The sequence below is a fragment of the Mustela lutreola genome, chromosome 9, assembly GCF_030435805.1.
Source record: "Mustela lutreola isolate mMusLut2 chromosome 9, mMusLut2.pri, whole genome shotgun sequence".
Lineage (NCBI taxonomy): Eukaryota > Metazoa > Chordata > Mammalia > Carnivora > Mustelidae > Mustela > Mustela lutreola.
The window spans coordinates 91,234,907-91,379,085 of NC_081298.1; the positions used below are offsets into that span (position 1 = coordinate 91,234,907).

The window sequence follows — 144,179 nt, forward strand, 5'->3', positions numbered from 1 at the left end:
CCTCTCACATTCCTCCTATCAGAGAGACCATAGAATTCATCTATTCTTATCTGGATAAAATGACAAGGTGGGAAAACTTACCTCAAAAAAAAAAAAAAACAAAAAAACAAAACCAAGAGGCAGTACCGATGGCTAGGGACCTAATCAAAACGGACATTAGTAAGATGTCAGAACTAGAGTTCAGAATGACTATTATCAAGGTGCTAGCTGGGCTCGAAAAATGCATAGAAGACACTAGAGAATCCCTTTTTGGAGAAATAAAAGAACTAAAATCTAAACAAGTTGAACTAAAAAAAAAAAAAACCAATGAGGTGCAATAAAAAATTGAGGCTCTTATTGCTAGGAAGAATGAGGCAGGAGAGAGAATTAGTGATATAGAACACCAAATGATGGAGAATAAAGAAGCTGAGAAAAAGAGATAAACAACCACTGGACTATGAGGGAAGAATTCGAGAGGTAAGTGATTCTAGATGACAAAGCAATACTAGAATAACTGGGATCCCAGAAAAAGAAGAAAGATATAGAGGGGCAGAAGGTATATTGCAGCAAGTTATAGCAGAGAGTTTCCTAATTTGGCAAAGGGAACAAGCATCAGAATCCAGGAGGTACAGAGACTCCCCCTCAAAATCAATACAAATAGGTCAACACCCCATCATTTAACAGTAAAACTTACAAGTCTCAGTGACAAAGAGAAAATCCTGAAAGTAGCTCAGGACAAGAGGTCTGTAACATAAAATGGTAGAAATATTAGACTGGCAGCAGACTTAGCCACAGAGACCTGGCAGGCCAGCAAGGACTGGCATGATACATTTAGAGCACTAAACTAGAAAAATATGCAGCCAAGAATACTATATCCAGGTAAGCTGTCATTGAAAATAGGAGATAAAAAACTTCCAGGACGGGGCGCCTGGGTGGCTCAGTGGGTTAAAGCCGCTGCCTTCAGCTCGGGTCGTGATCCCAGGGTTCTGGGATCGAGCCCCGCATCGGGCTCTCTGCTCAGTGGGGAGCCTGCTTCCTCCTCTCTCTCTCTGCCTGCCTCTCTGCCTACTTGTGATCTCTGTCTGTCAAATAAATAAATAAAAAATCTAAAAAAAAAAAAAAAAAAAAAAAAAAAAAAAAAAAAAAAACTTCCAGGACAAACAAAATGAAAAGAATTTGCAAACACCAAACCAGACCTATAGGAAATATTGAAAGGGGTCCTCTAAGCAAAGAGAGAGCCTACAAGTAACAGACCAAAAAGGAACAGAGATAATATACAGTAACAGTCACATTACAGGCAATACAATGGCACTCAATTTGTATCTTTTAGTAGTTACCCTGAATGTAAATGGGCTAAATGCCCCAATCAAAAGACAAAGGGTATCAAAATGGATAAAAAACCAAGATCCATCAATATGCTGTCTTCAAGAAACTCATTTTAGACCCAAAGAACCTCCAGATTTAAAGTGAGGGGGTGGAAAACAATTTACCATGCTAATGGACATCTTAAGAAAGCCAGGGTGGCAATCCTTATATCAGACAAATTAGATTTTAAACCAAAGACTATAATAAAAGATGAGGAAGGACACTATATCATACATAAAGGGTCTTTCCAAGAAGAAGATCTAAAATTTTAAATATCTATGCCCCTAACATGGGAGCAGCTAATTGTATAAACCAATTAATAACTAAATTAAAGAAACACATAGACAATAATACAATACTAGTAGGGGACTTTAACACCCCCTTACTGAAATGGACAGATCATCTAAGCAAAAGATCAAAAAGGAAATAAAGGCATGAATAACACACTGGACCAGATGGATGTCACAGATATATTCAGAACATTCCATCCCAAAGCAACAGGAACACATTCTTCTCTAGTGCACATGGAACATTCTCTAGAATAGATCACATCCTGGGTCACAAATCAGGTCTCAACAGTACCAAAAGATTGGCATCATTCTCTGCATATTTTCAGACCACAGTGCTTTGAAACTAGAACTCAACCACAAGAGGAAAGTTAGAAAGAACTCAAATACATGGAAGCTAAAGAATGAATGGGTCAACTAGGAAATTAAAGAAGAATGAAAAAAATTTATGGAAACAAATTAAAATGAAAACACAACTGTTCAAAATCTTTAGGACACAGCAAAGGTGGCCCTAAGAGAAAAGTACATAGCAATACAAGCCTTTCTCAAGAAACAAGAAAGGTCTCAAGTACACAACCTAACCATACATCTAAAGGAGCTGGAGAAAGAACAGCAAAGAAAGCCTAAACCCAGCAGGAGAAGGGAAATCATAAAGATCAGAGCAGAAATCAATGAAATAGAAACCAAAAGAGCAGTAGAACAAATCAACAAAAATAGGAGCTGGTTCTTTGAAAGAATTAATAAGATTGATAAACCCCTGGCCAGACTTATCAAAAGGAAAAGAGAAATGACCCCAATTAACAAAATCATGAATGAAAGAGGAGAGATACAACCAACACCAAAGAAATACAAACAATTATAAGAACTTATTATGAGCAAGTATACGCCAGCAAATTTGACATTCTGGAAGAAGTGGATGCATTCCTAGAGATGTATAAACTACCGAAACTGAACCAGGAAGAAATAGAAAACCTGAACAGACCCATCACCAGGAAGGAGATTGAAACAGTCATCAGTTTGGGGCCAGATGGCTTCCCAGGGGAATTCTACCAAACATTTAAAGAAGAATTAATACCTATTCTCCTGAAACTTTTCCAAAAAATAGAAATAGAAGGAAAACTTCCAAACTCATTTTATGAGGCGAGCATTACCTTGATCCCCAAACCAAAGACCCCATCAAAAAAGAGAATTGCAGACCAATGTCCTTGATGAATATGGATGCAAAAATTCTCACCAAAATATTAGCCAATAGAATTCAACAGTACATTAAAAGGATTATTCACCATGACCAAGTGGGATTTATTCCTGGGCAACAAGTTTGGTTCAAAATCCGCAAATCAATCAATGTGATACAGTACATTAATAAAAGAACAAGAACCTATGATACTCTCAATAGATGCTGAAAAAGCATTTGACAAAGTACAGCATCCTTTCTTGATCAAAATTCTTCAAGTGTAGTGATAGAGGGTACATACCTCAATATCATCAAAGCCATCTGTGAAAAACCCACAGCGAATATCATTCTCAATGGGGAAAAACTGAGAGCTTTTCTGCTAAGGTCAGGAACATGGCAGGGCTGTCTACTAACACCACAGCTATTCAACGTAGTGCTCAAAGTCCTAGCCTCAGCAGTCAGACAACAAAAAGAAATAAAAGGCATCTGAATAGGGAAAAAAGAAGTCAAACTCTCACTCTTGGCAGATGATATGGTACTTTATGTGGAAAACTCAAAAGACTCCACTCCATAATTGCTAGAACTCATATAGGAATTCAGTAAAGTGTTAGGATGTAAAATCAATGCACAGAAATCAGTTTCATTTCTATATAACAACAGCAAAACAGAAGACAGAGAAATTAAGGAGTTGATCCCATTTACAATTGCACCCAGAACCATAAGATACCAAGTAATAAACCTAACCAAAGAGGCAAAGAATCTGTACTCAATAAACTATAAAATACTCATGAAAGAAATTGAGGAAGACAAAAAGAAATGGAAAAACATTCCATGCTTATGGATTGGAAGAACAAATATGGTGAAAATGTATATGCTACCTAGACTGATCTACACATTTAATGCAATCCCTGTCAAAATACCATCAATTTTTTCCAAGGAAATAGAACAAATAATCCTAAAATTTATATGGAGCTAGAAAAGATCCTGAGGGGCGCCTGGGTGGCACAGTGGGTTAAGCCTCTGCCTTTGGCTCAGGTCATGATCTGAGGGTCCTGGGATCGAGTCCCACATTGGGCTCTCTGTTCAGCAGGGAGCCTGCTTCCCCCTCTCTCTCTGCCTGCTGCTCCGCCTACTTGTGATTTCTCTGTCAAATAAATAAGTAAAATCTAAAAAAAAAAAAAAAAAAATAGAAAGAAAGAAAAGACCCTGAATAGCCAGAGGAATGTTGACAAAGAAAACCAAAGTTGGCAGCATCACAATTCCAGACTTCAAGTTCTATTACAAAGCTGTCATCATCAAGACAGTATTGTACTGACACAAAAAAAAACCCAGACATATAGATCAATGGAACAGAATAGAGAGCTGAGAAATGGACCCTCAACTTTATGGTTAACTAATCTTCGACAAAGCAGGAAAGAAAGTCCAATGGAAAAAAGACAGTCTCTTCAATAAATGGTGTTGGGAAAATTGGAGAGCCACATGAAGAAGAATGAAATTGGACCATTTCCTTATACCACACAGAAAAATAGACATAAAATGGATGAAAGACCGTAATGTAAGACAGGAATCCATAAAAATCCTTGAGGAGAACATAGGCAGCAACATCTTTGACCTCAGCCACAGCAACTTCTTCCTAGATACATCACCAAAGGCAAGGGAAGCAAGGGCAAAAATGAACTACTGGGACTTCATCAAGATCAAAAGCTTTTGCATAGCAAAGGAAACAGTCAACAAAACCAAAAGACAACCAACAGAATGGGAGAAGGTATTTGCCAATGTCTTAATCAGATAAAGGGCTAGTATCCAAAATCTATAAAGAACTATAAAGATCTATAAAGAACAAACTCAACATCCAAAGACAAATAATCCAATCAAGAAATGAGCAGAAGACATGAACAGACATTTCTGCAAAGAAGACATCGAAATGGCCAACAGACACATGAAAAAGTGCTCCACATTACTCAGCTTCAGGGAAATACAAATCAAAACCACAGTGAGATACCACCTCACACCAGTCAGAATGGCTAAAATTAACAAGTCAGGAAACAATAGCTGTTGGCAAGGATGCAGAGAAAGGGGAATCCTCCTACACTGTTGGTGGGAATGCAAGTTGGCGCAGTTACTCTGGAAAACAGTATGAAGGTTCTTCAAAAAGCTGAAAACAGATCTACACTATGACCCAGCAATCGCACTACTGGGTATTTACTCTAAAGATACAAATGTAGTGATCTGAAGAGGCAACTGCACCCCAATGTTTATAGCAGTAACGTCCACAATAGCCAAACTATGGAAAGAACCCAGATGTCCATCAGCAGACGAATGGATAAAGAAGTTGTGACATACACACACACACACACAATGGAATACTACGCAGCCATCAACCCCCCCAAATCTTCCAAATTGCAGTGATGTGGATGGAACTAGAGGGTATTGTGCTAAGTGAAATTAGTTAATCAGAGAAAGACAACTATTATATGACCTCTATGATATAAGGAGTTTGAGAGGCAGAGTGGGGGCCATGGAGGGTAGGGAGAGAAAAAAGAAAGAAGATGGGACTGGGGAGGGAGACAAACTATGAGACTCTTTATCTCAGGAAAGAAGTTGAGGTTTGCTGGTGGGTGCGGGGGTAGGGATAGAGTGGCTAGGTTATGGACCTTGGGGAGGGTATGCACTATGATGAGTGGTGTGAATTGTTAAGACTGATGATTCACAGACCTGAAGCAAATATTATATGTTAATTTAAAAAAATTAAAAATTTAAAAAATTTAAAAATTTAAAAAAAAAACATGAAAAAACACCAAAACTCATTAGGATGATCCAATAATTAAAAATAATTGATATTGGGGCACCTGGGTGGCTCAGTTGGTTAAGCAACTGCCTTTGTCTCAGGTCATGATCCTGGAGTCATGTGATCAAATCCCACATCAGGTTCCCTGCTCAGTGGGGAGTCTGCTTCTCCCTCTGCCCCTGTACCCTCTCATGCTCTCTCTCTTTCATTTTCTTTCTTTCAAATAAATAAAATCTTTTTAAAAAATAAGTGATAATTTTGGGTTAAGTTTATTTTCAAATGTTTATTCCAGAACATAAAACAAAACATTTCTATTTCCCTGTTTCTCTCTTACAGCTTTTGAGAAGACTAAAACAATTATTCATGTATTTGCATTAATAGTAAGCAATCCATCTATCTTATGGGTTGTACATTGCATTTCAGTACAGTGTTGTCTGCTAATAATATAGCAAATTATTTTTATTATACTGTCTGGGAAGGATTAAAATAAATAATATAGAAATAATTTAACAAATCTTTGTGGAATACCTATTATATTCCAGGTTTGGGGAACATAAAAATAAATAAATGGTCCCTGCCTTCAAGAAGCTCACAGTCTAACGGGGGAGACAAACAAAACAGACAATTTAATGTGGTAGACAGCTTTAAGAGTGGTATGTACACAGAACTACGGGAACTCTATTGAAGGTCACTTAATCCAGAATGGTACAATATAGGGATGATTTCCAGGTAAAGAAGGTAAGTTTTACAAGAAAATTTGCCAAGAAGAGAGTTGGGTGGGTGGGAGGTGAGAGGAATTTCTCTAGAAGGGATTGTTAATTATTCTTAAAGATGGCACTTCAAGGCCCCTTCTAGTTGATCCTCACCTGCTTGATCCAACAAGGGGCATTTGTATAGAGTGAGGCATCTTTCTGATACTGTGTGTCTTTTTAAAATACAGCTTCCATGGATTATTCTTTTTTGTGCTATGGAGCACAATTAAAAAGAAAATGCTATACTAACTAGTTTTGTAGATACTTTTTTTTTTTTTTTTTTAAACCATGGTGCTAACCACAGATTCAGAATGAACAATCTGGTAGAGTAAGTACCATACAATCTACTTTTAAGAAAAAGAGAACAAAAGTTAAACTGAAGGTTCCTGGAGAACCTATAAACTCCAACAAGTCAGGTATATGGGGTTCTCTAAAATAATATATATATATTTTTCTTTGAAATGTGAGGAAAACAAAAAGGACCTCAAGTCCTTTGTCTTGGTTATCTACCAGTAGTACACTAGATGGTGCTAAAAGGTTGTTAGAAAGAAAGCTTTTGCCAAGAAAAACTGGCAGTTCAAGTGTTCTGGAAACTTTCCATATGTCCCTGAGAGCAGTTCTAGGTCAGTAGGCAAGTGATGGGAATCTTACTCTCACAAGTTTTAGCCTTCTGGTCAGATTAATTTTAAACTAAACCTCAAGTTTAGTACATTTTAAGATGGGCTCAGTGTTTGACAATTCAATCTGATTGCACTGAAATGGACATTTTAAAGTTATCCAAATATAAATTATACTCTACATTTAAACATGTTGTGATTAATTTCATTTAGATAGTCTTCCTAGTGGTCTACTTCCTGTTATGAGCCTAATTAGGTCTACTACTGAATGAATCTCTAATCAGTTTCTTGAAATGGTTTCCTGAATTTTTGAATTACTACTCAGTAGAAAATACGAATCAATTCTCGTCATTAAAGTAGTGCAATATGCTATTATAAATACATGAAGCAACACATTTTGAAATCACTCCATCAGTATAGTATTTCCTACACAGACATTTCATGATTTTTTTAATCTTACAATAAAACCAGAAAAATTTTTTATGAAAGTGCAGAATAAAAACAAAGTTTGACTTTCATTATTTTCTACTTAGTTTTCTTCTAAATGTTAAACATTAAAATGGTAAACAACAACAAAAAAATGAACCTAAGAGTCATTTTAGTTTCAAAGTCTCAAAGTTATAAGATCTTGGTAATTTTTCAGCTTTTCTTTCCAGTTCCGCTTCTAGAATTTCCCCCCATGTATCTACATCCATTGGGTACATGATTTTTTCTGGTAGGCTCAGAGGAGAACATATGTTGCTGTATCTGCCACTTAGCCATTCGTGTTTCACTTTACTCTTCTGGTAATTCCTCAGTAGTATTACCTGAAAGAGGTAAATCATCATTGTTAAAGAATGTAGTAGGTAGTGAGTTTGTTTAAAACCAGAGGAGTTGATTGACAGGGCTGAAAAGAATATTAAGTATTTACACTGATAAACACATATACTAATAAATGTGTTGTGTGTGTATGCTTACATGTGGGCATACGCATACAGGTACACATGCAAGGAGAGCCACAGAGTTTGCTGTGAGTTTTGGATAAAGTAGAAGGAAGTAGCTAACAGAGGAATATGCCCAAATTTAGGATTTAAAAAAAAAAATGTAAAAGAATGGACGGGATGGTTTGTAAGAGAAGAGTAACTTCAAAAGCCAACACACTCTGTATGCCACTCTGTCTAGTAAATCCTACCTCCTCATGCAGAAGGTGGAGTTGGCCTACCACCACATTGTCAAAAACACTATAGACTACAAAGACTAAACTTATTCTCCAGGAGTATCCACTTTCTAGATCATCGTCTATTTCTCTTTGGCATACAGTTCCTAGAGTCAAGCAATGAGGTTTCCGCAAGGAGTCACTGTTTCTTACTATGTTATTCCAGCTCTTGCAGGTTAGTGAAGCCCTGCACAGACTCCCAATGTCTAGCTGACTGAAAATTTTAAAAGTAACTTCTGGAGGTAGCAGTTCAACAAAGTTATTTTGACTCTTTTTTTTTTCCTTCTCAGCATCCACAGAATTCAATTCTATGCCAGAAATTCTTGAATTATGGTTCCTCTCGGAGTTTTTCTGCATAGCTTGATGTCTTAGCAAATTATCCTCATGTGTAACCTAAAAGGCAAAGTTTAAACATGCTCAGTTTCTTCAGATCAAACTACAGAACCTACTCTGAGCCAGATACGTTCTGGGTATGATTTAAAGAATCGTAACTTTCTTTAATTTTTCAATCTGTAAAATGGGGCCAATGATGCATCTCTCCTGTGTGTTCTTACAAGGATTAACAGAGGATTAACAAGGATTATGTGTAAAGCACCTAGCTTCACATCTGAATTGCATATGGGAGGAACTCAACACGTTACTTCCCTTCTTCTTTTTAAATGTTTTTGGTAAATGGGTTTGTTTCTAAACATTTGTTTTTCTCCTCCCAAAGAACATTAGCTAATAAAGAGAAGTGATTCTTTACAGACTATAATTTGAATTTAGTAGTAGAAATGACTGTTGTAGGAGCATATTTGATTCTAAGCATTTGCCCAAAATATTTCTGAAAATGCGTATGATTCAATTCTCTTAAACTTCTGAATAGTTGTCTGTGGGAACTGATGCCTTGTCATTACGTTCTTTATCTACAATTTGTGACTTAATCATAAATCTGATGTACTTTTGTGGCATATATAATGATTTATCTACTAGTAGGTAGGTGCTCACAGTCAACATAAATAATACCTGAAATAGACAAGAGGTCAAAGTCCAGGTTACAATGATAACACAAGGACTCAAGTATTCAGTTCAGATTAGTGTTTTAGAAATGGCCTCTTGAAGCTATCCTACATGCATAATTATGAACTAAGAAGTCATTGAGGCCATAAAGCAACAGTAACAACTATAAACAATGTTTATGATTCAGCTAGGTACAACATATAATTAAAGATTATATATATATATATACATATATATATATATATAAAAGGATATATATATCCAAAATCAGTTCAAAGCACGGGGCTATTTTTGCATATAAAGACAGCTCATATTACTTAAAATCAGCTTATTCCATATTGTACTTCCTTTTATAATGGGGGGGGGTGGCAATGCAGGAGGAGGGGTTTGTTAAATACTTCTTTTTAACTCAGTTAGTGATTATTCCCTTTTCTAGACCTGTTACTCACCTATGTTTCCGGACTTGCCAAGGCCACAGTTGCTCCCATTCATTTGGTTGTTTATGATCCGAATTGGCTATGGTGGTTAGAATTTTAATGTCTCTGCTCAACAGAGGACTTCCTCTCGAAGTTTTGGGGAAGTGAGGAAGCAAACTGATAGAAACAAATTCATGAGTCAAGAACAAATTTTTGCCAGGGAACTCATCACTCCCCGTCAATAGAAACCAAGCCAAACTACTATATTCTTGAAAAAAAAAATCTCATATTAAGAGAACATTACCATGCGTTTAGACATTTGTTACTTTTCCCGGAATCTCAATGGGGAATAAAATGCGTCCTCTCGTTATTGTTCTTCCTCATGAGGCAAATTAATTTTTTGAATTTAACCGTTGGGGGTGCCTTGGTGAGGTTCCTAAACTTCCACTAGGCATCTTCTTCTAAGTCCAGTTTTGATTGGATACCTGGACAACTATCCCTCTTCTGCCACTTCTTCTTCCTGAACCATACTATGCTGAATTACCTTTCTATTTGGATAAGAGCTCGCCCCTTTTCAGGTGTCACAGGGAGCAAGGGATCGGGAGGCAGCGCAGATCAACCCCACGGGTCGGAAGGAATGACCCCACATCCCACTGAGCCACCCTCCTTGAGGGTCTCGCGCAGTGTGCAGCTGCCCGAGTCCCAGGAACACCGAGCAATGACAAATAAGCGACGATAACAACCGTCAGCACCGACTGTCACCGCAGTTCCAGAGGGCTGAGCAGAGGCTGACTGAGCAGAGGCTGACTGAGCAGAGGCTGAGCTGTCCAGATGTGGGCTGGAAGGGAAGACCCTCCTACCTCCAGTGCCACCGTAGCTCCACCGGCGAATTAACTCCTTTGGAATTCGAATCCTTCGCCATAGTCCCTTCAGTCCCGCCCTCTGCTGGCCCCGCCTTGCTGACTCGGATTTCGCACAGGCGTAGAGAGAAGCGCGCGTTGCCTTTTGGGAGTGGTAGTTTTACCAGGGTGCCTCAGTTCAACAAGAGAGGAGAAGGAGACGTCAAGGACTACAAGCCCCGACATACTTCACGGCGCGGTGAGAAAGGGTGGGGGTGGTTAGCCCGGGCTTTTAAAAAATAATTTTGAGGCGGAGTGTTGGAAGAATCTCGGCCGCGCGTCACTGGACGGAGGGAGGGGGCGGGCCTCCAGACGCGGAGCTGGGGCCCCAGCTGCGCGAGACCTGGAGACGTTCGAGCGGAGCCTGTGCTCCCCCTCCCCCTGCGTTTTTCTAAGGGCCTTCCTAGGACCCGCACGTGTCCATGGAAGGCGGAAACGGCTGCGGGGACCGTCTCCTTGCGAAGGGGTGTAGGACTCGCCGCCATGTCTGGGGGCTTCGAGCTGCAGCCGCGGGACGGCGGCCCCCGGGTGGCCCTGGCGCCCGGGGAGACGGTGATCGGCCGCGGGCCGCTGCTGGGAGTAAGTGTGGCAGGGGGGCTCTGCCGGACCCGGAGAGCCGTGCTAGGTCCTCGCTGTTTCTCGAAGCCCTACTCCCCGTTTCTGGCTTCCCCGCTACTACGGCCCTGCATGTCTGGATTTTAGAAGTCTGCGAGCAGCACGTTTTCCAGTCAACTTTAACCAACTCACAAACGTTTCCTTATGTTGCCTTTAAAAAGCACTGACTTGTATTATCGTTATTACAGTCTTACGCAGAGGTCGGCAAGCTCATGTCCCTGAGTCCCAATACAGCCTGTTTTTTACCGGCCCACGTAGTAAGAACGGCTCTTAAGTTTTAAAATGTGAAATGTAAACAGACAAAAAGCTTGCTAGCCTTTCAGGGAGAATCATTGACCCAAGGGTTGAGGATATTGTCTCTTGGCCTGACAAGGTACAGTATTTATAGTAGACTCTGGTCCTTTACAGAAAAAGTTTGCCAACCTCTGATCTTAGCTTTCCTACAATAATTTCTTTTAAGCTTTTGGCCTTTTGTGGGACTGCATGAGCCTTACTTTTATTGTAATAGTCTTTTCCTATAATACCAGCAGCTAACCCTTATGTACTGTGTAATGTTCCTGGCGGTGATCTAAGGACTTAACCTATACCAACTTTATAACCCATTCAAAATCCTGTGAGTTAGTTGCTCTTACTATCTTCATTGTTCAGGTGTGAAAATGGAGCCCTAGAATGGTTATTTAAAGATTTAGGACACATAGTGCCACTGAGCTATATATATATTCTCCACCCTCCTTAGGATGTTTGAGAGTTAGAAAATTTTCCTGTTGCGTTCTGGAATCACATAGGTCTTTACATAAAACATGTATTATTGTCTTAACATTTAGCGTATCTTGTTTAGTGCCTACTTTGTATAGCACATTTGCAGGTGGTAGCACTGTGGTGGAGATGTGGGTCTCTGCCTTCAAGGAGTTTTCTCAGGCTGTGGAGACAAACCGGTGTCAGTGAACTAGTATCAGAGTAAAGAGTGTGGATTATTACCCGGGTTCACCTCCAGTGCCCAAGTGGAACCGTTAGGCCTTAGGACCCTTCTCTGAGCAGGAAAAGGAGTGGTAATTGGGGGTTCTGATGAGGTCAGTCCTAAAGCTGTGTGTGTTTATGTGTTCGTGTGCATGTGTGTACATGAAGTAAGGTATTGGGAAAGTTGAAGTTTACTTGCCGTTTATTTGTTTTATTTGTTATTAACCTATATTGTATTATTTGTTTCCAGGATACAGGTCTGCAATTCATCAGTCTTTTTTTTTTTTTAAAGATTTTTATTTATTTATTTGACAGAGAGAGATCACAAGTAGGCAGAGAAGCAGGCAGAGAGAGAGGAGGAAGCAGGCTCCCTGCTGAGCAGAGAGCCCAATGCAATGGGGGGGAGGGGAATGCAAGGCGGGGCTTGGGGCTCCATCCCAGGACACTGGGATCATGACTTGAGCTGAAGGCAGAGGCTTAACCCACTGAGCCACCCAGGCGCCCTGCAATTCATCAGTCTTACACAATACACCGCACTCCCCTCAACACATACTCTTGCCAGGGTCCACCACCTAGCCACCCCATCCTTCCCACCCCTCTCCACTCCAGCAACTCTTAGCTTGTTTCCTGAGATTAAGAGTCTTTTATGGTGCTGTTTATTTTTTTAACTGGACAAGTAATTACTTAAATGTTTCGATAACATTCTGTTACGTTTCTCCATAGTTTAATTTATACAAACATTTGAGAGAACTGCCTGAGAGGTTTGTTTTTTTTCTCCCACTCTTGTCTCTCTTTCTCTCTCTCTCTCTATATATATGAAATGTTACATCTGGTGACAGTTGAGTTTTGATTTGCTTAACAAATTGTATCACCAGTACAGAGTACTGTGGATCTGGTGAAAAGATCGATAAATTTAAGGTCTGTGTTTTATAAACGTAGCAACAGGTTACAGACCCTTTCATTGTTTGTAGCTTTATCTTTGTATTATAGGCTTGCTGAGGTGAGATGAGCATAGTTTGGTTTCTGTCTTAAAATAAGACAGTAGAGTAGAAAGAGTATTAAGAGTAGTAGAAAGGAGTAGAAAGCTAGTCTATCTGGTCAGAATTTTACTTCTCCTTTTCAAATATTCAGTGATGAGATTCTCTTGCCAAGTTTGGCAGCTGTTAGAAGTGGTTATGAACAATGTCCTAACTGTGTTGGCAGGAAAAATTTGAAGAAGAAACAAATCAGGTTGTGGTTTTAAAGATTTTGGTACTAACATGTTTCTTCCTTTGCAGTGGTTAAAACTCAACATGAGGGGGCGACAGGGTGGGTCAGTTGGTTAAGCATCTGCCTTCCATTCAGGTCTGATCTCCAGGGTGTCCTGGGATTGAGCCCTGCCAGGCTCCCTGCCCAGTGGGGAGTCTGCTTCCTCCCCTCCCTCACCTTCTGTGCCCCCCCCCCCATAAATAAAATCTTAAAAAATAAACAAACAACGATGCAACATGAAGGCACTGTTTCAAACAGCAGAAATTCCAGTGAGGCTTTTTTTGTAGTGTGAGAGAGCAAAGACTTAGTTAAAGTAGGAAAATTCAGGTAGCTCATTGCAAGTTATTCATAATGATTGATTATTAATATGTGATGATTAATCATAATGATGATTTTGGAACTCACTTAACAAATCATGTTTTTTGGAGACAAGTTTCTCAAGCCTTCATGGTCATACAAGCATAAAGGTTTATGATTCCAGTGTTTAAAATGGATTTGGTGATGAAACAATTTCATAAGAATGTCTTTACATTTTTACAGTGGCAAGAAGACAAAGATAACAGAGCACAGTGAAATTTAATTTTCTTGTGCCATTTGCTTTAGTGGGAGTCTACAGTGAACCCAGGGTCTTTGTTTACTAGGTTGTAATTCTATTTTATGATCTATACCAATTAAAGGTTTTACGGCAGAATGAATCTCCATGGAATTATCCTGGGTGAAAGCAGCCAGTCCCAAAGGTTACTTATTGTATGAGTTTATTTACATAATGCTTTTGAAATGATGAATTATAAACATGGAGAACAGATTCCTGGTTGCCGGGAATTAAAAGAAGGGGGAAAGGGAGTAGGAGGGAGTTGGTATGGCTATAACACAGCAACATGGGGGATTTTTGTGGTGATGGAAATGTTTTGTATCTTGACTGTATCAATATCAATATCTAGTTGGGATATCATATTATAGTGTTACAAGATGTTACCACTGGGGAAAATTGGGGATATGGTACAAGAGATTTTTCTGTATTGTATCTTCTAATTATATGTGAACCTACAATTATCTTAAATAAAAAATAGACTTCTAAAAAAATGTTTTACAGTACAGCATCTCAAGCAACAGAGGACCTTTAGGCCCAATTATTTGCTTTATGGTTTTTTTTTTTCTTTTCTTTCTTTTTTTTTTTTTTTAAGAAGATTTTATTTATTTGACACACAAATAGTCATAGAGGCAGGCAGAGAGAGAGGAGGAAGCAGGCTCTCCGCTGAGCAGAGAGCCTGATGCGGGGCTCGATCCCAGGACCCTGAGACCATGACCTGGGCCGAAGGCAGAGGCTTAATCCACTGAGCCTCCCAGGTGCCCCTGCTTTATGATTTTTCTTAAATAAAACTGATTAGTCTCTTTTTTAAAAGCCTTATAACTTTTTTTTTTTTTTTTTAAGATTTTATTTATTTATTTGACAGAGAGAGACCACAAGTAGGCAGAGAGGCAGGCAGAGAGAGAGAGGAGGAAGCAGGCTCCCTGCCGAGCAGAGAGCCCGATGTGGGACTCGATCCCAGGACCCTGAGATCATGACCTGAGCCGAAGGCAGCGGCGTAACCCACTGAGCCACCCAGGCGCCCCTCTTTTTTAAAAGCCTTAAAAGAAAACTACCCTTAAAAGAAAACTACTATTTCTGATTTCAAATTTTCCTTTTTTTGTTTTTATAGGGTTTATATGACACATTTCTTTCTGATCTTTTTCCTCCAAGGGAATAGGACAACATAGCTGTCTAGGTAGTCTTCCTAATGGCTGGTGTATGGAATTGACTGCTTTAACTGAAAAGAGAAAAGGCCCTCAGTTGTCGGTGGAGATAGTCAGGTGCTCTAGTATAGACTCTTTCCTGGCATCAGTTCACCACCCCAAGAATGCTCTAAGTGTCCTACAAAGTTTACACAGAGTAACCAGTAACTACTCTGGCCTGGACTCTGCATTATTTCTGCTTGTTGCAGAAGCTCACTAGCTGTTGTGGAATGCTGGTCCTACTTCCCAGGGATGTGCTAAGCACCCCTAGCTGCTGGATATTCCTCCCCTCTCCCACCACCAACTGCCTTAGTTATTGAACCCAGTACAGTGCCTGGCACATAGTAGGCCTTCTTCCATGTCTCTCTTTTTCATTCTACCAACCCTCAAGAAGAGCTTACTTGTAACTCAGGTGTGAAAAGGATACAGAATTTATATAGTAAAGAAGTGGTGCTACCAACTGCTAAAGCCTATGAAGCAATGGATTAAATGCTTTCATGATGGATTCATGATGGATTAGATGTTAGCACTTTTTCTATTTTATTGAGTAATGACTTGGTAAATTCAGAAAATAGTTGAATATATACCCCCAGAATGGAGGGATGTAAGAGAAGTTGTTACTCTCAAGACACTACAGTTTCATAGGTATGAGAGACAGAGAAACAGGTAACTAAACACTGGCTGCAAATGGGAATGGGGACCGGAGCCAGGCAGGCACCTTGAGTAAGTGAAATTGGAGGGAGGGAGAAAAACAGGGATTATGGTAACTAAAACAGTGTCATAGATGACAACTGCCTCAGTTTGGGGAAGGCCACAAGGAAAGGGATCTGTAATGTCGTCCCTGCTCTTCATCCCATGCCTAACTGGTAACAGTGTCCTATTGTTATTTTCAAGAGTAGTAAGAAATCTGGATTTCTAAGCATAACCTCTGACTTTTGAAAGGTCACATTTAATTAAAAGTTTGTTTCAGTATCATGAGCCAAACAGAAAAGAATGTTCCATGATACAAAGAGGTATAAGAAGAAACTCTCAGTTAAGATGAGGCTTCAGGGAAGGTTTCGTGAACTCAGTGACGTTGAGCTGAATTTGAAGTGTCAGAACAGTTAGAAGTTTGGTAGGTTAGAGTGGATGGTAGAGAGGGAAAGGCCCTTCAGTCTTAAGGGAATGTATGATCTATGGTTTCCCGGCTCTGTGATGGAATGTGTATGACATTGGATGACTTGATAAGTCCTGACTAGGCTTGTGGGATAATCACATTACATCACTGTTCCCCTTTAACTTTTAGGGACATTGTTGCTTAGTTTTAGGTTCATAGCAGAATTGAGTGCAGAGTACAGAGAGTTTCTGTATATACCTCTTCCCCCATAACTTCCCTATCAACATTTCATACCACAGTGGTTTATTCGAAGAACCTATATTGACTTGTCATTATCATCCAGAGTCCATAGTTTAACACTAAGGTTCACTCTTGGTACACATTCTTTGGGTTTTATCAAATGTGTAATGACTCATGTGACTATTATAGTATCACACAGAATAGTTTCACTGCTCTAAAAGTGCTCTGTGTTCTGTCCTTTCTCTCCCAACCTCTGGCAACTACTGAACTTTTTACTATCTCCATAGATTTACCTTTTCCAGAATATTATATAGTTGGAATTATACAGTATGTATATATAGACTTTTAAAGATTGGTTTCTTTCATTTTTTTAAAAAAATATTTTATTTATTTGAGAGAAAGGGACAGAGAGAGCAAGAGTGGGGGCAGGGCGGGGAGAGGTAGAGGGATAAGTAGATTCCCTGTGGAGCAGGACCCTGAGATCATGACCTGAGCCAAAGGCAGACCTTAACTGACTGAGCCACCCAGGTGCCCCTAGATTGGTTTCTTTCAAATAGTAATATGTGTATAAGGTTCTTCATGGCTCTTTAGTGATGAGTAATAGTCCATTTTATGGATGTTCTTTAGTTTATTCCTTTACCTGCTGAGGGATATCTTGGTTATTCCCAGTTCTGGCAATTATGAATGAAAGCTGTTACAGACATCCATGTGCAAGTTTTTGTGTAGACATAAGTTTTCAGTTCATTTGGGTAAAAACACCAAGGAGCTCAGATGCTGGATCATATGGTAAGTGTGTGCTTAGTTTTGTAAGAAGCTGCAACTGTCTTTGAAGGTGGCTATATACCGTTGTGCATTCCCATCATCAATGGATGATTTCCTGTTCCACAATCTCACTAGCATTTTGTGTTTTCAGTGATTTGGGTTTTGGCCATTCTGATAGGTGTATAGTGAATTACTTTTCTTGTGTGTATATATATATGTACGTAAGTACATACATATATATATACACACACATACATATATATTTATTTCTAAATCAGTCTCTCTAAACTGTCTCCTGGATATTACTCAACCTGAATATACCATCTTCTCACATGCCTCCATACCTCTGTTTGAGCTCTTTCCTCTGGTAATTTGATTCTTTTGGTAGCATTTGGGTATCTGTATTTTTAAGAACTCTGAAGATGATTTTGTTGCAAAATCAGAGTTGGAAACCTCTTGTAGACACATGAAGAATGCTTCGCACAGAGTAATTCCTTAAGAAATATCTGCCGAACTGAATTAAATAACTTTGCAGAAACTTTACCAAAGTCTCAAGAGGGAATTTAAACCCGGTTTTGTCTGAGTTTTGTTTCTGTTTTTACTCATTATGTTATTCTTGATAAGGACGATTCTTGTTAAGGACAATTCTCACATTTGTGTAGCATTCACTTTGATATTCTTGATAAGGACGATTCTCACATTTGTGTAGCATTCACTTTGCAAGTAGCATTGCAAGCCAGACAGGTTGGGTGAGTTCAGATTTCAGTGATATCGGGTCAGCACAGGTCCATCATATTGGCTGACCATTCAGCATCCTTGACTTAGGAGCTCAGAAGGTATTGGATTTTACTTTTTAAAATCGAAGTGATCCATATTTCACCAGTATTGTGGATTAAATAGATGCTTGTGAGATAGCCTGATAACTTAACTACTATTATACCATTAGTCTTGTGGGAAAGTATTTCACAAGTTTCAAAGACCCATTTCACATCCAGTTATTAATTATAACCTCTTAAAGTGAGCTTACTGGAATCTGTCTAGAAAGCCTCTGGCAAAAATCAAGTTTGTTTCCTCAAAATTGCCCTTTGTTAATATAAAAAAAAAATGACCTTTGGTACATTCGAAGTGTAATAATATTAAACACTTTGTATCAACTAACTTTTGCCCTGTTGAGGAATAAGATGGACTTATCCAATGTTATGACAGAGTCTCAGTTTGATTGAGCTCTGGAGTGTGTCCTTCATCTGATAACTTTAAAACACTCTTGATAAGAAAATTACATGGTTTGTCAGCTGGTTCACAGTAACCAGCCTCCCATCCAAGTTACTAACCAGACCCCACGCTGCTTAGCCTCTGAGATCAGATGAGACTGGGTGTGTTCAGGGTGGTATGGCTGTAGACTACAGTAACGAGTCTCCACTTAATTCAAGTCTTAATTTTAGATTTTCTTTACTTGCCACATACACAACTTTGAGGAAAATATTTTATGTAAATTATGTCTGAAATAGATGCTATACTTCTTTAGGTTTATGCATTTTCTCATAATACAGACTCAAATCCCACACCAGAGGGCTGTTTATTTTTCTCTAACAAAAGTTTGATTTTGTCACTTTTTAATTTCTCTGTTGTATTTATGTATTTATTTATTTATTTATTGTCTGTTGTTGATGGAGCAAACCAGATAATTTTGTGTGATAGCACTATAAGTTATAAAGTATTATACAAGAAAAATTTAGCCTTTGGTGTGTTATGTAATTCATACTGGAAAAAATGAATCTTCCCTCTTTTCTGTTCATTTATGTTTATAGGAGCCAGTTTACCTGGGGACATTGTATTGATGAGATATATTATACCTGTCTGTGATATTCAGAAATTTCTTTAGGGAAGCATTTTAAGAAAAATTAACTGCTGTTGGCTTTTCAGTAAATATATAGAGGCAAAAGTGAAATGAAAGGTACCATTGTATTCTGTTTCAGGCTCCAGTAGCTTTCCACTTTTACTTTATTCAGGTTTGTTTTTTATTTTTTGAATGTTGGAAATAATAAACAAATAGGTCAGAGACCTTGATTCAAAACATCCAGGCATTTCTGCTAGTAGCATAAGGATATCTTCATTTTGTTTGACTTCAGTAAATGCCAAAAATAAATATTTGGCAAACAAATCACAGTTCTTTTATGTTCATGTCTTGTATTTTAGCACAAACTTCATGTCTTAAAAGCGAGGCATGAAGACAAAGAGAAAGGACCTGTCCTTATCATAATGCATGAGACATTCTGTTTAGAACCAGAAAATCAGAGATAAGAGATCTACATTTTATTGATACAACAGTGATACAAAAATAGTCCTGTTCCCATTCAAGAAACAATATGAAGAATTCAAATAAAAAGGGTTGGTTTGTTCTGTAGTATCTGAAGAAGAATAGCTGTCATTTTATCTGTTGTTAATAAAGGCTAGGGGTGGGTGCTTGAATGGCTCAGTGGGTTAAGTGGCCGCCTTCAGCTCAGGTCATGATCCTAGGGTCCTAGGACTGAGCCCAGAGCAGGCTCCCTGCTCAGTGGGGAGCCTGCTGCTGCCTCTGCCTGCAGCTCTCACTCTCCCTGCTTATGTTCATGCTCCCTCTCTTTCTCTGTCAAATAAATAAAATATTTTAAAAAACAAAACAAAGGATGGGGTGATTTCAGCATTACCTGCTAGCCTGTGTATTCTTTAGCTCCTGCTGTATGCTATGCAATTTTTTTACTATTAAAAAAATTTGGGGGGGCTTGAATGTTCAATTTGGTTAGCTTCTCTGTTTTCTAATATTCCTTCTCTGACTAGCTGAACATAAATTTATTATTAGATGTCTAGTATCAATATAACTATTGTCAGAGTAAAGGATATTAATCATAATTGCTTTTGGCAACAAGTAACAGAAATGTGACAAACAGCAGTTTAATCAAACAGTTTTCTTTTGTCAGAGAATCTCTGGGGCAGTCAGTCCAGGACCAGTGCAGATACTCAAGGAATGGGCTCTTCTGCTTTCTTCCTTTTTCATCCTTTGCAGGTGGCTTTCATGCCTGCAGGCTGTACCTTAAAGTGTCCCATTTACACAGTAAGAAAAGGGAAAGTCAGCGGGCAAAAAACGTCCATGCCAGGTGAGCCTTTCCTTGTTATCATGAAGACTGTAATTTTTCCAGAAGCTCCACTGTTTTAAAATAACATAGATTTTGTTGTTTTGTTTAGGAACGGTGAGGCCAACAGATTAGAAGATGATTGGCATTGAAAAGATAATTTATTATTCACAGTTCCCAAGAGACAGAAAGACACACAGTGTCATGTGGGGCCACATGAGGTTGGTTGAAGGTAGAGGCAGAGCAAGGGAACTGCAGGAAAAACTTTCTTACGGTTTTCTCAGCAATGGATGGGCAGGGCAAGGCTAGAAGGTATAGGATGGTCTAGTTTGAATAGTTTTATGGGGCTCTGAGCTGTAGGGCCTGTCCCTAGTTGTCTGATGCCTAGTCCTGGGGTGATTGGGGCAGCATAAGAGCCAGGTAGAGCCATAATTGGGAGTACAGGCTTCAGATTGGTTAGTTTGCTTATGAAAGGTATCCTTGCAGGTGAGTCATTTACTGTCTTTAAGAAGCCCATAACCCTGGGAGAGATAGTCTTTCCTTAGTCCAAGATGCCAATATCAAAACATTAGATGCGGAAACTAGAAAATCTGGTTAATACACAACTCTTAACATCCTTTGTTAGAACCTGTCATTTGGCCATCCATAGCTACAGGGAATTCTGGGCATTTGGATATTTTTAAATGGGTATATTGTTATCCTAAATAAAATTGGAATAAATATTAGTACTGAAGAAGAAATGAATAGCTATTGATGAAGCAACTAGTAGCAACTGGTACACAATGTCACATGTGAAGAAAAAGGCATCTAACAGTATAGGTGTAGTTTAAATCATAAGTTGCAAATTCAAATGCCTGCAGAGGCCAGGTATACTGTAGTGAAGTGTGCTCAGGGGAAGATTGTAGGGAGTGCTGGGGACTGTGGTGAGATGGAAGGTACATATACTTTTCAAAGCAAAACTTGAAAAAAAGAAACAAAAACCTGAATGAAAAGCCTGACTACCAGTTTATGGTACCTAGTCTAAAACAAAGAGGTTTACAAAATTACAACTAAATAGGAGGCTTATTAATTTTACTGAAGTTACTGTACATAAAATTATACTTCATTTATGTTATTTAGCAATCACATACTACATTTTCTAGATTATTTATTTTTAGAGAGAGGGCACATGCTTGTGTGAACAGGGGGAGGGGCATTGGGGAAGAGAGAAAATAATCTTAAGCAGCTCCACACGCAGGGAGGAGCCACATGCTGAGCCCTATGTGGGGCTCATTTCTCACAACTGAGATCATGACCTTAGCCGAAATCAAGAGTCAGAGGACTAACTTGGCTGAGCCACCCAGGTGCCCTGAAATTGTTGACGCTGTTGTGTGGTCACTTTGGGAAGGTGGAGTCTGTCAGACTTCTTCAGTGAAGTCACAGTTCTTGTTGTAATTTCTGCAGTGACGTTTTGAGACTTCAGAATATTCTTTTTCCCATCAAGCACTCACCTGAAAGTTAACATCCATCGATCCTTTACTGAGTCAATTATTATATTTGTAGTTACAAAATAGTGATCTTCTGATTCCATCATTTCTTCTTCATCAGTTGGCATTCTTTTATGAATAAGAGCTTTTCCTCCCAGCCCTGGCCCCAGCTCCTTTTTTTCTTTTCTTTTTCTTTTTTCTTTTTTTTTTTTTTTAAAGATTTTATTTATTTATTTGACAGAGAGAGAGAGAGATTACAAGTAGGCAGAGAGGCAGGCAGAGAGAGGAGGAAGCAGGCTCCCTGCCGAGCAGAGAACCCGAGGACCCTGGGACCATGACCCGAGCCGAAGGCAGAGGCTTTAACCCATTGAGCCACCCAGGCGCCCATCCTTTCTTGAGTTCAGTATGAACTCATGGATTATTTTGTATTCAAAGTGTGTTGTATTCCATTATTATCATTATTCGTATTGGTGCCCAGATTGTTCCCAGTTTTGCTGGACCGTTAAGCTGCTGGATGTGAGATATATTTTCATTATTTCCCAATCAAGGTGTCACTATTTGGAGGAGTTATCTTATCTGTGCCCCACTACACCTAGTTTCTCACTCCCTCTCTTTTTTTCTCCCAGTTCACTTGACTTTCTGTTCCAGCATAGTAAAATTTGGTTGCATTTTGTGTTTCTTTCCCCTCTTACATGTAAAGCTTGTGGTAATCTCTGTTTCCTAGTTGCGCTTTAGATGTGAATATAGGTGACTTTATTTGTTGTATTTGTTGATCTCTGATTTTTTATGTGGTGCAATTAGTATTTAGGTGGCTACAGTTATTTGATAGGAAATTGGAATTCCTCTATTTTAACTATTTTTGTGGCTTTCTAAAATGTGAAGTGTCTCATTTTCAAGTGAAGTTTTCATTTAAACACGATAATCAACAAGTAAACTTGGTTAAATATTTAGTAACGTATGAAGTATGTAATGCCTTTTGTCCCTAGACTCATTAGCTTCTAGCCAGAGCAATCTTTTTGAGTCTTTGGGTTTCTTCGGTTTTCTATAGCTTGGTTGTTCCACTTGCAGACCAACATCAGTCATTTTTCCCCATTGTCAGCCAATGCACCATCTACTAAGCCCTATCCACTTCATTGTCTACTGGGAGTAGAGAATTAGAAATTCAGATGAGATTGGGTGCATTCAGGGTGGTATGGCCATAGACTCTTGGGAATTCCAGTAACATATCTTGTTAGACTTGGCTATGACATTAGAATAAATAGGACCAAATGAAACCTGAAGACCTTCTGGAGTTTTATTTAGGGCTTGATTTTCTCAGAATGTCTATTTGCTTAATAAATAGTCATTCTGCCTTATTTCCAGTTCTTTAGTAGTTTAGTTTACTACTACTACTGTCTAGTTTAGACAGTTAAGCTGGTGGTAAATACTCTAAAAAAATATATTTTATGTAATGAGGGAGGCAATAAAGTGTTAAAAGGAAGATTGTCTCTAGAATCAGATTCCTTCTGTTAAAGTCTGGTCATGCTTATTGGCTGTGTAACTTTGAGTAGTTGCTTAACCTCTTTGTACTTTCATTTCTCACTTATAAAATAAAGATAATAGTGTCTTTTCTGCAGGTTTTGTGGATATTAAAAAATGATACCTGATGAATGATAGGACAGCACCTTGGTCTCGATAAACAATTACTATTACAGTTAATATAGTAGTTAAGAATATATGGATATTTACTCTGCTTAAGGAGCAGTGATCTTTGCTGGGATTGAGCCCTGCATTAGGCTCTCTGCTAGGCAGGGATCCTGCCCTGCTTCCCCCTCTCCACCACACCAGCCTCTCTGCCTACTTGTGGTCTTGTCAAATAAATAAAATCTTTAAAAAAATAAATAAACCTTTAAAGAAAATGAAGCAGGTCATCAGATCTTTAGGATAATCTATTTATGACCTAGCCTTCACATACCCTCTACCTTCTACCACCCCACAACCATCCTGAAATCAACATAAGCTCTAATGATAATTCGTTAAAACTGTAAGTTTACCATAGAGGGAACATAAATTATTATTTTTTAACTTATTCATGATTTAGCCATACAGTTTAAAAGGGACTGTTATAGGTAAATGCCCAAACAATATTAACTTTAAAGACTCTTTAAAGAACATTTATTAAATGTACTATAGAAATGCACAGCTTGCCGTGAAATGACATTGTTGTGGAATGAAATGTCCACTAGAGGGCATATTATGCCTTCATATAATTTTTTCATGCCAGTGTCAGGAAAGCCTCCTTCAAAGAAAGACTGAGATAGGAAAAGTCCAGTATTGCTTCCTGCAAAAATATAGTTCGGAAGAGAAAGAAACTGAAGCTGTACTATTAAAGGAACCATCATTGCATACCATGGTTTTATATTTGACAGTCTGCTGCTCAATTGGTTAGAAAATCAATTTGTATTATTGAGTCTTACTACCCAAGTTAGAATTAGAAGCTTCTTACTCCCTGACACAGAGTAATTTTCTTTTCTTGAAACTGTTTCTAAATGATTATATGCAGGTATAGAATCATACATGACTTCTCCCCACATACTTATTTTATTAACGAGTATAGATTTGGAGTGCTTCCTGCTTGAGGAGTGGCACACACAAGTTACTTAAGTTTCAGTTCTCTAGACTTTCAATTTCCAAATTTGTAAAATGTGAATAAACCTATGGCAATATTATAGTGAATCTCAGCATTTAAGTGAATGTTCTGTGTAAATGATAGAATCTGTGCACATGGTAAAGTGGGTTATCAGGCAACTGCTGTTGTTTTTGGCTGCAAAGGCACATGATGGGGGAGAATATAGGAACCTCCAGTTTCCTTCTCTCCTTTCTGATAGAATAGATTATTAATTTATATTTACTTTTCTGAGGAGTGGTGGTGTGGCTCAGCCCATTAAGCATCTGACTCTTGATTTCAGCTTAGTCTTGATCCCAGGTTTGTAGGTTCAAACCCTGTTTTGGGCTTCGCCTTGGGTGCAGGGCCTACTTTAAAAAAAAAAAAAAAAAAGTAATATATTTACTTTTCTGAACTAGCCATTGTGGCCAACAATGTGTATATTTTAAGTGGGCTACTTTTAAGATACTTTATTTTAGAGAATGTTCTAAAAATTAACTGTAGCTATTGCAAATATACCTTTATGGAATTCATTCTACTGTGAGGTCTATTTTTATACAGTCATTGTCTTACATGCAGAACTGCTCTCTGTTTAAGAAAAATGAATGAGTACTGATTCCTGGCACTTTCACATTTTTTCAGGTTTTTGCAGAACTGATGGGTTTAATTGAATTAGGCATTGCTGTAGTCTGTTTTTACCGATAATTTTGGTCTTGAAATGGATAATATCAGAGTTGAAGTGATCAAGAGGTGGGCCAGATAATTATGACATTAAGGAAAGTTTGTGCATAAAATGTTATTATCATGTATCTGCCAGAAATAGTAAAGGAAATCTTAACTATTATGTTTATAGCCTTGCAGGGAAGGCTCAATTGGCAATTTCAGCATTTAAAGTACAAGTGATTTCTAATCTTTGGTATGCAGAAATGCTTGTGAGCATAAGTAGAACACTCTTGGTTCAAAACAGGAAGCAAATACATTCAATATATGTTATTAGATAATATTAGTATATGTGTATATATTGTATTATAAACACACACACACACACACACACACACACGGATATATAAATGATAATCTCTTCTTCACTGTAAATATTTGATTTTCATCACTTTCCCTCCCACCCTCCTGTTCTCTTAACTACTTAACTGATGGCCCTAGGGCTCTGTTGCTGGTCTGCCTGACCCTAAAAGTTGCAGTCACCCTTTTATATTTACCAGACTGCTGCTCTTTAAATCCTTTTGTCATCATAACATACTATGTATTTCTTGTATTTAAAAGGTTTTCTAATAAATACACCATATATAGATTTTTTTTTCTCATTTTATGAATTCTATTGATAAGAATCCTCACAGAATACTTATCTCGAATGGAAACTATGATAAAAGGCTTTGGAATGTGTTAGATTCCAAGTCTGAGTCTCTGTTCTGCCATTTATTCTTCTTAAGACCTTGGGCAATTCCTTTAATCCCAGAGTTGTTTCATCATCTGTTCAGTGAAGACAATCATTTTAATACACAGTTGCTAAGTGACTATTTCATATCTAACCTACTAATTTTAGAAACTTTGCTCTTGGTTTTGTTGTTGTTGTCGTTGTTACTGTTGTTTTTTATGGAGGTAGTCGTATTTGAAATGTTAATTTTTTTCCCCCATAGGTAACAGACAAGAGAGTGTCCAGAAGACATGCCATTCTTGAGGTGGTTGGTGGTCAGCTTCGAATCAAACCGGTATATATGTTATTCATGAATTGTTTTTAACTTTTTGCCTCTCACCTTTTTTCAGTTCCTGATTAAAGTGGCTTATTTCTAAGGTTATGGAAATAGGGAGTGATGTCAGAATGAATATATCCTTACTTCTAGAGGATAATTGGGAGATAAATATCTAAACTATTTATTTATTTTCCTGTAAGGCAGTGCTACATTTATCTAGTTAGAATTTCAGTGAAAGGGGCACCTGGGCGGCTCAGTGGGTTAAGCCTCTGCCTTCAGCTCAGGTCATGATCTTAGGGTCCTGGGACCGGCTCTCTGCTCAGGGAGCCTGCTTCCCCCTCCCTCTCTACCTGCCTTTCTGCCTACTTGTGATCTCTCTCTCTGTTGAATAAATAAATAAAATCGTTAAAAGAAAAAAAAGAATTTCAGTGAAAGCTAACTACCAGTTCATGTATACATTATGACTGGGTATTACAACTAAGATTCTATAAGAAAGCCTATAACTATATAATGGTTTGTTTGAAAGAGGTGAAGTAGTGACTGAAGTCACTTAAATGTTACAGGATTGTACCTTAATAGATTTCTGTACCTCTGTGTGTAGAATTGAATAATTCTAAAATTTAGACCTTATTAAATTTTAGGGTTGCATAAATAATTTTAATTTGAAAGTTCTTATTGAGGACTTACATTTTAATTGCTTGCTTTATAGTTTAAGCACTGATATATTGTAGGGATATCCGTTTCTGAGGATATACTATGTGATTATTCCTTTCCATTTGCACAGTGTGTTGTATAGGAGAATAGAATATGTGTACGAGGGTCCATCTGTTTTGGAGTAGATACTGTGGTGGTAAAATTATTATGGAATGAAATTCATTAATTTGTAATATTTTTAAACCTATTTGTATTTTCATCTTATATATGTACAGCTGCCTTTATTTATCATTAGTTCTTTCTTTTACATGTAAAAGTACTTTTATTATCCTATGTTGAGCTGTTTCCAAACATGAGAAGTATCCTTTTAATTCTGGCATTGGAAAAGTTTTGAATAAAGCTGAATTTACCCCATCTCGATTAAATAGATACTTGAAAAAAGGTTTGTATATCATTCTGCATTGTCTTATCTTGAAAAGTGCTGATAGCTACAGTCATCTCTCCTGTGGGAGCCCCTTTATTTACCATTAGCTGTTCATCTCTGAATCCTCTCCCACTATCCTCTTCTTAGATGACTTTCTAGATCATAAACTTGTTGAATATAGGAACACTGACCCATCTTTGTATCTTTAGTATCTAGCGTATGCTGAGCACATCATAGGTACTTAATTCATATTTGTGAATGCATGAAGAAATGCTGCAGTGAGAACTATATGTTGCACTTTTAAAAGTGGAGATAGCATGAATTTTTACAAAATTATGTTAGTTCTAGCACATAATTTCTAACACTATTTCCATGAACAACTATGACCTAAAATAAACAAGTTTATTTTTATTGTTATTGAAGCATATTGAGGTAGAGTATATAGGAATCTCTAAATTCCCATCCTGACTTTTCTGATAAAGCATATCATTACTTGATATTTACTTTTTTCAAAATAGTAATTACAGCAAAAATACACTTGGCTCCTCAAAGAATACCTACAACTGAATACTTACTACATTATTTAGATTTACTACTCTTTATCATTCACATTAACGAAATGGAGACCTTCTGGTGAGTATGTACTTTTTGGAAAATGTAACATCTAAATAGTCCTTGATGATTAGATTTCTAGTTATTTTTGATACCAAAGCAGGGAATATCAGCTCCTGCAAGTAGGTTTGTAGACTTTTCTAGATTTGCATTATTAGTATTCAAATCCTACTACGTATACATATATCACAGAAATTAATCAATAAGCCAAGACTATTCTTTAGTCAACTTATAAGACAGATCCTTGGTTTATACCTGTAATTCCTGATATTTTCGAAGCTTTGCTTTTGTTTCAAATAATATCTGCAAGATTTGTTGTAGCAGAAGAATTGTAGACAATGACATGATCCATTTTGAGAACTCAGCACATTTATTTGTAAGCAGATTAATCAGCTGAATTGTGAAGAATTGAATAACTATTAGATTTCTTTTTACATTTTTATTTACTCAGTGCTAAGAAGAAACCCTTCTTTTTTTTTTTTTTTTTTTAAAGATTTTTATTTATTTGACAGACAGATCACAAGTAGGCAGAGAGAGAGAGAGGAGGAGGCAGGCTCCCTGCTGAGCAGAGAGCCTGATGCGGGACTTGATCCCAGGACCCTGAGATCATGACCTGAGCCGAAGGCAGAGGCTTTAACCACTGAGCCACCCAGGCGCCCCAGAAGAAACCCTTCTTAAAACAAAAGTTACACAGCATTAAATTTTTTATGTATACAAGGTATGCCATTTGGGAAACCATCATTTTTACTAAAGTGTTAATATTGAAAAACTTACATATATTTTTTTCTCAGTGTTAATCAGGACATTTATATTAAAAACTAGAATTTTTTCCAGATTGGCTTAATAAAGATACTTAACTGGAGTTGTGTCTATACTTGGATGAAAAGTATTCAGATTTATTTTGATCTTCTATGACTATTCAAAAAAGTAGTAATAATATAAGTATACTTAAAACTTTGTTAATAGAAAATTCTTTCTTTGAGTTAAACTTTATTTTTTGTGAAATGGGTCAAATTTCTACATGAGAGTTTAACAATTTTTAATTAAAAGAAGGTATCTTTTAGAGAACACCTTTCTTCTTTATTTACTTGATCTTGAATTAGACTGTACTAATGCAAAACAACTATAGGAAGTCAACAAGTATCTTTTGAGTATCACAGGGTGGTAGATACAAAATTAGAAGGTATAGCCAAAACTCCTCATGACATTATAGATATGAAACTAAAACTTGTTATAATTATTTATTTACACCTTTGTTTATACTTTTCTTTTAAATGTTATTTAATATAACTTGTGAACTTTCTAGTAAATGTAATCTTATATACTTGGGAGAAAGATAAATATTTTTTACCCTTTTCTTGGTAGCATTATTTTTGACAGCATAGAATATTAAGGCCTTCTGAAGAATGCATAATATTATATAGTCAGCAAGTTGTCAAATGGGATTTAGAACTGAGGTTCTTTGAAATCTATCTAAGGTTTGTTTGTTGTTGTTTTTTTCCCCATTATATTTCCCAACTCCGGATTCTTTTGCCATTTGGTATTCTCTTCTATAAAAAAAAATTTCTTGAAGTTAAAAGTAACTTGATTTTTCTTCACAAGAAATTTTTTTTTAAAGAGTTTATTTATTTATTTGACAGACAGAGATCACAGATAGGCAGAGAGGCAGGCAGAGAGAGAGAGAGGGGGAAGCAGGCTCCCTGCTGAGCAGAGAGCCTGACATGGGGTTCCATCACAGGAACCTGAGATCATGACCTGAGCTGAAGGCAGAGGCTCAACCCACTGAACCACTCAGGCCCCCCCACAAGAAATTTTTGTGCCTTCAGTTGAACAGAATTTTACAACTGAAAGCAATCTTGGGTTCAGTCTTATGTATGTGGGAATTTGATTTGGCCCAGAGCTGGCATTGCTTATCATTGGACAAGATGACTTTTCATCAAGAAATGGTACTGGGAGAGTATGTTATTTGTCTGAGGGAAAAAAATTAGATCCCTACCTCAAACCATATATACAAATCAGTTTTAGGTGGTTTAAATGTGAAAATCAAAACTATAAAACTCTCGGAATATATGGGAAAAAATCTTGGTGGCCTTAAAGGAGGGAAGTGGGGGCACCTGGGCTCAGTGGGTTAAGCCTCTGTCTTTGGCTCAGGTCATGATCCTAATGTCCTGGGATTGAGCCCCGCATCGGGCTCTCTGCTCAGCAGAGAGCCTGCTTTCCCCCTCTCTCTGCCTGCCTCTCTGCCTACTTGGGATCTCTCTCTGTCACATAAATAAATAAAATATTTAAAAAAAAATAAAGGCGGGAATAGTTTTAAAAGAAAGACTGAAAAAAAAATCCAATTACAGGGGCACCTGGCTGGCTCAGTCGGTTAAGCATCTGCCTTTAGCTCAGGTTGAGATCCTGGGATCCTGGGATTGAGCCCTGCATTGGGCTCCCTGCTCAGTGGAGAGTCTGCTTCTCCTTCCTTCTGCTTTCTGCTCCCCCTGCTTGTGCGCGCTCTCTCTCTGTCAAATAAATAAATAAAATCTTTTTAAAAATCCAGTTACATTAAAATTAAGAACCTTTGCTTATCAAGGATTATAATGAAAATGATAAGTGTAACAGGAAGAAGTTATTTAAAACACATATAATTGACGAAGGAATTATATCCAAAATATATAGCAAATGCCTTCAATCAGTGAGAGAAAGATAAACAATCCCATAGAAAAATGGGCTGAAGACTCGAATGGCACATTATAGAATTGGAAATCTGACTGTAAACATGGAAAAGGTATTCCGCCCTCTTATTAAATAGAGAAATGTAACTGAAACTGCAGTGAGATACTAAAACCCAACAGATTGCAAAAATGAGAAGTCTAACAATTTGAAGTGTTAATGAGAATGTAGAAGAAGTAGAATAGTTATAAAGTTTGGGTGGGAGCTTAAATGTTGCAGCCACTTTAGAGAGTAGCTTGACTTATTTCCTAAAGATGAAGGAATGCATTCCCTACAAGTCAGACCTCACACACACATATGTACTAATAGATGTGTACAAGAACCTGAAGGGCAAAATTGCTTATATCATAGCAAAAACTAGACACAACATTAATTTCCATCGACAATGGAATTGATAAATATATTGTGATATATTCATTTAATGAAATATCCTACAACAATGAAGATAAATTATAGTGAAAACATAAATATGGATTAGAGTTGGAACATGATAATGATAAAGGCAACCTTGGAAGAATATATACAGTATAGCTTCTTTTATATAAGATTAAAAATTCTACAAAATAAAACATTACATTCTCTGTCATAAGCTTAGGTGATAAAACCATGAAGAAAATGGCCTAAGGAAGTGACAAATACAACAATTGGTATAATAATTATCTCTGAGGAACTGAGAAGAGACTGAGATATGGAAAGACTCGAAAGGGACATCAAAAGTTAATACACATTTTCTGAAACTGTGTGGTGGGTCCACACATAGTATCTAACATGTATTATGTTTTAAAAAAATTATTATGGAATTCTTATGACATGAAGAAGGTGTAGAGAATAGTATGGTGTGGTTGCAGTTCCTTCTGTAATGCCAAACTGCCAAACATTGGAAGGCATGAAAAAGTGTATTTTTTTAAAGATATGTACAATTCTAGTACTAGAATTTGATTTTGCATTTAGAACAATATTTAATTGGGTTTTGAATTTTATCCCACAAATTGTTTATACCTTACCAGTTGAAGGAAAACTGCTTCTTGGACTTGGTGATGTATGCATAGGTCCTTTGCTTTATGTAATGCTTGATTTCTTTTTCATGTTAATGTAATTTCAACAAAATGCCTCTCTCCTTGAAATTATATTTATTTATTTATTTATACTGATTTATACAGCTGCTTATTGTACCTATACCTTCAAGGTGCGATTTAGAGAAATTTAGAAAAACTCTAAACTGACCTTAATTGTGAATGGAAATGTTAAGGTCTTGAAAATAATGAGGTAGACGAGTGACTAATAATTCATTAATTTTACCTTAATGTGTGCTAAATATCATTTATTCTCTGTTCTCTAATCAGTCACAAATAAATTGGTCTTTTAAAGCAGGCTATGTATACAACTGTGATAAAATTTTGAGACAAGTTTTACTTTAAAAAGTTTTTGTAAACTTCTTTAAATGAGTTAGAGCAAATGTTTTGTTACAATCCTTTCTGTAGGTTGTGTACTCCTCCAAATTATGTTTAAGTAATTAAATATTTTTCTGCTTTCCTTCAAATTAGAATTCCAATCAAATAGAAATGTAACTTTGACAATGATTGATGAATGCGATTAGGGCATTTACTAATTTGTACTTTTAAATTGGATGAATTTGTCTTTTTTTCCTCTAACATTTCCTTTAAAAAAAGCTCTAGCTTTCAGCAGTTCTTGGAAATAGTGCATGAGGAGATAATGTTAGCTCATGAGGAGATGATGTTAGCTTTTTTGTGTGTCATTTAAATTTAATCTACTGTCTGGTATCAGCGGGAGAAAATGTATTATAAAGGCAAAGCGACTGTGCTGTCTGTAAATCACTGCATCACCAGTGGTTAGTTATGTCCTCTGGGTAAATTCATAGCTGTCAATGCTTTTATTTCATTTTAAGAAACTCTTTTTGTTTCTTGGGTGATTGAGGGAGTAGTTCTATAACTACATGTAAGTTGCAAAGGATTAGATATGTTTTTGCCACTTGGTGTTAATCTATTCAAAATATACATCTTTGGGTGACTGTGTTTTTTCTTGGCGTAGTAAAATTCCCGAGTTGTGATTGTTTTTCTTCCTCAGAAATTATGAGTATACTTGGAAAATGGCTATAAAATATTGCAATAGCTCTTCCACAGCTCATTTTGTTAAAAAGAAGAAGAAAGAAAGAAAGAAAGAAAAAATGCCTTCCAAATTAAATAAAAGAAAACATTGAAAATAAGAGGAACTTTTTGGGGTGGTGCACATCAATCATTTAATATTTATGATAATTATAAGAGAAAGCTATGGAAAATTAATTTGTATTTTAGTTCCATTTCTTTAGGGATAATGCATCCTTTGCACCACTTCTAAAATTGTAACATAATATATTTAAGTTTGCACTTATAATCCTATGGATATGTTAAAAGGCACTTCCCAAAAATATGCTTCTCATATAGGTGGATTATATCTCTTTATTCACTGTGAATTTAGGTTTGCCAGTATTTTGCCTGTCCTTATCTGCTTTTAGAATCAAAGTTAACTTAGCCATACTGAAGGAATTGGAGAGCTTTCCATCTTTTTCTGGTCTTAGGGAGACTTGAATATTCAGAAAAAATTTAAATCCATTTAGGTCTGGGTTGGGGAAAGATCAGAAAGATTTTTAATTACTGATTATATTTTTAAAAGATAGGTCTAATTCAAAAAGACACACACACTTTTTTGTTTTTAAGTAAGTTTGGTGTATATTCTTTAAGATCATTGTCAATTTTGGCCATATTTACAAATACATTGCCATGAAATATTTGTAGTATTCTGCCAAGTTTTATGTGTACTTATGTCATTGTTTTCATTCCAAAATTTGTGTGTGTGTGTGTTTATCTTTTCCCTCTTTGTTTATTAATATTGCTAAGCTTCTGTCTTCTTCATAACTTTTAGAAAACTATCTTTTATTTTGGTTTTCATGTCTGTGTGGCTTTTTAGTTAGAGAACATATAGTTGCTTTTGGTTTTGTTTCTTTATAGAGGGAGAGGGGGCAGGAAGCAGAGAAAGAGGGAGAGAGAATCTTAAGCAGGCTCTATACCCAACATGGAGCCCAGCAGGGGGCTTGATTTCATAACTCTAAGATCACAACCTGAGCCAAAATCAAGAGTCGTTATGTTTAACCAACTGAGCCACCCAGGTGCCCTGAAGCATTCGTAGTTTGACATAGATTTTAAAAACTTATTCAATGAGTAATATTTATTTAGTTTAAATTATAGGATCATAATTTTAAAAAATAATAAATTATAGGATCAAGTATTAGGTTAGTTATAGGAATGTCATTTTTGCTCTTGGTTCTGGAATCCCTTGTATGAACAATTTTTGGAAAAGAAAAAGATGATCATGGACCACATACATTGGTTCACTTTCTCTTTGGATTTGCTAAATACCAAATATTTTACTGCTTAAAATTTAAATGTTAAGTACATCCAACTAAGTAAAAAATACTGAAAATGAATGTTTCTTTGGCTTTGGGTTTGCAATGCCTTATTAAAGGAATGTAATTAGTTTCCTTTTTTAAAAAGCATTTTACTTTTCCTACCCTTAGAATATTATGCCTTTGTATTTAACATCTTGACCTTTGAAAATTTAGGACTGTTGGGGCACCTGGGTGGCTCAGTGGGTTAAGCCTCTGCCTTCGGCTCAGGTCATGATCTCAGGGTTCTGGGATCGAGCCCCGCCATCGGGCTCTCTGCTTAGCAGGGAGCCTGCTTCCTCCTCTCTCTCTGCCTGCCTGTCTGCCTACTTGTGATCTCTATCTGTCAAATAAATAAATAAAATCTTAAAAAAAAAAAAAGAAAATTTAGCACTGTTGTTAATTTAATGTTGTTTAGAGATTCATCTGAATCTTTAAAATACTTAGGAATAAGAACATGATCTTATCTTAGCCTATTAGAAGCAAGCCTCATTTGTAGAACATTCAAGGCTCAGGCAGAAGCTATGGATATTTCTGTCCCAACTCTTGTCCTTCCTGCTACTCAGCATTCCAGACCCTGATGATTGTGGTGCACTCAAGGAAGGGGAGGCTTCATTTAAAAGTCTGAGGAATAACGGAACAATTTTCAAGCCCAACAGTGTACACAGGCTTAGAATCTGGTGGTTTGTCCTGCCTCAAAAACTCTAACCATGAGCCAGAGCCACTCTGGGAGATAAATTAGGAGTGGTTGAGAGCATAATGAAAGGCTTATAAACATTGTTTAAATTATAGCTTGATTTTTAAAAATCAAACATTCACAGTTCTTTTTAGCAATATGGTGTTACATAAATATGGTGTTCCGTTGCCTGTTCATTCTTATGAAGTCTTATATGTAATTTGTAAAATAACTCTGACTGTAAAATGATTGCCTAACAAATTGGTAAAGTCTCTTTTTAAATTTCTGTTTCTGCTCTTTATCTCCAAATTTTATTTCACTCCTTTCTTTTAACAGATTTAAAGGAAATAGAACTGTTTTCAATTGCAGATACACATAGGAAAAATATATGGCCAGATCTTCATGAAATTAAATTGCCAGAACTGGATAGATTGTATTCATTATAGCTTTCAACATTGTCTTTTTTTTATTTTTAATTTGGGCATGTAGGCAACAATGCTTATTTTTTATTGGCAGCTTTTGTTTTAATGCTCTGTTTTCTTTATTAGTCTATGTCAGAAAACTCCTCAGTGAAGAGCAAAAACAATCCAAACAAGCTATGTTATTTGCTTGAGAGATTTGATCAAAGTCTCTCTTCCTATAATATCTCATTTTTTTTTACTCATAGTAAGAATTTACTGGAAGAAAATAAATATGAAAGAAATTAGTCATTTTCAAGGAATTAGTGAATTCCTTGAATTCCTTGAATTCACTAATTCCTTGAAAATGGATTTGAAAGTTGGGGGACTCAGTTTCCATACTGAGAATTATTTTTTGTGTTTCTCCTTCTAATGTCTGATGGTCCCTCTTAAAGCAGAAATATCTTCTAACGAGTTAATTGATAACTTTGCTTTTTTCTTTGATTCCTACAGAAGTGAGAGGTATGTTTTAGCTCCTTCCCATTTTGATAGAGATAATAGATAATAATTATATATAGATAATAATTATATTATTATCTAGATAATATAGATATATCTATAGATAATAATTAGATAATATAGATATTATCTATATAATCTAGATAGATAATAATTATATGTAGATAAGTATTGTGTAGATAATAATTATTGTACTTATAAGTACAAGATTTATTAGACTTTTAATCTAAATTTGCAATGAAATTGTTTTGATACCCAAGTTTTGGATCAGTTCATGTTAGTTGTATTATTCTCATAATTTAGAATTTTATCCCTATTTTTTTTGTTGTTGTTGTTAGATACACACAAATCCATGTTTTTATCAGTCTTCCGAGAAGAGCCAGCTCTTACCCTTGAAGAGAAATCTATGGCGCTGGTTGAATCCTGGAGACAGTTTTTCTTTGCTAGTTGACAAATATATTTTCTTGGTTTCCTCTACACCCTGTGAAGCAGAAATGGAATGTACTTTAAGGTAAGATTGCCTGATGAAATTAGATCAAGTAATAGTAATTGTAACCTAGGGGTGGTTCGGTTGGTTAAGTGTCTGCCTTTGTTTCAGGTCCTGGGATCGAGCCTAATATCCGACTTCTTGCTCAGTGGGGAACCTGCTTCTCCCTCTCCCTCTGCCACTCCCTCTGCTTGTGCTTTCTCTCTGTCAAATAAATCAATACAATCTTAAAATAAATTTTTCTTAAATAAAAGAATTTTTTAAAAAATGGTAATTGTAACCTAATTCCTCAGCCATCCACAAATGCTTCAGTAGAAACCATTCTAGGATTAAACTATGTTGCAGTATAGGAGTTACATGGGGTATGTATAGTATATGTGTTCGTGTGTGTTTCTCTAGCAAACATTTGACATTGGAAACCTACACCTCAATAGTGATTGCTCGCATATGTGGTGTCTTTTACCATTGTGTTCAGAACGTATTTCCCATCTAATAGTAACCAGGATAGGTAATTTGAAACCAAGTACATTTTCTTAATATTTTCTTTTAGCTTTTTAAATTTTATTAAGGTATTTAATCCCTCTGGCTTAGTATAACTCCTTGTAAAAATAACAGAAAATATAGAATTGGGAAACTGAGGAAATAAGGTATTACAATAAACATCTAATGTAAAGTTAATACACTAGTTTTGTTGAGGCAGTCATTAGCAGATTATTTGCCACTGTTTCGGCTTTTTTTTTTTTAAAGATTTCATTTATTTATTCAAGAGAGAGTATGTGTGTGTGTGAGAGAGAGAAAGAGAGAGAGAGAAGGAGCAGGGGGAGAGGTGGAGGGAGAAGCAGACTCCCGGCTGAGCAAGGAGTCTGATGCAGGGCTCGATCCCAGGACCTGGAATCATGACCTGAGCCAAAGGCAGACGCTTTAACAACTGAGCCACCCAGGTGCTGTCAGTTTTTAAATTATAGTCTACATAAACTGGACTAACAGAAGTAGATGGACAAAAGTGTACAGAATGTGTTCTGTGATTACAATAGTATTAAATTAAAAGTCAGTAACAATAGGGGTGGCTGGCTGGCTCAATTGGTAGAGCATGCAGTTCTTGATCTTGGGGTCATGAGCTCGAGCCCCATGTTGGGCATAGAGGTTACTTAAAAAAAATTAATAACTATAAAAAAGAAAATCTCCCAAAATTTGGAATTAAACACACTTCTAAATAACTGTTAGGTCAAAGAGAATCACAAGGGGAATTAGAAAATATTTTGAAAAAAATAAATCTGAAAACAAAATAAAAATTTGTGAGATGAACCTAAAGTAGTTCTTAGAGGGAAATTTGTATTAAATGCCTGTATTAGAAGAAAGCTGTAAGCCCAGTGATCTGTGTTTCTACTTTAAGAAGATAGGCAGACAGGAGCAAATTAATCCCAAAGCATAATTCCCAAAGAATAACTTAATTGCTAAAACAGTCTTTAAAAAGAAGAAGAGTTTTTTGCACTATCCGGGGGAAGAGGGTCCCTATGGCGTTCTGCATGAATGCCCTGTGGGGTACCTAGCACCCCCCCAAAGCCATCAGAACAAACTTCCTGCTGGATTGAGGGATTCCTGTTCTAACTGAAAGAGAAACTTGCACAATGTCTGGAGCCCCTGATGTCCTGCAATGAAGGAAGAGGATGTCCTCAAATTCCTTGCAGCAGGAACCCAGCTCGTTGGCACCACCCTTGACTTCCAAATGGAACAGTATATCTGAAAAAGAAAAGTGATGGCATATACATCATAAATCTGAAGAGAACCTGGGAGAAGCTTCTGCTGGCAGCTCGTGTCATTGTTACCAGTTGATGTCAGTGTCATATCATCCAGGAATACTGCCCAGTGAGCTGTGCTGAAGTTTGCTGCTGCAACTGGAGCCAATCCTGTTGCTGGCTGCATCACTCCTGAAACCTTCACTAACCAGATCCAGGCAACTTCTGGTGGTCACAGATCTAAGGACTGGTTTTAAGGCATCTCACGTTAACCTGCCAGGATTCCTACCACCGCTCTGGGTAAGGCAGACTTTCCTCTGCACTATGTGGACATTGCCATCTGTTGCAACAAGGGAGCTCAATAGCGGGTCTGATGTGGTGAATGCTGGCATGGGAAGTTCTGTGCATACCTGGTACCATTTCTTGTGAATACCCTTGGGAGGTCGTGCCTGAGCTCTGCTTCTCCAGAGATCCTCACGACACTGAAAACGAATAGCAGGCTATTGCTGGAAAGGCTATGACCAACGAGGGATTTCAGGGTAAGCAAATGCTCCAGCTTCTGAGTTCACTTCTACTCAGTGTGAAGTTGCAGACTGGTCTGGAGGTGTGCAGGTGCCCTCTGTGTCTGTTCAGCAGTTCCTGTTGAAGACTGGAGCGCTCAGCCTGCCAGTGAAGATTGTCTGCAGCTCCCACTTCTCAGGCCACTGAATAGGTAGGAACAACCACTGAGGTGCTCTTCCACAAAGGCAAACAAAATGGAAATAAGGTTGATGGAAAATAAACAGTTCCTAAAAGTTGAAAAAAAAAAAAAGAGTTGGAGGATTCACACTTCCCAATTTCAAAACCTATTACAAAGCTACAGTAATGAAGACAGTATGGTACTAGCATAAAGAAAGAAATATAGATCAGGGAAATAGAATCAAAGGTCCAGAAATAAAGACCCTACAGTATGACCAACTGATTTTTGGCAAGATTGTCAGGACAATTAAATGGGAGAAACAGTAGTCTTTTCAACAATTGGTGTTGGGATAACTGGGTATCCACTTGCAAAAGAATGCAAAAGAATGTACTTCACACCATATAAAAATGAACTTAAAATGAATCAGAGACCTAAATATTAGAGCTAAAACTGTGAAATTAGGAAAAAATACAGGTATAAATCTTTGTGACTTTGGATTAGGCAGTGGTTTCTTAGAACACCAAAAGCACAGAATGTGGTACAAATGGAATTATATGATTTGTAGCCTTCTGAGTTTGTCTTCTTTGAGATTCATCCATGTTGTTGTGTATCAGTGGATTATTCCTTTTTATTTCTGAATAGTATTTCCAACTTATCAAATGTTCAAAAAAGTACATTTTTTGGCTTGTCTTTATGTATGATTAGTAAATAATAATCCGTCAACTTTGGATGATCTTACTGCACTTTGCAGCCAAGTGGGAGGTAGCTGGTTCTGCTAGTATGTTCCATATGTGACCATGGATGTTCTTGTGTCAGAAGAGTTAGCTTCCGACTGGACTACAGGTTTGGGGAGATTTCACAAATGGCTATACTGGCCAGAACTCCAGTAGCAGCTGCATGTGCACATGACATCAGGATCTTATTTTTTTCTTCAAAAGTCATACGAGCTTATCTGTTATTCTCACAGTTTGCATTTCTCTTGGGGTGCTGGGTGGCCATCTTAACTTTTATGGGCTATCGAGACAAATAACTGAGTAAGGACAGAGCTCTTAAGCCTTAAGAGAGATGGTTACTATCCATCTTAGAAATACCTAGTGGTTTCTAGGCTGATCATTTGGAAAGATAAATGTATTTTTTGAAGAACATATAATTTTAGTCTATATATTTTATTCTGTGCTATCATCTGCTTTTTTCGTCATCTGTCTTGCTAAGGCCAAGAGAAGGAGCACAATTCATTAGTTAGATATACTTAGGAGTATTACATTTATAATGACATGGTATAATAGAAGTGTTTTAATGATTATTTTATTTTATAGAAATAGTCAAATGCTTGATGAAGATAATATACTGAATGAAACACCAAAATCTTTCTCCGTTCACTCGCCTGATGAGACAACTGGTGCCCCACAGCTGGAAAGAAGCACAGAAATAGCTAAGGCCCAAACTACTTCTGCAAATAGTAAGGTGAGAAATTTAAGATCTCATCCATTTGTAACATACTCCTTATTTCAAGGAGAGAAAAGACAACTGAAGTGAACTATATCATGACAATATTACCGGCATTGCTGCTTTTATGTTAAGCTGTACAGAATATCACAGTAGTCCACCGTGTCAACTAATAGAGATAATGAATTTCTTTCTTTGAGAAGTTTGAGCAATTCAGCCCATACTTGCAGATAGGTTTTTTTAATGGTAGTTTCCTGCAAAGTAAATAATTTTACAATTTCATTAAGGTTGCATAATTATTTTAATAATTAAGATATAGATGTCTTTTTAGTGTTTCCTAGGTGAATGTAGAGACCATAGTAAGCAACAGTCAAATCCTGAGCAGAGGAGAAGAATTCTTCCAGCATGGATGTTAACAGAAAATCTCGGTGACCAAAATCTTTCAGCAACAATCAGCAAGGGGGGTAGGTTTTGTTTTGAAAACATTAAGCAGAATTTGGAAGTTTTTCTGAACAAATGGAGATAGACTAGTGGTTTTATAAGTGTATCACTTAGCCTAACATTTCTTTAGATGTGTACATGAAGTCTAACTTAAAACATAAGCTATTGCGTTATGTCATTTATCATACACCATCCTGCTAATTACCTTTGATTTATGTGCCAGATTTATGTGCTGTTAATGTAGATTTTCAAACATACCTGTTGGTGTCATGTCAGTGATAAAAGGTCAGCACAGTTTTCAGCACAGCTTTCTAAATTAATTTAATTAAATTAAAAACTGCCAGGCACACATGATTATGTGCTGGAGGAGTGAAAGAAGAGGACCTCTGTCCCAGTATAGCTCACTGTCATGGCAGATATCATGGGGATTTATGCCAGCTGCTGGGCATTCCCATTGAAGACTATAATGTTCACTGCATTGTTGTAGTCTTTTATTTGCAACTCTGTAGCCATATTGGGTATAGTTTCTATTTACTGCTAGTTTTCTTTCTTTCTTTTTTTTTTTTTTTTAAAGATTTTACTTATTTATTTGACAGAGAGAGAGAGAGATCACAAGTAGGCAGAGCAGCAGGTGGGGGTGGGGGAGCAGTTGGAAAGCAGGCTCCCCGCTGAGCAGAGAGCCCAATGCAGGGCTCTATCCCAGGACCCTGAGGTCAAGGCAGAAGGCAGAGCTGAAGGCAGAGGCTTAGCCCACTGAAGGCAGAGGCTTAGCCCACTGAACCACCCAGGCACCCCTGTTTTCTTTTATATGGGTCACATTTTCTGTTTATTCTCAAGTTCAGTAACTTCCTATGGGATATTGGATATTATAAATGATATATTATAGAGATTTTTTATTTTATGTTCGTCTGAAGAAATATTTTTATTTTAATAGTGATTAATTTGGCCTACTAGGCAATCTTCTTCTAATAGGCACTAATTTGGACCCTGCCCGCTCTTTCCCCTGCTGCAGTCACCAGCCACAGCCTCTGCTTAGTCCTAGCAGCTTCCATCTGCTGCTTGTCCTTCCACATGTGGCTCAGCAGCCAGTGAAGGACTTGGGTCAGTTTTAAATGTAAATTTTGGTTCATGGCCCTCTGAGGCTTCCTAACTTTATAACTGCTCTACCAAGCCTCAGAGTCTGTGCTCTGGCCGGTTAAACCAATAAGGCTGTTTTCTGCCACCTGTGGATTGGGAGATGCCCTGGGTGGATGGGGAGGGGGAAGCTACAGATCCACAAACTGGCTTATACTTAATTTTTCCAGTTCTGCCTTTTCATCACTCTGCAATGCCTTCAAATAGTTGTTTTTTAATATTTTGTCCAAAATTTATACTGGTTTTATTTGGCATGAATAGTTCAGTCACACTACTCTGCCATTGTACCCTGAGCAGAACTGAATACGTGCTGGAGTTGACTGTTACTGCTCTCACTGCTTCTCATATTCAGCATCATGGTCATAGAAGCAGTTTCAAGATTTGGATCACATATGTTATATACCAAACATTCCTTATTTAATTCGAGTTTGGAATTTCGTAGGATCAGAGTGACCTCTTGGGAAAAGTAGGTTATATATTATATATTGTGAGAGATGTGATCTGGAGAATTTTCATATATAAACCCAAGATTTCCTGGTAAGAATTTTATTCCAGTATAGTGGTTTTCAAACCTCCACCACCCACCATTACATATGTAACATTTTTATCAGTAACATTTCTCATTAAGTGCAGTAATTCCTCAGTTTTCAGGAAGGAAATGGGGAGTGGTGAATGGTGGTGGAGAAGGGGTAGCTAGCACTTTCTCTCAGTAGACCAGTTTCTCAAATATAGAAAGAATAACTTCAATTGACTAAAGATTGGAACAATGTCAGCTGCCTCCCTGCAAGCAAGTCCTTTTCTTTCAGAGTTGTTCTGCGCGGTAACTGCTTCTGTGCTACCACTATTAGCTTGCTTATAATAGTCCAAAATACATTTTGCTTCAAATTAAAAATAACTATTAACTTTCACTAGCAAGAAGTACCCTAATAAAATATGAAGCACCTTTTTGAGTACTTCACCTTAAAAATGCAAAGGATAACAATTTGCCATTGATTTGGATAAGAATATTATGTAATACATGATGTACTTAAAATGCTAAAGCTTCAAAATAAGATAGAAAAATGTTTGGATTCTAGCATGTCTTCTTTCTCATAAGCAGACTTTGGGGGTACATGTAAGAGAAAACTTAGGTTACTTAATTCCTTTAGAAATAGAAAGAGTGAGAAATACACATAGGAATAGTTTAGCACTTGAATCCTGCTAATTAAAAATCAAAATAATTTGACTTTTTCTGCCCTGTACTTTATTATCATTGTTGTTGTTTTATTTGTTTGTTTAAGTAATAAATCATCCAGATCAATAGACCAATGCTAGAGATTTTAAAAAATCAATTTCTAGGACGCATTTTGGACTCATTTAGAAGTAGGTTACTTTCCTATGTCTTTTGCATTTTTTAGTACTATACTTTGTTCATTGATACCTATTTAGATTATCTGATTAACTTGATACTTTGGAACCTTTTGTGTCACTAGGTACAAAACAGATAACATGAACTGATGTTAAATGCCTTATCCAGGATCATGTAATAAAAGCCAGAGCCATAATTGAGACCTAGCTCTGTGTGACTTTAAAGCCCACATGCTGAGCTGTGTCACTATGCAGCCACCTAAATTTACCTTTTCTGTGTTGTGGTGTTTTTATGCTTTTTTGTTTTAATATGCCCTTGCATGCTCTCCTAGATCTCTTCTTAGTTTAATTCTTGATTTAATCCATAAATCTATCTGAATTTTTGCTGTGATCAGGCTGTCCTTTTTGTTTCTCAGCCACTATAGTTCGAGTTTATTTTCTGGGTTCCCAGATACTAGCCATTGGATGTTATCATGAGTTTCTCAGGCTTGGGCTAAAATTTTCCTCATGTCCCTTAGTGATTCACAAGTGAATATATTTGGGCATAGGCTTTCAGAACTTCTCTTCTCTTCTCTTGGCTTCCAGTCATTTCTGTTCCCTTAGCCTCCTAGGCTCCAGGACAAGTCATAATTTCTGGGCTATGACACTTGTGCTGGATTGCAAAAGGAGCTTTTAAATTTTTAAATCATTCTGCTCTGTAGAATACTTATTCTCCCATCTACTAACCCTCCAACATGGAGTAATGAAAAGTAGCACATGCTGAAAAAGATTAAAGTAGTCCCCAAATCATTTGGTTTGCATTTAATTTTGTACTCTGAATATTTTCCACATGACCACTCAAGGCAGATGATAAATGTTGAACTGACATTCTGTTAATTTGACTGTAACTTAAATTTTACTTGAGTGGTAGTTATTCTGTTTAATTTCCAGCAGTCCTGCTAAATTATCCAAGTAATTCTAATAGTTTTTAAGTCTCTCAGATTATCTAGCTGTACAGTCATATCTACAAAATTATGGTAGTTCTGACTTTTTTGCTCCGTTTATTGTCTTTAAAAATTTTTATTTCATGAACTAGACCCTGTAATTTTTTGTTTTAAGATTTTATTTATTTATTTGACAGAGAGAGAGACGCCATGAGAGAGGGAACACAAGCAGGGGGAGTAGGAGAAGGAGAAGCAGGCTTCCCACTGAGCCTGGAGCCCAATGCAGGACTTGATCCCAGGACCCTGGGATCATGACCTGAGCTGAAGGCAGACACTTAACAACTGAGCCACCCAGGCACCCTAGACCCTGTAATTTTAAAAATGGATAAAATTGACAGCTCCATCTTATTCCTGATTTTTATAGGGATTCTATTAGTATTTCAGCATTAAAATGGTATTCAGTTTTGATACTCTTACCATGTTTAGGATGTTTTCTTTTTTTCTTATTTTTTTCCTTCAGGAATAACTATTGAATTCTTTGATGAATTTTTTAGTATAGATATAGTCCTGCAAAGGGGTAGATAGGGATGCAGGCAGGGGAGGGCGTAGGCAAGCAGTGGGGTGGGGTGGGCCTAAAAAAGAGAAAAAGGAAAAAAAGAAATACTCCTGCATTTTCATGTGTCAGTGTAATTAGTGATGTTGGTAGATTTCCTAATGTACCATGCTTGGGGTCCTGGAGTAAGTCTGATTTGTCATGATGGTTTATTATTTTTAAGCTCTGTTAGATCAGAGTTGCTGATACTTAGTTTAGAACATTGGCGTCTGTATTCGTAAGTGTGGTTATTATTTTCCTCCATGTGTGCCATCTATGTCAGATTTTAGTCTTGAACAAAGTTAGATTTTTCCTTATACGCTCAAGGACAGTTTGAATAACAGGAATACCTGTTCCTTTAGAGGATCTTTTTATATCACAATCTGAGCCTGGTTCCTACTTTTAGTAATTGATAGTTCTAGCAGGAATAGGAATAGTTAAGTTCGACCAGTAAAAAATGAAATGAAACATCCAGAAACAGATCAAATTAACATATAGTTAATATATTAAAAATTAACAGTTCAAATTTATAGGGAGAGGGTAAATTATTATTATAAATGATGTTGGGAAAATTAACTTTCCATTTGAAAGAAAACAAAGTTAGAGCACTACCTCATACCATATTCTTAAATTTTATTGAATTAATAATCTTAATGTAGAAATTAAAACTATTAAGGCATTTGAAGAAAATATGGGAACAATATTTTTATTACTTCTGGGAGGCTTTCTTATGATGAGAGGGAACCTGGAAACATCAGGGGAAAATTAACAGGTGCATTTAGGTTAAAAGTGAAAAAACATGCTGTTTTCCCCTGGGGATAAAAATATATGTCTATAAAAAATAAAAATTTAAAAAAAAAAAGTGAAAAAACAAAAACAAGAACAAAAGCTTTGTGTGCAGAAGACACCAAAAACCAAGCCAGAGGCAAGTAGCAGACTGCCAAACCTACTGGGTGATGTTATCTGTCACACTTCTAAAACATAGAAGGTTAATAATTATTACTTAGCAACAAAAAGGAAGGTTAAACTCAGAAATTTTGGACCTCGTATATGACATACTACAGAAGAATAAATAAAAGTAGGCAATAAATATATGACTGCTTTGCCAGTCTTTCTTACATATTTAAATATACAGCACTCTTTGATCTACAGATTCTATGTATTTATCCTACAAGAATAATAGCATTTATAGTTTTGGTCCTGTGTGTGTTTACATATATATGTATATATTTGTAGGTATATTTGGTTAACCTTAGCAAGCTGGGAAGGATACACTTTGAATTGTTAATATAACTGTTGGGGGGTTCTTTCAGAGGATGAAGTTGGATGGATGTGATTGGAATGACGTGTGTGTAGTTGAGCTATCTGTCATTCAGATACTGTTAGTGTAATAGCTCATATAAGTAAATGCAACTAGTAATATTAAAAATGAAGTGATTGATTTTAGCAGATTTTCTATCCTACTGCAGCCATTTAACTGCACCTATTCCAGATTTATTTATTTATTTATTTATCAATATTTTATTTATTTATTTGACAGACAGAGATCACAAGTAGGCAGAGAGGCAGGCAGAGAGAGAGGGGGAAGCAGGCTCCCTGCTGAGCAGAGAGCCCAAAGTACCTATTCCAGATTTAGAAAAGTGTTTGGTATGCCAGATTTGAAGATTATTATGAACTAATTAAGCTCTTTATTTTATGTACTCTTTGTAAAGAGGATCTTTACAACAATACCAAAATGGCTTCTTCCTATGCAAAAAGAAATGAGCTCTGGTCCCTAGAAGGAATATTTGTAGTGGAGAACTTGGAATATTGAAGAATATTTTAAATATATATTTTTAATTTTATGATTTTTAAAAGACGATTTTATTTATTTTAGAGAGAGAACAAGAGAGCATGCTGGGGGTTGGGGAGGGGCAGAGGGAGAGAATCTCAAACTGGGGCTCAGTTTCACGACCCTGAGATCATGACCTGAGCCAAAACCAAGAGCCTAATGCTTAACCTGATTAAGCTGCTCGGGTGCCCCTTGTTTTTGATTTTATGTACATGTGTGACACTTGGAATATAGTAAACTGGTGTTTGGGCAAATGCTGTGTCTTAATTTACATTTTTAGTTCTTAGTATAGTAAGTTGATTATTTCTCTTGATTTGACTAATTCATATTTGTTGTAGCATTTGGACATTTGCTGCATGAAGCTGTATAGTCCTGACAGTTTCTAAAATGATATGAAATCTTCCTAATTTAGATTCAAAGGAAATATTTAAGTAATTTAGGCAAAGTTTAGTTATTGAATAGTTTATTCATAAATTTCTTATGTATATACATTATGTTTATATTGGTTCAATTGATCTTCTTATTAAATAATGTGGACAGTATTTCTTTCCTAACTTTAATGAAGGACTGTTATTTCGGGCCACTTGAATATCCTTTCGTACAAATTTGAGTACACTACAGCCCATGAGCCAAATCCAGCATGCTGCCTGTTTTTGTCACTAAAGTTTTCCTGGAACACAGCTGTGCTCATCCCTGCATGTATTGTCTGTGGCTGCTTTTACGGCATAGAGGCAGAGTTGGGTAGTTATGACAGACACTATATGGCCAACAAAAAGCTCTGGCTTTTTGTAGAAAAAATTGCCAAACCTTGCTTTAGAACATTAGTGACTATGGATTGCCTTACATACCTATATTCAGACTCTCCAGGGAATTTTTGGACCAATTCTGCTTATGGTCACAATTCATTTAGTCAAACATTTATTGAGTTTTATGCTAGACACATTTCTAGGTGCTGGAGACACCAGGAGAGAATGGTGAACACGACACATAAAGTTTCTGTCCTCAGGAAGTTGTCATTTGAGTGTAGGGGAGACAGATAATTAAAAGTGAAAATTGTCCTCTTAAAAACAGTAGATTTTGAGGAGGGGAGAAATAGGGTGGCTGGGTGATGGATATTGGGGAGTTTGTGTACTATGGTGAATGCTGTGAATTGTGTAAGACTGATGATTCACAGACCTGTACCCCTGAAACAAATAGTACTTTGTATGTTAATTAAAAAAAGAATAGATTTTTTTTCTGATGAGAGGAATCATAGATTTATTAAGAAAATATTATACTGGGTGCCTGGGTGGCTCAGTGGGTTAAGCCGCTGCCTTCGGCTCAGGTCATGATCTCAGGATCCTGGGATCGAGTCCCGCATCGGGATCTCTGCTCAGCAGGGATCCTGTTTCCCTCTCTCTCTCTCTGCCTGCCTCTCTGTCTACTGTGAACTCTCTCTGTCAAATAAATAAATAAAATCTTTAAAAAAAAAAAAAAAGAAAAGAAAATATTATACTGACTTGAGTTTGCCATATATATTGAACCTCAGGTAAATATTATATGGGGTACAGTGTCCATTGTTATTGAGACTTATTTTGGAAATTGGTGAGATTTGTGGTGATCATTCTTGTTTTGGGGTTATTTTGGGTTCTTTTTTTTTCCATTTTTATTTTGGGTTCTTAATCTGTTACTAAGTTGAATTCCTCACTGTGGATGTTAGGAGCTCAATAATTATATGTCAAATTCATTGGGTAGATATTAAATTTTCTGTTAGAGAAATTCAGTGCTAAAATAAAAAAATATATATTTAACACATATCAGATGCTCTGCTATAGTTTATATATTGTACCTCATTTACTCCTCGTAACTCTATGAGTTGTTATTATTATAATTCCTTTCATTGGAATGATAAAGCCCAGAGTTCAGAGAGGTAAGGTGAAGCAGTTCAAAGATGACATCTGTTCATATTAGCATATTGGTGTGGCTCTCTCCAGGGCTGGAGCTCCTGGCCAAAGTGCTGCTTAATTCTTTTATGAGATATGCAAATAAGTGTTTTCAAGTTGGCATTAATCTGAATGGAACTTTACTTTTAATTGTCCTTTAATCCTTTTTCTTCTTTCTTTTAATGGATTATTGACATTTGAAAATACAGAAGGTAATTTTTTTCTTCTTTTTCATTGTGTGTTTCAGATAATATAATCCAGGAATGTGGAAAAGAAGAAATCTGCAAAGATAAAATTCAAGTAAACATAACACAGCCAGGAAGAAAGCGATTAATTTCATCAGGAAGTTCAGACAGTACATCAGCAGAACAAGATACAGGGAAAAAATGCAGAGATGCTGATCAAGAAGAGACTATCACTTCATCCAAGGTGATTTTTTTTTTTTTAATGTATTATTTGGGGGTGCCAGGCTGGCTTAGTTGGTAGCATGTGTCTTTTGACCTGGAGGTTGTGGGTTTGAGCCCCACATTGGGTGTAGAAATTAAAAATAAAATCTTAAAAAAAATTTATTATTTGATCATTTGTTTTCTTCATCAAGTGTTCTAGATAAGAATTAATTATATGCTGTATACAGCAAGGAAAAACCAAAGATGTTCTTTATTACTGAGTTTATGAAGATAAAATCTAGCCCAAATTTTTTTGGCTTACTAAAATTAATATAGTACTTACTTTGTAGAAAACAAATCTACTTAATATAGAATTTTTCAGATTGGAAAAAAAGTGGAGACTTGACGGTTGTAATGGGTGCCTCCATTCTGAAAACCTGGGTTCTTTTATTGGTCATTCTCAGACTACATATAATCACCTTTTTCTTGATACCTATGAAGAACAACTGATAGGCTAGTTCTTAATAGCCTGTTGCAGCATTACTTCTGGGCTAATTTCAGTATTTGAAAAACTTCTCTTTCCTCTTTCAGTTTTTGCTAACTCACTAGAATAGTTTGGCTGACTTAAGCATTCTTTAACACTGGGTACTTAATGAAAATGGGGCCTATTATTGGATGCCTTTTAAAAAAAAAAAGAGGGAGTTAGAGAGAGAGATTGCACAAATGAGTGAGCAAGCCCAGGGCAGAAAGGTTAGGTATCTTTCCTCTTTAGAGAGACATGGCTTTAGGTAATAGTTTTTATGAGTGTTACAGACCTATGGCCCAGCTTCATGGGTCTCCATCTTTTTAGTGTCAGTGAACACCAAAGGAGTAGGTTGGTTTTAGAGTAGTGTACACTGGGATGATTGAAATGCTGTCTGCTCTTCCGGAGGTTTGGGTCTTTTGTAGTACTCGCTTCATTCCAGCTTCCTCTCCCATTAGGAAAGATCTAACTTCTCGCTGGATCCTTTCTTCTAGTTAGGGAAGTGGGGTCTAATCCCCATAGGGTCAACATCTTGACTTACTTATGGAGTCAGGTTTAATAAATGAAAACACAACATTTTCTGACTCACATGTATTGACCATAACAAGTTATTAAGATAAATCTTGTTTAACTTTAACTCAGGAATACCTGGGTGGCTCAGCTGGTTGGGCATCTGCCTTTGGCTTTGGTCATGATCTAGGATTCCTGGTATCAGGCCTGGCATGGGGATTCCCCCTGCTGGGGAGAGGGAAGCCTGCTTCTCCCTCTCCCTCCCCTTCTGCCTCTGCCTCTCCCCTGTTGGGCACTTTCTCTCTGTCAAATAAATAAATAAATGAAGTCTTTAAAAAAAAAAAAAAAACTTGTTTAACTTTGAGTCCTAATATGCTATATTCTCTGAACAATTTGTGTATAAAGGGATGGGAGGAATTGTTGGACATCATCTTTGATAATTATTAGCACACAAACATAGAGGAATAATTCAGTTTTCAGAATGGAAAGGAAAACAGCAGGAACTATAGATTATAAAGACCACCTGGTACAAGGGACTTGACCAAAATCTTATTGGTCTATGGTTTTCCCATCTTTGCCTCTCGAATCATCCTTCACTGCTGATGGCAGGCTTGCTTCACACGGTATAAAATGTGGGCGCTGGTAGCTCCAGGCTCATGTCATCTCGTTTTTCAACTTAAGAGGAAAAATGAGAGTTTCTCTGTGGTTGCTTCTGTGGTAAATTCTAGGGACTTGATCGTGAAATCTCTACTTAGACCATTCACAGTGCTCAGACAGATGAAGTAGTATCATTACCCCTTTGTAGTCATATATACACCCATTATCAGACAGATGGAGGAAAGGGGGTCTAGAAAGAATAAATAATAGGTATTGTAGTATTTTTGGACAGCAGAATACTATAGTTAGATCCGGATAAATTCAGAAACTGGTAGTTTTTAAGTTGGTCGACATCAACTTAACAAATGAGGTTTGGAATGGTTGGAAACACATGGGATATACCGTAAGGTGAAAGAGCTGATGTGAGGAAGAAGAGACTTGCAGAATTTCATGCACCTAGAGGGGATTCTCTTGTTTTGGCTTGGCCTCTGTTGAGTGATCAGGTGTCAGGGTGGTCAGTTTAAGACAGAGAGCCAACCTGAAAGTAACTCAAGCCTTTCTTCAGTTAGTGTGACAGTGCAAGCAAAAGGGGAAATGACTTGTCGGCTCCCCAGTGTTCCATTTTGTTCCAGGGAACAGCACTTGGCAAGAATCAGCACATAGGTGTAGAGAATTCTCTAACTTCTGAGGAGCCTTGGACCAAAGGCTTTGCTTCTTTCTAGACAAGGATGAAGGAGAAGAGGAGAGGAGGAGTGAAAAGATACTGAGTCAAAAGTACAGAAAAGTGCCTCAGTTGAAGCCCCACGTAGGGGAATCACTGAAGATCGATGGGAAGGGCCTAAGCCCACACCCCTCCCCCACACCTACCAAAGAAGCTCTGGATGGAGGCACCTGGGCTAGGAATGCACCATAAACATGGCTAGCCCACTGAGGCTTGAGTCCTCGATTGCAACTCCCTCCAGAAAACTGTAACACACTGGCTGTGCACCATGTCTGCTGTGGGGAGGGCAACTTCCCCCATGAGGCCTGCTGGCCAAAGCCTTGTGATTGTCCAAGCTTGGGCCTGAAGGATCATATATAGGATTTTGGCCTAGCGCCAGACTCCTCAGTCTGCATCTTGCCCTGCTGACTGCTGAACCACATCAGTTCCAGGCAGACCAAGTGGCCTGAGTGTCCTACAGCCCGCTTCTGTCTATTCCTTTTTTTTTTTTTTTTTTTTTAAGATTTTATTTATTTATTTGACAGAGAGAAATCACAAGTAGATGGAGAGGCAGGCAGAGAGAGAGAGAGAGGGAAGTAGGCTCCCTGCTGAGCAGAGATCCCGACGCGGGACTCGATCCCAGGACCCTGAGATCTTGACCCGAGCCGAAGGCAGCGGCTTAACCCACTGAGCCACCCAGGCGCCCCCTGTCTATTCCTTTTAATCTGAGTTAGAGTCCCCCCTACCTTGAATCTCATCTACTTTTCTTTTTTTCTTTTTTTAAACTGTATAGAATTGTATTTTGTTTTCCTTAACTTTGACAAGTTCTTTATAGATTTCGGACACTAGCCCTTTATCTGATAAAACATTTGTAAATACCTTCTCCCATTCTGTTGATTATCTTTTGGTTTTGTCGACTGTTTCCTTTGCTATGCAAAAGCTTTTTATCTTGATGAAGTCCCTATAGTTCATTTTTGCCTGTGTTTCCCTTGCCTTTGGAGACATGTCTAGCAAAAAGTTGCTGCGGCTACAGCCAGAGATGTTACTGCCTGTGTTCTCAAGGATTTTGTTGGATTTCTGTTTCAGATTGAGGCGTTTCATCAAAATTGAGTCTATTTTTGTGTATGGTGTAAGGAGATGGTCCAGTTTTATTCTTCTGCATGTGGCTGTCCCATTTTCCCAACACCATTTGTTGAAGAGACTGTCTTTTTTCCATTGGACATTCTTTCCTGCTTTGTCAAAGATTAGTTAACCATAGAGTAGAGGGACTATTTCTGGGTTCTCTGTTCTGTTTCTTTCTTTCTTTTTTTTTTTTTTTAAGATTTTATTTATTTATTTGACAGAGAGATGGAGAGCCCAAGTAGGCAGAGTGGCAGGCAGAGGGAAAGGAAGAGGGAGAAGCAGTCTCTCCACTAAGCAGGGAGCCCAATGTGGGGCTTGATCCTAGGACCTCAGGATCATGACCTGAGCTGAAGGCAGATGCTCAACCGACTGAGCCACCCAAGCACCCCTCAGTTCTGTTTCTTTTATCTGTGTGTCTGTTTTTGTGTCAGTACCATACTATTCAGGGGTCTTTTCTGGTTCCATATAAATTTTCAGATTATTTGTTCCACCTCGGTGAAAAAAGTTGATGGTGTTTTGATGGGGATTGTATTGAATGTGTAGATTGTTCTAGGTAACATAGACATTTTAATAATATTTGTCCTTCCAACCCATAAACATGGAACTAAGGTCTCCTACTCTGCTATCTTAGAAAGTTAATCTTGCCTTTCTGTTTTGATAGGCTTGACTAGACATTGTAGAAGGTGGCATAGTAAGCTAACAATTTATAATAATATAATCTTTCCTCCATTTCCACCCCCCTCATACTTGTCTGACCTATATCTAAATTTCACATTTAAGTCTTTGGGTATTTATATTAATTTGTCCTTATTTGAGCCTTGGGACTGATTGTGATAGATGATATGGCAGGTTAAATTATCTTGACCTCTAGTTCTAGCTACAGGGGTCATGAGTCGCTAAGTCACAGTGGGCCTCTTAGTTTAATTAACCATGAACAGCCCAGAAGTCCATTCAGGCAGTAAGATATTAAAGAGATAAAAAGAGGAGAAAAACACCCAATTTAGCGTGTCTTGAAGATGGAGGTTGTTCTGCCTTATCAGGGTGCTATAGTGATTTATTTGGCAAAACCAATAATTTAGCAAGTGTTTATCTCAGGAAGTATGAATCCCGAGAACTGATTGTAGAGTGTCATGTACCCCTATTGGTTGTTTGTATGTATCATTTTTTTTCTTCCAACTTAAAGACTGCAATCAGGGTTATTCAGAAAGTTGTTGTTGTGTTTTTTGTTTTTTGGTTTTTTTAAGTCGTCCAGGTGTTCAATGAAGCTTTTAAGACATTACCAAAAAGGTTGTTTATTCCTGAAAGCTGGTTGGGGGTGGGGTGGTATCTATGCTATTTTGAGAGTATCTTCATTGTCCTGAGCACCTTGGCTTGGTTGCTTATATTACATTGTTTGGTGGAAGGTGTATATTTCAGGGTGGGGGGAGGGGAGATGCTTATTTAATCTCTTTGAAGGAGATTTTTATATTAGGTGTTGAAAGGATGGTTGGTGCTAGCAAATGGGGTTAGTGAGAAGGAAAACAGTCCATGAGCAGCACAGCGTGAGCAGAGACATAGAGGCAGGAGAGTGTGTGTGGCCCATGGATGTCATCTGCGCTGGAGTGTCACGCAAGTTCTTGCATGGACGGGTGCGTGGATGTGGGTGGGCGGGGTGAGGGGAGGAAGCTTCCACAACTCAGAGGCACTTGATGCCAGACTGTACAGAAATTAGGACTGTACTTCATGGCCTCAGAGACTCTTTGAAGTGTTTTGGGAAGGAGAGTAAAGGGACAGGAAGATGGCATAACAACCATACATAAGATGGAGGCAGGAACTGCCTAAAAAGCTGCCATGGGAGGCCGAAGGGAATGAAGGCCTGAGCTAGACAGTGGCACTGGACCAAAAAGAAGTAGAGGGCCATGAGAGACATTTTGAAGGTAGAACTAACAGAGCCTGATGACTAACAGCATATTGAGGAGGAAGTATTGAAAATGTTCTTTAGGGGTATCTGGGTGGCTCAGTAGGTTAAGTGTCCGACTCTTGATTTTGGCTAAGGTCATGATCTCAGGGTCGTGGGATCAAACCCAGCATAGAGCTTTGGGCTGGGTGTGGGGCCTGCTTAGGATTTTCTCTCTCCCTTTTGCTCTTGCCATCCCTCCTTCCCAACTCCCATGCACACGTGCATACACACACTCTTTCTCTGTCAAAAAAAAAAAAAAAAAAAAAATCAGGACTAAGGAGAGAGTTCTATTATATCTGCATTATTTGGAAGCAAACTTGGACACAGTGCATTTAGAGTGTAGGTGTATATGGAGATGGAGGCTTTGGTAGCGAGAGCTATTTCCAGGGTTGCTGCCTGCCCTGTATGTATATGCCGCTGTGCTAATGCTGTGTGCTAGCTGTGAGGCATCTCATTTCTTTCCATACACATGCCGGCTGTGAAGTCCTACTCCTCTATTTCTTCATGAAAGTAGCAGGGGAGATGAAGAATGTAATTCTTACTGCACAGCCATCTCTTAGGTAAGGCTGTATTGCCCCAGTGCTCCACAGTATTGGTTTACTACATCAGAGAATCCTGTATCCTTTGCTTTTCTGATGGGCCACTTAACACCATTTACAGCATGGCTTTCCTCAGCCCCACAGAGACATCTTTTCATTCATTCATTTATTCAGCAAGCATTCATTAAGGAAGTAGTAGCGATATCATGGCATTGATAATGCTGTTAACTAAAACAAACACATAACCATTTACCTAGCTCTTATTATGGGCTAGACCCACAACTATACTTACTTCATTTCATTTTTAGAAAATCCTGGAAAGTTGATTGATAATATCCCCAGTTTACCAATTGAGAGACCTGAGACTCCAAGAGTTGGAATCAACTTGTTCAAAGTCAAAAGTTAGGAAATGGCTAAACTATTATTCATGATACGATTTTTTTTTTTTTTTTTTTTTACTTCAAAGATTATTCTAGTAATCTTTACACTAAGCTGTCTTTCTGTTATATGCAAGGCAGTGTGCTAGAATCTGGGATAAAACATGAGTAAGAGATAGCTGATTAGAAGCTCATAGTTCTGTGGGGGACATGATTCAAAATCATGAAATAATGTTGACACCACATTGATTTTTCTGGGGGCTTTGGGGCTGCCTAAGCCAACTTCCAGGGAAGGGATCCTCATTCTTTTCAGGGGCAGCAAATTACCTCGGCAAACTTATATTGGGCTGAATCTTAACAGAAGAGGTAGAAGTAGGAATCCATCCAGGTAGATGGGCAGCAGGTACAGGAGCAGAGGAAGTACTGATAGCCTGCTGGGAACTATTGTTTTTAGAATTTGTGCTGTAAAGCCAGGTGAGTATGGAGTTGGCAGTGGGGACCAGTCATAGAGGGAGGAATTTGAGAGGATTTTGGCCGCAGAGGTAATCCTGGAAGCTCTTTGGAGGAGAGACTGAAAGAGAATAAAATGAAAGGGAAATGAGAGAGGAAATGAGGACATCTCAGTCAAGAAATAAAGAGACTCTGATCCAGGTTGGTGGCATTAAGGATGGCACAGAGGCATCAGGTCAGAGAAATATTTAAGAAATAAAACTGCAGGACTTGTTGCTTGGATCTGAGCAGAGTGAGGGAAAAGAAGGACTGAAAGATACACTTGAAAGGTTCTGGCCAGAATGAATGGAGAAGCTATGTTGGCACAAACTTTGGTATAGAATACAGAGGGAGGATTTTAGTTTTCACATTTTGAGTTTGAGGTGCATAGGATATTGATGAAGAAATGTCTAGTTAGTGGTTGACAAAGTTTGAAGCTCAAGAGTGAAGGTGGGGCTGGAGGTTGGGATTTTTAATCCTTAGTATGTGGGTGCTAATGAGACTAATGCAGGACTTTGAAGGCAACTTATCAGTACAGGCATTCTTTTCAGGGGCAGCAAATTACCTCGGCGAACTTATATTGGGCAGAAGTTCTGTAGCCTGTCCCTTGTGGTACATTAAAAACTTCAGATGGTTGAAGGGCAAGGGAGGGCTTGCTGGGCAAATTAACAGACAATTTAATACTCTTAATAGTACATTCCAGCCATTGCCAAGCACCAATGTCACCTTACACCAGCTTGATCCCTGAGGCCTGTAGCATATATTTTTATAGTATAGGGAACCCCGTTTCTCTATTATGAACCTTCAGCCACCCACATTTCATTCTTCACCTTTGCGTCCAAGCAGTGTAGGTGCTTAAAAGCACCGACCTCTCTGCCTTTCTCCTGCTTCTTCTAAGTACACACCTTCCATCTTTTCTCTTCCCTCGCTTGCCAATTCAATGAGCTTTGTAATTGGCACAGGACAAATTTATGTCTCAGCAAACTTACAAATTACTGCATGTAATGGATTTTTGGGATCCTTTATAAATAATTGAAATCATGAATGTTAAATTCTTGAATGCCAAGGGCCCACTGAGTATCAATATTTCATGAAGTTCCATAAAGGACATTATGAATTCCAGCTTTTGTGCCTCCTAAAATATATTTGAGAACCCCTGATCCACAGTATTGGTATCTGTGACTTTATCATTTCTTTCTCTTTTAGAATAAATTAGTGTGTTAATTATTCTTTGTGAAGATTGAAAAAAAAAAAAAAACAGTAGAGTTGAAATAATGTTAAACATTTATCTTTTGTTTTCTTTGGCCTGTTTTCTATTTTTTAAATGGCCAAAAAATGCATGCGGTTATTCAAAAAAGAATGTTAGAACATGTGAAGTATAAAGTAAAATCTTGATTTGCCTTATCCTTCAATCCCATTGGCCTTACTACTGTTTTGGTTTGTATCCTTCTAAACATTTTTATTTGAATTTATACAAGTAAATACATAGGTGGACGGGGATTTTTTTTTTTTTAAGCTAAACAGAATTGGGTGTGTGTGTATATGTATATGTATGTATATTTGTATATATATATAAGATTCTTTAATTAAAAAATCTTATATGTAGAGAGAAATCTATTAATTTTCAACCTTTGCATAGTGTTTCATGGTAAGAATGGATTCTAATTTATTTAACTGCTTCTCTAGTTGTGTCTCTTTTTTCCCTATAATAATTGACAGGATATTGAATGGGATTTTTTTTTTTTTACCCTATCAATTCCAAACTGCTACTGAGGCCCAAAGCTGGGGACAAAAGTTCTAAGTATAAGTATCTCATGATTGAAAGGACCCCCAGCAGTAAGAGTCAAGCCTTTCCCTGTGAGGCTTATTGAAAGGAATGAGAAGGGTTCGTCATCCTACCTCTGCCCCCCACCCCCGCCAGGCTTTATACAAAGAAACCCGAGAGGCCAGAAGATTTTAAGTTTTGGGGGAGTGCTCTGTTTGTGGGGAGATGTTATGTTCTGTCTTTGAAACCAAGAGAGAAAGCACTCTAAAACAATTCACTGTGGAGTTTAGAGATGCCAACAAGAACAAGAGACTGACATTTTATTGGACATTTGCTTAGCCAAGGGATTACTAACCTGCGCTGTTTCTACATAAACAGGGAAAAAGAAAATTGGTGAGTTGACTCGGTTAGGAACTGCCAAGGAGAAGGTGGGTCAGGATTGTCCCATTCCTACCCAAGAGTTCCAGTCCCTGGCATGTGTGAGTTTGGTCCTGTATTGGCGGGAGATGAGATCAGGGTGTAACTGAGCAGTGTGGGAGAAAAGAGTAGGTGTTTTAGAGAATTGTGGCATGAATACCACCAGGTGAGGGTTAGCTCCAAGAGGTAGCCAGATTGCCTTTCTTATAGGTTGTTTATTACCATTCAAGAAATATGGTAAGAACTAGGTTCGTTTTGCAAGATCTTTAGTCAGTTTGGACTAAAACTTTTAAAAAAACTTACATACTATGTATCTTAAAAAAGCAAAGATCAGGGGCACCTGGGTGGCTCAGCTGGTTAAGTGTCTGCCTTCAGCTCAAGTCATGATCCCAGGGGCCTGGGATTGAGCCCCACTTTGCCTGCTCAGCAGGAAGTCTGCTTGTCCCTCTCCCTCTCCTGCCCACCATTCCCCTGCCCTGGCTCATGCTCACTCTCTCTCTAACTCTCAAAAAAAAAAAAAAAAAAAAAAAAAAAAAAAAAATATATATATATATATATATATATATATATATATATATATATATAGTTGAATGGCAAAATTGGTAAATGATAAATGGCAATGGTTAAATATATATATATATATGAAAAAAGAAAAGACTATCAGAACATTTAAGTAATTGGACATTTCGGTGGCTCAGTTGGTTAAACAACTGCCTTCACCTCAGGTCATGATCCTAGCATCTTAGGATGGAGTCCCACATCCGGCTCCCTCCTCGACAGGGAGTCTGCTTCTTCCTCTGACCTCTCCCCTCTCATGCTGTCTCTCTCTATCTCTCAAATAAATAAAACAAATCTTTAAAAAAATGTAATTAGTCCCAAAGAAGTCATGCTAATGAGTATCTTCTCAGGAAATGTGAGCCATTGGATATTAAGTGATATCAAAACCAGTTTTCTCCAGGTGGCAGCCAGCATACACGAATCCTTAGTTATAAATGGGTTTGAACCTTCACATATACCTGTTATGTTGTCAGCACATCCCAGTAGTGGTTACCAGGAGGACTGAAGTTTATCGGAGCTATGTTTCTACTCCACAGGAAGTTAGGTAATTAAGGAGTCATTTTTAATAGGATACGAATAGGCTTACTGTTTGTCCTGGTAGTAAGTACGGATTAAAAAGTTTCTGCAGTGCTAATGAGAATGTTTACTTGGTTCAAAACACCTTTTTGGTTAAACTGAAACTTTTATCCGACCACTTCAAAGAAATCATATTTATTTTCTGAGTTTGTTGTGACACAGCTTCATCCAAGTTTTTCTATGTGAGGGAGGAGCAATTTTACCATTCAACTGAAGGGGAAAAAGTCATGATTGTATTTAGAGGGTAGAAATAAGTATTTCAGTAACAGCAATTATAAAGACAGTACAAGTTAAGAGCATGACACATTATTGAACAGGGAGTTTAAAAGACTAGTAGTGTTCAGGGAAAAATTATATTCAAATGGAAGCAAAGTTTTATTCTCTTAATGTTTCATTTGTATTTTTCTGGTTCTTTTTCAATGAATGCTTGATGTGATTGTAAATGTTTGATACAGGTATATATTTTCTTTTCTTTTTTAAAGATTTTTTTAATATATTTTTTTAAATTCTTTTCAGCCTAACAGAATTTATTGTTTATGCACCACACCCAGTGCTCCATGTAATACGTGCCCTCCATAATACTCACCACCTGGCTCCCCCAACCTCCCACCCCCAACCCCTTCAAAACCCTCAGGTTGTTTTTCAGAGTCTATAGTCTCTCATGGTTCATCTTCCCCTTCCAGTTTCCCTTAACTCCCTTCTCTCCATCTCCCTACGTCCTCCATGTTATTTGTTATGCTCCACAAATAAGTGAAACCATATGATAATTGACTCTCTCTGCTTGACTTATTTCACTCAGCATAATCTCTTCCAGTCCCGTCCATGTTGATACAAAAGTTAGGTATTCATCCATTCTGATGGAGGCGTAATACTCCATAGTGTATATGGACCACATCTTCCTTATCCATTCGTCCGTTGAAGGGCATCTTGGTTCTTTCCACAGTTTGGCAACTGTGGCCATTGCTGCTATGAACATAGGGGTACAGATGGCCCTTCTTTTCACTACATCTGTATCTTTGGGGTAAATACCCAGTAGTGCAATTGCAGGGTCATAGGGAAGCTCTGTTTTTAATTTCTTAAGGAATCTCCACACTGTTCTACAAAGTGGCTGCACCAACTTGCATTCCCACCAACAGTGTAAGAGGGTTCCCCTTTCTCTACATCCTCTCCAACACACGTTTCCTGTCTTGCTAATTTTGGCCATTCTAACTGGTGTAAGGTGGTATCTCAATGTGGTTTTAATTTGAATCTCCCTGATGGCTAGTGATGATGAACATTTTTTCATGTGTCTGATAGCCATTTGTATGTCTTCATTGGAGAAGTGTCTGTTCATGTCTTCTGCCCATTTTTTGACGAGATTATCTGTTTTGTGTGTGTTGAGTTTGAGAAGTTCTTTATAGATCCTGGATATCAGCCTTTTGTCTTTTGAATGTTGAACCATCCTTGTAACCCAGGGATAAATCTCACCTGGTCATGGTGGATAATCTTTTTAATGTGCTATTGGATCCTGTTTACTCGGATCTTGTTGAGAATCTTAGGATCCATATTCATCAGTAATATTGGTTTGAAATTCTCCTTTTTGGTGGGGTCTTTACCTGGTTTGGGGATCAAGGTAATGCTGACTTCATAAAATGAGTCTGGAAGTTTTCTTTCTGCTTCAATTTTTTGAAACAGCTTCAGGAGAATAGGTGTTATTTCTTTGAAAGTTTGGTAGAGTTCCCCAGCGAATCTCTCAGGTCCTGGGCTCTTGTTTTTTGGGAGGTTTTTGATCACTGCTTCAATCTTGTTACTAGATATCGGTTTATTCAGGTTATCCAGTTTCTTCTTGGTTCAATTTTGGGAGTTTATAATTTTCCAGGAATGCATCCATTTCATCTAGGTTTCTTAACTTATTGGCATATAACTGTTGATAATAACTTCTGATGATTATAATCTATTTCCTTGGTGTTAGTTGTGATCTCTCCCTTTTCATTCATAATTGTATTAATTTGAGCTTTCTCTTTTTTCTTTTGGATTAGTGTGGCCAATGGTTATCGATCTTATTGATTCTTTCAAAAAACCAGCTTCTAGTTTCCTTGATACGTTCTACTGTATCTCTAGTTTCTATCTCATTGATCTCTGCTCTAATCTTGATTATTTCCCTTCTTGTGTGTGGAGTTGGCTTAACTTGTTGTTGATTCTCCAGTTCTTTAAGGTGTAGAGACAGCTGGTGTATTCTGGATTTTTCAAATTTTTTGAGGGAGGCTTGGATGGCTATGTATTTCCCCCTTAGGACTGCCTTTGCTGTATCCCATAGGTTTGGGGCCGAAGTGTCTTCATTCTCATTGGTTTCCATGAATTGTTTTAAGTTCTTCTTTGATTGTCTGGTTGATCCAAGCATTCTTCATGGTGGTCTTTAGCTTCCAGGTGTTTGAGTTCCTTCCAAACTTTTCCTTGTGATTGAGCTCCAGTTTCAAAGCATTGTGATCTGAGAATATGCAGGGAATAATCTGTGTCTTTTGGTATCGGTTGAGCCCTGATTTGTGACCCAGTATGTGGTCTATTCTGGAGAAGGTTCCATGTGTACTTGAGAAGAATGAGTATTCTGTTGTTTTAGGGTGGAATGTTCTGTATATATCTATGAAGTCCATCTGGTCCAATGTGTCATTCAATGCTCTTGTTTCTTTATTGATTTTCTGCTTGGATTTTCTTTTTTTCTTTTCTTTTTTAAAGATTTTTTTTTTTTAAAGATTCTATTTATTTACCTGACAGAGATCCCAGGCAGGCAGAGAGGCAGGCAGAGAGGAAAGGAAGCAGGCCCCCTGCTGAGCAGAGAACCCGATGTGGGGCTCAATCCCAGGACCCTGGGACCATGACCCAAGCCGAAGGCAGAGGCCCCAACCCACCGAGCCACCCAGGCGCCCCAGATTTTCTTTTTTTTTAGGGTAATTTCTACACCCAGTGTGGGGCTCGATCTCACAACCCTGAGATCAAGAGTCACATGGTCTTCTGACTGTGCCAGTCAGGTGTCCCTGTATATTCCTTTTCTAATAACTGTAAATTGGTTTAAAGTAACCAAATTACAGACATGGAAAGTGGCGTTTTTAATAACTTTAAAATATGAATCTTTTTTTTAAATTTTTATTTTTTATAAACATATAATATATTTTTATCCCCAGGGGTACAGGTCTGTGAATCGCTAGGTTTACACACTTCACAGCACTCACCATAGCACATACCCTCCCCAATGTCCATAACCCCACTCCCCTTCTCCCAACACCCCTCTCCCCAGCAACCCTTAGTTTGTTTTGTGAGATTAAGAGTCACTTATGATTTGTCTCCCTCCCAATCCCATCTTGTTTCATTGTGAATCTTAAAAGTTTAAAAGTTATACATGTTGAATGAATCTTACAGTTTCATGCCTTTTTGCTTAAGCTTACATATTTCTTTTAAAACATCTTTCATTTATTTCTAATATCTTTTTTCTGATTTGTCTTTGTAGGCAATGCCAAGGTCATGTTCTGCAATCACATTAAGTAATACAGAGGTGAATGATATGAAGGCTAGTACACAGAGAAATGAAATCCCAATAGAGGAACTTGGTAAGGTTCCTGAACATAAAAGTATTGTGAAAGAAACACAAAGTAAAGAAGGCAAGGTGATGAGCTCTTCTGAGAGTCACTTGAGTGCCCAGGACAAGTCCTACCAAGAGGAGTCTCAAGGATCTCCTTCTGAGTCCAGCTCTGAACTCTCCAATCCTGAAACTTTGCATGCAAAGGCAACTGACTCAGTTGCACAAGGTTCTGAAGAAAACAAGATCAAGAGGACATCCTGCATGTATGGGGCAAACTGCTACAGGTAAAATGAAATTACAGGTAGCCCGGAATTCCATTATTTCCATAGCAGGTGGCTATGTAGTATATGTGTATTAAAAGCCTAGTAAAACACACTGAGCTAAGGGTAAGGAGCTTTATCATGTTTCTGCTTGTTTACACTTTCTCAGGATTCAGTGCTGTAAATCTTGCTAGAAGCTTTCAAGATACAGTGGAGGAATTGTTTCATATGTAGACATGCTGATTAATGCAAGGACATGAACTAGGAAATCCAGACTTGAGAACTGAACCACCCATACCTACTTATTTAATGTCTTATTTAGATATTAGAAAGATGTCCTCATAAATAGTTGTCGTATATAATATAACTCTCAAAAGAATTGTTAAGTTGTGTTTAAGGTGTCTTACTATACTTGTGTTTTCCCTTTATATTTTTCTAATTGTGCTTTTGAATCATCATGATGCTTTTATTTTGCTACCATGAGAGTTCTGTGCCAACCAGATGTCATGAGCTTTATTTTTAACAATGTAGCACATTGGTTCAATGTCTGGAATAATTAGATATGCATTAATATCCTATTAATTATTTTTTGTAGTATATCTAGAACTCTCATGTATCCTATTAATGGTTTTTTTCTGACAGTATATTTGCTACCCTCATAGGAAGAATCCTGTTCACTTTCAACACTTCAGTCACCCTGGTGATAGTGATTATGGAGGTGTCCAAGTCATGTATCAAGATGAGGCTGATGACCGGCCTGAATGTCCCTATGGAGCATCTTGTTACAGGTATGTACACCAAAATGTTAGGTTGTGCTCCTTTTCTCCTTAGTCTCTGTGGTATATTCAGAAGAAATGGCCGGCAACTTCTCACTTCAAGCCTTTACACTTCCATAAATAGTAGGTTTTCATTTTGTTAATAGGTAGGACTATAATATTTCTTTTAGATAATTATAAATTGTTCAAGTCATTAGCCTTGTAAATGTCTGAAATTGTTCCTCATTTCTAACTTCCTAAAATGCAAATCATATCATTGAAAAACTGTCGATGTTACCCCATCATACATACACTCTATCCAGGCTCCTTAGTGTGACATAAATCAATTCAGGATGTTATCTCTGCTTTCGTCAACTTCTGCCACTCTGCCATTCTTCCCAACACATGAAATTTGATCCTAAAAGAAAAGCACCTTCTTCTCTTTCCTTTCATAGCATGTCTGTATCATGCACCGAAGAATTTATCTGAAATCATTTTCTTAGGCTTAGGAAGTTCTTTTAGTATTTCTTTAGTGAAAATCTTACGGGAAAAGGATTCTTTTAGCTTTTGTGTATCTGAATATGTCCTAATTGATCAATTGATTGATGGCTCTTTTCATCTTTTCACTGGGTGTAGAATTTTAGCTTCGCACCTTTGGTTTTTTTGTCCGTCACTTTAAAGATGTTCCATTGACTCATGCATCTGTAGTTTCTGTTAAAAGTTACTTGTTTGTCTTATTGTCTTGAAATTAACCATCTTTTCCTCTGGCCATTTTTAAGATTTTGATCATGACCTTTTTTTTTTTTTTTTTTTTAAGTAAACTCTACCCTTAATGTGGGGCTCCAAAACTCATGATCCAAGATTAAGAGTCTCATGTTTTATCAGGTGAACCAGCCAGATGCCCTTCATCGCTTTTACTTTCAACTGTTTAACCTGTGTTTAGGTATGATTTTTTTTTTTTTTAACATCTATCTTGTCTGGGGTTCACTGAGCTTTTTTGCATGTTGTTTGTCTTTGTTAGTTTGAAGACATTGCTTAGCTATTATCTCATCTCTCAGATATTGTTCTGCCTCTTTCTATGTCTTCCCTCATTCTTCTACTCCAGTTAACCATGTTAAGTCTTTTGACTGTGTCCCCTATGTCCCATATATATTGTTTCATTCTTTCCATTACTTTTCTTTTTTTTTACCTCTGTGCCTCAGATTGGATATTTGCTGTTACTTGTCTTAGAGTTTAGTAATTCTCTCTTCTCATGTGTCTAGGCTGCTGATAAACCTATTCACAGAGTTCATAATTTCTAATACTGCATTTTATGCATGCTATTTTCCATTAGTGAGCATCCCCCCCACTCTGTTTGGCAGATAGGGCTAGTCATCTCTGTCCAGTCAGAGATTTGGATTATAAGTAATACCTACGTTGTTATTTTAATAAAACTCAATATGTCTTTGGTTTGTCTGTGTTCCTTTGGCATGGCTTGTCTAGACATTTAACAGAAAAGCAGGTCTCTGTCTTCTTAGCTCTGAAACTTCCCTTCGGGCATTCTGAGTTTAGCCAATTAGGCTACCACCCATGCATCCTAAAATCTGGCACATTTCTTGAGAGGAGACTAGTTATATGTTTGTTGCAGATCCTTTCTCCCTAGTGGGGCTTCATCTCTGAAATAACAACATGAATTAGAGATTTCATTCTACCAATGTGAAGTTCCTGGCACAAACGTTAAACCTCTTATACTTCCCAGGAACTCAACAGGTATTTCTTAGGAAGAATCAGCCTCGTGTTTGGGGTTCTTTTAGTTTTCAAATTGTCCTGACAACCCCATGAGCCCATGAAAAGCTCTACAAGTTTCTCTTTCTTCAACTAGAGTTCCTCCAGGTGACTCAGATCTTCAGTCCACACCAAGAACAGGCAAAGACCTCTAGGGAAGAAAATACCAGTGATTGTCAGCTAACCTAGGAAGGGCTTTTTCTCTGTGGAATTTTAGATAACCCAAAATTCTCATTGCTTCCACAGTTCTGTCATAAAAATAATTTTGACAGTTTATCAGGGTTTTTTCCCTGGTGGTTAAGATATTAACCTGCCATGATGTCCTGTGCCCTTCCTAGCAGCAAAATCCAAATGTGCCTATTGTTGAGAGGAATGAATGTGAAATCTAAAAAGTTCCTAAGAATCATCAAATGTGAAATACTGTCAAAATAATGTCAAAAATTGCTGCCTCCATGTCATCAGTCTCTTAATGAGAGGTCAGAACTGTGAGTAGGCAAGAGAAATTACTCCAAATCCAGTGACCTACATATGCTAATAGAAACTTTCAGATCTAGATCTAAATATATGTATATATTAAATATATGTATATATACATCGAGTGTATTTTTTTTTTCCATCTCTTTAGCTGCTTGGTGTGTTGGTTCAACTTGGAGATAAAATCTGAAGGGTTTTTTCCCTTGTTAATTTTAATTACAGTTCAGAGAGACTCTTGGAGAATGATAAATATGATTGCTTACTCTGACTACTAAAGGAATAAAGGAATGGGAATAAGAAAGGTTAATGAGTTGCCAAAGACTCTAAAGCCAGTGAGATGAAAACCAAGTCTCTTCCTTGCTCCATTCCAGCATTTCTCTGTGGCAGGGCCGGACTCCACCATTGTTACTTATGACTGGCTGGCTGGTTGGCTTCCTTCCTTTCTTTATTTTTTTAACATTTTATCTGTTTGAGAGAGAGAGCACAAGCACAGAGGAGGGGCAGAGAGAGAGGGAGAATCAGACTCCCCACTGAGTAGGGAGCCCAATGGGGGGGCTTGATCCCAGGACTTGGAGATCATGACCAGAGCCAAAGGCAGATGCTTAACTTACTGAGCCACCCAGGCACCCCTGTTCATGGCTTTCTAAAGTATTAGAGTGTTTGTTTTTTATTCAGTTGGCAAAGTAATATTTTGGAGTTAAAAAAAAAAAAAGCAACTGTAGATAAGTTACTTTGAAGAAATTGTGAATTTTTCAGATCATCAAGACGGTAGAAGAAACCCTAGTTATGGAAGCATGACATACATTTATATACCCTTTCTTGACACATCATCATCATTATTATTTAGGCAAAAAACATGCTCTAGTAGATATGTCATTGATCATAATATAACATTACTTTAGTTCCAGCAATTTACTCTTTAACAATCTTGATTTGCAAGATTTTATTTTTTTTTTTTTAAGATTTTATTTATTTGAGAGAGGGGGAGAGAGCAACATGAATGTACACACTATGCAAGCAGTGGGAGGGGCAGAAGCAGACCCCTCTGAGCCGGGAGCCCACATTGGGCTCCATCCCAGGATGCAGAATAGGTTGGAAGGTGGGAAACTTTTAGAGGATAAAGAATAAAGAACAAGGAAGAGAAAAATACAAAATATCTGATTAGTTGGGGCCACAGATTCAACCTTATTAGAGGTGAGAAAAAACAAGGAAATAAGTATACAACCCAGAGTTGGTATGGCATTTGGGGATCGGCAGACTAGATATATTATGTTTTTGGTCAAAGAGAGCATTTGTAGGGACATGAAAGTTATTTAAGTGTTGGTTTGCTAACATGGCCCCAGGCAGGAGCAACTCAATCTTGGGACTTGATTTTTTATTGCTACAGTGTTTATATATTACACATATAAGCCTACTGTATCAGAATGATAAAATGTTCTAATCTGGTTTGTTTAAAAACAAGGTTTTATGTAAATGCATGGTAGATTTTTCCTATAGCCACAGAAGAAAAATACTAAAGTCTCAGAAATCATAAAATAACCCACAAAAATCAGCCAGAAATTACTATATTTACAAAAGTAAAAAATATATGTATTCTGAAAGTAGAGCTGTGATAAGCCTGTTTTCCATGATGGTTGTTAACACATTTGGAAGGAAGATGAAGTTTATTGCTGAAACATTTTTGTTTGCTTTTTATCTTTGAAAATTTGCCTTCACAAAGCAGGGTAAGTATTATTATTCTCAAGTGAAACACTGAGTTGGTTTTTTGTTTTTTGTTTTCTGGTTTTACCTTCTAATCCCTTGAATGTATGCAACTCAGTTTCTCTTTTTGAAATATATAGTGATCGCAGCTGTGTACAATACACTAAATAATCTTAGTTTTATATACTATGTCAGCTACCTACATTTTTGTGATAGTGTATTTCCAAGTATTGCTGTCTATGGTCAAAGTTTTTATCATGATAGAGCAAATATGAAAACACCAAAGTACACATATATGGATAATATTTAATTATCAGCCATTCATTCCCATGAGTAAAACAGAAAAACAGATATGAATCACATATTAAATGCATACTATAGTAAAAACAAAGATTCCTAAAGCGGAATAAGAGGTTGATGTTTTAAAAAGATGTTTAATTATTAAATTTTATTCTTTTCTAGACTACAATTATTACTAAAATTTTCTGACATTATACTTCTTTAAACCTCACAAAATTAAATCAGCCTGAAAAATGGTAATATGAAAGAACTAGTTAATGTTGTCATTTTAAGTACTTTGCCCATTAGTAAATCTGATTTATTCTTTTTGTGCTCTACTCTATAGTCTGTCAGAAGAGGTGCTCAGTTTAAAGCATTTGATGAGCTTAATACTTGTCGGAAATAGAATATTAGATACTTAATGTCTGATATAACCCAGTGATTGCTATGTTTGCCTCTGACTCATTCACTTCCTCTAGTGTGTAATAGGATTTTATGCAGTGTATTACTCCTGTTCTTGTTTGTTAAATTAGGCACTAACTTTAGAATATATATATGCTAAAATGAATGGAATCCATCTGCAACCAGGTTAGTGTAAAAATGTGAAGTCAAACTCATAACGTTGCCTCAGATTTAAACACTTAAGGCAGGTATGTATTATGCAAATGAAAATGTTGGTGCCTTGATGTTTTTTGGAAGCCAATGACCTATTTTTTATTTTTTTATAATTGTGATACCTTCTAAGAGGGATGGCGTAAGGAAGTGTATTAGTTATCAACTGTAAGTGCTCTCACTGTCAGGAATCTGCAGCGTGATCTGTATAATTGAAGGAACACAGTGTTTTGCGACAAGCATAACTTGTTTTTTAAAAAGTGTATTCGATAGTAAGAAAATTCATTTTCTTTTGTTATTTGTTGATCCAAGTTTATAGCTATGATCTAAATTTTTTTGCTATTTCCTTATTTATTTATTCGTATTTTTTATTTAGAGAGCGAGTGCACAAGCATGTGCTCATGAGCAGGGTGGAAGTAGAAGGAGAAGGAGAGAGAGAATCTCAAACAGGCTCCACATCCAGGTTGGAGCCTGACATGGGGCTCAGTCTCAGGACCGTGAGATCATAACCTGAGCCAAAACTGAGAGTCAGTTGCACAGTCGATTGAGCCATCCAGGCGCCTCTCCTCTTTTATTTTTGAAAAGTATTCCAGCGTATTGCAGTGTTATCTTAATTGATCATATGTGCAGATGTACACTTCAGACCAGAGGATACTGATTTTTGGGAGCTGCATCATAAAAATTAGGAATGTGTGTTTAACATAAATCCATATTTTATTTGAGGCAAAATAAGTAGGTTTTTTTTAAAAAAAAATTTTTATTTATTTATTTGACAGAGATCACAAGTAGGCAGAGAGGCAGGCAGAGAGGGGGCAAGCAGGCTCCCTGCTGAGCAAAGAGCCTGATGTGGGGCTTGATCCCAGGACCCTGAGATCATGACCGGAGCTGAAGGCAGCAGCTTAACCCACTGAGCCACCCAGGTGCCCCAATAAGTAGGTTTTAATAGGAAACTAGTTGCCTGGTAGTTAAGATTCCCAGAATCAATCATGTGAGGCCAACAGTCTTTTTTTTTTTTTTTTTTAATTTTATTTTATTTATTTATTTATTTATTCATTCATTCATTCATTTATTTATCAGAGAGCGAGAACAAGAGAGTGAGGGAGCAGAAGCAGGGGAAGTGGCAGGCAGAGGGTGAAGCAGGCTCCCCGCTGAGCAAGGAGCCTGATGTGGGGCTCAGTCCCAGGATGAGGGGTCATGACCAGAGCCTAAGGTAGCCGCTTAACTGACTGAGCCACCCAAGTGTCCTAGTCATTTTATTTATGGTTACAAATAATCAAAGTTGTTAGAATTTTAATCCATTTTTATAGGATCCGCATATAGAGGAAGTGACCTATCATTGCCTGCCATGCTTGCAGTTCTTTAATCACATGTAAGAATATCATCGTTGAAGAAAGTATCTTAGACTACATACAAAGACTCAGCTATGCAGTTTTACTTAAGACTTGGCTATAATTTTTTTTAAACTACATTTAGAAATAGTAGTGACAACATCAACTATGTCTATGTAGCCTTGAAAAAATGTACTGGAATGTGTTTTGTGGTTTTGTTTTTCTTATTTCTTTATTTGAATATGCATCTGTTTTCATAATGAGAAATTTTATTTTTTTGTTATGTTTAGTGTTAATTGCATGTATATAAGAATTTTCAGAGTTCTTTTGGCATGGATAGTAAATGTAATGATGTTCATTTAACAGAGTGGCTACTTTCCATTATCTTATGCTGGCTTACTCTTTTATTATCTAATTAAGACTATATTAACTCTTCTTTTTCCTCTAAATTTTGAGACTTAGATATTTGATAACATAGGATTCATGTTTTTTGCTTTAGATTTTTTTTTTTTAATTTTTTATTTTTGATAAACATATATTTTTATCCCCAGGGGTACAGGTCTGTGAATCACCAGGTTTACACATTTCACAGCACTCACCAAATCACATACCCTCCCCAATGTCCATAATCCCACCCCCTTCTCCCAAACCCCCTGCCCCCGGCAACCCTCAGTTTGTTTTGTGAGATTAAGAGTCACTTATGGTTTGTCTCCCTCCCAATCCCATCTTGTTTCATTTATTCTTCTTCTACCCACTTAAGCCTCCATGTTGTATCACCACTTCCTCATATCAGGGAGATCATATGATAGTTGTCTTTCTCTGCTTGACTTATTTCGCTAAGCATGATACACTCTAGTTCCATCCACGTTGTTGCAAATGGCAAGATTTCATTTCTTTTGATGGCTGCATAGTATTCCATTGTGTATATATACCACATCTTATTGATCCATTCATCTGTTGATGGACATCTAGGTTCTTTCCATAGTTTGGCTATTGTGGACATTGCTGCTATAAACATTCGGGTGCATGTGCCCCTTTGGATCACTACATTTGTATCTTTAGGGTAAATACCCAATAGTGCAATTGCTGGGTCATAGGGCAGTTCTATTTTCAACATTTTGAGGAACCTCCATGCTGTTTTCCAGAGTGGCTGCACCAGCTTGCATTCCCACCAACAGTGTAGGAGGGTTCCCCTTTCTCCGCATCCTCGCCAGCATCTGTCATTTCCTGACTTGTTGATTTTAGCCATTCTGACTGGTGTGAGGTGATATCTCATTGTGGTTTTGATTTGTATTTCCCTGATGCCGAGTGATATGGAGCACTTTTTCATGTGTCTGTTCGCCATCTGGATGTCTTCTTTGCAGAAATGTCTGTTCATGTCCTCTGCCCATTTCTTGATTGGATTATTTATTCTTTGGGTGTTGAGTTTGCTAAGTTCTTTATAGATTCTGGACACTAGTCCTTTATCTGATATGTCGTTTGCAAATATCTTCTCCCATTCTGTCAGTTGTCTTTTGATTTTGTTAACTGTTTCCTTTGCTGTGCAAAAGCTTTTGATCTTGATGAAATCCCAGTAGTTCATTTTTTCCCTTGCTTCCCTTGCCTTTTGCGTTGTTCCTAGGAAGATGTTGCTGCGGCAGAGGTCGAAGAGGTTGCTGCCCGTGTTCTCCTCAAGGATTTTGATGGATTCCTTTCGTACATTGAAGTCCTTCATCCATTTTGAGTCTATTTTTGTGTGTGGTGTAAGGGAATGGTCCAATTTCATTTTTCTGCATGTGGCTGTCCAATTTTCCCAGCACCATTTATTGAAAAGGCTGTCTTTTTTCCATTGGACATTCTTTCCTGCTTTGTCGAAGATTAGTTGACCATAGATTTGAGGGTCTATTTCTGGGCTCTCTATTCTGTTCCATTGATCTATGTGTCTGTTTTTGTGCCAGTACCATGCTGTCTTGATGATGACAGCTTTGTAATAGAGCCTGAAGTCCGGAATTGTGATGCCACCAACGTTGGCTTTCTTTTTCAATATCCCTTTGGCTATTCGAGGTCTTTTCTGGTTCCATATAAATTTTAGCATTATTTGTTCCATTTCTTTGAAAAAGATGGATGGTACTTTGATAGGAATTGCATTAAATGTGTAGATTGCTTTAGGTAGCATAGACATTTTCACAATATTTATTCTTCCAATCCAGGAGCATGGAACATTTTTCCATTTCTTTGTGTCTTCCTCAATTTCTTTCATGAGTACTTTATAGTTTTCTGAGTATAGATTCTGTGTCTCTTTGGTTAGGTTTATTCCTAGGTATCTTATGGTTTTGGATGCAATTGTAAATGGGATTGACTCCTTAATATCTCTTTCTTCTGTCTTGCTGTTGGTGTAGAGAAATGCAACTGATTTCTGTGCATTGATTTTATATCCTGACACTTTACTGTATTCCTGTATAAGTTCTAGCAGTTTTGGAGTGGAGTCTTTTGGGTTTTCCACATATAGTATCATATCATCTGCGAAGAGTGATAATTTGACTTCTTCTTTGCCGATTTGGATGCCTTTAATTTCCTTTTGTTGTCTGATTGCTGAGGCTAGGACCTCTAGTACGATGTTGAATAGCAGTGGTGATAATGGACATCCCTGCCGTGTTCCTGACCTTAGCGGAAAAGCTTTCAGAGATAAGTGACACCATAAGACGAAACAACATTAGAATAATTGGGATTCTAGAAGAAGAAGAAAGTGAGAGGGGAGCAGAAGGTATACTGGAGAGAATTATTGGGGAGAATTTCCCCAATATGGCAAAGGGAATGAGCATCAAAATACAGGAGGTTCAGAGAATGCCCCTCAAAATCAATAAGAATAGGCCCACACCCCGTCACCTAATAGTAAAATTTACAAGTCTCAATGACAAAGAGAAAATCCTGAAAGCAGCCCGGGAAAAGAAGTCTGTAACATACAATGGTAAAAATATTAGATTGGCAGCTGACTTATCCACAGAGACCTGGCAGGCCAGAAAGAGCTGGCATGATATTTTCAGAGCACTAAACGAGAAAAACATGCAGCCAAGAATACTATATCTAGCTAGGCTATCATTGAAAATAGAAGGAGAGATTAAAAGCTTCCAGGACAAACAACAACTGAAAGAATTTGCAAATACCAAACCAGCTCTACAGGAAATATTGAAAGGGGTCCTCTAAGCAAAGAGAGAGCCTACAAGTGGTAGATCAGAAAGGAACAGAGACCATATACAGTAACAGTCACCTTACAGGCAATACAATGGCACTAAATTCATATCTCTCAATAGTTACCCTGAATGTTAATGGGCTAAATGCCCCTGTCAAAAGACACAGGGTATCAGAATGGATAAAAAAAACAAAACCCATCTATATGTTGCCTCCAAGAAACACATTTTAAGCCCGAAGACACCTCCAGATTTAAAGTGAGGGGGTGGAAAAGAATTTACCATGCTAATGGACATCAGAAGAAAGCAGGAGTGGCAATCCTTATATCAGATCAATTAGATTTTAAGCCAAAGACTATAATAAGAGATGAGGAAGGACACTATATCATACTCAAAGGGTCTGTCCAACAAGAAGATTTAACAATTTTAAATATCTATGCCCCCAATGTGGGAGCAGCCAACTATATAAACCAATTAATAACAAAATCAAAGAAACACATCAACAATAATACAATAATAGTAGGGGACTTTAACACTCCCCTCACTGAAATGGACAGGTCATCCAAGCAAAAGATCAGCAAGGAAATAAAGGCCTTAAACAACACACTGGACCAGATGGACATCACAGATATATTCAGAATATTTCATCCCAAAGCAACAGAATACACATTCTTCTCTAGTGCACATGGAACATTCTCCAGAATAGATCACATCCTCGGTCCTAAATCAGGACTCAACCGGTATCAAAAGATTGGGATCATTCCCTGCATATTTTCAGACCACAATGCTCTAAAGCTAGAACTCAACCACAAAAGGAAGTTTGGAAAGAACCCAAATACATGGAGACTAAACAGTATCCTTCTAAAGAATGAATGGGTCAACCGGGAAATTAAAGAAGAATTGAAAAAAATCATGGAAACAAATGATAATGAAAATACAACGGTTCAAAATCTGTGGGACACAACAAAGGCAGTCCTGAGAGGAAAATATATAGCGCTACAAGCCTTTCTCAAGAAACAAGAAAGGTCTCAGGTACACAACCTAACCCTACACCTAAAGGAGCTGGAGAAAGAACAAGAAAGAAACCCTAAGCCCAGCAGGAGAAGAGAAATCATAAAGATCAGAGCAGAAATCAATGAAATAGAAACCAAAAAAACAATAGAACAAATCAACGAAAGTAGGAGCTGGTTCTTTGAAAGAATTAATAAAATTGATAAACCCCTGGCCCGACTTATCAAAAAGAAAAGAGAAAGGACCCAAATAAATAAAATCATGAATGAAAGAGGAGAGATCACAACTAACACCAAAGAAATACAAACTATTATAAGAACATACTATGAGCAACTCTACGGCAATAAATTTGACAATCTGGAAGAAATGGATGCATTCCTAGAAACATATAAACTACCACAACTGAGCCAGGAAGAAATAGAAAGCCTGAACAGACCCATAACCAGTAAGGAGATTGAAACAGTCATTAAAAATCTCCAAACAAACAAAAGCCCAGGGCCAGACGGCTTCCCGGGGGAATTCTACCAAACATTTAAAGAAGAACTAATTCCTATTCTCCTGAAACTGTTCCAAAAAATAGAAATGGAAGGAAAACTTCCAAACTCATTTTATGAGGCCAGCATCACCTTGATCCCAAAACCAGACAAGGATCCCACCAAAAAAGAGAGCTATAGACCGATATCCTTGATGAACACAGATGCGAAAATACTCAACAAAATACTAGCCAATAGGATTCAACAGTACATTAAAAGGATTATTCACCACGACCAAGTGGGATTTATTCCAGGGCTGCAAGGTTGGTTCAACATCCGCAAATCAGTCAATGTGATACAACACATCAATAAAAGAAAGAACAAGAACCATATGATACTCTCAATAGATGCTGAAAAAGCATTTGACAAAGTACAACATCCCTTCCTGATCAAAACTCTTCAAAGTGTAGGGATAGAGGGCACATACCTCAATATCATCAAAGCCATCTATGAAAAACCCACCGCAAATATCATTCTCAATGGAGAAAAACTGAAAGCTTTTGCTTTAGATTTTAAAATAGATATCGACTTTCAAAAATGCAAGATAAATTATTTTGGAATGAAAACAAAAATATAGTATGATCACTTACTGAGCAAATACTGAGCATCCAGCAAGCCAGTAGTCACTATTTATAGGAGCTGATGTAAAATAGTACTTCAGGCTCATTTAAAATTGTGGGTTTAAGTTTTGGTATTAAGTTACAAAATCTTTGGAATTAAACAAAAATAAAAAGTATGAGTTCGTTCTTGTTATCATTGCCTAGTTAATCTTAAGGTAGGGCTTTATGGTGGAGAAACAGTGTCAGTAGCCCTGGGTTCTAGATAGTTGTACCAACTCTGTAGCATGACTTTGCTTGTCATTTGATTTTCCTGGGCTTCAATTCCTCATGAAAACATGGGAAACGCAGAGGTTGGATCATTTGTGTTCCAGGGTCCTATACTCAGTAATGGCAATGCCCAGAGCAGAGAGTGATTTATTCATTTCCATAAAGCCAGACCGGTCATATTCCTGGCCAATTCTTCCTTAGCCTTCTCTCCTGCCTCCTCTTCTTTTTCCCCACCTGTAATTAGCACCAAGCCACAGGGCTCGGTTTCCTGAATGAGGTCCTTCTCTATTTGTTCTTACTCCTGAGAGCATCTGATTCAATTAAATGGCTCCAGACTCATACACTTGGTTGTAAAATAGGTAGTTCAAACTTAATACATCTGAAACAGAACTCTGGATTATTATCATGAAAACAACTCTTTCCTAAGTGCTCTCCACCTGTGTAAATGACTTCACCGTTTCCAACAGTGTTTAGGCTCCAAACCTGGAAACAGCCTTCATTTTTCTCTTTTCTTCACGTCCCTCTTTCAGTCCATCAGCAGTTCTTGCCATTTCATCCTTGAAAATATATTAGGCACTGAGCACTTCTCTCTTCCCCACCTCTTATCATGTTAGTCATGATAAGAGGTTCTTAACTGCTTCTTAACTGTTACCCTTGTTTCTCCTCTTGCCCTCCAGTGGTTCATTTTCCATAAGCACCCAGAATAATTCTCTAAAATTAAGTTGTATCATGTTTTCTTAATCAAAATCTCCCAGTATTTTCCGACAAAGCTCTTTACTGTAGCTTGCAAGTTCTTCTCTGACTCCATGTTGTACTGTTTTCTTTCTCATTCATTCTCTTTGAGCTTTACAAATCTGTGTGTTTTTCCAAATACTCTAGCTTGTTTCCTACCTCAGGGACTTAGTGAATTTACAGACATTTTCCATTTCCTTTTCCTGGAGTGTTCTTCCTTCAGATATGTATTTATTCCAATACCAATATCATTAAAATCAGAATTTTTTTTGGAAAATGTATATTTTAAAATATAACAGCTCCTGGAACCCTGGTATGGTTATGGGTGTATAGTTTTATGTTTAGAAACCAAATATTGCCATTAATAATTAAGAGTAATTAAAAAAAAACTCAGAAAGGATTTTGAGGTCTGCTAAGTTACAGAAAATGCCATTTGCAAAAATGATGGATGTAAATCTTTTGTGAATGAACTCTGAGTATTTCCATTCATTAGGAAAAAGTCCTGGATGGAATTTGGCATTATCTTTGAAAGTTATCTCAAATACTCATGTGCCCTCACAGAGCTGCACAAAACTGCCACTTAGTCTTAACCCAGAGTTATATGAAAAAGACATTCTGCCTTGTTATAAAATGACTGATTTTTGAAAATGAAATATGCACAGCTGAGTGTTAGAAAATTTTCTGTAGGGATGCCTGGGTGGCTCAGTCAATTAAGCATTTGCCATGGGCTGGGGTCATGATCCCGACATCTTGGGATCAAGGCCCACATCAGGCTCCCTGCTCAGCTGGGAGTCTGCTTCTCCCTCTGCCTGCCTCTCCCCCGGCTTGCACTTGTGCTTTCTCTTTTACATGCTCTCTCTCTCTAACAAATAGGAAAATCTTTAAAAAAAAAAAAAAAAAGAAAATATTCCATGAATATATGAAGTATGATGAGGAAAATATCCTATCATAATAATATGTATTATTAAAAACAAAATTCAGCCATTTAGTATTAATTGGCAATACTTTTTCCCCATATTTTGTTATTTAATAGACTTTTGAATTTTTTGAATTTTTTCATTCCATATGCACTTTTTAATTGGCAGTTACTTTTACTGGCACATAGAATTTTCACACATTGTTGGCTGTCTTAAAGTAAAATTAATTTCTGTTTCTATAAAAATAGCTGACACGTGGAATATACTTAATTAGCCTATAAGTGTTTATACCTATTACTTCATTTAACCCTGCGAACAACCCTATGTGAGCTAGGCAGTATTATCCCTGCTTTACAGATGAGTAAATGGTAACTTGGTTTATAGGACTTTCATGAATCACACAACCAGTAAAAGGTCTAGTTTGAATTCATAATCAGCCCTTCTGATCCTGAAACCTGAACCCCTTCCATAGCAATGCCAGTGGTCCAAAGTTCAACCAGCCAAATGAGGACAGATCCAGAACACGGTGGCCATCTATCTCTTAAGCATTTGTGAAGGACTGTGTGTTCCTGTGTTCCATGCATGATTGATTGACTAGAGCTGAGTGTCTGGTGATGCTGACCAGTCAGTATCTCAGGAACCTGATTGCAGTGGAGTCTGCTTTATATGATTGTTACATTTTCATTGTTTCCTGGGGAAGTAATATGAATTGTTAATGGCAGGAAATTCTAACATGTTTTAGTCTTAGGTTTGCATAAAAAGATTCAGTGAGTACTTGGATTATTAACTTTGTAAGTGTGAATATAAAGCAGTTTCAGCACATTGACGTTCTTTCTGACCTAATGAGAATAGGCATTCTCTGGCAAATTTCCAGTAAAAAAAAAAACCACCTTTCAAAGGATAGGGTTCTGAAAACATTAGGATTCGTGGATTAGGATTACTATAAAAATGTTAAGTGTTAACATCAACTCAAAAACACTTATTGCCAGTCTCGAAATTACTACAAACTGCTTTTTGTGCTCCAACTAGTGAAAATTTTAAACCTCAGTATGTATTGACAATATTGACAATACAATATTGATAATATTCTGTCAAGTTCCTTTCAACACTTATTTTAAGAAACAATAGTAAAGTTAGCAAAAACAAGTTTCTTATTTTCCTATTAAATAGGAAAATATAAAATATTTCACGAATTTGGAAACATGTAAAAGCTTAATTAAAAAAAATTTTACCTTAAAAAAAATCTTTATTCTTGGTAGGTAAATTTGTTAAAACTACAGATGAATACCGCTTTGTGAAAGGTACTATAAAAAATATTAAAAGGTGCAAGAAAAACTCCGTGGCTTCTAGTGGCTCATTTGATAGATGATAGAGAACACACACACACACACACACACACACACACACTTGTGTTGAAAATTTAGATGACACTGTAAGAAGTTACCTAGTGAGGGGCACCTGGGTGGCTCCTTTGTTAAGCGTCTGCCTTTGGCTCAGGTCATGATCCCAGGATCCTGGGATCGAGCCCCGCATCAGGTTCTCTGCTCAGAGGGAAGCCTGCTTCTACCTCTCCCAATACCCCTATTTCTGTTCCCTCTTTCACTGTGTCTCTCTCTGTCAAATAAATAAATTAAGATCTTTTTAAAAAAATTATGTAGTGAGCATGCAATGGTAGATATGGGCCATGTGTTCTAGAGCTGTGTCCTAGTGATTATCAGAATTCCCTTCCTAGAGGAGGTATGATTTGAACTTGGGCAGTGTATAGTAGGAAGAACGTTCTTGGCAAAAACGCTGTGAGCAAGTACCTACTGATGGCAAAGAATCAAAAATACCCTCCTGGAGTAGAAATGAAGGCTTGGAACTGCAAATAAAGGTTGGGACTGGGATTATAAGACACCTTGAAGAAGGGCATAATATAAGAATTTAACATTCAGAATACTGATTTTTTTTTTTAACATTTAAATTGCTACATGAACAAGACATGTCTAAAACTTGTTTTTATTTTGAGTATGTGCTTTGGCATGTGATATATTATCTTTTCTTTTTGGCTCATTTTCCTATTAAAGTCCATTCTGAGAGTTATACTTATATGATTAGTGGTATTAATTAATTAACAAATTAATTAATTAACAAAGAAAATATACTTGGAAATACATCCTAAAGTTCTAAAGAGAAAACTTTTGGACTTGTCACAGAAGATATTTTTTCTTCATTTTCAAGCAAAAACTGTACTGATAATAATCCTTTTGTTTTATTTCAAGCAAAAACTGTACTGATAATAATCCTTTTGTTTGAAATTGGAAGTTTGGCCTCTAAATGTGGAAAAGTATCAAATCAACTAGTTTATTCTGGTTTCCTTTATGGTCTTCCGCTTATCTTTTTTTTTAAAAAGATTTATTCATTTGACAGATAGCACAAGCAGGGGGAGCAGTAGGGAGATGGAGAAACAGACTCCTCTGCAATCAGGGAGCCTGATGTGGGGCTTGATCCCAGAACCCTGGGATCATGACCTGAGCCAAAGGCAGACACTTAACCAACTGAGGCGCCAAGGTGCCGCTATGCTTGTCTTGTAATGAAAACAGCAAGTTCTTCTAGGAAAGGATGGAAACTATTATCAGAGCCTCTAAGAAACATTCCACCCTTCTAAGGCAGATGAGAATCTGTCCATAGAGCTGAAAATCTTCCTTTTCTGGGTACAAAATTTCAAAATAGCTTTTCTGCACTTCTGTTTGGGAATATACAAATGCAAAACTTTTTTCCTCATCTTTTTTTCTGAAGTGATTTGCTTTTTCTTAGGCAGTATGTGAGATGATATTATATAGGCAGGGTTTTGCCCTTGCAAACCCCTGTGGCTGTTTCAAGATAATGGAGAAGCGGGAACTATCTTCCGCAACCGGAAGGTTGAATCAGTACCCAGGACCCCAGCCTGTTTGCCTTTAAAAACAGTAATTCTCACTTTCAGTCTCTGTGGTGGTGACAGCTGTTATCAGCAGTCTTTTAACTAGTATTTGGTGCATAAACTGTACTTGAGTCTCTCAAACTCTTTGGTTCCATTTCTGTATCTTTTTTTTTTTTTTTAAATTTGAGTGTAGTTGACATACATGTTACATGAGTTTCAGGTGTACAACACAGTGCAACAAGTTTATATATTATGCTCTGCTGACCACAGGGGTAGCTACCATCTGTCACCATACAAGTTATTACAGTATCATTGACTATATTCCTTATGTTGTGCCTTTTATTCCCCTGACTTACTCATTCCATAACTGGAAGCCTCTTTCTCTCACTCTCCTTCACCCATTTTCCCCATCCTCCTTCCTCCGCCCTTCTGGCAACCATCAGTTTGTTCTCTGCATTTATAGGTCTGATTCTGTTTTTGTTTGTTTGTTTATTCACTTGGGTTTTTTCGGATTCCACGTATGAGTGAAATCATATGGTATTTGTCTTTCTCAGTCTGACTTATTTCATTTAGCATAATATCCTCTAGGGCTATCCATGTTGTTGCAAACGGCATAATCTCATCCTTTTTTAATGGGTCTATGATATTACACACACACACACGCACGCGCACACACACCACACATCTTCCGTATCAGTTTTTCTATCGATAGACCCTTGGGTTCCTTCCATATCTTGGCAATTATAAATAATGCTACAGTAAACATTGGGGTGCATATATTCTTTCAAAATAGTGTTTCTTTCTTTGGGTAAATATCATATGGTATTTCTGTTTTTAATTTTTGAGGAACCTCCATGCTGTTTTCTGCAGTAGCTACACCAATTCACATTTCTACCAGTAGTGCACATGAGTTCCTTTTTCTTCAAATCTTCACCAACACTTGTTATTTGTTGTGTTCTTGATTTTAGCCATTCTGACAGGTGTAAGGTGACATCTCATTGTGGATTTGATTTGCAGTTCCTTGATTAGTGATGGTGAGCATCTTTTCATGTGTCTGGTGGCTATTTATAGGTCTTCTTTGGAAAAATTCTGTTCAGGTCCTCTGTACTATTTCTATACTTATTTCTAAAGACAGACATTCACTTACTTGAGACTTTCTAAAAGCACCTTTTGAAAGAGGCTGTAGTAGCAAACAGTTAAGACTATATTTAACTGTTCAATAAATTTCTTCTTAATTATTAAGAGCAAAGTGGGAAAAGTTGAGACTGCTTGGGACCTGAAAAATATATGTATTAAAATGGAAAAAAACAGTTTCAAATATCAGAAGACTATAAATAGTAATAATAATAACAATTGGACATCTATATAGAATTATTAACACTTGAAGAATCTCAACAGAGGTATACGAAATTTCAGTGTATTAATCTTGCTACTTTTCAGTAGTTTGCCTTTTTTTTTTTTTTTTTTCAAAACAAAAAGCTTCCAGTGTATTTAATTTTATCATACTCACACAAAAAGATCTTGTAAAAGGTTACCAAAAATACTCCCAAATGACCAACAATCTTGTTCCAGGTTATTGATATTTATGTCCCTCTCCCTTATGTTTCTGCTCCTCCTCCTCTGACATCCAGCATTAATTGCATTTTCATAGACTGCATTCAACAAGTCAGTGAGCTGTGCTGGTGTGTTCAGTCTTCCCACACAGATCATCCCTGCAGCTTTGTTCATGTGCAGCTCTCTTGGCCACGTTGAAGTTGTCCAGTTTCTTTCTCTCAACTTCAAAGAGTCTTTTCCATTAAAAGGTCAGATTTCGGTTAATTATCCCAAATACACAATCTTTTCTAGAATCTTTTTTCCACTTTTCAAAACTGTTGAGTTATGACCCTAATTAACTGTGTGGTTGCAATCTTGTAGTGTGTTAATGCTCACAGATGAAAAGTGATTCCAAGAAAGAAGAGATACTAGCAGTAAAAAACATCCCTGACACCTGACAGAGTCTGACATGTAATTAGTGCCCCATGACTATTTATTGAACCAATGGTGGATGTGTCAATGGCTAACATTCATTACTTACAACCTATCATGCCCTTAGACTAAGGACTTTCTCTGTATTCTCCATGAATCCTCACAACAGCTTTGTATGAGCTGTGTACCTTAGCACATGCCTATTGTCACTGTACCCCAGCTCTCCTGTGTGAATCCCCTAAGAGAGGTACCCATCAAGTGGGTCATGATCTGTTTGGATTTTTGCTGCCTGGACAGTTTTGTATTATCTGGAGAATGTCTTATATATATATATAGCGTATCCCAACATTCATTTAACTAATAAAATAATAGAAAGATCATAGGTACATGTAATAAAAAATAGATACCCAAACAGTAGTTTCTGTTTGACTTTGGAGTATGTCATATACATTTCTCAATGCAAATTGCCTTTTCTGTTTTCTCATAACAATTGGGGATCTTTAGAGACATGACTTAGATGCTTTTGTCTTTGGATTCAAGAAGACCATAAAAGTATCCTTTTAGAGATTACAAACACATATACACACATATTTGATATTTCATTTTCTATGTTTTATACATGATTATACATTGCATTTTTATGTATGTGATATATGGCATTGACATTTTAGAAATAGAATATGTTACATTTTGGGAATATGACATCTTATTCTTCATCTCATACTATTTTTCTCCAGTTAGTCATGAGGGAAAAACTTTTGTCTGGTTCACCAGGATATCTTTGCATCTAGAAATATGCCTGGCATGTAATAAGCACTTAATGTTGTAATTAAAAAGCAAATGCTTTGGGGGTACCTGGGTGGCGCAGTCAGTTAAGCATCTACCTTCGGCTCAGGTCATTATCCAGGGGTCCTGGGATCAAGCCCCATGTCGAGCTCCCTGCCAGGGGGAGACTCTGCTTCTTCTACTGCCTCTGCCTCTCCCCCAGCTTGTGCTCTCTCTCTCAAATAAATAAATCCTTAAAGAAAAAAAAAATGGTTTTGTACAGCTTAGTGACTATAATTAACAACGAAAAAAGCAAATGCTTTTCAGTAAGAAGCTTATTGGGGCCTAATTTTATTTGTAGGTTAGTGAGTGTTCTGGTTTATTTTGTTGTTGTTGTTTTTGTTCTACTTTAATTAAATATTCTTACTAATTTTTAGTGATTGGAAATCTAGATCTTATTTTTGTTTTCTCCTTTTTTAGGAAGAATCCCCAGCACAAGATAGAATACAGACATAGTGCAGTTCCAGGTAAGTAATTTTACCTCAGGTAACAAGATGAAATCTTCAAATGATTCTCTTGTTAAACCTAGATTCAATTTCTAGTTATGTGAATTTTTGTTTAATGTCTGCTTCTATGGATTTGCTGATTTTAATGGTTTTTCTTAGATTTAAAAAAAGTGATAGGGGTGCTTGGGTGGCTCAGGTAACTGCTTTTAGCTCAGGTTATGATCCTGGAGTCCTGGCATTGGGTCCCACATCTGGCTCCCTGCTCAGCCGGGAGTCTGCTTCTCCTTCTCATGTGCTCTCTCTCTCTCTCTCTCAAATAAATAGATAAAATTTTTTTAAAGTGGTAAATTTTTTGTATACCAGATGTTTTCTATAATCGTTGTACAACAATATATATTTATCATTGTATCTTTTAGAATTATTTTGTTGGCTAGTATCTGAAAACAAAATCTCAAACTATCCTCAGTGATAATGAGAACTTACTTATTTAAGTGAAAAAATAGAATAAGTGTGGATGGATTTAGACATTTACTGCTTTGGCTCATTAGTAATGTCAGTAATGTCACCGATGACCCAATTTCCTTTCATCATTCTGTCTTTAAAGGGGTCATTATCATCCTAAGACCGGCTCCTCCCCACCACAAAGGGACTAGATGCATCCTTATTCAGCACCCAGGTTTACATCTCAAGAGAGAGAGTGAACAACTTCAGTTCTCACTATTCCTAGGAAGAATCATGAAATTTACTTTTTTTTTTATTGATTTAGATCATATTGTTACTCTTGAATGAATCACTAGGACGACTGATGAGTTTGAACTACCCCTGGAATTAGGATAGGTCACTTTCTTCAACCACAGGGATCCCTGATAGAAACTAAAGTTTTGGAGGAAAGAGAGGCAGGGAGTACAGATACCAGGGAAGCATCCATCAAATGTCCTTCAGTCTTAGGTGCAGGCATCTGTCCTACCTTCTCTTTCCCCTGTTCCAGACTTGAATACTTTTTAACTTTAACAAATTCTGGCTTCTTCGTATCGTTCATATAATGCAGAGGCCATTTTGGCACACAATATTTCTACCCACAGAATGAGAGAAGAAAATGCATATTCTGCAGGCTATTAGCACATGCACATGTGTGTACATAAACACAGCCCCTTTGTAACCAAGTGACAGAAGTAAAGAATTTCACCATTAAAGAATTCCATTTAAAATTTCTCACTGAAACACATTTTCGTACTTTAGTACTTCAGACACAGCTCATTTTATCAGAGCTCATAGGTTATAGAGGTTACACGTCACGTGTTATACATTTTTTTACTGGGGCTGTATCCAATGATGTAGCATTTCTGGGGGTTAAATAAACTTTCTTACCAGCAGTCATGTAATGTTTGCTGATTAAAGCATATTTTATTAGCAAGATTTAACACTGTCTCATGAAAATGCATTTGACACATCTGTATCTTTATAAAAATAAGAACCAATTTCCTAAAAACTATCAATGCACATCAGGTTCAATAGTTTAATCTGAGCTTTCTTTGAAAAGCCTCTTGAATTATCATTAGGGAATCTTCTGATGGAAGAACATTTTTATAGCAACTAACTTTCTTTTAGAAAGGCTTTTTATCTCATTGGAAAGCCAGTTTTTATAAATGTAGGTATTTTTAAGCAACATTTAATTTTTTTTAAAAAAGATTTTGTCAGCGAGAGAGATAGAGACAGAGAGAGAACACAAGCTGGAGAGGAGAGGCAGAGAGAGTGGGAGAAGCAGACCCCTCACTGAGCAGGGAGCCCAATGTGGGCCTCGATCCCAGGACCCCAGGATCATGACCTAAGCCCATAGCAGATGCTTAACCTCCTTAGCCACCCAGGCATTCCAAAATTTAATTTTATATTTTTAATCTACTTTCAAGGCCAAATTGTTGAAACACTCTTCCTACTCTAAGACTTATAAATTAAGGTGTCTGGAGTATTTCTAATCTTAAATATTGGGGTCTCATTATATTTCTTAATTTAGAGTTATCTAACAGTGAATTCTAACATCCTAGTTTTTCTCATCTCCTGAATCCTTAAAGTTTAACATCACCCAAGATCTTAATCTCATTTATATAGATTCATTATATACTTATTGATTCATTTATTATGTCTTCCAAACAAGCAGAGTTAACAGAGATCCATGAGAACTAGCTCTGGCTGTATATATTCTTGTGGCAAAGACGGTCTAAAGTCTCTGAGGAAAGGGAAGAAGCACTTTCTGCTGGGTCTTATCACGGTAGACCTTGATGTGGAATCTAGGCTAAGTTGGTATTTAAGGTGCTTAGATTTGAATCACCTGTGTTTCTTAGCTTTGTGGTCAGTAGATAGAAGATATCCCAGACAAAGTGAGGAATAGATCAGTGAAAGACACCAAGGAGGAAGATGGTAAGTGGTGTGTGGGGTTAGCAAGTGAATCAGTTTAACTAACATGGAGAGTGTCTGTAGTTAACTGTGGATGATACTAAAAGGTTGTATTGAGGCCAGATTACAGAAGCCCTTGAAAACTATACTGAAGATACAGGTGCTTTGGCTTGGAATGGGGAGGCAGTATTTTATCCAAATCAAGTTGGTGACAATGAACAGTCAGAGTTAGAGTGGGGGAAGATTTCTGGATGTTAAGCAGTTGAATAAAGGGCCAGAGCTTGGTTGGCCACCCTGAGAATGGAAAGATAGAATTAGATTCAAGTGAGATTTTGAAAGAAATATCAGATTTGCAAACTAATTGGTTTGGGGCCTGGGGTGACATAAAGGAAATAATGATGACTCGGAATTATAATACAATTTATAAGGAGACTAGGGATGACATTTACATATCATAGAGATCAGGAGGAAGAGACAGGTAGCTGTTGCTTTAATTTAAACATGTTGAATTTGAGGTGGGGTATCATAACTACGCAATGAAACAATAAAATTTAAGATGGTACCAATGTTAAAATAACTGCATTAAACTCTTAATATTTAACTTCTGATTGTAGCACTCCTAAAACATTTCTGTCTACAGAGTTCTTCCACACATGTAACAATTTATGTAGGTGGTTTTTTTTTTTGTAGGTTTGACTGCAGTCATCTATTAAGCTTCTTATACATCTAATTGATTTAAAATTTCACTAACTTTCCACACTTCTTCTTAGAGTACTCTGGTTTTGGCACAAAATACTGAATGCAAGAGCAATCAGTGCCAGGAAAATTTTATTTTATACTTTCTTAGCTACCTTATCTTGTTGACACATTAAAAAAATTATTATCAGCATTTTATTATTTGATTATTGGAGTCATTCTGGCTTTTGTTATTATGTGATATGCATTATTCTAGGCTATTGGTACCACCCATGGCTGAAAATTTAAAATGTTCTACTGATAACTATTTTAATTTATCTCTGGTTCTGCAATGGTATGCACACATTTGTTTATATATACTTTCCTTCCAGAAGTAGAACCCAAAAGTTCTAGAAAGCTATTATGGAAATTAATGGAACTTAAATGAGATTCTATAAACTGATGCTTAGTGTAGGGAAAGCAGAGAGATTTGGGGTTACAAAAAAGGCTAGTGCAGTGGAATTTAAAAAGAGGAATAAACTTCATGTATAATAAAGTAGACCGGAATATACAAGCTGCTTTTCCAAGGCTAAAATATGAATACCCAACCAGTAGCTTGGTACATGAGAAAGATGAGTCTTTAGTAGTAAAATGAAGTATTTGAAAAAGTGTTTTCTTGTAGTATATAGTAGATTTTCATCTTTAGACTATTGAGCTAAAATTTGTTTTTACTTAATGAGAATTAATATCCTAATTAGTCCTCAGATTTACTGGTAAAGAAAGGACAATAAAATCTGAAGAATTATTGATGTTAAGCTATAAATCTGTTATGAGGCATCTCTTAGATGTCATCTAAGATGACAGTCTTAGATCCCAACACCAGAAATCTATTTGGAAAAATCAGCAATTTGGAACGATTTTTTTCTCTCTGTAAATCCAGCATTTCTTCCAATATGCATTTGACACAGTGTACTCTTCACTAGCTCTTCAGACTGATGTTCTTAGGGTAAAAACTGACAGTGAAATTTTAACTGTAAAGAAAAGTTTAGACACAAATTTAGAAATTGTCATTCTGATGTGACACATCCTTCTACATGAGCAGAAATTAAGAAATTACCACAGCCTAATATCAAATAGTTAATCCGTTGTTGCTTTAAAGATGTTAAGAGTCTGTTACTTTTCTAAAGGTGGTTCTTTTCCATCATAGAAATGTAGCATTACACATCAGTTCTTCAAAATAAGTGCCCGCCTGTTTCTCCTGTGCTGCTTCATGCAGTCAGGCTGTCATCCCTGTGTTTCATATGACTACACTGATTTGTAGAGAAAATGATGATTCCTACTTTGGACTTAAAATTATAACTTGGGAGTCAGAAAAGATTTTTGAAGTAATTTAATCAACATCCTTTGACTCATAGATAAAAAAACATAAATTCCATTAAGCCATTAAGTTAAGTGACTTGTGCATTGTTTATGGGCTTGTTTATGACATAGATCTTTGGGTTTCTACTCCCCAGTCTATCTTCTCTCTTAAGCCACTGCTGCTATTTAGAGACTTTTTGTTGGATGAGGGGGATGGACAATCACATAAAAATAGCAAGAAACTTCTAGGTGAAGATAGAAAAAAAATTGTTTTATCTGAGCTTACCTTGATTCAGAAGAAACAAGTGCAGTTCTGATTTCTTAGACACACTCAGGAATTATATTTCAGGGGCACCTGGATGGCATAGTTGGTTAAGCACCAGACTCTTGATTTCGGCTCAGATCATGATTTCAGGCTTCTCCTTGGCTCCGTGCTGGGCATTAAGCCTGCTTAAGATTCTCTCTCTCTCCCTCCAGCCCTCTCCCCACCCCCACATACTCTCTCTCCCTCTAAAAAAAAAAAATCATATTTCAAATCAGCTAGCTATTATATAGGAAAATGTTATGTGTAGGCACTTATTTTTTTTAAATGCAATTATATTATTCTGTGGAAATCTACAAAAAAACTATAAAATTATGTTTTGTTATTGAGTTAAAAAATTAAACAACTCCTGCTATGTCTTCTGTTAATATTTTTGCACTTTAATAAGCCTTTCACCAATTTACAGTATCTGTACAATACTGAAGTCTTGGCTTGGGATGGTCTGTGATGGGATTCCTCGAGTGTTGCCTGGTTCTTTTACCAGCCAACTTCCTTGTATGAGCTTTCTTTGAAGTTTTTATCTAGCAAAAAAGTGCTACTAGCAAGGTTTATGTGAACTTTTCTAGTTTTATCACTTCAAATCCAGATACCCAGCTACCATACCGTATGTTTCAGTGTGCCCAGTTGGAAAATACATGCATGGGTTTTGGGTTGATTTTTTTTCTCCTTGCTTTCAATGCTCTTCATATTCCTTTTGCATAAAAGCTTAATTGTGTGCTAAGGACAGGCATTTTATTCCTACGTTAGGTGTTAGCCATATTTAGTTCAGAGCCCTGCTTCCTGAGTTTATTCCTGTGATTCAGGAAATCATGTAATAATTCATGTCACCAAGTATGCTTATTCAAAGCATTTTCCAAGAAAGTCAAGTCTCACTGTCTGCGTAGCCCAGTTACACTGAAAGGCAGAAACTATTATTTTTCTAAAAACACCTTCAGCAAAAAAAAAAAAAGGTAAACTCCCATCTAGATGGCATTTACATTGTAGAATACTTAAGGCCACTAACTGAATTTGCTAAAGAGGATCCATTGTAATTGATTCCAGAAAGATAATCACATGTCAGCATTTACTACCCTGTTAGGAAGTGTCCACATGGCATGGCCCTGCTAACACAGGACAGAGAGCTGACTTCGCCTTTGTCATGAGTTGGCTCTTCAGGTGCTTTTACTTAAAGCACAAAATACCTGTTCATGTGAAGTAGAGTGGATGAAATTTGCTACCAGCTGCATGGAGTTCTATTATGGATGGGTTTTTTTAGATTCTGAACCTTCTATTTAAAAGAGCCACCTGGGTGGCTCTGTCAGTAAAGTGTCTGCCTTTGGCTCAGGTCATGATTCCAGAGTCCTAGGATCGAGCCCCACATCAGCTCCTTGCTCAGCAGGGAGCGTGCTTCTTCCTTTGCCTCTGCCTGCGGCTCCCTCTCCTTGTGCTCTCTGTCCCGCAAGCTGTGTCAAATAAACAAAATCTTAAAAATATAAATAAAAAATAAAAGAATCATATGGTGTGATATTTATATCAATGAAGATTGGATAGATATAAATAATTTTTTGAGAAAATAAATAACATGACCTTATTGCTCAAGAAATGAGCCTTCCCAGTAAACTGCTGAAGATTTCCAAGGTTCATTGAAGCTTAAAGCCCCTACAATTAGCAGGATTTAGATAATAGTCTTTAATGTAACTCATTATATTGACAGGCTAGTGATTAAAAGTGTAGGTTATAATAAGAAGGGTTTCTGTAAAACTAAAGGTATTCAGCAGTTGATTTGCAAATTGTTCATTTGTTCATCCAGTCATATATTTAACAAATATTTATATTAAGTGTCTTCTGTGTAAGAGGCGTTGTTGTAGGAGCTGAGGATACAGTAGAGACAAAGCCTTGCCCTTGTAGAATTTTACAAAGGTGGACAGTATGCATGTAAACAACTATGTGATGTCATATAGTGAAACTGCTGAGAAGAAAAAGTATGTAAGAGAACAGAATGGCAAGGGTGTGTTGGGGGGGAGGGACAGGTGCCATCTCAGATAGGATGGTGAAAGGATTCTGATAGTTTGACATGAGAGCAGAGGCTTGAAGGAGAGAGCTAGACAGGTGATCATCTAAGGGCAGACTTTGCCAGGCAAGGGAAATGGTGACTCCAAAGGCACTGGAGATGATCCTGCTCGTCCTATTCAAGGTGTGGTAGAAAAAGGGTAGAATTGAAACAAAGAGTAAGGAAGGAGTGGCGGATGAGTTCAGAAAATCTAGTTGTGTAGGCTCTTAGAGGCCAGCACCTGCAAGTCAGAACTTCAGATTTAATTCAGAGTGAGGTAGGAAGCTATTAGAAGCTATCTAGCTTCTCTGTAGAGAATAGATAAGAGTTGAAGCAAGAAACCAGTTAGGTAAACATTGGAATTGACTGAGAAAAGAAGATGATGGTGTGGAGAACCAGACAATGGAGTAGATAGAGTGAGAAGGGGCAGTTTTTTGATGGCAGAGTCAATAGGATTCTCTTGACATATTGGGTATTGGGTTTTCAGTGGAGGATATTCAAGGGTGACTCCAAGGTTTCTTGGAAGGCTGGAGAAGTCACAGACTCAAGACTGATAAGAAAATGACTAGATTTGGGTGAAGCACCTCAAGAGCTGTGTTCAGGGAATATGATGTTTCAAGATGCCTGTTCCTTATGCAAGTAGAGAGAATCCATAGACGGTGAGATAAAGGAGAGTGGAATTCAGGTGGTAGTCAAGGCTTGGAATATACATTTCGGAATATAAGATATAAGACTGGAGTGTGTTAGAGACTAGAGGTCCCAGCCAGAAACTCAAACACTCCCAAAATTTAGAGGTTGGGAAGACGAGCAAGAGCCAGCCAATGCTTGAGAAGGAATAGCCAAATAAAGCAGGAGGAGAACCTGAAGTTGTTTCAGCATTATATGTGTTTTTCTTGTGAATCTGCTAGGGTAATTTCTGAATCTGAAAGGAGACGGGTGTTACTGAGATGTCACATACTTATAAGAGAGAACTTCCAAAGCAGAATGGCCAAGAACAAAGCTGTGGACAGTCCTTCCTCTTCCCTCCTTTGCCATCTGCAGACTACCCTTGAGATGTGTTTTCAGTGTTTCCCATCACCAAAGTTTTATGGGAAGCTGAGATTAGCTAGACATAAAACATAACCTCAGGATGCTTATAGGAGATAAGAAATGTTTACAAATAAATAGAGTTACAGATTTCCCTTAAGGCACTCCGTTGCTTTTATGCTAATGAGAATCATGCAAATCATTGTTTAGCCTTTTTAGCCTTGGCTACCAAGAGACTGGGGAGAAAGCTGACGCTCAATTTATAATAAGTATGTTAAAAATGAAACATTCGGGTTTTTATGTTCTTAATGTCTACTTTTATTTGTATTTTTTTAATGACCTCATTATAATCTGTCTCAGATCCTCTCTGGAAATGAATGGAGATATCAAGAAGAATGTAAATGGGCTGTGAGAGTTAAGAGGACAGATAAATTATCTTTTTTTTTTTGTCATCCTCATTTCTTCCTCCTCAAATTTAAGTTTCTTTTAAGTTACATCTGTCTGTTGCATATGAACATTTTAAGAAGTTAAGTAGAGCATATACAGAAGTACAAACAGTGATTTTTTTTTTTTTAACCCATACGTGTGGTGTTGGTCACAGGTATTGTCCCCTGCCATTCAGAGATTTCCAGATAGAATCTTCCTACTTGTTTCTTAAATGTTCCCCATCATCCTGGAGTTTCTTGCTGCTCATTTGAAAACATGCTTGTTGCTTGTCATGGAAAGAAAATAAAACAGAGTGGGCTTAGGGAAGAAGTGGAATTAGGATGAGAATTGTAGTGTTATAATTCTAGTTTTATAATATTACTTAAAAATTTATAAATTCTATGATATTATTTAGAAATCTGTAAATTCTAATGGCTGTTCTCATAGCAATCCTGATATCTTCAGTAGTCACAGTCCCTGAAACAAGCTAAGATCTATTAAACCACACTTGCTGAAGTGTAGAGACTCATGTTTTCTCATTTGATCACAAACGTGGTGTGTTAATCAGATTGTGCTAGCTGTCCTGTGATCACAGACTGTCCCCAGATTTCAGTGCCTCGTGACAATAAGTAGGTGTTTTTCTCCTTCGTGTTATGGCTGCGTGTTAGCTGTGGCCTTGTCCAATGTGTGTTCTCATCCTGGAATCCAGGCTGAAGGATCAGCCTGAGCTGGGACATGAGGGAGATGGTGGCAGAGGGAAAACGATGGCCGTAGAACCCCAGAAAGGCACTTACGGCTTCCCCTTGGAAGTGGCACAAACTGTTTCCACCCACTTTCCTTTGACCAAGTGTGATGTCATTGGGGCTGATTAAATATAATCATATCACAGGGAGGGACAATAAGTAACTGGAGTAAGAGTATATTCAACCACCCCGAGGGTAGGGTAGGATGAATATGATTATGGTATTATTAAGGAACTGTGACTGTGATTCTCACAGGACATTTTAGTTTCAGGAGCCTCATGGTAGGAAAAGTTAGAATTCTAACAAAGTAATTTTAGCCCCCTTTCTAGAAACTTGTGGTGCTTAGTGCTGTCTTAAGTAAAAGTAATTCTTCTCATTAGAGAAAGACACTTTACAGCTGGCTATCTCTGCTCCCAGGTTTGAGTGGTGGTTAATATGTTGTGTGCCAATCTTTTTTTTTTCCCAGTGAGAAGCGTAGCAGATGAAGACCGTGATAATGTTGGGCAACCCAATGAGTATGACCTCAATGACAGCTTTCTCGATGATGAGGAAGAAGAATATGAGCCGACAGATGAAGATTCTGACTGGGAACCAGGACAGGAAGACCAAGAGAAGGAGGATGTGGAAGAGCTTTTGAAGGAAGCAAAAAAGTTTATGAAAAGGAGAAAGTAACTTTTTTCTGCAGTAATATATGGCTCACATTTATTCTTTATGGAAAAAATTCGGTACTAACGAGGCACTTATATGATAATTGGTTTTTCTTCTTTTTATAGTTGTGACTTTGCTATTGACTCTTTGCAGATGAAACATTGACATGCCAGCCCTTGATGCAGTAGATGGAATTTGTTTTGTTGTCTTGCTTTTTCTCTCCTATTTAAAGCATCTGGAAATAGGAAGCAGACAGAGAGATAAAGAGAAATAATTGATACTTTTCATGTACTTTGTGTTGGGAATAAAAAGTAAAAGCCATAGGTTGCACAAAACTTTGGCCTTGTTTCTTTTTTCCAAAGATTCTATCTTTCTTGAACACTAGGCAAGCAGAACCAGGCTGATGACATCATGGGTAGGAGAGCATGCCTCTTTTATTATTGAAGTCATTCTTTAAGCAGAACCAGGCTTTAGAAAGTGACAGCCATCATATAATGGCTATGATTTTTTCTAGTACCCTGGATATGAACTTTACAATTTCATTTACTACTTTTGTTCTTTGAAACTTGGGGAAATGAGTATCAAATGGATACTGAAAATATATTCAGCTAGACTATAGAAATGTTCACCCTGCAGGGAATGTTATTTTGTGCTCCACATCTGTAATTTACTCTATGTCCGAATTTAAAAGTAGAAAAATCCAAATGACTTGACAGTGTATAGACTCAGACTATTTTTTCAGACTTTTCAGACTAAAGTCTTGCATGGTTATTTTAACTCTCCATGTTCCGTCTTTACATTAAAATATCCTAACAGTTATATTTTCTATTCTAAGAGAACCTAGAAATTTAGATCTTAAAAGAGCAAGGCAGATTTATATTTGTTTTCTTATTGTTTTTTAATGTCTTTTGAAGTTAATTATGTAATGTTAAAATTAACTTAAACTGTCCGAGACAAGATAAGTATTTCTTTAGACTATTATTACCTACTATTCTGACTTTCTCTCTTATATTTGGGAACTGATTTGTCCCTTCTAATGTCCCTTTTTTCTTGGGGGCTTGACAGGCCAATGAAAAAAATCTTTGAACTTATTTTCATCCCTGCACTGACTTAATCCTTAAAGCATTTTTAAATCCACTCACAGGTATATCCCCAAATAATTGAAAATGTGTTCACACAAAAACTTGTACATAATGTCCATAGAGGCATTATTTATAATAGTCAAAAAGTAGGGGTACCTGGGTGCCTCAGTCAGTTAAGCATCTGACTCTTGATCTCAGCTCAGATCTAGGTCTCAGGGTTGTGAGTTCGAGCTTTGTGTTGGGCTCCCTGCTGGGCATGGAGCTTACTTAAATAAATAAATAAAAATAAAATTGATATTATAGTCAAACAGTAGAAACACCTAAATGCCTATCAGTTGATGAATGATGAACAAAGTGTGGCATATCTCTACAATGGAATATTTTTGTTAATAAAAAAGAAGTGAAGGATTGATACATGCTATAACATGGATAAACCTTGAATAGGTTGTGCTAAATGAAAGAAGCCAGCCACAAAAGGCCACATATTATACGAACAAATTTATATGAATTATCCAAAATAGGCAAATCCATAGAAAATAGATTAGTGGTTGCCAGGGGCCAGAGAAGGCAGAGATAGAGGGTGATTGCTAGTGGGTAGAGGGTCTTTTTATGATTGTTAAAAATGTTCTAGAATTAGTGGGGATGGTTGCACAACGCTGTAAATATACCAAAACCCACAGACTTTCAAAGGGTAGATTTTATGGTATGGGGATTATGTATTTTAATAAACCTGCTATAAAAAGATAATGCAAAAGGTGACACTAGTTTTTCAGAAAGAAAAAAGCATTTAATCAGAATATGTTCTTGGCAATAATGTGATAGCTCATGGTAGCTTTTTTTTTTTTTTTTTAAGAGGAGGGAGGGACAGAGGGAGAGGAGAGAAAGTCTCAAGCAGGCTCTGTGCCCAGTGTGGAACCAAACATCAGTCTCAGTCTCACAACCCCGAGATCATGACCCGAGCCAAAATCAAGAGTCGGATGCTCAACTGACTGAGCTACACAGGCGCACCTCATGGTATCTGTTTTTAAGGATAGTTTGATGTGATTTCCATAATTATCCCGAAGACACTTTTCAGCATGCTATATAAATACATAACTTAATTGACTAGGGTGTTGTGAACATTCGCCACTTGTAATTGGACTACATTTAAATCTGTGACTTACAAAATAGAAGGAAAACTTATGACATTAGCTGGTCAGTGGGTACAAGAGCAGTGTTAACAAAAACTTGATTCTTTTCAATAATTGCCATCCTAAACAGTGTTTAGGAGCCAACGCTTCCTATCATGGGTGTTCACAGAATTTAAACTGTATCTCAGTCAAAAATTGTCATATAGACCTTTGTCACCGATTTGTCATGGAAAGCAAATGTTTTTTGTTGACCTCTCGTGTGTTTGTGTGTGGGGTGTGGTTTCTATGACCTTGGGAAGCTAGACATGAAGATTTTTCAGTGACACCCATACACTGATTCTATTTTTGCCCCAGGTTGAAGATGGCCTTGTCAGTGCTATTGGTTTCTAAAACTGGAAGATCCTGTGGTTGAAAACATTCATTTCACGTAATGAAAGCAAATAGATTGGGAGCATAGTTTTCCAAGAATGGTGACATAAAGCTGAAAATAAATAGACAGTGACTTTCTTCTAATTAATGTGTGCAGAGTTCAATGTCACCAACACACCCCACGGTGGGAGAAACCACATGCTGACGTGCTGCCCTGCTCTGTGAGACCACCTTGTACCTATTAAGTTCTCTTTCTTGAGTAGGAATTTAAAATGGTGTGTGTGTGTGTGTGTGTGTGCCTGTGTCTATGTATGTACTTTCCTCCTGCCAGGGCTCCTCTACAATAGATACTAAAAGAAAAGGGACTGCTGACATTATGACCAGCTATCCTAATACAATCTATAAACTTTATTATTATAAGCAACCATAGTTGGGCTCTGTTGTGCCCCAAGACCCTGTTTCACACAGAATGGCATAGAATCCCTGTTCTGATGTACTTACAATCTATTCGGGAAGTTGGATATTTATTAATTTAGTAACAGTGACTACTGCTAATTGAGGCTACAAGGAGCCTAATTGAGGCTAATTGGGGCTACAAGGGAGAAAAAGACATGGATCTACAGTCACAGAGCTTACAAAGCAATGAGGCAATTAGCCAAGTAATAGTGGATAAATGGGACTAGTCAGAGAAGGAAATGCTGGGTTATAATCTAAATATCCCATCTTGTCTCATTTTGAAATATAGTCTCAATCTTGAGGAAGAGCCTTTGTATGATCGAGTTGCAAGCTGAACTAATAGATTTTCCCATAGAACACAATTTTTACTTGCAAGAATGTTTAGCATAGCAGATATGCTATGGTTATTCAAATTTGAGTGTTTGGCAGATGTTTCCTCAAAAATGTATGAAGAGAATCTGTTTTTCAAGGAAAACAACCACATTATTTGTTTTAATTGTAAAACTTGAGCTTTCAAGCAAAAGTTAGAATTTTGGAAAAATCTGGATTTGTCACTGTGTCCTTGATAGCTTCCCAAAGCTTTCGAAACTGTTATTGTGGCAATATAATATAATGTAGTGTGTCAACACTTGGAAGAGCTGCAGAAGTGAGCAAGCCAATATTTTCCAAATGACCAGTGTACATTACAAAATCAGACTTGGGTAAAATCCATTGAAAGCACAAGATAGACCAGTGGAATTTAATGTAACAGAGCCTGTTTGTATGGTTCATTAATTTAATTTTAGACTGCATATTGTAACTAACCCTTCAGAAGCTACCATTTTTCTATTTTTGGTGACATACCAAAAATAATATCCATAATTATCTGAAAAGCCTACCAAAATACTCCTTCCTCTCCCAAGTACTAATCTGTGTAAGGTCTACTATTCTCTATATCCTTTAAATAAAACAATATATGAGTAGCTCCATGAATCTAGCTATCTTCTATTAAGCTAGGCATTAGAAAGATTTATAAGAATGTAAAACAATGCCACTCATCTCACTAAATTAAAAAAAAATTGTTTTTCATAAAATACATTTTTGTTTATTTTTTTTAAAGATTTTATTTATTTATTTGACAGAGATCACAAGTAGGCAGAGAGGCAGGCAGAGAGAGAGGAGGAAGCAGGCTCCCTGCTGAGCAGAGAGCCCGATGCGGGGCTCGATCCCAGGACCCTGGGATCATGATCTGAGCCGAAGGCAGCGGCTCAACCCACTAAGCCACCCAGGCGCCCCTGTTTATTTTATTTTTTAAAAAGATTTCTTTATTATTTATTTGAGAGAGAACATGAGGGGGAGGGGCAGAGGGAGAGGGAGAGAGAATCTCAAGCAGACTCCACACGAGCATAGAGCCCAACACAGGACTTGATCTCACAATCCTAAGATATCACAACCTGACCCAAAACCAAGAGTTGGACACTAAATCAACTGTGCCACCCCAGTGCCCCAGTTTGTTATTTTTAAGTGACTTAGTAAATAAATATTTTTAAGTTCTCAATTATAACTTCCCAAATGATACATCACTATAGCTATGACCCTCATAAACAAAAGCTCTTTGGGGTCTTTCATAATCTATGAGTAAAAGGAGTCCTAAGGCTCAGAATTTTGAGAACCACTCTGTTATGTCAGTGCACCATTCAGTTAGGTTGGTTATAGTGGGATAACCCTAAAATCTCAGTGACTTAATTACAGGAAAGTTTTTTTAAGCCAAGATTACCTGTGTTAGGTGACTTTCTGGGTCACTAACACAGGACAGATTGACATCCCAGGCTTTCAGAGGTTCCATCATCCTACATTGTACCATCTGGAACCTGGGACCTTCTTAACCATGACTGCCAGGGGAGTAGAGAAAGTGGGGGATTAGGCTCCGCAAATCCAACACTGCAGGCTGGAAGAGAACTCATCACTGCTGCTCACAGGCTGTTGGCCACAAGTAGGCACATGGTCCAGCCCACTGAAAGGGGTGCCCAGAAAAGATGAGAACCAAATGGAGTGAACACTAGTCATGTCCATCACCAAAGGAGTAAGTGATATTAGGGAAAAGAGAGTTGGGGGAGATATTGAGTGTCACTATTTTAAGGGATGGAAAGATAAGGTTCATGGAAGGAGTTAGAGGGAGAAGAGGAATGTCAGGAACTTGCCCTTGAACTCACAGTCTGCATCTGCTCAGCTTTTCCCTGAACATTTCCATGACCTGGCCCTTCATGATGGGCTCTACCTACCTCTACTAAAGGGAGAGTTCCCTTAACACTCCTGGTCTTCTGCCCCTCGTCTCCCTCTTGCTCATTCTACCTTCAACACTCTGGTTTTCTTGATGTTTCTGGAACTCCTCAAGCTCCCTCCTGGCCTGTGGTCTTTGGACTTGATGCTGTGTTGGGAATACTCTTCCCCTAGATCTTCACATGGCCACAGCCATTCACTCGTGGTCTCTACTCAAATATCACTCTGCAGGGAGTCTTCTCTGACTACTGATCTAAAATAGCCACCCCCTCAAGCCCTCACACCATTCCCTGTCTCTTTTCCCTGCTTTATTTTCATAGCCCTTATTATACTGCTTCATAGTTCCAGTTTTGTTTACTTGCTGCCCTCCTACTTAAATATAAACTCCATTTGGGGAAAGAACATTGTCTTGTTTGTTTATGCATCTTTGGTGCCAAGAACAATGTCTGCCACACTTATAGCTTATTGACACATATTTGTTGAATGAAAGAGTGAATGGATATTCTAGAATTTCCAGAATGCTCCAGGGAAAAAAAAATCAGGCTTATATAAGTTCCAGAGATAGTAAATACTATAAGCCCAACTTTGAAGATTTCAACCATATGGATTTGCTTATGCAAGGCTATGCTGGGTCTTTGAGAAGCCCCTGTAGTCCAACATTTCACAAACTGATCACCACTGTACTCCTTTTTGAGCCTCACCTAATAAACATCCTATAACATCAGAATTCCCTTTGGGAAAGGCCGCTGTTGGTTCTAGAAATCTGTTGAGGATATTTGAGGGAGGAGTGACATCTTCTGACCTCTAGGCAATCCCCTGCTCCCTCTCTTCCAACTCCCGCCTCCAATTTCCTATTTTCTTTCTTAGACCAGAAACAGAGCCTCACTCTCAGCAGTTAGAGCACCTGCAATCTGGCACTCACAGGAGAGAAAAAGAAGTCTGCTGATGACCACTCTGGAGATTTTTTTTTTAACCCAAAGAGCCCTATAGTAACCATCAATATGACACCCAAATCCATCTCATGTAGATCTCTGAGACCTCCAGGACAGCACTCTCCAATCTTGCTCCGGTTCCAGCCTCCTCCCAACATCAGTCTTCCTTGTTGTAGGATGTGTGGGTTGGAGGACACTGTGAGGAGTCAGGACGTATCTACTTGTCGCTGCCACTTGTTGCTTTCCCCCAGAAAATCATTGTGCTCTTCCAGGGAATACTGTAGTCAGAGTCAGAGCCTTGCTGTAGGAAACATCTCGATTACATTTCACAGACTCCCAATTTTCCCTAGACAAAGTTAAAGTCTTTGAAGACAGACATGCAGGCTGGAGAGCTCTCCAACTTTTACTCAATCTTGGTGCGGCTACCCTTCTAACTTCTGATGTTTAAGTGGGACCCCTCCAAAAAACACTCAATCCTGACTGAAGCCTCCCTAACAAATCCTAATTGCTCACTCTGCTTACATCCTCTCTGCTCTGCAGCTGGATGATTTTACTTGCCTTGGTGGAAGTTTAAAAGTTGACCTGGAAGCATGAGAAACTGCAGGCATGGAAGGAGTCTCTAAATATTACTGATGCATAGTGCACGAACGGGAAATTTTGAGCATGCACATTTTTTCATATCAAGTATTTATGTAAATATCAAGTATTTATGTAAATCCTTGATATAAATTATTTATATGTACCACTATATTAATATATTATATACACTATAAAACACAAACAAAATTAAAAATTTAAAAGGATGAGATCAACTTGAAATAATCAATATTTTCAAACAGGATTCTTTTGTTTTCAGATTAACTAGGATAGAGCTATTCATCATTTTCTTTTGACATTTAAGAAATCATCCCCATGGGGTGCCTAGGTGGCTCTGTGGGTTAAAGCCTCTGCCTTCAGCTGGGGTCATGATCTCAGGGTCCTGAGATCAAGCCCCACATCGGGCTCTCTGCTTGGCAGGAAGCCTGCTTCTCCCTCTCTCTCTCTGCCTGCCTGTCTGCCAACTTGTGATCTCTGTCTGTCAAGTAAGTGAATAAAATCTTAAAAAAAAAAAAAAAAAAAAAAAAGGAAAAAAAGAAATCATCCCCATGTTTTCCTTCCTCTAAATTGATATAAGATTTTGGGGCATCTGGGTGACTCAGTCGATTAAGCCACTGCCTTTGGCTAAGCTCATGATCTGAGGGTCCTGGGATTGAGCCCTGCATTGGGCTCCCTGCTCAGTGAGGAGCCTATTTCTCCCTCTCTCTCTGCCTGCTGCTCTCCCTGCTAGTGCTCTCCTGCTTTCTCTCTGTCAAATAAATAAATAAAATCTTTTTAATTTTAACTTTTCAGAAAAGTTGAAATAATAGCATAAAGAGTATTTGAATACTCACCACCTAAATTCAACATTAATTTACATTGTACCATATTTTCATTATCTGTGTGTGTGTGTATGTGTATAAACAAAGCCATTAGAAAATAAGCTAAAATTATTATGCCACTTTGGCTATAAATACTTCAGTGTCTATCTTCTACAATTGAGAACATTCTTCCTCAGAATCAAAATACTGTTATCATAGTTGAGGAAATTAATAATGATTTCCTAATATCATCTAATCAAATTTAGTTCATTTTCAAATTTCTTCAATAATCTTAAATATACCTTTTATAGTTTTTGTTTGTTTTTTAAACAAGGATCAAATCAAGATTCATGCTTTGCTTGTTGTAGTTTACATTCTTTATGTGAGGGGCACCTGGGTGGCTCAGTCATTGAGTGTCTGCATTTGGCTCTGGTCATGATCCCGGGGTCCTGAGATCAAGCCTTGCATTGGGCTCCCTGTTCAGTGGGTAGCCTGCTTCTCCCTCTTCCACTCTCCCTGCTTGTGTTCCCTCTCTCACTGTGTCTTTCTCTGTCAAATAAATAAATAAAATCTTAAAAAAAAATTCTTTATACTAGGTCTAGAGTGGTCCCAGCTATTTTTTAAGAGACAAGGTAGAAACTCCCACATTTTGTATTGGTCTCATTGTTTTACTGTGGTGTCATTTACCATGTTCCTCTATCCACTGTACTTCCTGTCTTCTGGGAGTTAGATTCAAAAGCTTGATCAGATTCAGTAAAACATTTTTGGCAAAAACATTGCCTCAGGAAGCACATTGCAAAGTGATGTTTTCTCACTTGCAAATTATCTGTGAGATGATGCTTTTCAGGATCTACTGATGATCCTTACCTGAATCAATTATTACACTGGGGGGATTAGAAAATGGTGATTTCCTAAATTTCTCATTCTTTTCCCATTTATTAGCTGGTATTCTACTATAGATATTTTTCTCTCTACTGGAGATGAAATATAATTCCTCTCCAAAGGTAGAATAAGTGTTTCCAAAAATTTCTAGAAGAAGAAGTTAGGTGAATATGAGCTTTTTCTTTCTTTTGATTTTTAAATTTTTTTTATTTTTTTATTTTATTTTTTTATTTCTTTTGATTTTTTAAAAAAATACTTATCTAGTACTAATGGCAGCAGTATCTCTAGGTACTCAGAGATTTGTATTTACTTAATGTTTCATAATTAATTAGAGTCCTTCATTTTTTTTTCTCTTAAAAGAAAAAAAAAAACAGAGAAAACAGACAAGCAGAAAGAACAACATAAAAATCACCCACAGGGGCTACCAACTTCAGACCATTGCTAGTAATCCCCTTTTTGAGTATTCTTCTGTCTTGCGATTGATAAAGTAAAGATTAGAGAGTTTAAGCAAATTCTCCCAAGTTGCAGAATAAAAATTAGTAGTAGCGTGTGGCTCTAAGAGGGATGGCAGGTGACTGAGGCCTTCTCCTCATTCAGTCTAAGTGGATAGTTCAACAACTCCCTTCCAACCTACCAAGTCCCTTCTACCTTTTGAAGCTGCCGCTAGTTAATAGTGGTGGGTTCAAGGATAGAACCCATTCACCATCATGATGTCTTGACCAGCTCTCTCACACCTCAACTCATAAACAAAATAAAGTGCCAGGAGGTCCGATTTTTATCTTGTGCTTTAATCTTGCTTCAGGGCACTAATTTAGAATGGACAATCAATGACAGATTAATACAGTGACTGGCCTTACTGAATCCCTCCTTTCAGTGAACTAAATTCTCCTTTGATAGATATGCTAGTTAAAAGGATGAGAACTCAGGAAATAAAATATATGCCAACTTGGTGTCATTCTGTCCGTAACAAATCAAGTATTTCTGAAACAGGAGTTCTTGATTAAAAGTGCAAGGATCTTGTCATGTTAATGTTAGCTCATTTCCTGCCTCAAAATGTCTTCCTGCCTCTGTCACTGCCAGTGACTGACAGCTGGCTTGCTAATTAAATTCAAGCAGTGTTTGCTTTTCTTGACCTTTACTGAGAAAATGCATTTTCAGGCTCTGGACGCGAATACAGTGCTTTAATTTGGAGAGAATAATGTGTTTGCATCATCCCAGCAATCTGTGGATCCGATTACCTGTGTTATTTCTACATTCCACTTCACAGCTGACTTCCGGAGGATGACTGGTCGTTGCAGACACACCGTAATTAGCGCCCAGCTTTGTCCCTCTGCTTATGTGTCACCCCCAAGAGGGCTTGTTTCTTTCTGAGGGAATGAATGAAGGCTCTAGCAGACCGCTGCTCTCAAGAGCCTCCGAACCCCATTTCTTTTGAACTGCCTAGATTTTTCATATCCTCTTCAGGTCTTTGTTTATGCTGGCTCATGTGAACAAATAGTTTTCTCAAATTTTCTTGCCTTCACCTGCTCTTTCCTGGTTTCCTCATTGCTCTCCGGCGCCCTCTACTGGGGACGACTGGGTGATGAAGCAACTTCGTGCCATGCAGGGAGCTTCGAGAGAGGAGCGCCAAGGGAGTGAGTTTAACCGAGCAGGTGGGGAGCTGCCCAGAAAACAAAAATTAAAAATGGATAAATTGGGCTACATAAAAATGTAAAGCAAAAAAAATGTAAAGCTTCTGTGCATCAAAGGACATAACCTACAGCGTGAAAAGGCACCCTATAAAATCGAAGAAAATACCTATTAATCAATCGTGTATCTACTAAGGAATATAAAGAACCATTACAATTCTACAACAACAAAAAACAAATAATCTGATAAATACATGCAAAGGATTTGAATATACATTTATCCAAAGAAGATTTACAAATGGCCAACAACCATATGAAAAAATGCTCAACATCAGTGATCATTAGCAAAATGGAGATTGAAATCATAGGAAAATATCACTTCTCACCCATTAGGATGGATACTTTCAAAAAACAAACAGCAGCAGCAAAACGCAGAAAATAAATTCTGGTGAGGACATGGAGAAGTTGGAACCCTTGTGCCCTGTTTGGTGGGAATGTAAAATGGTACAGCTGCTTTTGAAAACATTATGGCGGTCCCTCAAAAATTTTTAAATACAATATCCATAGGATCCATCAATTTCACTTCTGGGAATTTGCCCGAAGGATTGAAAGCAGGGTCTTAAAGACATTTCCATGCCCTCATTATGCACAATAGCCAAAAGGTGGAAGCAACCCAAATGTCCATTGACAGATGAATGGATAAGCAAGATGTTGTATATACGTATAATGGAAATTATTCAACTTTAGAACAGTAGGAAATTCTGACACCTCCTACAACATGGATGAAACCTGAAGACACTATGTTGAATGAAATAAGCCAGTTACAAAAAGACAAATATGATTGTATGCTTCTACTTAGGAGAGGTGGTAGAGTAAGTCAAACTCAGACAGAAAGCAGAGTGGTGGTTGCCAGGAGCTGGGAAGAGGTGGAAAGCGAGCAGTTGTTGTTTTGTGGGGACAGAGTTTCATTTCTGCAAGATGAAAAAGTTCTGAAGATGGTTTGCAAAACAAAGTGAATGTATTTTTTTTAAGATTTTATTTATTAATCTGACAGAGACAAGTAGGCAGAAAGGCAGGCAGAGAGGAGGAAGCAGGCTCCCCGCTGAGCAGAGAGCCCGATGCAGGGCTGAGGACCCTGAGACCATGACCTGAGCTGAAAGCAGAGGCTAAACCCACTGAGCCACCTAGGCGCCCCAAAGTGAATGTATTTAACATTACTGAAATGTACACTTTAAAGTGGTTGAGATAGTAAATATTTTATATATTTTATCATAATTTAAAAAAAATCCTTCTTAGAAGTAGAGACATTCCAAAGCCCAATCAGAGAATACCAGTTAAAACCCTTACTCAAATTTTTTAGATTCTCTAGCTTTCATAGGGACAAACTTCAGTATTTCTGCTTATAAACTTTGTTTTCAACAATTGTAATTTTCTAAAAGCTTTAAGATTTAATCTGTTTTGCTGTTACAGTCACTGAATACTTTAACAGAAGATCTGAAATTGTTTATACTCAAAATGCAACCAAAGTTTAGAGGTCCTATTAAAAAGATTTTATACAATTTTATGTAACTTTAGTTGACAAAGTTGTTAATTAAAGATACAAACATTTCTAAAATCTGATTGATAACACAAAGTAGAGAACATTCTGCTACGCTAAAGACATTTTTTTAAATTTAGCAGTAACTAAATGTTAAAAATCCTGCTATTCTATGTATATTTATATTTATAAATGTTGACAACTGTGGCTTCTATGTGTTTTGTAAAATATTGAAATTTGAGTATAATATTGAATTATGTGTGCAACAAAACCAATTCTGGAGATAGAATTCTACTCCATAGGTTTCTTTATTTAATAAGAACATAGTTTTTGCCTTGATAATGTGCTGCATTGAAATTCTGATTATCAATACACACGCACACACAAACCCCATATAATTTTGTCACCAATGTTGAACTTATTACTTGAATTTATAATAACATTTACTATAATGTCAAATGTTTGCCTTTGTCAGAATGAATTTCCACAAGCTTTACTATGAGTCTGTAAGTATTGAAAAAAAGCTGATCAAACCATTATTGGAATCAGTTCAACTGACTTTCGATTAGAATCCTTTGAAGACACCAATATAAAATGTTTATATACAATTTTTCTTCTATAAATGGAGCCAAAACACTAATAGCTATTGCTTCATTTGTTTGCACAGACAAAAACATAAAACAAAACAAAACCAAAAACAAACAAACAAAAAACCTGAATTAAAACAGAGTTAAGTTAACTTAGAAGATTGGTCATTTGATGTAAACGAAAAGCCCTACCTCACAGAATGTAAGGAAATGCACCTTCTGCATTCAGACTTAGCAAATTCCCCATCTTCTTAAAATGATTTCTAATTCTCATGCTTTCTGGCAGGTATATATCTTGTTGTTTTCATGGTCAGTGATAGTGCCATGATCCCCATAGTGGACATTTCTCATCAACATCCCTAAAAAAATGAGAGTAAGTCTTTTCCCTTCTGTAAGTTCATTGCTACCAAGGAGATTATTACAGAATAATTTAATTTTAAATCCACTAAGCAGGGAGCCCAACTCGGGGTTTGATCCCAGGACCCAGACATCATGACCTGAGCTGAAGGCAGATGCTTAACTATCTGAGCCATCCAGGCACCCACAAGTTCCCCTTCTTCCCTTCCTGTGAGCTAGTGGCATTCAGTTGCATTGATGTAATCCCTTCATGCCTTTGGCTGTGTAATTCACCTTGACCACAGTGAAGTTACTTGTCCACAGGTCCTCACCTTCTCTTGGCTCCCCACTTGTTCGGTTGAGCTCACTCCCTTGATGCTCTTGCCAGTGGTCCCCCACAGACACTGTGCCTTCCTCTTTTAGGACCTATGAATTTAATAACTCTCTTTGACTTTGATACACCCCTCTGTCATATGATTCTATGTCCATAACAGACTGATCGTCTGAAAGCCCCCTTTCACATAATTATTCCTTGTGATGCACAAATATTAGAGTTAACACATGGATCTAGAATTACACCTTAAATGGCTAAAGCACTGTAGCACCAGCATTCAGACTCCTCTCTAACTCTGTGGCAAGGGAGCCCAGCCTCTGCTCCCAACACTCTATCATTTCCCGTTTCCCGGGGACACTGGCAGCTGATGGCTGGGAAAGCGTAGAGCATCTCACAGGCCACAGCATACGAGCCGCGCTACCCTGATGGCTTGTTCACCAAGTAGCCAGCATGAACAACAGCGCTCTCCCACCGGAAGGGCTGAAGAAGTTAAATGACCCTCAAGTCTGGTTTTGTCTGCCCTTGTGAGGATTCATTTGTTTACACTGCCTTCTAGGCAGACATGTGAGTTTACAACCCCTGGTTCTAAAATGCCTCCAGCCTCAAGGCCTATTTTTGTTTATCATCCTTGGATTTCTCTAGGTGATTATTTAACTAGACTTGTCTAGTTTTCATTTTTATTTTTATATTTATTTATTGACATGCATTTAAAATGTACTTGACATATAACCTTGTGTAAATTCAAGGCATACAGCAGGTTAATTGGATATATTTATACATTATGATATGATTGTCCCTGTAGCCATAATGAACACCTCTGTCATGTTGCCTAATTACCCTTTCTATTCAGCAGTTGGAATCATCCAGTTCTAGCCTCTGAGCAAGTGTGTATTAGATTGCTAGTGCTTTTTTACTACTCTTGGCATGTGGATGCTTTCAAATACTACTTTAGGGCATCCATTCACTTCTCAAATACCTCTGACAGAAGCCAAGTGCTGCTCCCAGCCCGCAGTGGACATGGACAGTACGGATAATAAATGGCAGTGCAGGGTATCTGCTCCCAAGGCTGGCACTCTGTACGAGGCTCCGCGCGGCCCCTCTTACACCGAAGCACTAGCGGGAACGCGGATGATGGATGAATGTGACCGTCGCTGTTTGCTGAGAGCTGCCAGGTCCGGCCGTAAGCATTTTCAGTTCTGAAGCACTTCAGAGGCTCAGGGCTGTTGTTTTAAGCTACTCAGTTTGGGTAATTTTTATGCAGCAATCGATAATGGATGGAATGAATATTTGCTTTGATGCCTTCAACCAAGCAAGCAAACTTACTCCACTTCCATGGCTGCCCAAGAAGTTTACCCAGAGAGAGCAGCTGATTCCTGGGGATCTCCCTGTTCCAGATCCCACGGGAGTTAGAGTTCTTTGTTTAAGCTTGTCCACGGAAATGTTGGTGTAATGCTTCTGTCTCATGTGCCTGAATGATAGGAGTCCTCTGTTAAGAGGTGGACCGGCCTCGTTCGGCTGCAAAACCAGGTTGTGGAGCCCACAAGGCTGCAAGGTGCTACCCTGAGTAGCGAACACAGGAAGGTAGTGATTTCCCTGTGAGGGAACGGCAGCCTTCAGGCCACTCCTTCGGTGAATGTACCTGCTTTTCTACATAAAACTCCTCAGTTTGACTACCTGGGAGTAAGCAGGAGTCCTGAGGAGCCTAATTCTCATGCGACCTTGAATTCACAGAACCCGTGACTCCTCTATTCTAAGTTTCAGTAGAAACTGAATGAGACTGAGGTGGCGGTGGTTAAACAAAGGAATCAAGTATTTGTGGGTATGTTAATATTGATCACGGCCTACATGTTGCCCCAAACAGCAAACACTTATTTCTCTAAATTTCTGTGGGTTCGGAAATCTGGGCATGGCTTAGCTGGGAGCCTCTGGGTTAGGATCTCTCACGAGACTCCAGTCAAGGTGTCGTATAGGGCCCAGGTTGTCTCAAGGCTCACTTCTAAGCTCATTCATATGGCTGATGCAAGCCTTAGGTCTGCATGGTGACTGGCCAGACATCAGTTCCTTGTCAAGAAAGCCTCTCCAGGGGCGCCTGGGTGGCTCAGTGGATTAAGCTGCTGCCTTAGGCTCAGGTCATGATCTCAGGGTCCTGGGATCGAGCCCCACATCTCCCTCAGCATCCCTGCTGAGCGGAGAGCCTGCTTCCCCCTCTCTCTCTGCCTGACTCTCTGCCTACTTGTGATCTCTCTCTCTGTCAAATAAATAAATAAAATCTTTAAAAAAAAAAAAGAAAGAAAGAAAGAAAGAAAGCCTCTCCATAGTGCAGCTCACAATATGGCAGCTTGATGGCTCTAGACCAAATGAGACACCTAGAACTCATGCCCAATATGGAGCCGTAGTCTTCTTTTAACCTAATCTCAGATGTGACACATGTCATATTTCTGTCATATTCTAGTTATTACAAGTGAGGCAGCCGGACCACCCCCTGCTTGAGGGTGAGGGGATTTCACAGGGCATGAATGCTGAAATGTGTCAATGGGTATCATCTTAGAGATGTCAGTAGGCATCATCTGCCTACCACAACCCATCTGGCTCTTTTCAAAAACTGTCATGGCTGTTCTTGGAGATAGACTTCAGAATCAGATTTCAAAATCCAATAAGGAATTCTTTTCAGATTTGTAATTGGAGTACACCAAATTTATAATTTAATTTTGGGACTGCTGACATACTTAGAAAATTCAGTCTCATTCAGAAACATACTAACCTCTCAATCTATTTTGTTCTTCTTTTATGTCCTTTAATATTACAGTTTTCTTAATAGGCCTTGCGTATTTCCTGTCACTTTTATTTCTAAGTACTTCATAATTATTGTTGCCTCTGTGGATGGAATATTTTTCTCTTTGCATTTTCTAATTGGTTATTGCTATTGCTGTAAATATGAAAACAAGCCCATTGTCCTGTGCTGATATTTTATCAGCCCAATTTAATGGAATGTCTTATTAGTTTTAATACTTCTTTCACATATTCTAGAGATTTTCTAGTCAACAATGTCACTTGCAAACTATGGTAGCTTTGTTTATCCTTTTTAAAATTTTTAAAAAAGGTTTTATTTTATTATTTAGTTGAGAGAGAGAGAGAGAAAGAGAAGTAAGAGGCAGGGCAGAGGGAGAAGCAGACGACCCGCGGAGCAGGGAGCTTGATTTGGGGCTCAATCCCAGGACCCTGAGATCATAAGCCAAAGGCTGACGCTTAACTGACTGAGCCACCCAGCTGCCCCCATCCTTTTCCGATATTTGTACTTCATTAATTTTTCTTTTTGCATTAAATTAGCTATAACTTCCAGGACAGTGTTGATAGCAGAAGTGGCAACAAGAATCCTTATCTTGTTTCTGATTTTAATGGGAGTGCTTCTAATTCTTCACCATGAGGTATGGGACTTGCTGCCATTATAGAAAAAAAAAATCATGGTATTAGAATTTTATGAATGAGGGGCACCTGGGTGGTTCAGTCGGTTAAGCATCCTATGACTCTTGATTTCAGCTCAGGTCATGATCTCAGGGTCGGGAGATTGAGCCCCGCCCCCCTTGGCTCTGCACTAAGCCTGGAGCCTGCTTGAGATTTTCTCTCTCTCTCTCAAAAAGAATTTTACGAATGAAACTCCTGTCTATTATCTGAAGAATTGTATAAAGGAAGAAATGAAGGGGAAAAAATAACAAACAATAGTTTGGTCCTTTATGCATTAAAATCATGGGGTCTTTTTTTAGATATATATATATAATGTAAGCATAATCTAAGAGCTCTTCAAGAACTGCTTTAGAGTAAGCAAGGAGGAAAAGGGTCTCATGACATAAAGTGGGAAAGGTAAGACCCATAAAAGTGCAAAAAGGAAGATGAGAGTGGCACGTGGGTCATAATTTCGAAAGGTCATTGCTAACACACATGATATTTATCCAGGAAAGTATTCAAGAAGGCACCATAACATATTTTCCAAGGGAGTCAAACACTGAGTGCTGTAAAGAGATCCCAGAGTTGGTCCAGAGGAGTAAATATTAAGTAATTCTTTGAAATGTTAACATTTAGAATATGTGACATGATATTTTATTGATCACTGGGTCTGTTTTTTTCTGTAAATGAGTTTCTAGTTAAGTTTCTTTTTTTTCTAGTTAAGTTTCTAGTTACTTTTATTCATATCTTTAAAAGAATTAAAAAAAAAGAACAGTTTTGAATTTATCATAATTTTTAATATCTGCTAAGTATATTTCTTTACCATCCACCTATTAATGTAATGAATTACACAGTATATTTCTAATATTGAACTATGCTTGTATTCCTGGAATAAATCCAGCCCATGATTCTCCTGCTGTATCCAATTTTACTAATATTTATTAAATGTTTTTGATCTTTGTTCATAAGGGTGATGGACAAATATTTGCGGGAGATTTCCATTATCTGTTCCTCAACAATTCCTCAACAGTAGACTTTTTGCATAAATCTGGGCTTGGTACCTTTAAATCCTTACCTCCTCTCTTATTTATCTATAATTATTGTGATCTATACCTCTTCTTGGGTCAGTTTTTCTAATTTCCATAAAATGAGAACATATAAAAATTTATTTTCACATTATGAAAATCTCCTACACAACCATACTGATATCCCTTTTTTTGACTGCTGAAGTGTCCTCTACCACTGATCTGTTCATTTCCTTCAGAGGTTTCATGCCTGGGAAACTTTGCATTAGTAATAGTGAATGAAGTTTATGGTGATTTGAATGCGTATGCTTGTTGTTTTCTTTTTCTACCACTACCTGGTTATTTTCATTATTGTGTTTGCTTTGGTTACCTCCTTGAATTACTGACCACTAATAGGGCAGAATGCAACAGGGGAAATGTTCTAATATCCAGATACCAAGATTCTCATGGTGGTTCCAGAACTTATAGGCCTCCAACACATACCATGCCATGAACAACTTATTCCTCTCAAAATCATTACAATAGGGGCCAGTGGCGCAAGAGGGAGAAGGTCACCATAATGGTATTTGGTCTCTTTTCTTTCTCTGATCCAAGGAACAAAGTATAGGAAACACTGCTAAGGATTGAACTGTGCCCCCCTCCACCCATTCATATGTTGAAATCCTAATTCCTAGTTGCTCAGAATGTGCCCTTTGCAAATATAATTAGTTAAAATGAAGTAATACTAGGAAAGACTGGGCCCCCATCCAATAAGACTGGAATCCTTATTAAAAGATTTCATGCTTATTAAAACATTGGGGCACAGACATGCATACAAGGAGACCACCACATGAAGATGAAGACAGAGTTTGGGGTGATGCTTCTACAAGCCCAAGAATGTCAACAACTTCTAGCAAACCACCAGAAGTGAAGAGAGACATGGAACCATCTTTCCTCATGGCTCTCAGGAGGAACCAACTCTAACTACACCTTGATCTTGGATTTCCAGGCTCCAAGACTACAAGATAATACACTTCTGTTTTATAGAGTACCCAGTTCATGTTACTGTGTTATAGCAGCCCTAGCAAACAGATACAAGCACTGAGCTACATGGCGTCTCTATATCCAACCTCTGGATATGCCAGCATTCCATGCTTCTTGACTTTGTACACTGTTAAAGGCTATACTAATCAGCCTCTGCTGCAAGAATGGTGCAATAACCTTTAAACTTAGCTTAAACCATAAACATTTATGTTTCACTCATGAGATCAGCTCTGGGGAGTGGAGGGGGGAGGAATAATTTGAGCTTGGAATTCTACCAAAGCATGGATTGTTCAGCCTTCCACCTGATTTCTTTGACACATATACATAGAAACTATGCTAACAAACCATGGACACCTTAGAATGTTTAACTAATGTTCTGACACTGAGGCAGCTATTTTGAACATTTGTGACTTTACAGTCTATCCTATTTGTCAAAATGTACATGAACATAAGCTATTATCACATTAATGATTTCGGTGTAAGGTTATTTTGAAACACTTATATTTAGGAAAGTCTCTATATCCAACTGTTAATAATGGTATTAGGGATAAAGGTAAATGTGAACAATTTTTTATTTTTTTGTTTAATATGCTTACATTTTTTAAATGACAACCCATTGCTTTTATGATTAAACAAAACTTAAAGGCACTGGAAATATATATTTCATGTACTATTCCTAATTAAACAATATATGTATGCTATGCATATATAATGTGTATATGTGTGTATCTATATCCCTTTGTTCTTGAGAATAGTATTTGGTTTGGGGAGGGAGAAAGAGAGGTTGAGACAGAGAGCAGGTGCGGTGAGCGCCAGCTCTAGACACATGCCTGAGCACAGCTGAGGGGACGCCATCTTTCTGGGAGGGCTGACGAAGAGGCCGGGGAGTTGAAGAGAAGATGCTGCCGTACAAGGTGATTTTTCTGTCTGAGCCTGTTCAGCTTTTCTCAAACCTTGTTTACTAAGTGATGGCTTCTATTCTACTTTACCTATGTCATAGAAAGTTCTAGTCCCTTGTCTTGATATTTGCCCTTCTTGTCATTGCCCCTTCCCTGAAGGCTCTTTAGGTTAATCAACATTAAGTGTGTTTTCATTAGGTCGGCTGTGTCACTACATTCTGGCTTTTGGTTGGTGGTAAAGTGCCTCTGGGGCTTTGCCACGCATATCCCCTGTCTCCCACTCCCACAACACACACACACACGCACACATACACACACACACCCTTGAAAATGGTCTGACTATAAGACAATATTATAACTTATTCAATAACCATATAAAAGATTAACCACACATTTTTGAGGTATAACATGAGTTTAATCTTGTCCTATTGGTTTCTCTCTAAGTGTAGGGAGCAAAGTACTCTGACACTTAACCTTCCTTGGAATGACATCATCTTCTTGGCCCTGTTCCTGCATCTGTCCTCCTGGCTGCAGCTCAAGTAAATGTCAGGTGGAAGTAAATCTGAAGAGGAGAAAACAGTTGTGTGAAAGCAACAGAATCGACCGGTATTTATTACAAAGCACCTCTAGACACAATGCAGGAAAGGCTGAGGAATCTCAGAAAGCTCAAGATTCTTCCAAAGTTACAGAGCTTATTTGAATTCTTAAAGTAAGCTACTGATTCAATTTCAATTTTTAGCTTGTGATGTTGGCTTGATAGGCAAAACTGTATCTCATTGTTTTTAGATGACATTTCTTTTTGAGAATTGCCTATTTGTGTATTCTCATTATTTCTTTAAAGTACTGGTTTTCTTTCTTATGACAATGTAATAATACTTTATATATTAAGAATCATGACCTTTTCTTTGCAACATTCGTTATAAATATTTTTCTCTGGTTTGACATCTGTCTTTTAGGGTTTTTTTTTATGATTTTTCTTTCAAATGTTTTGAATTTTAATGTAGAAATAAATATAAGTATCTATTATTCATCTTTTCTTTTGGGAGATCATCGATTACTTTTTTTTTTTTTTTTTTTTTTTGCCTAGTAAAGCCTTCTCTAGTCCAAAATCAGATAAATTTTTAGTAGTCTTTTTAAGTTTAAAATTTTTTTAATTCAACTGTTTAATCCTTCCATATAGCATTTTAGAATATAGTGTGAGATAAAGATCTAAATTAAGTTTTCTGTAGTAGTTGAATCTCCTAGTCATTGTTTTTAATTCACTCTTTTCTCATTTATGAAATGTGAAGCATAATACAAATAATATAGGTTCATTTTTTTATAAATTAGAAAAAAAAAATTGAAATAAAGGGGGAAAAACTTGTATTTTCTTTCTACTCTGAGCTGAATGTTAACAATTTGCTTTGTTTCTCCAGATATTTTCTTCTATGGATGTATGCACATATTTTCCCTCCACATGGAATCATATTGCAATATGGCATTGTAACTTGACATCTTTTCATTCAGTAATAGATCATGACTATCTTTCCATGTCAGTCAATGCACTTTTGCGGCACTATGTCTTAATTAACTTTTCACTGAAACATGCTATACATTCAGAGAAGTGCACATTTCATAAATGTATAGCTGGACGAATTCTTACCAAGTGAACATAATCATGTAACCAGCTACCACATCAAGATAAAGAATGTTAATGACACCCAAAAGCCCTCCAAATGGCACCTTCCAGCGATCTCCCTTCCCTGAGAGTAGCCTTTACCCTTCCATCCTGACTTCTAGGAGCATAGATTCATTCCACAGCGCCATTTTTGATAGCTTCCTAGTAGTCTGTCACAAATAAACCTATCATAATATGCTTATTATGGGTTAAATTGTGTTCTCCCAAAGGGTAGGTTGAAATCCGAACCCCCAGTACCTGCAAATGTGATTTTATTTGGAAATAGGGCCTTTGTGGATGTAATCAAGTTAAGATGAGGTCATTAGGGTGGGTCCTAGTCCAGTCTGAATCAGTGTCCTTATGATAGGAAAAGGTCCCATGAAGATGGCAACACACAGGGAGCATGTCATGGGGGAGAGAGTCAGAGTCAGAGACTGGAGTGGCTCAGCTTCAAGCCAAGGACACCAAGGGTTGTCAACCACCAGCAGAAGCTGGGGAGAAGTAGGGAAGGATTCCCTTTCTCAGAGGGAGCCGGCCCTGTCGACACCTCAATTTCAGATTTTAGCCTCCGGAACAGTGAGAGAAGGCATTTCTGTTATTTTTAAGAAATCTAGACTGAGGTATTTTGTAATGGCAGCCGTAGGAAACTAACTTAATTCGATTTTGCTGGAATTGAGATCTTTCTCACATTTTATTATTTTTTTAAACTGTTTTGAATATTCCTTTAATTTTTTTTCCTTAGAAGAAACTACAAAAGTGAACTCTTTGTATCCAAGAATATTAATAAGGTATATTAGTAAGACAGTGGCTGTGAACCATCAAATCACTATCTTTAAGTGTTGTACTTGGTGAGATAGTTGATGTGGACTGCTTCCTTTGTCATGTGTTTTCTTATAACTCCAGTTTCATCAGGATTCCCTAACTTGTGGGTACAGTGGACTCACATAAAAGTATAACTGACTCTTGCCACCATCTGCATAAAGCAGAAAATCCCAGACCTTCATTTCTGGAAGTCTCTAGCAGGGCAGGGGGTGGGGGCGGTTATCATTCAAGTTCTCACATTCTTCCCCTCCTGGTTGACCCCTCAACACGTCCACTCATAAAGACTTTTGGGCCCTGGCTGTGCTATTTCTCTTGAGAGAACACCATGTTAACAGAAAAGACCCATGTCAAGGCTTCAGAAGGTAAAACGGGGTATGAGGGTATTGTGACATTTCATGTGGTACTCACTGCCTTGGAACCAGGCCACACTTCTCAAACAAGGCGTGAAGGGCCTGCTTTCCCTCCCTGTACTGGGGGCTGCAAGCTAGCACTACCTGTGCCCCCGTTTCTCAGAGTCCCATTGCCTGAAGCCCTGTCACCACCAGGCTTAGTCAGGAAGACCAGAATCAGAGGCAGATACTAGGCACCAGCTCCATCCTTGTCCTCGGCTCTCCCCTGCCCCATCCCTATGTGAAATATGCCTTATTGGCGAGTCACTGAGTTATCAGACTTCCTGTCAAGACATACCCAGATCTCAAGAACGGGCACACTTTATGCTCAAGCTCACTAGCTGCTGTCTCCTTGAACCTTCATAATATTTTATTAGTAGTAGGTCAAATTTCCCTGTATTACTCTACTTTTTCAAGAAAAATTCTCATATATTATTACCTGTTTATTCTTTGAGATAAATATAGGGATATTTCGGTCAACCATTAAGTATTTGTTAGGGATGGTATTAAGCCAGTGAAATTAAGAAAAGAATTGAGATCTTTGAAGTGTTGGGCTTCCATCAAGAATGACGTCATGTCTCCGTATCTATCAGAATCTTTTTTCACAGCTCCTCCAGAGGGATTTGGGGAAGTGGAGAGGAATGGCAGAGAGCAGTCCGCACGACCCTCTGAGTGAGCTTTGGGAAGCCCATCAGACACTGTTGGCTTGAGTGCTGCAGAGGTAATTGGAAAAGGAAGCAGGATGAGTTCTGAGCCAGCTCTGGGTATCTTCCAGGAATCCTTGATTTTTTTTGTGGCACTGGAGGGCTTGTGTGCCAAGAGAACAAATCTGATGAAAACAGAAAATGAGCTGATTTAGTCAATTTGCCAGCCAGGAGGAATTGTGACCAGAACCAAGGATCCATGATTCACGGAGAGAGGGTAGATGAAGACAGGTAGCAGTAGGTGCTGGGAGTGGGGCTGCTGGAGACGGAGGGCAGGGTCCAACCTCAGGAGACGGGGATTTTGGTCTGGGCTTTGCAATCAGCCCTCTCTGTTCCATTGGGCTAGTGGGCTTCCCTCCCCAGCATCTGATTTCTCCTTGTTCAACCTAAGAGTGCTCACTGAATGAATTCTGAGGGCTCCTTGAACTGATTTCTTATGTGGTATTTACTAGAGCATCCCAGGGGTTACATGGCGGAAAAACACCCCAGTCCATTAAAAACTTCATATGTAAACCAAAGGATATAACTATAGATTAAAATGATGAAGAAATGAGAATTCAGAGGACTTTTTGAATGATTCCTGCTAGTGGAATAGGAAAGAAAAGAAATCTAAAGTAGACTAAGGAAGTTATTTAAGGGTGAAGGACATCTCCAAAGGAAGTACTTTCTAAATGAGTTCTCTGATCTTGTTTGGCCAGGGGTCCCTGAGATGGCAAATTCTCTCAGACTATGGCTTCTTTTGTTGGCAGGATGAGGCAAAACACAGCTGCTGCTCCTGGGAGTAGATTGTAACAGTAAGAAGGATTTCCAAGCTGTTGGCATCCTTTGCGCTATAAATTTGAAAAAACAACACACACACACACACACGCACGCACGAACATAACCATGTAACCAGCTACCACATCACACACATGCGTGTGCACACACACACACACAGGCACCCACTGAAGTTGCAGATTGTGTTCTTCATTCTTTAATTCCTTCCTTTTTTTTTTTTTTTAAAACTTTTTTAGTGCTATATTTTGCTCTAAGCTAAGGTAGCCCTGGTTTAACTCTGTCTTAGAGACAAACTATTATGCCACTGGTGGACATGTGCTCTTCAGATGGAAGGGAGATCTCTTGAAGTCCTTGGCACATAAGGATTGACTTCTCCAAGGGAGTTCCCAATACAACCTGCTAGACTGTACCTACCTCCATTATTTCATTTCTTTCATTGGGGTCCTGGCCTGATAAATCATCCCAATTATGCCCTCCAACTCCAGAGGTTATGCAAGTTATCCTTACTCTGAAGTTCAAAAATGTCTTCATTGTGGCTAACCTCATTATTAAACTCAGGCACCATTCCTTATCAGGTCTTTGATGGGGAAAAAGGAAAATTCTAAGTTTTGAATGGTAACCAGTCCCCAAGGTGGCCTCCAAATCAGTCCCCAGTGATCCCTGCCCCCCCTTGGTATTCACACGCTTGCGTGGTTCCTTCTCACATTGCACCAGGGTTAGTGTCCTTGTTGTTTGTGGTGAATAACATTTAACAGAGGTGTTGGGTGGGGAGAGGTTGACTACCAACTACCAACTAAAGTCACTTGGGCAGCCTATGCTAGGCTCACATGATGAAGAACCAAAGTCTCCAGCAACAGCCTGGGAAAAACTGAGACCTGACAACAGCCTCATGAGTGAGCTCAGAAGTGAATCCTCCCTCCGGTGGAGGCTTCAGATGAGACTGCAGCCCTGACCGACACCTTGACTCCAATCTCATGACAGACCCTGACCCTAGTTCCACCTAGCTGAGCCATTCCCAGATTCCCAACCTTGAGAAACTTTGTGAGATAATACATGTTTGTCATTTTCTGGTGCTGAGTTTCAAGGTAATTTGTTTAGTAGCGATAGATAACTCTGTGCTTTGTTTTTGATTTTTGAGTAGAGATGAATAGAGTCAAGAAGATATTTGCTATATGGAATGCCCACATATGCTGTGTGAAATGATAAATCAAGATTTGTCTATCTTGTGCCCGGCTCTGATCTAGATCCCTGGATTCCCAGATTTATCTGATAATAGGAATCACCAGGCATGCTGGTATAACATACAGATTTCTAGGCCCCTTCTCTGGGTTTGGGGTGGGACCAGAGAATCAGTCTGTTTAACTAGCACTCTGGACAATTCTCTCATCAGGCAAGCCTGAGAAATATTGCAAGAAAGGATTAAAAAAATGAACTAGACACAGCCCTTCTTCAGGTAACAGTGCAAAGTGGAAAGCAAATTCGTTGATTAAGATCTCATGGAGCACGATAGGGAAAGAATCATAGAATGATAGTAACAGTTGGCGTTTATCAGGTGCCTGCTAAGCATCAGGCATTGTGTCAAGCTCTTAACAGGTTTTACCTTATTTAATCCTCACAACATCCTTATGCAATAACGTTGCCACCTGTAACTTACAAATGGGAAAGCTCAGCTTTGGTTACCATTCTGCCCAGGGTCACACAGCTCCTGTGTACAGAGCTAGGTGGAAAGGAGGCAGATGATTCCATATACCATTCTCTAAACTGCTATCATGTTCCATGTCCCAGGGGACATGAGACTCAGAGATTGTGACATCTTTGCAAATGGCAGGAGTTTTGTGCGAATGACAGGTGAAGGTGTTCAGCAAGGGATAGGGGCCCTGGGGAAGATACTGCATGAAGTATTGGAACCTGGCAGTGACTTCCAGTGTAAGCTCAACTCATTTAGTAAATGAGGAAAGGGAGCTCCAGAAATTTATGGGACTTGCCTGAGGTTTGATAGTGGCAAGAAAGGTAGAGATCCAGAACCCAAGCAGCTCCCTTTCCATTATGGACAGCTGGAGGTCAAATTAGGATTGACCTTGGATCCCTTGCTAATGAGGACTGAGCTATTCTATAGATCATTTTAACTATTTTAAGTGTATCCATCTTCAGAACTTTTTCTTCACCTCAAACAGAAATTCTGTATCCACTAAACAATAACTTCCCATTCCTTCTCCCCTGCTACATACCATTCTACTTCCTGACTCTATGAATTTGCCTATTTACTTCATATATGTGGAATCATATAATATTTGTTTTTTGTGTGTTATTTCACTTAACATGATGTTTTCAAGATTCACCCACATTGTAGCATGAATCAATTCTTCATTCCTCTCCTGTCCCCTCCCTTTTTTACTATGGTGAAATACACATAATATTTACTATCTTCACTATTTTGCAGTGTAAAACTCAGTGAATTAAGCTCATTCACATTATTATGCAACCATCACCACGTGGATTCTTTTCGTCTTGCAAAACCGAAACTCAGTACCCATTAAACAGTCACTCCGCCTTCCCTTAATCCTCTATCCACCGGCAACCACCCTTTCTGTCTCTTTGCTTTGGACTACTCTTGGTACTTCATGTAAGTAGAATTATACAGGATTTGTCTTTTTGTGAACAGCTTATTTCACTTAGCATGATGTCCTCAAGTTTCATCCATATTGTGTCATATGCCATAATTTCCTCCCTTTTGGAGGCTGACTTATATCCCATTGATTGAATGCATTTTGTTTAACCTTCCATCTACTGATGCATCCTTGGGTGGTTTCCAGCTTTTGTCTATTGTGAATAATGCTGCCATGAACATAGTTGTACGAATAGTTATTTGAGACCCTGCTTTCAACAATCCTGGGTGTATATCCAGAAGTGAGATTGTTCATCCTACGATGATTCTATTTGTTAACTTTTGAAGAACTGTCATACTGTCTTCCGCAGTGGCTGTCTCCTTCTACATCCCCACCATCAGCACACCAGGGTTCCAATGTCTCCACATCCTCACTAACACTTATACTTCATTATTTTTTTTTAAAGATGAAAAATATTCTCAGGTATGTATATACCACATTAAGAAAAAAAGGTTCATCACTTGATAGACATTTGTTTCCATCTTTTGGCTATTGTGAATAATACTGCTACAAGCACTGGTGTACAAGTTTACGAGTTTCTTTATTTAAGTGAAATTTCTGGATCATAGGGTAATTCTACATTTAACTGCTTGAGAAATCTAGACTTTTCAAGGAGATCCGTGCTCTTTTAAGTTGGCCCTGGTCATCCTAGTCTTCTGATCAGATGTGGGTGGGCGGGGGGCTCCTCCCTCTTTCCAGCATCCACACGGTCCCCATGCCCTCACTTCATTGCTTTCAGGGAAGCAGTTCTCTGAGACTCTTTTACACAGAGGTGCAAGCTGCTGAGATGAAGCTGACCCGGGTGTGCAGTTGGGCTTGCCCGAGGAAGCGAGGCTTAGGTCGGTCCCCGCGTCTCCTGCGAGGGCGGTGCTGTGGGCGAGAGGGGAGGCCCCTCCGGGTTCTTTGAAATCCCACCAGCTAAGCGGGCCGTGTCCGCCCTCTCTAGCGGCCGGAGCTGACCAGGTGAGCTGGTCCACAAGTCCTGTGCCCCGGGGCGGGCACAGCGGGCGGGTGGTACTCCTTGCTGGGTTCCGCGCTGAGCCCTGCTTTGAGCGCCAGCGCCCCCGATTCTGCCCGCGGCATCGTTCCGGACCCTGAGCGCGGGGAGCGCGCGCCGCTTGGGGCCCGGCTCCCTCCGGCGTGTCCTCGCCTCCAGCTGCCTTCTCTGCGTCCCCGCCACTCTGGCCCGGGCCGGACTCCGGGGTCCGCAGCCGCGCGCCTGCCCAGAGACCCTAACGTGCCCAGCCCCGCCCTGCCTCCCGCTGCTACCTCCCCGGAGCAGGGACCCCATTACGTCCGGGAGCCCTGCGTACTCTGCCCGAGCACGCCTCTCCTAATCAGCTGGCGGTGCCCAGGGCGCCCGCGGCCACCGGGGGCGGGGACCGCCAGTGCGGGGCGGGCCCGGGCTAGGGGTGGCCCTGCCTCGGGGCCCGCGTTCCGAGGATCTGCGGCGGCGGCGGGAGCGCAACTCCAGCCGGAGTCGGGAGTGAGCCCAGAAAAGAGGAGGAAGAGAGGGGACCGGTCGGGTCCCTGCGGGCCTCTGGGAGCAGCGGTTCGTGTCCCCGGGCCCGGGGAGAGAGCCGCGACCTCGTCCGCCCGCCGGAATGCCGCAGGTACCGAGCGCGCACTCGCGGAGAGATGCTCCGAGGACCCCTCGCGGCACTGGAGGCCGCCGGGTGCAGGGGCTTCTGAGCGCAGAGGAGGCTTTTCAACAGACTTGCTTTCGCGCTCATTTCCTCGCGGGAGCCGGCCTCCCCGTTCCTCTGCCCTTGGAGTAGTCTCCGCGACTCGGTGGAAAAAGCTGGAAGCCCCAGAGGGCTTCTCAGCCGGGGCTGCAGAGAGGCTTCCAGTGATTTGCAGGGGCTGGCCAGGGTCGAGCGCTGAAGGACAGGGCCCCGGCGCACCCCGGGTGGGAACAGAATGGGGTTGCTCTTTGAGCTAAGAGCACAGGAGAAGAGATCGCAGGACAATTTCTCCCGGAGTTCTAAATCTCCCAACACCACTCCCTCCAGCCCCTACGCCCCAAGAAGTTTTTATTACTCTTTGTTTTTAAAACCTGACTTGGAGCCGTCCAGGTAGCATGCTTGGAGAGTACCCCTGGGAGGTGGGCGTGCCTCGGAGAGACATGGGGACTGCCGGGGGATGAAGACTGTCCCACCAGAATTGCAGCTGTACCTGTGTGCCCCCCGGGACTTAGCCCCCTCTGACCTGTCAGCTCTCGGTTGTGCTCACACCTGCCGGGGCAAAGGGCAGGGACTGAGAGGGACAGAACTGATGGCTCAGTTCTGATGGCACATTTCTCAGAAATGTGAGAAAAATGGGGGTGAGGAGTTGGAGGAGAGAGGCCGGTGGTGGCTGGGTCTCATTGGGGAGCAGAGAGGTCCCCCAAAGACAGGCTCTGGAGATCTCACCACTAAGGAGTATGGACAGCAAGCTTTTCCAGAATACAGGAACAGCTAGGTGTCTCCCACACCCAGGAACCTCAGGCTTTCCATGCTTTCCTGCCCTCTCCAGTGTTCCCGACATTTGCGGTTGTCTCTGGACCTCAGCTCCCTTACATCCCAGCAACCTGGTTTGATGTTTCAGGCTTTGGGCAGGAATGGGACTGCAAAGAGAAGGCAGGGGTTCCTCTTGGTTTTGGGTCCCCAGCAGGGCAACTAACCTTCCTCCCACCCGCCCCCCAATATGTGCTAAGTGGTGGAGTCATCTGGGTCAGGATTCCCCTCCCCTTCCTTGTGGCTGACTGAGGAGGCCTGCGTACTCAATAGTAATTCTTTGCAGTCCTAGGGTGTAACACCCTTCCTCTCTAGGGAGCTCCGTGCTTTACAGATGTTATTGATCTGCTGCCTGGAGGATGTTGAAACTCTTGAGTGTTAAAGCTATTTACCGCAGGACACACAACCAGTCAAGGAAGGATTTTGCTCCAGAGCCCACTTTCTAAGTCACTCAGGGATTTAGGCTGTGATTTCAACCCCGCAGCCTCTGCCTGGGGACCTGCCTTGGCAAATGCTGTGCCTGACTACTAGAGTCACAGCGGACTTGCATGTGGGAACAGGAAACCCAGGGAGAAGAGGGTAAGGGGGCTGCTAGATAGGTTCTGGGATCTTAGAGCTGTGTTCTGCCAGAGGAAGGGGACCAGCTCAGGGGAGCAGACAGGGTTGTCTCATATGCAGCTGATGGATGATAGTCAGAATAATTCCTTTGAAGCCACAGAATTGTACAATTTCACATAGACTAAGTTCAAGCTGTTAGGAGGGGGAGTAGAGTTTGGAGAAGGTCACTTTCATTCTCTTTAGCTTCCTCACACTTAGCTTTGATCCTTGAGCAAAATTGCAGTGTTTCAGATCATCAGTGGAAACGAAGTAAACTGAACCAATATCCGGTTTTCTCTACAGCAATGCAGTCTTCCCTGTATGAGTGGGTACGTGGTTTTCATTCATTTGTTTTCTCTCCCTGGTTCCTTTATTTCCACTCCATCACTCAATGTTCCTTCTGAGCAGGTGGCTAATGGGTCTGCTGGGGTTACAGGATGGTTTTAAATTTGGCCAGTTCCACTCACATGTGTAGCCAACTATTTGTATGTCTCTCAAAGGCTTAGAATGGAGCTCGGATACTGTACCCCAAGGATGCTGGCAGATATACTCTGACTCATTAAAGGAGAAGTGAGTGTAAGCAGAGAGGGGAGAAGACATCAGCTGCCCACACATCACCTCAGAGGAATTCTAAGCAGTGTTGTTTAGAGTACCACTTGGCCAGATGGAGATCACCACAGGGGTCATGGATGAGAATGCCACCAACACCTCCACCGACTTCCTTTCTGTGCTTGCCTCCCACGGGGCCCAAGCTGCTCCGTTCCCATTCAACTTCAGCTATGGTGACTATGATATGCCTTTGGATGAAGATGAGGATGTGACCAATTCCCGTACTTTCTTTGCTGCCAAGATTGTCATTGGTATGGCCCTCGTGGGCATAATGCTTGTCTGTGGCATGGGCAACTTCGTCTTCATTGCTGCTCTGGCCCGCTACAAGAAACTGCGCAACCTTACCAACCTGCTCATCGCCAACCTGGCCATCTCTGATTTCCTGGTGGCCATTGTCTGCTGCCCCTTTGAGATGGATTACTATGTGGTGCGCCAGCTGTCCTGGGAGCATGGCCATGTCATGTGCGCCTCTGTCAACTACCTGCGTACTGTCTCTCTCTATGTCTCCACCAATGCCCTGCTGGCCATCGCCATCGACAGGTGAGTAAGGGGGCATAGAGACAATAGGAAAGGGGCATTGGAATTGTCCCTTCCTTTACAGGAGCTGTGGACTGATGAGAGAGATCTTTATTTCCCGTCCGTGTGGATGCATGGGGGTGGGGGTGGAGTTCGAATGTGGGCCCATTGACTGAATAGTAAGGAGTGTCCTAGTTTTCCAGCTGTGGGCAGACAGAGATAGGAGAGCTCCCTAGAGTTGAGCGGTGGAAAGGCTTTTGATCCCTCTGCTGTGGACATGCTCTTAGACGTATCTGCTCAAGGTCTAGAGGTCCACAAGTAAGAGGAAGTGTGGAGGGACAAATTCAAGTTGCAGGCAGGTACCTCTTGAGTCAACTTGGAGAGCTGAGGGAGATTTTCTCAATCCCCCAACCCAGCACCAGTTGATTTTAAAATAAGATTGATGATTTGTTTTAAACAACATAGAAAAAAAAAAAGAAAGAAAGAAAGAAAAGAAAGCAAAAAAGGTAGCATACTTTTACATAACATACTTATACTTCTTTTTTTTGGTTGCATTAATCAGTTTGCTCCTTTCCATACATTTGCATGCAACGGTATAGAAGACCTGCTTACAGTGATGGGAAATCAAAGCAGTAAGAGCTGTCTATGCAAATCTTTCTTCTGTTGTGTTTGGTCTTCTCATTTAGGACAATCACTTGTGCTCAAGAACCAGGGTGGTTTTTGTTCCCACAGGACAATCTTTGCAAGCCCCTCTCCCCAAAGTTTACTCTCATTTACAAAGCACCTTAGTACAGTCCAGAGGGTCAGGGCCTCCGTGTACTCGGATCTGAACAGTCTGTCTCTCTCCCTGAACCCAGAGAGCCTGGAGCCCAGACACCCTCCCAGTTTCGTGGCCTCAGGGCTCTGGGGGAGTTTAGCCTGCCCCTCGCCATCAGGACATCCCAGGGCAGTGTTCCGGGGAAGAGTACAGCAGATGGAACTTGTTTTCTGAACCCAAAGGCAGAACACCCAAACATTGGATAACCTGGAAACAGGCCACTACCAGAACAGGGGCTCAAACCCTGTTCTCAAGAAGAAGCCTGGCTTTAAAAGCATTAAGGGTTGGGGTTTTGTCTCCCTTATCCTGGAAGAATGGCAGGGAGTTCACCTCTTAAGCAGCCCCGGCTCTGTCACCTGTGGAAAGAAGATGCTCAGAGTCATCATCCCTGAAGAGAGCTACGTTGGCCACAGTCCTCCACAGGAATCCTGGAGCTTCTTGGCATTTCAGCCATCCAGGAGCAGACCCTGGGTGAATCAGGAAGGGGACAGTCAAGTGGAGTATCTGCCCCTTAGCCCTTGGGCTGTCAAGGAGGGACTCCAGGAACCTTGTCTCTGGCCTTTCTGAAAACAGAGGCTGAAAGCATAGAGGGTCCTTTCCTGCAGTTTCACTCCAGGAGGACATCTTTGCAGACAGCGTGCTCTCAGCCACTAGAAGTGGGTAGGTTCATGCCTGCTTTGGGGCAGGCTCCTGATCCCTGGACAAGATCCTTTTGAGGTTGTAGGGACCCACTTGTCTGAAGGGGGTCACACTGCAGGAAGGAGTGGCTTCAAGTGTGACAGAGGCCAGGATAAGTTAAGGGGCATCGGGTTATCCTGAACACAGAGGACATGATATCTGCGTCACCCAGTCCACCTCCATCTACTGCTTTTTTTCACATTCGTACCCTACTTTTATACCAGTCTGAAATCCTGCAGGCATTTCTCTTGCAGTGCGAGTTTCTGTAATATAATTTAGATACAATAAGAAGAGAACATGCTTTGCTTCGTGGGACTGCTAGCGTTTACAGTGGGGTTGTGATTAGAGACTTGAAGCCAAACACTGGAGGAAAGCGCTGTTGCCTACACAGGCCATCCAGGGGTCTTGGCCAATGAACTTGGCTGCTCCAAGGTGTGAAGTTCCTTTACTGATGTTTGTGATCTTTGTTTCGAGGTATTTGTATGTGTTTTTACCCTCCAGTTTCAGTTTCGTGGGACAGGACCTCATTGATTTTTGTGTGGCCATGTGTGTTGTTCAGGATTTGATCAGGGGTTTTTGTGTGGCCATGTGTGTTGTTCAGGATTTGATGAGGTTCTATTTGGTTAATTTGGGGCAAATCACATGTATCTCTATATAACAAATACATTCCAGTTATAAAAATGCCTTTATTTTTGTTTAATGAAATTGGAGGAGTCGTGTTAGTGGAGGAGTCAAACCCCCACTGCTGTGGTATTAGCAGCCGGCCCCATGAGAGTTCTTAAAGATCTCTCTGCCTTGGTTTTCTTATGGGTACAATGGGAGTAATAGTAAGACCTAAGGATTGGTTGCCTTGAAAATGAAAGCAAGTAATATATGTAATTGTTTGGAACAAGGCTTAAACTGGAGAAAGCAGCCAATTAACAGTGGCTCTTATAATTCCTTAAAGTATAAATCCTTATAAATATTATAAATCCTTATAATTATAAATTATAATTATAAATCCTTATAAATTGTACATTTATAAATCCTTAAATTCCTTAAACTAACCCTTCCAGGAACAACAATGAAACAAAACCAAGTAAACTAATGAACATTTTCTATTGAAGTGATTCATTTTCATTGAAATGATTGTTTTCAAAGGAAGATAATGCAAGGTTTCTAAGAAATGCAGCTGTGAAGCTGTAGTGGAACAGAAAGAACTGCTTACGTTCTAGCTCCTGCTTCTGTGGTTGGTGCCATGGCTCTCCCAGACATCTACAGTAGCAAGGCTCCCTTGTCACAGACGCTTGCCTCCTTTCTCCAGCAAGCCTTTGCTTTACAGGACGGGTCAGTGTTCACCCTTCCCCACCTCCCCACCTACACCCTGTTCACTTCGGCTAGGGCTCCTTCGCTCAGTGTCTCTTGGCTCAGCCGGGCTGCCACTGCTCCTCTCCTCACAGCCCTTGCTAAACGCTCATTCATTCAAACAACGCATTGTTGTAGAGAAGCTACGATGTGACAGAGACCTGTCCAAGCACTGGGGATACAACAGTGCAGGAGAAAAAAACAGCTCCTCGATTTAGTGGAGCTTTTACCCAGAGATAACAATCAGGCAAATAAACAGAGGTAATTTCAGAAATGTTCTGAACAAAAAAGACAGACATTGAAAGTGACGGAGGGTGGTTGCTGCTCCAGGTACCTCGTCAGGAAAATGTCCCTGAGGAGAAGGCATTTGAAGGGAACTTTGAAAAAAAAAATAAAATAAAATAAATAAAGCCAGCCTTGGGAAGATTGGGAAAACTCATTCCACACAAAGGACATTATCAGTGCAAAGGTCCCAAGACAGGAACGAACATGAAGGGTTCTAAGAACAGAGAAAAGGCTCCTGTGGCCTGAGGGAAGAAAGCCAGGCTGCAGCTAAATTAATCTTCCCTCTCCTACACATCTCCCCTCTCTTACTCAAAAGACCTTTAGGAACTCCATTGTCTACAAAATATAGCTCAAATCCCTTCGCCTTTTATTATGATTATTGAGTCCCAGAGGGCTTCTAAGTCTCAGGCTAGGTAAACACATGGATGTCCTGTTTTCTAAAAGAGGTTGCAATCTTTTTGAGAATTGGCATGATGGCTTTTTACATCTCTATTCATTCAGTTGCTGAGAGGGAAGTTTTACCAAAGTCCTAGGTGCTCAGAATTCACTGTCAGCAAAAAGTTACAAAAGAAGTAAGACCGAGTTCTGGAGGAGCTTACTGTCAGGGGGAGGGGTGGGGCCAGGTGAACTAACACTTAGTAAAAGTAAAGGATAAATTCTAAATGCAGTTTACGGAAGGGTGACATCATTGTGTATTAGAGTAGTCAAACGGGGGGGGGGGGAGGAGGAGGAGGACTTTTAAATGGCCTTCAACAAATGAGTCAGTAAAGGACAAGAGAGGTTTTCCACGAGGGTAGTGCATTTTTTGCAAAAGACGAGGTGGGGGGGGCACCTGGGTGGCTCAGTGGGTTAAGCCGCTGCCTTCGGCTCAGGTCATGATCTCAGGGTCCTGGGATCGAGTCCCACATCGGGCTCTCTGCTCGGCGGGGAGCCTGCTTCCCCCTCTCTCTCTCTCTCTCTCTCTCTCTCTCTGCCAACCTCTCTACCTACCTGTAATCTCTCTCTGTCAAATAAATAAATAAATAAAATCTTTAAAAAAAAAAAAAAGACGAGGTGGGGATGCTTGAGGTATGAGGTCCCTTGGGGAGGTCTGTGGGATCCTGGGGGGCAAGGAACAGAAGCAAAGTTGAGATCAGAAAGGATAGGTTCATATTCCAGAAGACCGAGGTATAGGTAGTCAGACCTGATGGAGCAGGAAGTTGAAAAAGATCATCAGAGGAATCTGTCCTCCAAGTTCTGGGTTCCCTATTGGGTATGAAAACACCTGCACTGGCCTTGATGTGTAATCCATAGATCCCAGAGCATGTGGGGCACTGGGGAATTCTCTCTTCTTTACCCAGAATCCCGGGGGAAATGGCCAGCCAGCCTGCCCACTGACCTCCCTTCTCTTCTGTCTGCATGGGGCCAGCTAAGGCTTGAGTACCTATCCTAGGTCTCAGGATGCACAGATGCTCCCCAGTGAGCTCACTGATGGGGCTGACTGGCCCAAAGAGCAGGTTCTGAATTCCCTGATGATCTCCGGAATGGCCTAGAAGCTGCTGCGACCACCATTTCCATGGTTTGATCTGGGGGACGGGGTCCTGGGTGGGGATAGAGGGAGCCCAAATACTCTTTGCTTAATCACTCAGCCTACATCATCAACAATCCCTGCCTGGATGTTTCTTTGTCCAGCAGCCTTCATTCTTTGTTCTCTGTGAAAGGTTGGTTCTCAGCGAATCTGGACCTGAGCCATTATATTGGTAGACACATAGGTCAAGCCAAGGGGATATTCATAAGAAGAGAAAAGTAGCTGCCGGTTGCCCAACTCCTTGGCACATCAATAGCTAAAAACCAACTGTGTTGGAGAGAAAAGAGAAAAAAAAGGTGCTAAGATTCTGCTAGGATGCTAGGAGGGTAGGAAGAAGGAGTATGGCTTGCTCCAGTGGGAAAGGGAGGGGACAAGTGGCTTATTGGAGACCCAGATGGACTTGGAGCAAGATATGAATGGGTCTGCATCATGGTTCTGTCGCCGTCTAGCTGTGTGGTCTTTGGCAGGTATTTAACTTCACCGAATCTCAGTTTGCTCATCGGTGAAATGGTCATCTTGGTTCTCTTACCTATTCAATAGACTTGGGGATACGTAATAAGAAAGTGGACTTAAGAATGCTCTGTAATGGGGCGCCTGGGTGACTCAGTGGGTTAAGCCTCTGCCTTCGGATCAGGTCATGGTCTCAGGGTCCTGGAATCGAGTCCTTCATCGGGCTCTCTACTCAGCAGGGAGCCTGCTTCCCCCTTTCTCTGCCTGCCTCTCTGCCTACTTGTGATCTCTTTCTCTGTCAAATAAATAAATAAATAAATAAATAAAATCTTAAAAGAAGAAGAAGAAGAAGAATGCTCTGTAAATTGTAAGCTGCTTTACAAACACAAGCAAGTGTTACTGTGCTAGAGTTCTGGAATTCTGATCCCAGCAGAGCCAAAGCCGCTGGCAATCCGTGAAACAGTTTAATGATTTTCCTTTTGGTAAATAGATTTGGAGGGCCTCTTGCACAGCCCATGCTAACCCTGGGGATGGAGTCGGGGTGAATGCCCAGAGAGCCAGGATGGGATGAACATCTGATGGGGAGTCACAGGTTACCCTGAAGATTAATTTTGACATGAAGATAAATAGATCCAATAAAATAGAAGTTAGCAGAGAACCTGAAAACAAACTATTTGCCAATAAAAGGTTAAAAAAATTGCTACATATACAGAATAGCTCAGAAAAAAATACATTTTATGTTGCCGACCATTTCTTGTAAATTTGAAGCTTATGGTTGTTTATGCGCAGTTGAAGCTTATGGTCTGAGGACCCTGATGGGGTCCCGCAGGACCAGCCAAAAGGGTTCCTGGCTGCACGCAGGGCAGAAAGCAAACATGAGCCAGCACGAAGGGAGAGCCGTTTATTGAAGGTTTAGGGAGAGTGCAGGGACAGACAGAGTGGGAGACTCAGAAAGGAAAGGAGGGAATCTCTCTTTTGTTTGAGGTCTGGAGTTTTTTTAGTGGGAACTGTGGTCTAGTATATGTGTCCTCTCAGGCATCCAGGAACTGGTTAGAACAAAGACCAGGGCCCAGGGGTTCTACAATATGCATCTGATGGCTTCATCGGGTCATTCTCACCGGTCCTTCCTTAGGAGATACCTATTCTAAAAAAATCATTGACTTCTTATCCCTTCCAAGGAGGATATATACTTTTTGAGTTGTGAGGCATGTGTAAAATGGGGGTGTGGTTCCTAGCAAGAATAGAAGCAGGAAAAGGAGCAAAAAGGCAGATTTTTATGGAATCCTAGAGTTTCCCTCTCTCACAGTGTCTAACTGGAGCTTCGCAGTATCTCTGTGAGGTTGGCGAGGCAGGTGATATTACCATGTTACAGAGGAGCAAACTGAGCCCACTAAGGGCTAAGAAAAATGCCTCAAATTCATATAACAAATTTGTGGCCAAGCTGGAATTAGATTCTTGGTCTTCAGACTCCTCTTCTGCTCATTCATTGAAAAAAACACTCTGATCTTGAAATACCATAAAGACTTAGGATGTTGCCATTGAGAGAGGAAGGAATAGAATTATCTAGTGAAAATTCATATAGTAAACAAGTATGGAAATATTCTTCGACAGAATAATCAACAGAACATGGGGCAGATAAAGAGGGAGAGAGTGAGTGAGAGCAAAGGTGCCAAACTCTTAGACTTTGTTATGAGTCTGAGTGAGTTTCATGCACTCATTAGAGTGGGAGCTCTGCAGGCTTTATGAAGGGCCGTATGTGTGCGTTGACAGGAGCGTTGCCAATACCCTATAGATATTCCCATTCCACCCTTCAGCGCTCGGAAGACTGGCAAGAGTGACAGGGACTGTTGCCCGTGGCCAAGCACGTCGAACTGCCAGTTGGGTGTACAGAGGGTGGACCCAACCCATCCAACTGCATCTGTCATCTCTGGAAGAGAGCGGGAATCTCACTCCAGCAAACTCTCCAAATGACACTCAGTGGGGTTGGCTGCCTGTGTTTGGGGGAAGAGGGACACAAACAGCAGGAACATAATCAGGAAAAAAAAAACCATAGGAATGAACTTCTTCTTCCAATCAAAATCCCAAGAACGATGACCTCAAAGAGATTTGTTTCAAAGGAAATAGACTCTGTCTGGCTTTCCTTCAGGCTTCTCTCACATTTGCTCTTGGATCTACCTGGAATAAGCCAGGACACATGAGAATGTGTTTATTTCCAAAGTTGTTTAGCCATTCCCTCCCACTTCACTCTCCATCTTTCTCGTTCTTCAACTTCTACTCCCTGCCAGACACAGAAAGTCTTCCAGGAAACCAGAGCTCTCTGGGAAGGAGGCTTTCATACCACACAAATGACTCACATCCCCCAGAAAGTGCTCTTTCTCCCTTCCTGGACCACTATGGCAACAGCAGTGTGGTTTTTTGCAAAAGGGCAAAAGCAATATCTTTTACTGTCTGGTGCTTTGTGGTTTAAAAAAAAAATTCAATGTATATTCTTGATTGATTTTTCACATCAGCCATGAGATAGGGCTAAATGTTTTCTATCAAGGGTCCTCTGGTATATGACCTTGAGAGAGTCACTCATCTGTCTCCAGGTTCCGTTTTTTACACCTGGAAAATAAGGAACATGGTCACATGCTCTTCCTTCACCTTTGCAAACAGAGCAGTATTTTTAAAAATGTGGAATAAAGACCAAACATTGTCCACTGCTTCCACTGGAAAGGGCGAGTTCTCCTGACAACTCTTTGTAATTATCAGGCCCTTTTACCTCTAAACAGTGGGGTAATTAGGATGGAATGGCCCTGGAAACAGGAAGGACCTGGGAATAGTGCCAGACCAGAAACCAACGGAAGGCTTTACTACTACATTTAATAACAGTTACCCTTTATTGCAGATATATCATATTTAAAACTGTGCCAAAAAAATTGCATATACTTTGGCACAAACAAGCAACCTTAATTTTGTAGGTAAGAAAACTGAGATTCGGAGAGATGAAACAAAACCTGCCTGAGCTTGCAATAGCCAGTAAGGGGCGGAACTGTGGTTTGCACTTCAGCCTGCTTCTCTTGAGAGCCCACACAGCTGTTTATCCTGCACAAGTGCACCTTCTGTTGTTGCCGAAACAGTACCATCACCCAGAAATTCCCGCTGGCAGTGGTTGACCCTATTTCTGTTCTTGGTCTAGATATCTGGCCATCGTCCACCCGCTGAGACCCAGGATGAAGTATCAAACAGCCACTGGCTTGATTGCCTTGGTGTGGATGGTGTCCATCCTCATCGCCATCCCTTCTGCCTACTTCACCACCGAAACGGTCCTCATCATCGTCAAGAGCCAAGAGAAGATCTTCTGTGGCCAGATCTGGCCGGTGGACCAGCAGATCTACTACAAGTCCTACTTCCTCTTCATCTTTGGCGTTGAGTTCGTGGGCCCCGTGGTCACCATGACCCTGTGCTATGCCAGGATCTCCCGCGAGCTGTGGTTCAAGGCGGTGCCGGGCTTCCAGACGGAGCAGATCCGAAAGCGCCTGCGCTGCCGCCGGAAGACCGTGCTCATGCTCATGGGCGTCCTCAGCGCCTACGTGCTGTGCTGGGCGCCCTTCTATGGCTTCACCATCGTGCGTGACTTCTTCCCCGCCGTGTTTGTCAAGGAGAAGCACTACCTCACCGCTTTCTATGTCGTCGAGTGCATCGCCATGAGCAACAGCATGATCAACACTCTGTGCTTCGTGACCGTCAAGAACAACACCCTCAAGTACTTCAAGAAGATCATGCTGCTCCATTGGAAGTCTTCCTACAATGGGAGTAAGTCCAGCGCAGACCTTGATCTTAAAACCACAGGGGTACCGGCCACCGAGGAGGTGGACTGCATCAGACTGAAATAACCTGATGGACCTTTCAAAGTTTAAACAAAGACCTTTGTGACACCGACCGGTGTCCTGGGATACAAACCATCAACCAAGAACACTTGGTTTGAGTGCATGGACGAGGGTGCGAACACCGTGCTCAAGGAACTCAGCATTTCTAAACCTGATGTAACTAGATACCAGCACCAGTGGCCAACACTCACTGAAAGCCTCGTCTGTGCAGAGTAGGCACTGGTGAAACTTATGTATGTTGACAACATTTAATTGGCAAAAAGAAATAAGGATTAAGCCAAGAAAAATATTGGGGCATAGAGAGCCTGAAATGAGAGGCTCTCCGGAGGGGAACCCAAGTAGGCATCTAGGACTGTGGTACATGTGGTACATGTGGTACATGTGGTACATGTGGTACATGTGTTTGTAGGATGGTCTATCTAACCATCTCAGCTACTCATCAGGTACTGATGTAGCCCATCTCTAGGATTGTCCTTAGACTTGAGTTCACTCCTAATGTTTGTGGAGTTGGAGCAAGAATACAAAACAGGCTCCTACTTCTTTATTCTCATCCCTTTACTCTCATCTCTGTTCCTGACTTTCACTGGAAGGAACCTTACATGCATGCACATGGACACCACAATATGCATGGGCAAGTTCTGTCCAAACACTCTTCCCCAGCACTGATCCATGGCTACCCCTTGGGCTTATGGCTGTGCCCCTACATAGTGAGACTCATTAACAGGAGAAGCCACACAGACCCTAGAAGCCATTTGGTCAAGGTATTAAGGGGTTCTGGGTATCTTGACTTGTCCCAGGGAAGGCTTAGGCTCAGGATAAATATGTTCTCTTGGCTCCATGGACTTCTCATCCCATGGGGAGAAGTGCAAATGGCAGACCTCTGAAAGCCTGCACAGCTCAGGTCAGGAGCTCAGATTTTCTGGGTCAAAAGATGATACTGCTTCTACCTCTCAGTTATACTGGCTTGGACCCTTTAGGCTTCTTCTTAAGTCCTCCTTTTTCTTCTCTTGTATCCATGCTTGTGAAACATAGAATCTCTGAAAGTAGACACAACAACTCATGTATATGGCTGTCCACCATTTTCCATTTCCACCAGCATTCACCCTCATTGTCACGATTTGAGAGCAAGATGTGTTTGTCATGAGTGCCCAAAGTCCATCACAGTTATTAATCCTTTGGATTAAGACTTATTTTTCTTTTAAAATGGATATACCCTTGGGACAGATTACCTGCCATATTTCTACTCCTCATTGTAAATGAAGCTTTGTGATCTAGTGGCAGATGGTGAAGGTTGGTGGTACGGCCCTGGGCACCCAAGAAAGATGGGGACGTACAAATGGGTGGTTGGTGCCTGATGAGATTCAGTGACTCCACAGACTTATGGAGGGCTCATCCTACTTTCTAACGCACCTTCATTGTTCGGAGTTTCAAATTTTGGAATTTGAACTCATGGAACCAGAAGATCTGATCCAGCCTCAGCTCTGTCCCCTGTGTGACCCTTGGTAAAGCTTCTCAAGGGGACAAAGATAATACCTGTGATAGCTCCTGATAAGAGGGTTGTGAAGAATCAATGAGATAATATGTGGGTAAACTCTTCAGCCACATGAGTCATCAAAGGAATGGACGAATAACTATGTGTAACATGCCTGACAAGGAAAAACTTGTCACCTTGGCTTATGTATCTAGAAATTTTACCATCTCCCACTTTTTATTAATCATTGCGTGAATTAGTCCTTTACCTCTTTTAGCCATGTTATATGTGTTACGTTCTTAACACATGCTGGTACAACAAGGCAGTGAAATTTGGTGGTAAAAGTGTAACAGGAAGTGGTAGAGTGTCTCCAGTCAGAAGATGAGCTCAGGGTTTTAGGAATTTCAGAATCAGACTATCTTTGAAATCATGGAAGTGTTGGCCATGTTCCTGTGCCTTTTCCCAACCAGCATGAATCTGGACAATGTGATACTGTATCTCAATCTTTTTTTACTGTCATGAGTATGTGTACCTAAAGAGTAGATGTGTTCTTTTCCTCTCAAATAATTCTAGAATAACACATTTCTAAGGCTATTTAATTGACACTCGTATGGCGTTTCCTCCCCAAATATAGTCAACTCTTGATTTTTGGCAGCCAAGTTTATTTTTTTAACAGTTACTTTATTTCCCTGGAAGACCCATTCAGAAACTCATTTATTTCTTCCTATTAACCATCCAGCAGACTTATTCTACAGTGTAATGGGAATACTCTCAGAGAATAAAAACGGATTAAACTATTAGCCCAAATCCAACATACCTTGGAAGGTAATTCTTATTTCTTATAAAATTACATGTTACATTCTAAAATTGGGAAAGTTAGCTTTGAACCAAAAAATAATAACAGGACATAATTATTTGTTGTTCTGTTCACCTTTTCCATTAGAAATTCTAAGCAAGAATCGATGGTTAAATAGGAGATTTTTATGTGACAACCAAACTTCTTTTTGCTTTTCAGCCTAGAACGTATCAACTTTTCACTTGCTGAGCCATCTGTAATATTTTTAGATGTTGTGTCTGCTTGTGAATTTACAGTGAATGAAAGTGTTGTGTTGTGATCAAACAAAATAAAAAAAAGGTACATATATAATCACGGACCATAGTGTGCCTGTAATTTTCACCCCTCTTTCCCACCCCCTTCTCAGTTACGGTGTGGTGCTGCTTTCAGTGAGCACTGAATAGAGGCTGATTCCATGATCACAGCAATTGTGAGAACAGTACTAACTCATACCCCTTTTGCCTTTAAACCTTTCTTCTCTGTCCTATGAAATCCTGAGATTTCACTGATTTAGGTCTTCTTCCTATAAGTCTGCTCTGGTAAAACCATTAATGCTTTTTAGCATCTGAATGCCAAGACTTGAAATCTGAGGACCTGTTTATGCCTGTTACATAAGCTAAGGCTAACTCTTTGAATAGGCTTAATGTCTGTGCATGGGAGAAACTGACCAGGAGATGAACCTAAGATTCTACACCAGGTTCAGATGAGTGGCTGACTCACTGAACTGAGTAGTAGCCTGCCCAGCTGATGTTCTTTCCAAAAACTGGAGGTGAGCCCGACAAGGTGACACTGGTGATTATGTGTTCTGTTGCTGTTCTCTAGGTACTTTCAATATGCAAAGAGATGTGCATGTTATCATAAACAGAAGGATAAAGATGTGATTTTACAAAATCAAACCATTTCCTTAACCAAAGCAGAAGAGAAGGGCAGATTTACAACAAATCTTCTGGAAATTTTGCCTAATGATTACACATTTTAAAAATAATTTTTTTAAGACACTAAAACTGGGTGGTTCAGTCACCAAAGCGTCTGCCTTCAGCTCAAGTCATGATCTCAGGGTCCTGGGATCGAGTCCCGTATTGGGCACCCTGCTCAGCGGGGAGCCTGCTTCTCCCTCTCCCCTGGCCTCTCCCTCTGCTGTGCTCTCTCTCTCTCTTTTCCTCTCTCTCTTTCAAATAAATAAAATCTTAAAAAAAAAAAGACACTAAAACATGGCAAGGTGGTCATCACCATGGCAAGCCTTCAAGCGTGAAACAAGTTCCATGCTTACGGAAAAGAATGCTAAAGAATTTGTGAGATGGCCAGAAAATTCTAAGTATGAATCCTGTTTCTTGAAACATCTGATACGCTTTGGAATGTATCCACAAAGAATGAGTCCAGTTCTTCTACCTAGGGTGTTAGTGAGAATATTAAATTCATCAAATTCATTTTATGGTTGGTGAAACTGAAACGCAGAATGGAGAAGAGGGGTTCATAACTGGTCTCATAACTGGTCACCAGGACAGCCAGGATTAGATGCCAAGATCCCCAAAGCTTGGTGCAGGATTTTTCTACCCCAGCCTTCATGGATGCAGGAAGCATCAACTTTGGAAGGGAAGGAACTTTTCCAAGAATCCTTGAGGTGACTAGTCAGCTTCAGTAGGACCCTCTCTGGAGACCCTTAAGGAGTTAAGCAGAAACATTCCTGGTTCTTTTGCAAGCCAAATTTAATTCATCTTACTCCCAGGAGCTCACAGCACAGCCAGGGAGATCAGGAGGCTTTAAGGGAAGAACTGCTGAAGACTGTTTACCGCTGCTCTTTCTTCACATGGCCCAACTTAGGGTGCCTAGGAATAGAAAAGGAAATATACCAGGCTGCTCAGGCGCGCAGCTTCACTACCCTAGCAAAGCAGAAGCGAGAAAGGAGCCATGCTTTTCTGAATGCCCACACTAGAGGGCGGGCCTCTGCGTTCAGGGTTCCTTGGCATCAGAATCTACCTCCTGCAGGACGGAGATGCGGAAGCATTCTGGATAAGACGGGACTTTAACTGGACAAGTGGAGTGCAGAGAAGCAAGAGGGGGAATGCTCTGCAGAAGAGAAATGTCTCATTCACCTGCTCCTGGAAACAGAAATGGACTTTTTCCGGGTTGGGGTTGGGGATGGGGGTAGATTTCTCACACAATGAAGAGATTGCCATCCCTGGAACAGGTAACCAAAAAAACGGAAAAACACAGAAACCAGCCTCCAGAAACAGGTCTGTATGATGGGGTGAGGGGACGCTGCTCACAATGGGAAGACACTCAGTGGAGGACTAGGGAAGGGGAAGCTGGCAGACACAAATGTGGCTGATGGAACACTTAACAGCCAGGACCATCGACCGTGGGTGCGGGAGGATCCAAGCAGGGCACTGGAATATCTCACTGTGCCCTCACAGCTGCTCTCCCAGCCCAAAGGACACTCATTTATAGATGAGGAAATCAAGTCTCCACTGGGGCAGGGGGGTGGGGTTGGTGGCTCAGGAACACACGCAGAGTGAATGGTGCTCTGAGATTTGAACCCAAACCCACGCTTTGATCTCACCACGCTGCAGCCTCCAGAGGGGTTTCCTCCCTCTTCTTTGTGTCTTCTAGAAAACCAGATAAATGCCTCTCTCTGTGAGGGCAAACATGAAGTGATAAATCATGTCCTAATCTAACTAGATCTGTCTCAAAAACTGAGAACAGCACCCTCCCAGCTTTGTTTTTCCTTCTGTGAAAAGTTTTGCTCACCCTCAACAGCTGACCCTAATATTTAATGTTAGGACAATAAATGTCCTTAACATTTGGTGTCCTGGGTACCTCTGGAATCCAGTGGACTAGAGCCCTTTCTCAGAATAATGTTTTCAAAATTTTTTGAAAATATGCTAATAAAAGGCTAATGAAATAAATTATATTGAAATGTTATTAAAATATATATATTTATTTAAAATTATTTATTTACTTGAGAGAGAGTGTGTGCACACAAGTGGGGAGGGGCAGAGGGAGAGGGAGAAGCAGGTTCCCTGCTCAGGAGAGGGGCTCCATCCCAGGAGCCCAAGATCATGACCTGAATCAGAGGCAGATGCTTAACCAACTGAGCCACCCAGGTGTGCTGTGATTAAAATATTTTTAAAAGTTTATGATAAAATGGTATAAATCTTTAAATCAGATGTCTTTTTTTAAAGATTTAATTAATATATTTATTTGACAGAGAGATCACAAGTAAGCAGAGGGGCAGGCAGAGAGAGAGGAGGAAGCAGGCTGAGCAGAGATTCCCAGGATCCTGGGATCATGACCTGAGCCGAAGGTAGAGGCTTTAACCCACTGAGCCACCCGGGTGTCCCTAAATCAGATTTCTTTATATTAAATCTTTATTTAATGCCTCGAACAACAAGATTTGGCATCAGGGCTCACAACTACCATGATTTTGAAGCAGTGATGAACGGGAATGAGTTTTTAGGTCTTTTACCCTAATTGCAATGTGACATAAAATATCTGTGACCTCTCTCTGCTAAGACCAGAGTAGCTTGCTGTCTATGTCATAATGGCAGAGGAGGATCAAGCTTGGTTATAGGTTAGTGAGAATAACAATGAATTTTTTTCCTCCATGCTCCTATCTATTGACCTGGTTAAGAAGATCTTCCCTGAAGAAGGCCAAGGCAAGCACAGCCTGGAGTGGGTAGCATGGAGATTGCGGGAACAGGCGCACACATTTAAATAGAATTAAATCAGTAGATCTTCACTCAGTGTTCTTCTTGTGAAGACACCTCTGTAGGCATTGGGGTTCACCGACTCTGCCCTGTGCCTTCTCGATGCCTCCAAACCTCATTTGTGTGACAGATTCCTCTGAGACACCAGACAAGGTCTCTCTTTATAGCATGGAGATTCAGAACCCTTCTACACAATTATGTAACAAACATTTATTGTCCTAGGTTGTGATGTTACAAAAATGAATGACACAGTGCTAGCCCTCATCTCAGAATGATCCGACTTAAGGAGATAGGACATTTTGGTTGCTGAGAAGTGCAAGGGAAAATCCTATAAGCACAGCACTGCAGATTTCTTGTCAAGGTGCCTGCTTTGCTCTTGTTTCTTTTGTTACTTTCTGTCATTATTTTGTCATGCTTTCCTCTCTGTAATATTTTGGTCTTTTCTTATCTTGAGTTGAACATACACATGTTTTTATTATTTTTTGTGTCACTTTAAGGGAGCCAGTTTCCTTTGAACAGAGCTTAACTCTTGGTTGGGCATGCAGAACATCCTGAGCTCTGAAATACACCTTTTTATTTCATCGTTTTTGGTATGTGTATCTCTTGGGTCACGGTTTCCGTATTCTCCTTACATATTTAAAATTCCCAGGATTTGTTGTTTTCCTTCCTTTCCCATGATATTTATTTCTTTCAGAGTAGACTGTTCAGTTTTCTTTCGCAGGCTCTAGTCTTTTTTCTTTCTTTTTTAAAGTCATTTCACAGGAGCACTTGGGTGGCTCAGTGGGTTAAAGCCTCTGCTTTTGGCTCAGGTCATGATCACAGGGTCCTGGGATTGAGCCCCGCATCGGGCTCTCTGCTCCACAGAAAGTCGGCTTCTTCCTCTCTCTGCCTGCCTCTCTTGCCTACTTGTAATCGCTGTCTGTCAAATAAATAAATAAAATCTTTAAAAATAAATAAATAAATAAATAAGTCATTTTACAGTTTCTTTTTTTTTTTTTTTTTTTTAAGATTTTACTTATTTATTTGACAGAGAGATCACAAGTAGGCAGAGAGGCAGAAGCAGGCTCCCCACTGAGCAGAGAGCCTGATATGGGACTTGATCCCAGGACCCTGAGATCATGACTGAGCTGGGCTTTAACCCAATGGGCCACCCAGGTGCTCATCTTTTCTTTTTTCTTCCCTTCCTTCTTTCCTTTCTTCCTACCCCCTTTCCTTTTTGCATAATTGTGTACAGTTTTTCTGTTGCTTCTTTTCATTTTACTCACCCTGGACAATACACTTGATGTTATATCTGGTTCTAAGGTGGCTATTCTTATAGGTATTTGTCAGTCCATCTGTCTACCTATATGTCTATCCATCTACCTCTATATCTACACACAGTTTACCCTTGAACAACACAAGCTTTTACTGTATGGGTCCACTTCTAGGCAGATTTTTTTTTTTTTTTTGACAGACACAGATCACAAGTAGGCAGAGAAGCAGGAAGAGGAGAGATGAGCAGAGAGCCCAATGCGGGGCTCGATCCCAGGACCCTGAGATCATGACTTGAGCTGAAGGCAGAGGTTTAACCCACTGAGCAACCCAGGCACCTGTAGGCAGGTTTTTTTGGATAAATACAGTACTGTACTATAAATGTATTCTCTCTTTCTTATCATTGTAGTAACATTTTCTTTTCTCTAGCTTACCTTAGTGTAAGAACAAAGTATATAATACATACTATGTGTTAACTGGCTGCTTATGTTATTCGTAAGGCTTCTAGACAGCAGTATGCTATTAGTAGTTAAGTTTTGGGGGAATCAAAGGTCACACTCAGATTCTTGAATGTGCAGGGAGTGGGGAGGGCAGGATCAGCGACCCTCCCCTCCTCCCGAGGTTGTTCAAGGTCAACTGCATATGTTACTGTTGTTTATTTCATTAGATTTTATGATCCCGTGTCTCTTTCATTGTATTTCCCCAGAAGTCTATTGTGTTTGTGTAGAAGAGTGCTGTAAGAAGACTAATATGTGAAAGGAGGACTGGAATCAGAAAGATTAATAAGGAGGGAAAAAAAATACAAAGGAAGAGAAGGCTGTAGTGAAGGTTTTCTAGTGTTACCTGAGGTAAGGAAAGAGGCATAGGGAGGGAAGATGCTGATGGAAAATTCAGGAGCAAGAGCTGGTTTAGGGCAGATAAGAAGTTTATTTATTAGATATGTTGATTTTGACCTACTGAAAAATATTGAGGTATAGCCAGCAAGTAGTTAAAAATCCTCAGAAGGCATTTAGGAGAAAAGGGGAAGTTAGAGAGATGTGGCTACCATCCACATTGAACTATCATGAAGGGTCAGATTGTCAAATTAGACTCATAAATTAAAGTTCTTATTCAGTGTCAAGCTTTGCCAGTCATCTCATGTTCAAGAGATCAAGAAGCTCAGGGAGAACAGGGCTTGTCTAACAAAATGCAATGACTATGCATATCCTTCCTTTTGGTGTGAGACATAGTCTTTGCTCCAAAATAAAAGATGATTTGTAGACCACGATACTGGATGGAGACCACTTAAGCTATGAAATATCACAATTATTTTTAGAAGATTTTATTTATTTATTTAAGAGAGAGAGACAGAGAGAGAGAGAGAGGAGTGGTGGGAGGGGCAAAGGGAGAGACAAAAACAGACTCCCCGCTGAGCATCAGGCCCCATTAGAAGCTGGATCCCAGGGACATGTGATCATGACCCCGAAGGCAGACAGATGCTTAATTGACTGAGCCACCCTGGTGCTCCCATCTCAATTTTTTTTTTTTAACACAAATCATTACAGGGATTTTATGACATTTGTTAGAGGTCATGACTCATAAATCTACAGATTCTCTCTCTCTCTCTCTCTTTTTTTTTTTTTACATTTTTTTGTTTTTTATTTTTTTAACGATTTTATTTGAGAGAGAGAGATCACAAGTAGGCAGAGAGGCAGGCAGAGGGGGAGGGGGAGGCAGGCTCCCTGCTGAGCAGAGATTCCCGATGTGGGGCTCAATCCCATGACCCTGGGATCATGACCTGAGCTGAAGGCAGAGGCTTAACCCACTGAGCCACCGGGGTGCCCCTCTTCTTGTTTTCTAAATCGAAGTATAACATACAGTGTTAGTTATTATATTAGTTCCAAGTGTACAATGTAATGATTTGACAGTTTTATAGGTTTCTCATGCTCATCAATGTAAGTGTATTCTTAATCCCCTTTATCCATTTCACCTGTTCCTCACCTACCTCTCCTCTGGCGAAGACTCTAGTTTTATTTACAAGTATCCTGAAACAGGAATATCCTGCTAAAAAGAATTTTACAGATGAGGAATTTTTCCATATAAAATCTTTTGTTGATTCTAGAAGATCCGTAACCAACAGGCTTATATGAACATTAGATTGGGCCACCTGTCTTCTCACATTGGGTACATCTCTCTGATTATAGGGAGAGAAATGGACCACAGACCAACTGGTTTGACACCTTCTTCCCTTCACCTAAACTCAGAAATTGAATCCATCTAGAATGGATGAAAATTGAAAGGACAGACTCTATAAAAAAAAGGTAGAATAGTCATTGGGGAAATTCCATTGTTTTCATTCCTCAACCAGGAATGAAAAGAGAGATAAAGAGTACTCAGAGAAGAAGAATGAATTGGGTGTGGCTGAGGTTAGTTTCCTCTCACTCTCTAGCACTCTCTTTTTCCTAGTAAGAGAACCAAATTATTATTTCAAAGTATAGACTATATATCACAGGCCCCCTTGCTGCTAAAGATGATCGTGTAACCAAGTGCCTACCAAGAAAAAAATAAGAGGAAAGTTATGAAAGTATGGAACTTACTTCACCAAAAAGGGAAATGCCTTTCTCTTCACCTTGCAAAATCCTGTAGTTTAGAATGCGGATGTAATGGCTTCAGCAGCCATCTTAGACAATGAAAACAAAGTTTGCACTACAATGATGGTTGACCAGAGAGCTAGAAGGATATTGGGCCAATGGTAACTCTGGGTGTCCATAGCAAAAGTGGACTCTCTCTACACTTCTCCTAAGTGACATAAAAATAAACCTCCATCTGATTTAAGTTCCTGTGTAAGGAGTTCTATTCCCACCCAACTGGGCACCTAGAATGGCTCAATATCGGCTGGATCTAACTACATTTTGTCTTCCACATAATACCCATCTTTTCAAGAAAGGTTACGTTTGTTGAACTGCATGAAAAAGATATCAATATTCTCTGGCAAATTGGTACCTTAATAAAAATCTAATCTGAACAATTCTAATTTAATCTCTACCACATCTAAGAAGATTAAAAAAATTTTTTTATAATTGACCTCAAGATGTGTCTTCTGTATCATGGGCAAGTTTTTCTTTTTATGGATAAGACTTGCTTGAATGTTGTTTTTGGCTATTGTGACATGGAATATAATAACATACTACACTACTAACTCTACTGTATTCTGTAGTTTATAAGTATGATTTTATTTAATCCTCATAACCTTATGAGGTGTGTGGTAGTATTGTTCCTGAGAGTCACTTGTCTAGTAAGTAGTCAGCCTGCCATTCAAAACCAGGCTGGTTTGACTTCAGAGCATGAGGTCAGTAGACTACACTTATGGGGTCTCTTCCATCTTTGTATTTAAAGTTACAAGGCCATGGATTGGAACAGATACCTCTGAATTACATCAAGATGAGGACAAGGAGGGACCCCTGGGTGGCTGAGTGGGTTAAAGCCTCTGCCTTCGGCTCAGGTCATGATTCCAGAGTCCTGGGATCGAGCCCCGCATTGGGATCTCTGCTCAGCAGGGAGCCTGCTTCCCTTCCTCTCTCTCTACCTGCCTCTCTGCCCGCTTGTGATCTCTGTCTGTCAAATAAATAAATAAAATCTTTAAAAAAAAAATATGAGGACAAGGAGAATGAGCTAAGGCTCCATCATAATGAGAATTCTATCTAAGCACATAAAGTTTCTGCCCTTGTCTCCAAAGCTAAAAGGCAACAGGTAGGCAGTGGATCTAATGAATCTGTCAGTTTCCATACACTGCTAAGACCCCAACTGGCCACCAAGATGGGAGTTCTGATGCTAGAGATAGTAGAGAAGTGAGCACCGAGGTCTCTTTCAAAATTAGGGTTTCAGAAATGTTTATATCAGAGAGCGAAAATTAATAGATGTTTTGTTTGGAGTAGGCTTGCAGAAACACAGCGTTAGAACAGTTTTCAGTATAAGGCATTAACATGCATTCCTATAGCTCTTTGACCTTTTTATTTAGGAAATAGGTCGACCAAAGTCTTCCATGAGTTTCAAGGAAGAACATTTTGAGCACTAGTAAATACTAAATAACCTAATGAATACATTTTGTTTTTTAACAGCATTGAAAACATACAGGACAAAGATAGGTATCTTCTTCTGAACATACATAGAAGCTTAGAGAATCCTTAAATTAGAAGAGGCATCTGAATTTTTGTGTCATTTAGTTTTGGAATTCACCAAGATAGAATGTCTAAAGACTATTAAAATAGCAGTTTGTAAAACAAACGTCATTCTAGGTGTACTTCCAGGCCTTTAAACCCTCGGGGAGGTCAAGTCTTCAGATGAATGTCCTCTGGAGTCAATCAGTGTATCCATAGCAACATATCACCAAACCAAACAGGACCCCCCTTCAACTCCCCCCCCCCCCCCCCCCCGCCAAACTAACAGTTAGAGTGTAGTGACATTACATTTGCCTAATGTAATTGTCATTCATTTCACTGTCACCTATTTATAACTTAGGAGAAAGTCCTGGCACTTGATCCTGTCTCCAAGTATTACTGAGGCTCCCTGAAGAAAGTCTAGTTTTCACGAATCTCTTCCTTGTTTTTGCTTTCACAGTCCACCTCAGCTGTTGCTGGAGTTCTGTGGGCTGCGCCTCTCCACAAGGGGGCGCCGGATGGCCCCGCGCGCTGTAGGGGTTGTCTGCCTTTCAAACTCCCTTAACATGGGGAGAGAGAGGAAACCCTCCCTCCTCAGCCTGAGACCAAGCTGCATTCATTTCCTTTGGCAGAATTCCCTCCTCTTGCCCACTTTTACTACTTTACTAATATTGCTGAAAACCTGAATTTTTTCAGTCTTCGATGGGACTGATAAGTCTTATTTATCTGTTTGTTTGTTTGTTTATTTATTTATTTTCAGCATAACAGTATTCATTATTTTTGCACCACACCCAGTGATCCATGAAATCTGTGCCCTCTCTAATACCCACCACCTGGTTTCCCCAACCTCCCACCCCCCACGGCTTCAAACCCCTCAGATTGTTTTTCAGAGTCCATAGTCTCTCATGGTTCACCTCCCCTTCCACTTTCCCCCAACTCCCTTCTTCTAATTCCCCTTGTCCTCCATGCTATTTGTTATGTTCCAC

The 144,179-nt window shown here is 39.1% G+C and overlaps 3 protein-coding genes across 5 annotated transcripts; 2 read left to right on the plus strand and 1 right to left on the minus strand.

Moving 5' to 3' along the window:
* Positions 1 to 5,846: 5,846 nt before the first annotated feature.
* Positions 5,847 to 10,557, minus strand: FBXO48 (F-box protein 48). Of its 2 annotated transcripts, XM_059187855.1 has the most exons (4): positions 10,433 to 10,557; positions 9,606 to 9,749; positions 8,134 to 8,550; positions 5,847 to 7,768 (listed from the first exon to the last, which is right to left on the minus strand). In XM_059187855.1, the coding sequence occupies exons 3-4, from the start codon at positions 8,512 to 8,514 to the stop codon at positions 7,556 to 7,558; spliced, it is 594 nt and encodes a 197-aa protein (XP_059043838.1). In that variant the 5' UTR covers positions 8,515 to 8,550; positions 9,606 to 9,749; positions 10,433 to 10,557; the 3' UTR covers positions 5,847 to 7,555. The 2 variants fall into 2 exon arrangements, 1 of the variants encoding a protein (XP_059043838.1); XR_009357287.1 differs by lacking the exon at positions 8,134 to 8,550 and having other exon boundaries at positions 7,629 to 7,768.
* Positions 10,558 to 10,734: 177 nt separating this feature from the next.
* On the plus strand, positions 10,735 to 92,569 carry APLF (aprataxin and PNKP like factor). Its single transcript, XM_059187854.1, has 10 exons — positions 10,735 to 11,050; positions 26,038 to 26,109; positions 35,870 to 36,042; positions 39,750 to 39,897; positions 40,211 to 40,343; positions 48,317 to 48,498; positions 62,049 to 62,404; positions 63,043 to 63,168; positions 82,590 to 82,636; positions 92,053 to 92,569. Exons 1-10 carry the CDS (start codon positions 10,955 to 10,957, stop codon positions 92,256 to 92,258), a joined length of 1,539 nt encoding a protein of 512 aa, XP_059043837.1. The 5' UTR covers positions 10,735 to 10,954; the 3' UTR covers positions 92,259 to 92,569.
* Positions 92,570 to 119,370: 26,801 nt separating this feature from the next.
* PROKR1 (prokineticin receptor 1) lies at positions 119,371 to 134,393 on the plus strand. Of its 2 annotated transcripts, none has more exons than XM_059187857.1 (3): positions 119,371 to 119,529; positions 122,159 to 122,807; positions 131,103 to 134,393. In XM_059187857.1, exons 2-3 carry the CDS (start codon positions 122,323 to 122,325, stop codon positions 131,797 to 131,799), a joined length of 1,182 nt encoding a protein of 393 aa, XP_059043840.1. In that variant the 5' UTR covers positions 119,371 to 119,529; positions 122,159 to 122,322; the 3' UTR covers positions 131,800 to 134,393. The 2 variants fall into 2 exon arrangements, with proteins under 2 accessions (XP_059043840.1, XP_059043839.1); XM_059187856.1 differs by lacking the exon at positions 119,371 to 119,529 and adding an exon at positions 119,548 to 120,179.
* The last annotated feature ends 9,786 nt before the right edge of the window (positions 134,394 to 144,179 follow it).

Coding starts and splice junctions, on each gene's coding strand:
- PROKR1 (XM_059187857.1), top strand. CDS start 122,323: ATGGAGATCACCACAGGGGTCATGGATGAGAATGCCACCAACACCTCC. Junction 122,808..131,102: donor CTGGCCATCGCCATCGACAG/GTGAGTAAGGGG, acceptor TTCTTGGTCTAG/ATATCTGGCCATCGTCCACC.
- APLF (XM_059187854.1), top strand. CDS start 10,955: ATGTCTGGGGGCTTCGAGCTGCAGCCGCGGGACGGCGGCCCCCGGGTG. Junction 39,898..40,210: donor CTACTTCTGCAAATAGTAAG/GTGAGAAATTTA, acceptor ATGTCTTTTTAG/TGTTTCCTAGGTGAATGTAG. Junction 48,499..62,048: donor AGACTATCACTTCATCCAAG/GTGATTTTTTTT, acceptor TTGTCTTTGTAG/GCAATGCCAAGGTCATGTTC.
- FBXO48 (XM_059187855.1), bottom strand. CDS start 8,514: ATGCAGAAAAACTCCGAGAGGAACCATAATTCAAGAATTTCTGGCATA. Junction 7,769..8,133: donor TCCACCTTCTGCATGAGGAG/GTAGGATTTACT, acceptor TACCTCTTTCAG/GTAATACTACTGAGGAATTA.